At 35.2% G+C, this 144,179-nt stretch overlaps 2 protein-coding genes, 1 non-coding gene and 1 pseudogene across 3 annotated transcripts; 2 read left to right on the forward strand and 2 right to left on the reverse strand.

Annotated features, from left to right (window-relative positions):
* Positions 1–17,916: 17,916 nt before the first annotated feature.
* LOC113001736 (small nucleolar RNA R71) lies at positions 17,917–18,023 on the forward strand. Its single transcript, XR_003267224.1, has one exon. It is a non-coding gene; the product is annotated as a small nucleolar RNA R71 (small nucleolar RNA).
* A 7,492-nt stretch (positions 18,024–25,515) lies between these two features.
* LOC100797279 (PI-PLC X domain-containing protein At5g67130-like) lies at positions 25,516–54,242 on the reverse strand (annotated as a pseudogene).
* Positions 54,243–80,466: 26,224 nt separating this feature from the next.
* LOC100798888 (uncharacterized) lies at positions 80,467–82,465 on the forward strand. The gene is made up of 3 exons (XM_003525763.5): positions 80,467–81,256; positions 81,564–81,749; positions 81,862–82,465. The coding sequence occupies exons 1-3, from the start codon at positions 80,753–80,755 to the stop codon at positions 82,144–82,146; spliced, it is 975 nt and encodes a 324-aa protein (XP_003525811.2). The 5' UTR covers positions 80,467–80,752; the 3' UTR covers positions 82,147–82,465.
* Positions 82,466–102,872: 20,407 nt separating this feature from the next.
* On the reverse strand, positions 102,873–104,531 carry LOC100799752 (mitogen-activated protein kinase kinase kinase 20). Its single transcript, XM_003524601.5, has one exon. It carries the CDS (start codon positions 104,110–104,112, stop codon positions 103,087–103,089), a length of 1,026 nt encoding a protein of 341 aa, XP_003524649.1. The 5' UTR covers positions 104,113–104,531; the 3' UTR covers positions 102,873–103,086.
* Between the last annotated feature and the right edge of the window lie 39,648 nt (positions 104,532–144,179).

Genomic DNA, 144,179 nt, shown 5'->3' on the forward strand with positions numbered 1-144,179 from the left:
CCCAATGCTTCATTAATTCCTGAAATTAGATTAAAAACATCAAATTAGCTGAATGAGCCCAAATAATAAAACTGCCTAATTAATTTGATAATTAAGACTAATCAGTAATTAAAATGGTGCAAAAAGGGTTAAGAAATAGGAGAAAATAATGGCACATCAAAACCCCTCATACTTAGCCTTTTTCACTCCTGGGCAAAATGAAACAAAGAACAAAATCCAAGGATATCAAAGAGAGACAAACAAAAAAATTTACATATTTCTCAATGAACATCAAGGAATGAAAGGAATGGGTAACATCTAACATGAAGAGATCCAAAGAGTCAAGACATTCATGGAAATCATCCAAGCAACCCAATCATGGCAAAATAGTTAATCAGCTCAAGAATGAAAAGTGATAAAGCCTCACAAGATATACACTCTATCTCTCAAGTGTCTAGGCTACTATTTACCCTCAAAGCACCAATGAAAACCAACACCACATAAACTTGACAAGATTCTAAAATTGACAATCAACCCATAAACACAGGCACATGAGGATCAAAAGGTCTTTTAAGGTTGTAATGTGGCCAAGGACAAGGTAGGGAAAAATATGGAATAAATAGCTAAATCCCAAAGGAATAGAGGAGCAATGGGGAATAATTGCATATTAAGAAAAAATAAGAAGACCTAAAGATAAAATTTAAACATAAAGAGTAGAACCAAGAGTCTCATCATTCTTTTTCTATTTAAGATCCTATTCACTCAACTTTATTGCTTTTTTTTTTCGAATTGATTAAACTTGAATTTTTTTTTTGCAATTTTTTTTTCACTTTTTTTATGGACAGTAACATTTGAGAACTAGCATATCATTCAGCAACATGTCCAACATTTAACCCATATACAATGTACATTAGTATGGCCCAAAAATACATCATGAAGCATAGCCAACAAAACATGTTATCGAACAAACCCCCCCCCCCCCCCCCCCACAAACTTTTTCCCAAAAAAATTCCAAAGCTCCCAAATTCCTTAAGGGGAAGGGGATATCCTGGTTTTTCCCTTAAGGCTTGTAGGGAGCTTCAAAACAAGGAAAGGGAAACAAGGCTCAAAAGGGCTATCAAAGGAATTAATTCAAGGGAGGTCCCTTTGGCTAGAGGCTTATAAAAACAAAATTGCCTCAATCATTTCCAAATATGCATGTGAATTAGGAAGCATCAACAAGAATCAAGCCAATGCTATTGTGCAAGCAATCAATGGGGCAAAATACACCAAATGATTATGATGATGGATGGCTCAAATTCTCACAAAGGTAAACTTATCACTTCCAAATTGAGCTTTCAAAACTATCATGACATGTAGAGGAAAAACAAGGATTTCAAATCACAAAATGTCAAGAGACTTTTATTTTTAGAACAATTACCCATTACTTGAAAAACATGCAAATTTAACACAACAAAACTAACAGAATTAAACTAGAACCCAACAAAACTAGAAAGAATTGACCTAAAATATTAAACTAGAAACCCAACAAAACTAACAAAATTAACAAATTTAACACAACTAACAAAACCAAAACCAAAGAACACACTCCCCCCCCCCCCCCATACTTAAACAACACATTGTCCTCAATGTAGCACAATTAAAAGATTAAAGGCAAGTAAACCATCAAATAGAATCAGACAAATGTAATAAAAGTAAAGAAGGAGATAGGAAAAGAAAAAACTCCCTAAGTCATGGTGGAGGAAGAGTAGGGTGGAGTAAGGAAGTCTCTTCCACCACTACATCCATTAGAGAAGGGTTTGTGAGGAATGGCTTAAGTCGGTGTCCATTGACCTTGAAGCTCTTGTTTGTGGAGTCGCTTTTGATCTCAACTATACCATAAGGAAAAACATTAGTAACAACAAAAGGACCAATCCACTTAGACCTCAACTTACCACTCATGAGTCCAAGCTTAGAATTATACAATAACACTTTTTGCCCAACCATGAAGTCCTTCTTAATTATCATGCTATCATGGAACTTCTTGGTCTTTTCTTTGTAGAACTTGGCATTCTCATACGCTTCTAGGCGGATCTCATCTAACTCACTCAGTTGCAACTTTCTTTCTTCACCAGCTTGATCCATAGAGAAGTTGCAGGTCTTCACTGCCCAGTATGCTTTGTGCTCAATCTCCACTGGAAGATGACATGCCTTTCCAAAGACAACCCGATAAGGAGACATTCCTATGGGTGCTTTGTAGGCAGTCCGATGTGCCCAAAGAGCATCATCAAGCCTGGTACTCCAATCATTCCTGCTTGGCTGCACAATCTTCTCTAAAATTCTCTTGATCTCCCTGTTAGAAATTTATGCCTGTCCATTGGTTTGGGGGTGGTATGGTGTGGATACCCTGTGTACAACCCTGTACTTTTTAAGTAAGGCATGTATTGATTTGTTGCAAAAATGGGTTCCTTGATCACTAACGATTGCTTTAGGTACTCCAAACCTGCAAAACAGATTAGATCTGACAAAATCTACAACAACCTTAGCATAATTAGTTCTAGTGGGCTTGGCTTCCACCCATTTTGAAACATAATCAACTGCAAGGAGAATGTAAACATAACCAAAAGATATAGGAAAAGTGTGGCGTCCCTAAATAATGACTAGTTTAATAGTAACAAATTAAATAGCAGAAACCATGAATTTTTTTCTTTTTCTCTCTTTTTTTTCTGCACTGTTATTCAGTTCACGGTAATTAAATTAAGAAGGAAAATTATCACTATAGAGTCCTGAATGGCCAGTTCACAACTCTATTCGAATTCATTTCTTTCTGATCACTCATAACTTCCAAACTATTTTTCTCTTTTTAAAAAAAGTATACCAACCATCATTTCAGGTCGTCACGTGAAAGATAATAAAATGCGGTCGGTAAACTCTTTTCAAATAAAGTTTGTTAACATTTCCTTTTCAAATAACAAGATTAAACATAATTATATTTATCATCTAAAACTGTCCAAAATATGGGAGTTTGCAAAATAACATAGCGGCATCCAGAGCAAAGGTAACAACTGTGGTGGCTTCAGCCACATTATATACAATCATCAAAATTTCTATACAATAGGTCTACCCACCCAAAAATCAAAAGAGTAAACATAGCAGTCTGAACTAGATACACCCACCCACAAAAAGTATGTACTCCTAGTCTAAGGAGTCGTCTGCTATGATTAAGAGTTGTCACTATTCATTGTCCCTCCAGGGCCACTCTCCTCTGTAGAGTCTGCCTCAGATGCTGACATGATATCCTCTGGAGATTCAACATAAGGGAGTGGGTCTTCATCATCCTCAGGTAAGTCAAGGGCGTCCATAGTAGGTTCAGGAGGTAACTCCTCTGGGTCCTCTTCAAGATCCTCTTCAGAGGATGACACCTCTATCATTTGAACCGGCTCAACTAGTCGATATGGAGTAAGTGTAGGTAGTATCCACTCCACAGGCTGCTGAAGTGTGCGTGCGGGTTCCTCCGGATGTACTAATGAAGTAGCAGTGAGTCGAATTGTGCCACGGAATCGGCACCTCTCATTGCCTTCGAGGGTCTCCCAAACACCCTCTAGGCACTCCATTACAACGCGATCATGGATCAACTGTGCTGCCATCGCGATCTACAAGAGATAGAAGAAAGAGGGTAGACTCTTTCACAAGAAATCTAACTACACAGGTAATAATACAATGCGTCCCATAATGGCTATGCATAGTCAAAATGTCTTTCTCAAGGGATTTCCTCTCTGGTAATCGATTACCAAAGTATGTAATCGATTACCAGTGCCCAAAAACGAATTACACAGCCTTTGCACATTGGAAACTAAAAATTACACTGTGTAATCGATTACACATAAATGGTAACCGATTACCAGTAGCAGGTAACACTATGTAATCGATTACACCCAACTGGTAATCGATTACCAGTGCCCTATCACCCTGTGTAATCGATTACACACAATTGTTAATCGATTACCAGAAGCCATTTAGCATCCTGTCTCCATTTTTTAAGCCCTATAATCGATTACCCACGAATGGTAATCGATTACCAGAGGCTAAATTCCAGATACCACCCAAGATACATAGCTGGCTAGCCGCCACACAAGCCTCCTTGCTTCGTGGACTTTGTTCTTTTATTGGTTGACTGCTAGGAGCTTGCCTGCTTAGGTACGTCACAGGTTCTCATTGAATGACTATGCCTGGGTTGGGTCGGGATTAGTCAAGCTTGGTTTTGGGCAATAGCACCCCACCTGACGTCCCCAAGGCATCCTGACCCCCGCGACATATCTCCAGGTACCACTTTGTGGTCAACAACAAAAGTAGGAAGACTGACTCTTCCACGCTTTCTCGCATCAAGCTTATTGGATTATGGGGCACCCGTCATATGTGGTACTAGATGGAGATCGGGCGATGGCGCAAATCAACTCTCCCACTTCCCCAAGTCAAACATAAACACACCATCCCCGGTTGCCTACCTTTTAATTGAGCTCACGCACTCCTACGTAGCCCTTATCCTCGTTCCTCTCAGCACCGGGTCCCCATCAACCCCTCCAAGCTTCCATAATATTCAAACAATTCGATTTCATTTATCATGAAACTATCCTAAACCAAGAAAACAGAGTAGAGGCAGAAAACTCTGCCCAAAACTCATTCAAATTCCACAATTTTCCCTACTCAAATACCCCAGTAACATTCTCTTCGTTTCAATTTGTTAACCATTGGATCGCCTTAAAAATTTTACTGAAGGTTCCTAGTACAGAAATCTACATTTTGACCGTTGGGATCTTCTAGAAAATGCCTGGAACACGAGATGTACTACCCTTCCTGTGACTAGCAATGCACAACCATTTTTCTACACTATGGTAAAAATCTGCTGCACAATTTAACAACATTTTTCTGCATAATATGGTAGATTTCGAAATCCAACTTGCCCACATCCAATTTTACTCAAATTGGATCCTACAAGTCCTAAATCATGTATAAATCATATTTAAACCAAAAACAAACTTCAGACCAAGGCAAATCAAAATATAGGTATCCAAAACCCACCAATTTAGTGAATTCTCAAGGTTTGAAAGGTGAAAATGAGAATTGAGTAATTTTGGGGTAAAATCTCATCTCAATCAAGTCTATAACATTGATTTAGACTTGCTTAAACTGGTTTTAAGGTGAAAACTCCACCTATTCAAAATTTGACCTCTCAACACCCCATTTACCCTAGAAATGGCTCTTTTCTTTCACATTTGTCACTCATTTTTCTCATTTGCTCTGCCCAAGCTTTCCTACAAGTCTTAATTGAAATTCTAAACTAGAATCAACTCACTTTAGACTCCAATTTCCACTAACCCCAAATTTTGCTTTTCTAACCCTCAAAATCTCACACTTTTCCACCTACAACACTACCATTCTCACATTTAACCCTAAGTTAAATCTCCCCATCATCTCTACCAGTTTTCTACCAACATTTCAAGCATACATATATCACAAAGCATCATTGTAAAACCCTAAGTCAGCATGGGTAATTTTGCTCACATCAAACATGCCAAGTTTAGCATGATTTCAACAAATTCCTTCACAAATAACTACCCTAAGGCAATAACCTATTAGAACTACCCATTATAGCTCCCAAAAACCAAACACCCACGAATTTCAAGTGAGAAGAAGTCCACCCTTACCTGAAATTTGAAGCCCCACGAAGTAGAGGTGTGCTCCAAGACTTCGAAAATGGCTTCTCCTTGCAATTTGGGGTAGAAATGAAGAGGAATTTTGGAGCTTCAATGGAGGTGACAATGGTGGAGAAGAAGAAAGAAGAAAAGCAACGTGGAAGGGAGGAAAAACTTCTAAAATTTCTGAAGAAGGAGAGAGAAGGTTTGGCTTTTTGTACAAAAGGGGTTTTTTTTTTTAAAAGCAATGCCACATGTCTCATTTTAAGTGGAGCAAAAAGGGCCCACCTTTTTCCCTTGATTTGACTTCATACTCAGCCACAAAGGAGAAAAAATTGGACCTTTTTGGATGCTGAAATCCTGTCTCGGTTTGCGTGCCACCTCTCCGGTTCCAGTTTCTCGCGTTTCTCTGCACCTGTCGGGGCCCGTTTTCGAAAGTAGGCAATATATATATCAAAACGCTCAGAATGAGACCCTGAGCATGGTTCAGAGGTTGGTTTTGTTAAATTTTAAGTTACACGCAAAACGATAATTTTTAGACTAATTAATTGCGAATTACTCTGTAACCATTCGGTTATGAGTTACTCTTTGTTAATTAGTCTAACTCGCGTATCTTTCCCCTAATGTACATACTTCTACCAAGAATATATATATACACTGAATAATATATATATAATTATTTAGATGTAACACTTACAAAATTCCGGGTAGAAATTCTAGGATGTCACAAAAAGGGCCCATGAAATCTATACCCCAGACATCAAACACCTCACAAAATAGCATAGGTTGCTAAGACATTTGTTGTCGCCATGTAAGTGCACTTCCTGCTCTCAGACACTACTCACAAGTGCTACAAATCTTCCACGCATCTTTAAAGATGGTGGGCCAATAAAAGCCACAGTCAAGCACTTTACGAGCAGTCCTTTGAACACCCAGATGACCTCCCGGTGCGGAAGAATGACAGAACTGCAGGACTGAGTCAGTCTTATGATCTGGAATGCATCGTCTAATGATCTGATCACTGCACAATTTCCACAAGTAGGGGTCATCCCAAATAAAAGGCTTAGCATCACTTTTAATTTTATCTTTTTGAGCATTAGATGCTTAGGGAGGAAAAACAGAAGCAACTAAATAATTGACAATGTTAGCAAACCAGGGAGTAGAAAGAGAATCAGAAATACTATACAATATATATAAATAATCATCTGGGAAATCATCCCGAATGGGTGAGTCCTCATTAGACACATGTTCGATCCGACTCAAATGATTAGCAACTTAATTTTGTGCTCCGCTCATCACGGATCTCCAAGTCAAATTCTTGGAGCCAGAGCATCCATCGGATCAACCTAGGTTTTGAATCAACCTTCTTCAACAAGTACTTTAAAGCTGCATGGTCAGTATAAACAATAATGCGAGTACCAAGCAAATAAGAACGGAATTTTTTAAGAGCAAAAACTGTTAGACAAGTGGCCTCAAATATCTTAAGAAAGGGGGTTGAATTAAGATATTGCAAACTATTTCCCCAATTAAAATTCTATTTCAATTTCAATGCAAGTTACAAGTTCCCTTAAAAATGAACTCTTAAATAATGATTCAAATAGAACAATCTGAATATAAATGTAAAGCAATAATAAATAAAAGAGTTTAAGGGAAGAGAAAGTGCAAAATCAGATTTATACTGGTTCGGCCACACCCTTGTGCCTATGTCCAGTCCCCAAGCAACTTGCTTGAGAGTTCCACTATCTTGTAAAATCCTTTTACAAGTTCTGAACACACAAGGACGATCCTTCTTTTGTGTTCAGATTTCTTTACAACAAGAGACCCTCGGTCTCTCAATCCCCTTTGAGAATTTAGAAAGTAGAGAAGAATGAATCTCTCTTGAAAGAGATAGATTGTACAATCTGAGCACTCAATTAATTCCTTATTGAATTGCAAGTGTATTGGCCAAGGAATTCTTAAGAGGATAAAATGTTTTTGCTCTTTGAGAGAATAAGACTTTTTTGTTATGAAAAACTCTGAGCAAATTCGTGTTGCAAGTCACATATAAATAGACCTTTGGTGGCCATGTGAAAACCATTTGAAAAGATGTGACTCTTGGAAATAATTTTCTGAAAATCTCCTCTGGTATTCGATTACAGGTTTTAAAATTTGAATTAAAACATTTATTAACTGCTGGTAATCGATTACCAATATTGTGTAATCGATTACACAGTCTAAAATTTGAATTCAAATTTTAATAGCTGTTGTAAATCCTTTTTGGCCACTGGTAATCGATTACCAGAGGGTAAATCTCTTGAAAAAGACTTTTTAACTTAAATTTCTTGGCCAAACCTTTTGCTATTTCAATTAAGAATTCCCTTCCTAAAATACTAGTGATCATCTTGATGTTGTGTCTTGTATTCTTGAATCATTGTCTTGAATTAAACTTGAAAAGCGCATTTGCATCAAATCATCATGATCATCATCAAAACATCAAAGTCATTTGCTTCTACAATCTCCCTCTTTTTGATGAATGACAATTTAAGTCCTGAAATCAAGATACAAGCAAGCAATGTATATGAATAATATATTGCGTTCACTCCCCCTATGTTTTGGAATTGATGATCACTTGATTTCTAAGCTTTTTCTAAGCTTTTCTATACCACCCCATTTCTCTCTCCCTTTGGCAACATCAAAAAGCCAAAGTTCGTGGGAAGCAATTATAGATAATATAATGAAGTGGACAAAGATTAATCATAAGTCATAACCAACCATGAGAAAATCATAAAAAAGTCATAACCAAAATATAATCCAAACAGTCATAATTCAAAACCACATAGAATCCAATCATAAAAGACTAAAGTCCAAATACCAAAAGATAAATAAATAAAGTGCAGAAAATGAAAACTTAAATACCATAGCCAAAATACACGGCTTATTAGAAATATAAAATTATAAAGTAAACTCTAAGAAGGTGGAGGTGGTGGTGGAAGATCGAAGCTATGACGAATATAACCCACATCTTCTTCAAGCTGTGAGACGGATATTCATTCCTGCAAAGCGATTATCCAAAGTGTCAAAACGTTCACCAACATAAGTACGAAGACCCCGTAACTCGGAAAGAACTTCAGTCATAAGGGCTGAATCATCTCGCTGAGGAGGAGGAGAAGGAGTACGCTCATCTTGTGGAGGAAGTGCATCTTTCTTCAACCATTGACCATTCCGATCCTTGCGGTATCCAAAAGAAGTGACTACACCAGCACCAATAGCAAAGGAACGCTTGACTTGAACGAAAGGTTCATCATCAAGTGGAATTTGAAAATGACGGAGAAACAGAGTGACCAATTGAGGGTAAGGGAGAGGTGCATTGGCCCGTAATGCCTTATGCATTCGGTACCGAACCAAGTGAGCCTAGTCGATCTAACGACCGGTAAGGAAACCCACATCAAAATCAAGTCCTCCTTAGAGGCTTGAGCCAAATTTGAAGACCCAGGGAGCAAAATTCTAACAATAATGTAGTGCATGATGCCATTATCAAAGGTCAATGATCCGACCAGTAATCTATCGGTCATTTCAGCCTGGTCATTACAAACCATACGGTGAGCATCATGACTAGAATAATCAAATTTCCAGTCATCAACAATGGTGCCCTCAAAAGGTGCACCTTGACTGGGTAATTTAGTCAAAGAAAAAAACAAAGATTGATCAATGATCATGGAAATACCATGCACCTCAGAAGAAATAATGCCATCTTGAATTTTTAAATTGCAGTAAAAGACTTTGACAAGTTCAAGATAATAAGGCAATTTTAAAGACATGAAATCAACTAAGCCAGAATTTTGAAACACTTGATAACAATCAAATGTCTCATCATTGAAGAAATCTATGTCTAGGTACTTAGGGTCTAAAATGATCCTAGAAGAAAATTGAGAAAGGTACCGTAGACGTTGATCATCGGAAGAAAACAAAGTGGATGATCTTGGAGATGACAAGGAAGGATGGATAGGTGTTGTGGGTGCTTCAGATGGTCCGTGGCGGCGATGACCAGCAACAGTGGTGGTGGAGGATGATCCCTTTCTCTTCTTCAATGATTCTGCCATTTGAGGAAGTTTTAGTGAATTTCAATCGTTGGAATCGAAAGAGGAGTGAAAATGAGGAAGATTGGGCTTTACGGGACGTTTTTTGGTGAAGAATTGAGGAAGATATGAGAATTTGAAGATTAGGGATGAAGGAGGCACGAGAACGAGAGTGAGGCTGCGCAACGTGATTGGTTTCGAAGGTATTTATAGAGGAGGACAAGGTGTAATCGATTACAAGGTATGATAATCGATTACAGGAGTAGTAAGCCTTCTGGTAATCGATTACAGGATGCTGTAATCGATTACAGGCTGCCTGTTCTTGTGTAATCGATTACACTGAATGGTAATCGATTACCAGAGCATAAACTAGGCTAGTTCCTCTAAAAATTACCTATGTCTATGCTAAATACATCTAATACTATCAATCATCACTACTAATGTATTTAATTCAATCATTCAAACACACAATAATGCATCAAGCCATCATAATAACAAGAATTTAAACAAAATCAAGCATAGTAACATACTTAATCACAAATAATCAATCATAAAAGTAATTCAATCAATCAATCCTTATTTATCAAAATCACTAACATCTAAGAGGCCTAATTCCCTTCTAATAGAGAAGAATGTTTCTTTGGGGAGAGGTTTTGTGAAGATATCAGCAAGTTGATTCTTTGTATCAACAAACTCTAATACATGATCTCTTAGAAAATGGTGCCTAATTTCTATATGTTTAGTTCTAGAGTGTTGAACTGGATTTTTGGAAAGATTAATTGCACTTGTATTATCACATCTAATAGGTATATGGTCAAGAAGGATTCCATAGTCAGAAAGTTGTTGCTTCATCCATAAGATTTGTGCACAACAACTGCCAGCAGAAATATATTCCGCTTCTGCAGTGGATAAAGCAACATTATTTTGTTTCTTACTATGCCAAGAAACTAGAGCAGATCCAATGAACTGACAAGTTCCACTTGTGCTCTTTCTATCTGTTTTAGAACCGGCCAAGTCTAAATCAAAATATCCAATTAAGGTGCATGTGGAATTTCTAGGATACCATAAACCTATGTTCATAATGCCTACTAAATATCTTATGATTCTTTTAACAACACTAAGATGTGTTTGTTTAGGATTTGATTGAAATCTAGCACACATACACACACTAAACATTATATCAGGTTTGCTAGCAGATAAATAAAGAAGTGATTCGATCATACCTCGATATTGCTTAACATCTATTGACTGATCGGTTTCATCTTTATCTAGATAGCAAGCAGTGCTCATTGGTGTAGCCATGTGCTTAGCATTTTCCATGCCGAATTTGTGGATTAACTCTTTGCAATACTTGGATTGATTGACAAAGATACCATCCTTGGTTTGTTTAATTTGCAATCCAAGAAAGAAATTAAGTTCTCCCATCATTGACATTTCAAACTCACTTTGCATGTCATGAGAGAATTCCTTGCACAATAATTCATTAGTGGATCCAAAAATAATATCATCAACATAAATTTGAACTAATAAAATATCATGTGATTTTCTCTTTATGAAAAGAGTAGTATCCACTTTTCCTCTAGAGAAGTCCTTTTCTAAAAGGAACTTACTTAGACGCTCGTACCAAGCCCTAGGGGCTTGTTTCAAGCCATATAAAGCCTTTTTCAATTTATAGACATGATTTGGCTTATCCAACATTTCAAAACCTGGTGGTTGTTCAACATATACTTCTTCTTGAATTAACCCATTTAGAAAAGCACTTTTAACATCCATTTGATAAAGCTTAAAATTCATTATGGATGAATATGCTAAGAGCATTCTAATGGCTTCTAATCTAGCAACTGGAGCATATGCTTCTTCATAATCTATACCTTCTTCTTGATTATATCCTTTTGCAACTAATCTAGCCTTGTTTCTAATGATTATGCCATGTTCATCTAACTTATTCCTAAATACCCATTTTGTTCCTATGATGGGATAGTTTTTAGGTTTCTCAACAAGTTCCCACACATTGTTTCTCTCAAATTGATTTAGTTCTTCTTGCATAGCAATTATCCAATTATCATCTATTATGGCTTCTTTTATATTTTTAGGTTCAATCATAGATACAAAAGCCATATTATTGCATAATTCTTTAAGAGAATGTCTAGTTGTTACCCCTTTTGAGATATCACCAATAATGTTGTCGAGGGGATGATCTTTTGAGGCTTTCCATTCTTTTGGAAGTTCATCATTTGATTTGGCTTCTTCTGGAGGATCTTCATTGCATCCTTTCCCTTTTCCTTTAGAATCTTGTCCATGAATATGAATTTGTTTTAAAGATTCCGCAATATCATCTAGTATATTCTTTCTTGACAGAATAGCATTAGATTCATCAAAAGAAACATGAATGGATTCTTCAATACTCATAGTTCTTTTGTTATATATTCTATATGCTTTACTTTGCAATGAATATCCAAGAAAGATGCCTTCATCATATTTTGCATCAAATTTTCCTAGCTTATCTTTACCATTATTAAGCACAAAACATTTGCAACCAAAAACAAGAAGATGTGAAATGTTAGGTTTTCTACCATTATATAACTCATATGGGGTTTTCTTTAAAATAGGTCTTATTAAGGCCTTATTCATGATGTAACATGCAGTATTGACGGCTTCAACCCAAAAATATTTTGGAAGAAAGTATCATTTAATAAAGTTCTAGCAATTTCTTCCAATGACCTATTTTTCCTCTCAACAACTCCATTTTGTTGAGGGGTTCTAGGTGCAGAAAAATTATGCTCAATACCATGTTCATCACAAAATAATTCAAAATCTTTATTTTCAAATTCACCCCCATGATCACTTGTAATGGATGCAATCTTAAGATTTTTCTTGTTTTGTATAACTTTATCAAGTTTCCTAAATGCTTGGAATGCATCACTTCTATGAGTAATGAATAATGTCCATGAATATCTAGAGAAATCATCAACTATGACAAGAGCATAGTAATTTCCTCCAAAACTCATGGTTCTAGATGGACCAAATAAATCCATATGCAATAATTGTAAGGGTTGAGTAGTTGAAACAATATTTTTGGGTTTGAATGAGACACTAATTTGTTTTCCCTTTTGACATGCATCACATAGTCTATCTTTTTCAAATTTTAATTTAGGAAAACCAACTACTAAATCTTTTGAAATTAATTTGTTTAAGTGATCCATGTTTATGTGAGCAATTCTTTTATGCCATAACCATGGATCATCATCTTTGCTAAGAAAACAATGATTATTATCTAGTTTTAGGCTTAAGTCTATCATATATACATTGTTGGCTCTATATCCTACATGCTTTATATTAGTGTCATGCTTATGTTCTATAAGACATTTTTGAGAATCAAATGATACTTGATAGCCTTTGTCACATAATTGACTAACACTAAGTAGGCTGTGCTTAAGACCTTCAACAAGTAGAACATTTTCAATGGAGTTTGAAGAATTTGTACCTATTTTACCAACTCCAAGGATTCTACCTTTGTTGTTTTCACCATAAGTTACATGCCCGCTTTTCTTGGGAGAGATATGTGTAAACTTTGATGCATCTCCAGTCATATGTTTTGAACATCCGCTATCTATGTACCATTCCTTCCTCAAAGACACCTACATGATCAAGTTTTTGACTTAGGTACCCAAACTTTATTGGGTCCTTGTGTGTTAGTGTAGACTGAAGATCCTTTTGGGACCCATATCATTTTAATGTTGTTGTACTTTTTCTTAAAATAACAAGTAGATGTGCCATGTCCTTTTCTTCCACAATAAAAACAAGTGATAGAACTAGAATTATAATTTTGTGTGGAAGCAAAGAGGTTTTTATGAAATTTTTGTTGTTTTTCAGGTTTATATCCTATTCCAGCCTTATTAGAGACACATCTTTGTTTTCCTAATATGACATCTAAATTATTTTTACTAAAAGAAAATTTTTCAAGTGAGTTTTTCTGATCTTTAATTTCTTTTTCATATTTTCTACAACAACTACAAGAATCAGATGTTTTCTTGTCAGAAATAGTAGAGATATAAACTTTTTCATTTGATTTAGAAATTAAGACTTTAGTTCTAAGATGATCTAATTCTTTATTTAATTTTGAAATTTCATTTTCTAAATCTGAAATTGTTTTCTTAGGAGATGAAACTAACTTTGCAAGTTTGATTGACTCTTTATGCAAATCAGCAAATGCATCTTGTAATTCATCAAAAGAAATGGATAAGTTATTTGAAGATGTTACCTCTTCATCGCTTTCATAACTTTTAGCCATTAGACAGAGGTTTATCTCTTCATTTTCTGAATCTTCAGAAGATTCCATATCATTGTCATCCCATGTGATGTAAACTTTTTTCATTTTCTTTTCACTAAAATTTTTCTTTTCAGATTTCTCCATCTTTTTCTTGAAGATAGGACAATCAACCCTCAGATGTCCAGGTTGATTGCATTCAAAGAATTTGGGAGTTGAAGATGAAATTTATGTCCTTCTTTAAGATTTAAAATTTGGTCGCCTTTGACTTCCTCTGACTTTCAGAAACTTGTTGAACCTTTTTACAAAAAGGCTAAGATCATCATCTTCATCTAGATCAATTTCCTTATCACTTTCTTCTTGGATTGAAGATGAGGCTTTAAGAGCAATTCCCTTCTTTTTCTTGTCATTTTCTTCATGTTGATTTAATCTCAACAATTCCATTTCGTGTTCCTGTAACTTTCCAAATAGAGTATCAAGAGTCATGTTAGATAAATCTCTTGATTCAGTAATGGCTGTTACTATAGGTTGTCATTCTCTGCTTAAACATCTTAATACTTTGTTTATGAGATCTTCATTTTGAAAATCTTTCCCTAAGGCTACAAGATGATTTACTATATGTGTGAACCTCTTTTGCATGTCTTGAATGCTTTCATTTGCATTCATCCTAAATAGTTCATATTCATGAGTTAATGTGTTTATCCTAGATCTTTTAACATCTGTTGTGCCTTCATGTGTTACTTGTAGAGTGTCCCACATTTCCTTAGCACTCTTACAATCTGAAACCCTGAAATATTCATCCATTCCCAGGGCAGATGTAATTATGTTTTTGGCTTTTAAATTATATTGTACTCGTCTTCTATCCTCTTCAGACCATCTATCCCTAGGTCTTTCTATTGTTGTGCTTCCACTTGTTGTCCTTCCATCTATTGTAGTTCTTTCTACTGTGGTGGGTATATAAGGCCCTATTTCTATGGCTTCCCAAATGTTTAAGTCTATTGCCTCAATAAAAATTTGCATTCAGGTTTTCCAGTAGTGGTAACCCTCTCCATTAAAGATTGGAGGTCAATTGATTGAATTTCCTTCTGGAAATAAGAAGTTTGCTGAGGCCATTATTCTTGAAGCTTCTAAACTTTATACAAAAATGAAGCCCTGATACCACTTGTTAGACAAGTGGCCTCAGATATCTTAAGAAGGGGGGTTGAATTAAGATATTGCAAACTATTTCCCCAATTAAAATTCTATTTCAATTTCAATGCAAGTTATAAGTTCCCTTAAAAATGAACTCTTAAATAATGATTCAAATAGAACAATCTGAATATAAATGTAAAGCAATAATAAATAAAAGAGTTTAAGTGAAGAGAAAGTGCAAACTCAGATTTATACTGGTTCGGCCACACCCTTGTGCCTACGTCCAGTCCCCAAGCAACCCGCTTAAGAGTTCCACTATCTTGTAAAATCCTTTTACAAGTTCTGAACACACAAGGACAATCCTTCTTTTGTGTTCAGATTTCTTTACAACAAGAGACCCTCGGTCTCTCAATCCCCTTTGAGAATTTAGAAAGTAGAGAAGAATGAATCTCTCTTGAAAGAGATAGATTGTACAATTTGAGCACTCAATTAATTCCTTATTGAATTGCAAGTGTATTGGCCAAGGAATTCTTTAGAGGATAAAATGTTTTTGCTCTTTGAGAGAATAAGACTTTTTTGTTATGAAAAACTCTGAGCAAATTCGTGTTGCAAGTCACATATAAATAGACCTTTGGTGGCCATGTGAAAACCATTTGAAAAGATGTGACTCTTGGAAATAATTTTCTGAAAATCTCATCTGGTAATCGATTATTAACTACTGGTAATCGATTACCAATATTGTGTAATCGATTACACAGTCTAAAATTTGAATTCAAATTTTAATAGCTGTTGTAAATCATTTTTGGCCACTGGTAATCGATTACTAGGGAGTAAATCTCTTGAAAAAGACTTTTTAACTTAAATTTCTTGGCCAAACCTTTTGTTATTTCAATTAGGAATTCCCTTCCTAAAATACTAGTGATCATCTTGATGTTGTGTCTTGTATTCTTGAATCATTGTCTTGAATTAAACTTGAAAAGCGCATTTACATCAAATCATCATGATCATCATCAAAACATCAAAGTCATTTGCTTCTACAAAAACTATGGCTAGTAGCTCTTTCTCAATGCATAATTGGATGCATCACACATAAGCTCAAAAGGGACTGTCAAGTCGGGTGCCTGGATGATGAGGGTGGTAGTCAATGCTCTTTTGAGGCAATCAAAAGCCTCTTTGCATTTATCATTTAAATCAAACTCCACCTCCTTTTGCAACAAGTTGGGTAGTGGAAGGGCTACTTTGATAAAATATCTTATAAAGCGCTTGTAGAATCCTACATGACCAAGAAAAGATCGCACCTCTCGCACGCAAGAGGGGAAGACAATTGTGAAATAACAGAAATTTTTGCAGGATCTACTTCAATGCCCTTATTGGAAATAATGTGGCCTAAAACTATACCTTGCTCAACCATAAAATGACATTTTTCAAAATTTAGAACAAGGTTAGTTTCAGTGCATTTATTCAAAACCTTTTCCAGACTATCCAAACAAACATCAAAAGAGGATCCATATACAGTGAAATCATCCATAAACACCTCTATGCAATTTTCTAAAAAATCACTAAAAATACTAATCATGCACCGCTGGAAGGTACCAGGGGCATTGCACAGGCCGAAAGGCATCCTCCTATAGGCAAAAGTGCCAAAGGGGCAGGTGAATGTGGTCTTTTCTTGATCGTCAAGAGCAATAGTGATTTGCATATAATCAGAAAAACCATCAAGGAAGCAGTAGTGAGATTTACCTGCCAGGCGTTCAAGCATCTGGTCAATGAATGGCAGGGGAAAATGGTCCTTTTTGGTAACCTGGTTCAGCCTCCTATAGTCGATGCAAACTCTCCAACTGTTCTGCACCCGAGTAGGAATCAACTCCTCATTCTCATTTTTTATCACGGTGAGACCAATTTTCTTCGGGACTACCTGGACGGGACTCACCCATTGGCTGTCGAAGATAGGATAGATGATTCCAGCTTGCAAAAGCTTGGTTACCTCCTTCTTCACTACATCAAGAATCACCGGGTTGAGTCTTCTCTGTGGCTGTCTTACTTGTTTAGCCCCATCCTCTAAATTTATCCGATGCATACATGTGGATGGGCTAATACCAAGAATGTCCATCAGGGTACAGCCTAAATCCTTTTTATGCTTCTTAAGAACTGATAATAGCTTCTCCTCTTGCTCATCGGCAAGGGAGGCAGATATTAAACAAGTAGTATCAAAGATTTTTTTTAATTCATATACCTTTAAAGCAAAATATCGTAGCTTTTGGGTTGCTACTGTTGTGAAGGATTCGACCATCTAAGGATGGGATGATTCCTCCACCCGGGATTGTACCTGTTGCTAGAGAGGTCATAATTGTTTTGTTGTGGTTGATTTTGCTGCCGAGGTTGAGGAGGTTTATTGTAGATGTTTGCAGCATAAGCTTCAGGCTGTTCAATTACTTCAGATTGTTGCACAGAAGGGCAAAGGTCTGTGTGGTGGTCGGCAGAGGAGCATAAACCACAGAGTCTGGCGACAGGTGCAGATTTTTGATTCATGGCCAGTTGGGTTACCAGGTTAACCAAGGCATCTAGTTTACCTTCAAGCTTCTTAGTCTCGGCTGATGAAGATGAATTCGTGGCTACTTCATGCACGCCTCTAATGACAATAACATCACTTCTATCACTAAATTGCTGGGAGTTTGAAGCCATCTTCTCAATTAAATTTCTGGCTTCAGCAGGGGTCATGTCTCCAAGGGCTCCACCACTGGCAGCATCTATCATACTTCTCTCCATGTTACTGAGTCCTTCATAAAAATATTGGAGGAGAAACTGCTCAGAAATCTGGTGGTGAGGGCAACTGACACATAGTTTCTTAAATCTCTACCAGTATTCATATAAGCTCTCTCCACTGAGTTTTCTAATGCCTGAAATATCCTTTCTGATGGTCGTGGTCTTGGAAATAGGGAAAAGTTTTTCTAACAATACTCTCTTGAGGTCATCCCAGCTCGTGATGGACCTTGGAGCAAGGTAATATATCCAGTCCTTTGCCACTCCCTCTAAAGAATAAGGAAAGGCCTTCAGAAATATGTGATCCTCCTGGACATCTAGGGGTTTCATGGTGGAGCAGACAATATGGAATTCTTTCAGATGTTTGTGCGGGTCTTCACCTACAAGGCCATGAAACTTTGGAAGCAAATGGACCAGTCCAGTTTTAAGAACATTTGGGACATCCTCATCAGGGTATTGGATGCACAAGCTTTCGTAGGTGAAATCAGGTGCAGCCATTTCCCTTAGAGTCCTCTCATGGGGTGGAGGTTGTGCCATGTTCTCAGAATGTTCAAAATCAGAATGTTCAAAACTATAATGCTCAAAATCACCAATAATAGAATGCTCAGGATGCTCAAAAGGTACTAAATGATGTCTAACTAATCTATGAAATGTCCTATCTATCTCAGGATCAAAGGGTTGTAAGTTAGATGGATTGCCTCTAGTCATACACTCTATTCAGCATGCACAACTAGTTACCTTCTTATGCAAGTAATAGTGTAGGTTTGAACTACAACTACCATTAAATGATATCCAAATGACTTGAAATTTTGTGAGCAACCTTATAAAATGATGAGAAGATAGCACAAAAAATTTCAAACGAAAATTCAAATTCTAACTATAGAAGCTAAAAATGATAAGTTAAGAAAAATAAGAGAATAATACTTGGAAAATAAAAAACTTTTGGCAGAATCACAATTTTTGGAAGAAGCAGACCTCAGCCGACCTATGGTGGCTGCCACGGAATGGGAAATTTTTTTCTACCCCAAATACATATATAATAATAGCGATTCTGATAACCGGAGCAAAAGTTATGGCCGTTTGAAGTTTTGACAAAAATTAAATTTGCTATTTTTTTGGAACTTTCAAATCTGACTAAACTAAGGGCTCCAGCTATTTTTCTCAGAAAATATGGATCAAAATAAGTGACCACAAAAAAATTCAGCCAAAAATAAAAACTATAGCTACCAAAACAAAAAATCCCAATTAATTCAGCAAGTGTGGTCTCCAAAATCCGTCGCTAAGGGATTTCCACTACTACCTTGTTTTCCAGTTCAACAAAAGTGGTCGCTAAATCCTTCGCAAAACACTATTCACAGCAAAACACAAAAACTGAAACAGGGGAAGCGCTGAATAGAAAAACTAAAACAAAACACCACACTAAAAAAAATAGCAAGACACTAAACAACACTTAACGCAACACGAACACAACACTAACACAACACACGAAAGCATAAAACAACTAAACATAAAACACGAATTACTAGCTATTATGAACCTTTGGACACTGCTCCCTGGCAGCGGCGCCAAATTTGATCGAGGTCATGCCCGAATCAAATAAACATTAAAATGCAATAACTAGGAAGTGATCCTAGGTCATTTCCCAACGAGCAATGATAAACCAAATGTTCATAACAGATAGTAGGAAAATAGTAACGAATTAGGGGGGATTAGTCCTTTGAAATATTTTGTTCAAAGGGAAGAGGAAGAATCAAAAGAATTATCAGGTGGTTAGTCCTTTGAATCTTTTAGCAAGAGGGAAAAGGAAGAAAAGATAGCACACTTTTGTTTTCTGTAGAATTTCCACTTGCAGAAAAACAAAGTTTAGAAAGCTTTTTGGCAAAGAAAAAGCAATGGGCAATGGTTAGAGAAAGATTGTGAAAAAGGATTGTTTGGTAGAATATCATATATCTTGAAACGTGTGGCAAAGTCATGCTTTTATAGACTCTTCATGTTTGGTCAAAGAAATCATTGGAAGAGTTATGACTTTTGAGAAAACCATGTTAAGAGTTATAACTCTTAACTTTTTCTTCAAAACTATTCACTAGTAATCGATTACCACAATGGTGTAATCGATTACACAATGTATTTTATGAAAAGTTGTGACTCTTCACAATTGGATTTGAATTCCAACGTTCAGATTCACTTGTAATCGATTACTAATATAGTGTAACCGATTACACTATTTGAAAATCATTTTGGAACGTTACAAATCATTTGAAAACCAAATTGGTCACTGGTAATCAATTACTGCCAACTGTTAATCGATTACCAAGAGTAATCACTCTGGTAACTTAGAAAATTTGAGAAAATTCTTTTGTAAAACAAAACTGTGCTATTTGGTTTTTGAAAAAATATTTTAATACTTATCCTATATGAAGTCTTGACTTGTTGCTTCTTGATTTCTTCTCTTGAATCTTGAATCTTGGATTTGATTCTTGGTGCTTGATCTTGAAATCTTGAATCAATCATTTGGGCTTTTGGCATCATCAAAATTGTTGTTCATCATCATGAAGCTCGCTTCTACAATCTCCCCCTTTTTGATGATGACAAACCTGAAATCAAGAAACGCATACAAGCTCTATCTTCTAATTGATCACTCACTTAATTCTCCCCCTTTGCTTTTGAGTTTAAGATTCACTTGAAATTAAGTTATTTAATTATATGAGTTCTTGATTTAATCCCAACTTTCTCTCCCCATTTGTGGCATCAACAAAAAGTCAAAGTGCGTATATAAACATAAAATCATACACAAACTCATAATCATCCAAGAATTTTAATCCATACAACAAGCAAGAAGGACAATAATTCATACATAAACTAAGCAAGGAAGATAATAATTCATCCATTAATCATAATAAAATGTCAGATAATTAGAAAGTCATCCAAGATAACCAAATTAAAACAACTAATTTAGAAAGTAATATACTAATAAGTGTTTCAAAACATAGCCAAATACACGGCTAGAAATTAAAATACTAATAATAATAGTAATGCCTAAATTGATGGTGGTGGTGGTGGTAAGTCAAAGCAATCGCGAATAAAGGTGACATCTCCTTCAACCTTTGTAATCCTTGAGTCCATCTCCTCGAATCGTGTGTCCACTTGATGTTCCAAAGAGTCAAACCTCTCACCAACATAGGTTTGAAGTCCGTCAAACCTGTCCAAAATACTTTGAAGGAGAGAAGAATCCTCTCCAGCTGGTAAGTGTCCTTCTTCATCATTTGGTTGAGCATCCTTTTTTACCCAAGAGTCGTCACGCTCTTTGCGGTAACCAAAGGAGGCAAGCACAACAGCACTGATCAAGAAAGATCTCTTGATTGGAACATAAGGTTCAGAATCAAGAGGGATGTTAAAATGTTGAAGGAACAAAGTAACTAAGTAAGGATAGGGAAAAGGAGCATTTAATCGCAATGCCTTATGCATGTGATATGGGACTAGATGTGCCCAATCAATTTGTCGGCCGGTATGAAAGGCCCACATGACTATTAGTCTTCTTCAGAAACCTATGCAAGGTTTGAAGATGTAGGGAGTGGGATACGAAAAATTAGATAATGAAGGATGCGGCTTTCAAGAGCCAATGAAATGGCAAGCAGCCTTCTGATCATATCCACTTGGTTGGTGCAAATCAACTGGCGGACATCATGCACAGAAAAATCAAATTTCCAATCATCATCCAATGCACCTTCAATTGGTACACCTTCGCTAGACAATTGGGTCAAATCATAGAAGAGGGATTGATAAATGAACATCTTTATCCCAAAGACCTCAGAAATCAAGGTACTCTCTTGAATTTCAAGATTAGAATAAAAAGCTTTTACTAATTCAGAATACACAGGAAGTTTTAAAGACATAAAGGGAATGAGATTTGAGTTCTGAAATGCTTGAATGCACTCGAAACTCTCATCAGAAAAGAAATCCATATCTATGAACTTAGGGTCAATGATAGAACAAGAGGAGAAGAGGTTTATGTACTTTGTACGTTGTTCTTTCGATGAGAACAATGAGGAGGAGGAAATGGAGGAAGGAATTGGAGTATCCTGAGCCTCGGAGTGCCGTTGGCTTCTACTCAAAGAACCCTTGCGCTTCTTCGATGGTTTCACCATTTGAGAGACTTATTTGAAATTTCAATCAGTTGAAATGAAAGAGGATAAAAAAGATGAATTTTGGGCTTTGTAGGACGTGATTTGGATAAGAAATGAGTGAGTTGTGGCAGAAAGAAAAATTGGGAATGAGGGTTTCGCGAGAGAGACGAAGTTGGAGTTTTGTGAATTCTGAAATTTGAATTTATAAGCAGCAGAGACGCGTTGTAATCGATTACACATTGTGGTAATCGATTACAGAGAACATTTTAACAGAACTAAATGCTAAATGAACTTTTAGGATGAAAGGATTTGAAAGGGGGTCAAAATACTTTATATCTAATAACTCTTATATGAAAATAAATATATATAACATAATAGATTTTTGAAAAACTTTATGAATGACTTTTAAGCAAGTAATTCACATATCATACTAAAAATCATGCAAGAATCATAGGCATTATCAAGTATTTGTTTTAATAATAAACTTCATGCTTCGAGAAGGAAAATAACTAAATCAAACATATAAGCACATACTCATAATAGCAATCAATCAAGACAAAAAAATAAAATTTTGTTAGTCATCATATAACAAGTTAATTGAAAGGAAAGTTTCAACCAACTTAATTTAAAAGAGAATGGTTTTGATGTTACCTTTTTCATGATTTAAGTGCCTAGCTCTTCAAAGATGGAAGTCAGACTTTTGCTTTTTGCTTAATCTTCTTGAGAGATGTTCTCATCGCTCTCATAGTCCTTGGATAGAAGGTTGATCTCCTTCTTCGAACCATCAGATGAGTCATTATCATCCCATGCAATATATGCCTTCATGGATCTTCTTTCTTCATGACTTTTCTTCTCATTCTTCTCAGGCCATTGCTCGTCTGAGGGGCAATTTTCTTTGATGTGACCAAGTTGGTTGCACTTGTAGCATCTAAGAGTTGGAGAGTCTTCTTGGAATCCTTTTCCATGGTTGAAATTTTGACGCCTCTCGATTCTTCTCTTCTTGACAAATTTGTGAAACTTCTTCAAAAGATTGAGAAGTCTTCTTCATCTTTTGATTCTTCATCTTCATTTTCTTCTTGTATTGATGAGGAGGCTTTTAGTGCTATGCTTCGTTTCCTCTTGTCGATTTCTTCATTTTGATTTAGTTGTTGGAGTTCCATCTCATGTTCCTGTAATTTGCCAAAAAGAGTGGCAAGAGACATAGAAGAAAGATCTTTACTTTCAAAAATGGTAGTTACCTTGGGCTTCCATTCCCTACTTAAGCATCTCAAAACTTTATTAATTAAATCTTCATTAGGAAAGATTTTTCCTAAGGAGGCAAGGTGATTAACTATGTGTGTGAATCTTTTATGCATGCTTTGAATGTTCTCATTTGTGTTCATCCTAAAGAGTTCATATTCATGGGTCAATATATTAATCCTAGATCTCTTAACATCAGTGGTGCCTTCATGTGTGAGTTGTAGTGTATCCCATATCTCCTTTGCATTTGGACAGTTTGAAACTCTAAAATATTCATCTGCTCCTAGAGCAGAAGTAATAATGTTTTTGGCTTTAAGATTATGTTGGACTCTTCTTCTATCTTCTTCAGACCATTTATCTCTAGGTTTTTTTGTTGTTGTGCCTATGCTTGCATCTACTATGATGGGTACATAAGGTCCTATTTCTATTGCTTCCCAAATGTTTAAATCTATGGCTTCAATAAAGATTTGCATTCGGGTTTTCCAATAGTGGTGACCCTCACCATTAAAGATAGGTGGCATATGGATGGAGTTTCCTTCGGGAAACAGAGAATTTGAGGAGGCCATGAATCTTGAAGTTGTAAAACTTTTCTCAAGATACCTGCTCCGATACCACTTGTTGGATCAAGTGGCCTCGGAATAATTAAGAAGGGGGGGTTGAATTAATTATGAACGTGTCTTGACTAATTAAAAATTTATCCTTCTTAATATTACTAGATTCAATTAGGCTTTACTACTAAGTTATGGGAAAGTAAAGAACAGAAACAATAACTTAGACAAAAGTAAAGAAAAAATAAAAAGTGCACAGCGGAAAGATAAAAAGTGTAGGGAAGAAGAAGACAAACACAAGATTTATACTGGTTCGGCAACAACCCGTGCCTACATCCAGTCCCCAAGCAATCACCGGTTCTTGAGATTTCCAATAACCTTGTAAAATCCTTTACAAGCAAAGATCCACAAGGGATGTACCCTCCCTTGTTCTCTTTGAACAACCAAGTGGATGTATGCTCCACTTGAACTGATCCACAAGAGATGTACCCTCTCTTGTTCTCAGTATTACAATCCAATTAGATGTATGCCCTACTTGTACCACAAAGGATGTACCCTCCAATGTGTTAAGACAAAGAATTCTTAGGCGGTTAGTCCCTTGAATCTTTGTAAGGGGAAACAAAAGATATCTCAGGCGGTTAGTCCTTTGAAATCTTTTGTTTAAAGGGAAGAGGAAGAATCAAAAGAATTCTCAGGTGGTTAGTCCTTTGAATCTTTTGGCAAGAGGGAGAAGGAAGAAAAGATAGCGCACTTTTGTTTTCTATAGAATTTCCACTTGCAGAAAACAAAGTTTTGAAAACAAAGTTTAGAAAGCTTTTTGGCAAAGAAAAAGCAATGGGCAATGGCTAGAGAAAGATTGTGAAAAAAGATTGTTTGGAAGAATATCATATATCTTGAAATGTGTGCCAAAGTCATGCTTTTATAGACTCTTCATGTCTGGTCAAAGAAATCATTGGAAGAGTTATGACTTTTGAGAAAACCATGTTAAGAGTTATAACTCTTAACTTTTTCTTCAAAACTATTCACTGGTAATCGATTACCATAATGGTGTAATCGATTACACAATGGATTTTATGAAAAGTTGTGACTCTTCACAATTGGATTTGAATTCCAACGTTCAGATTCACTTGTAATCGATTACTAATATAGTGTAATTGATTACACTATTTGAAAATCATTTTGGAACGTTACAAATCATTTGAAAACATTTTGAAAACCAAACTGGTCACTGGTAATCGATTACCAGAGAGTAATCACTCTGGTAACTTAGAAAATTTGAGAAAATTCTTTTGTAAAACAAAACTGTGCTATTTGGTTTTTGAAAAAATCTTTTAATACTTATCCTATATGAAGTCTTGACTTGTTACTTCTTGATTTCTTCTCTTGAATCTTGAATCTTGGATTGGATTCTTGATGCTTGATCTTGAAATCTTGAATCAATCATTTGGGCTTTTGGCATCATCAAAATTGTTGTTCATCATCATGAAGCTTGCTTCTACATATTATTAGGGTACCCTCCCTACACTATGAAGCCCTGAATACAAGGCCCAAAAATAATGAAACCCTAATCTAATATGTACAAAGATAAGTGAGCTCATACTTAGCCCATGGGCTCAAAATCTACGCTAAGGCTCATGAGAACCCTAAGGCCTTCTCCTACATCTTTGGCCCAATCTTCTTGGAGTCTTTTATCCAATGCCCTTGGGGGGTAGGAAGGCATTAGAGAGGGAGAGGGAGAAGTTAGGTAACCTTGCAATAAGCAATGTTGTCACATTCGAAAGTTAAGTGACCATTTGCTTTGTCAACTGCTTCAGGGCTCCTCCACCATCACTCCTCTTTTAACAAAAAGCAAAATGGTTAGCAATTGTAAACTAATATGTTCTTTACCCAGGACATTTGTAAAAAAAAAAAAAAACCAATAAAAAAGAGCATTATGTTGTCATATTTTGAAATATATTTTTAATTTATATATTCCTTTCCCCTAAGATTACATATTTATGTTTTTAAATATGTGAATATTCAAATTCATATTTTGCTAGAAAATGAATGAAATCCATCCAAGTAATTAAGTACCTAGTAAAAATAAATAGTAATGAAATTTGGTCATTGATCATTGGCAGCATCATGACAAGTCTTCAACATGCTAACTAATGGAGTTGAATTGTTAGCACAAGCAAAACTTGCATTAGCACTAGTGAGAAAATGGTTCATCAAAACCAATGACCTTGATTTTGTGTTCATAATTGATGATTCACCATGATTTGGACAAGAACCACCTTTCATTCCATCGTGTCCATCTGAAATTTAATAAATTTCACACAAGATAATGTAATTGGAATTGACTCTCTATAATATGTTGATAATTATTATTAAGATAATAGATTCTTTAATAAGTCCTTCAAAAGTATAGTGCTAGCCATGAAACTAATGGCTGGTACAACCACTCTATTGTCCACTTCTAATAAACGTGATTGACCCAGTTCTAGATCATCTTTTGGAATTGTATAACTGTCTAAAACCTATCGATCAAATCAATCCTCCAATATCTTAACATAAGAACTAATTTGGAACAAAATATACGAATTATGATGAAATTTTCATTATTAAACTATCAATATGTTTAGGATTAAGTTCTTATTTAAAGTATATTAATCTTACATTGGCTTTCTACCACGTATTTCCATTTGTCAGCAATGCCCTCAGAATGTTCTTTAGATGATTTAGAGGTGAAAATGACCAAGTGTTGATTCCATTGAGCCATGTCATCCATGGATGGGCAATCATCACTACTTTTAGGCATTTTAGATACTGGGAACCAATACTTGCTTATCCTAGAAGCATTAAATACCTTGGTAAGCCCATGGGGAGATGTCACATAGTCATCAATGAAGATGGTCACAATTTCAAATGGATTTGCTTCCTTAAATGATTGGATGTCTTTAAGCACATTTATAGCAAGTTTCTGGCATGTTATACATGCAAGTGGAGAAGAAAATTAGAGCTTGCACCACTTCACTAAAAATTAATATCAATTGAAATTCTGATACCGATGACAGATGTCGTACCGGATGTCACGACATCACGCTTCAGAACATGCAGATTATATTTGACAGTATGAACAGATTAAACAAGTAAATAACACAAGAGAATTGTTAACCCAGTTCGGTGCAACGTCACCTACATCTGGGGGCTACCAAGCCAGGGAGGAAATCCACTAAAATAGTGTTAGTTCGAAGATCTAACAGCCACTGTTTACAACCTTCTCACCTAACCACTACCCGTGCAACCTCTACCTAAGAGTCACTCTTAGATATGAGAACCCCTCTCACTCCCTCTCAATCACTCTCCCGTGTTTACAAATAAATCAAAGACACACCAGAGATTGCTCTCTGAACAAAAGAGATCAACTCTACACACTCAGGTCCAACACTTGATGTTAGGGTAACATCAAGGTGGCTCACAAAACACTCAAGTCCCAAAACTCACAAAATAACTCTTCAATCCCAGACTTGGTACAGAAACTCGTGCAGCCTTCATGTTTATATAGCAGTGTGCGTATCTGGGCTGCAACAACTTGCGCTGGATAAGATCTATCATTCTCCTGAAAATCTGCACTTAAAGATCTAAAAGATAAAGTTTGATCTTTTAGTTTTTATCTTTAATCTTTAATCCCTGAACGAACTATTCAAGTTTGTAATTCGAACTTTAATTATCTTTTAATTCGTTCCTAAAGATAGATCGCCAAATCTGTTGCTAACTGCACATTAATCTGTTAAAGATATAACAGATTTATGTGTCCAGTATTTTCGGGCAGGATGTCCTGGACATTGTATCCGACATCGTGGATCCTGCAGCTTTAATTCTTCATTTGACATTTTATCTTGCCTTGTGCATTGTGGAGCCCAATCTGATTCCTTGACATAACGTTGGACATCATGTGCAGCAACTCCAGCTTTCCTTCATTGTCTAAGTGCTTATGTTTTAACAAAATTTTAGCCAATCTTTTAAAACTCAGTAGAGCTAAGCACTAACAATCTCCCCCTTTGGCAAATTTTGTCTAAAACATACTTAGACACTTCCTGAGCAGGTACGAGCAGTTATGCAAGTGGGATCAGCAACTTTCATTATCAGAGTAATCAAGCACAGCGGTATCTGTAGTGGCGACAGCAAAATTCTGCAAGTTGCAAGTCGTTTCCAGGATGTCAAGACATCTCACGTGACATCAGCTTTCTGCTCCCCCTGTCTCCATGCTTCTACTGCTGTGAAGCAGTTCACTGCGGCAGCTTCTATCAGCTACTAGTTTTAGTAGCTTACAACACTCATCATCAGCAGCAGTAGTATAAATACTACTCCATCATATAACTACTACTCCCCCTCAAAGTCATCAATCATGCATAATATAATATCCTACTACTCACTGCTGCTCAACATCATACATCATATATACTACTCCCCCTTTTTAGATAGAATTTGGCAAAAGTAGAATGCATGAAATTAATGTGCAAATATTACAGACCAATAACTAGTAAAAGTAAAAGCAAAAATAAAGTTCTGATGGTCATGGGGTGGCTTCAGAATCATCATCATCTGATTCTGTATCCTCTGCTGCATCTTCCTCTTCCTCAGCTGCTTCTTCTTCTTCCTCAGCTGCTTCACCATCATCAATGCCACTGTCTGAGAGTCTTTTGATCAGGCGTTCCAGCTCCATTTTCTTCTCTGTGGTGGCTTTGATGGTTGCTTCCAGCACCTTGCATGTGTCCTTGAGTTCAGCAATCAAAGCATCCTTGGACACAGCACCTGAAGCAGCAGCTTTCCCTGATGTCGAGACAATGTCTGGGACATGTGTCCCCTCAAACAGTTTGTAATGCAGGGATAGAGCAGATTCTCTCTTCTTCACAGAGTCAATGTTGTTTAAGATATTGGGATGTTGACTCAACATAATGCCACACAATACAGTTGGGAAGGCAATGGGTAATTTGACAGCAAAAGATTCTGAATGCTTAACAGTTTGATCAAAAATATAGTTTCCAAAATTAAATTTGGACTTGGTTCCAACAGCATACAGAAATTTACCCAAACCTGTGGCAACAGTGGAAGTATGATTGGTGGGTACCCAGTTTGCAGTGCCAATCCTATGCAGGATTGCATACTTCACACTTAGCTTCCCTGCAGAAAGCTTCCCTTTCTTTGGCCAATGCTGGACTTGTTTGGCAGTGATTTCCTTGGCAATTTGATGCTCAGAAACAGCAATATCCACCACTCCTTCAGTTGGTCTGCCCAGGTATTTGTTGATTACAGCAGGGGAGAATCTAACACATTTTCCTCTGACAAACACTTTCTGATACTCATCACTCTTTCTGTTTGTTATGTCAGAGGGAATGTTGACAATGAATTCCCTGACTAGACTTTCATAGCAATCTCCCAACTTGGTGACAGTTTTCAGCAGTCCAGCAGCCTTGATGAGGTCCATGATCTCCTTGCAATCCAAGGCATCTCTTCCCAGTTCTCTTTCTAAGGCAAGTCTGCGTTGATATACAAATTTCCACCTTTCAACATTGCCAATGGAGTGGAATGAGATGTTGTCCAATGGTGCATCAGGGACATTTCCAGGCACCTTTTTCCCTGATTTCTTGGCCCTCTTGATGTCGGGAACATCTAGTTCGACATCATCATCAGAGTCAGATGAGGAAATTTCTTTCCTCTTCTTGGAAGGGATTGCAACTTTGCTCCATCTGGATGTGGTAGGAGTGATTGGAGTGCTCTTCTTCTGTGCCATAGTTTTGATTCGTCCAGACCTAGTAATGGGGGTTTTTCCCTTTCTGCTTTGTAATCTTTCTGCAATGCCAGGTGCCAACTTGTTGGCAATGGGTTCCTCATCAGATTCTACTTCTTCTAGGTCAATGAGGTCACCTGGAGCAGGTTCTGGTGCCCTTGGTGCAGGGGTCTCCTCTGTGGCTTGATCCTCTTCCTCTGTTGATTCCTCTTTACTGGATGAAGAGAGGGCTTCAGCATTTGGGGTGGAAGATGTTGGAACATCTTTATCAGCATCAGGGACAGAAGCATTTTTCAGAATGCTACTCACAATACTGCGGATCTTCTTATCCATCTCCGTGTCTACTTCCCTAGGACTTGTTGCAAGGCTAGGGTTTTCAGAAATCTTCACTCCCTGTTGTCTTTTGGGGACCAGTTTCTCAGGAACAGGGGCTTGACCAGGAATCATTTGTATGGGTTGGATATTGAAATCAGGTTGTTCCTGGTTTGATGGTGCTTTGGTGGATGATGGAGATGATGGTACAGATGGTGAACCAGGAGATGAAGTTTCTTTTGGTGAGGTAGCCATGGAGAAGCAGAGCCTTTGGAGTGGTTTCGTGAATCTCTGAGAGGTGTTGGGGAATGCTGATGAAAACGAGATTACCACGAAATTATGAGTTTGAATGAGGAATGTAGAGGGACGTGTGAAGCAACGGTCGAATTTGTTTTGGCCCAGTAGTGAACGCGCTATTAACGTTTGAGCACGTTCAGATAAAAGTAATTGCTATAAATCCTCTAGCAGACAAATGCCCAGCTTGCCCCTCAGTTTTTCAAACTGATTTGCATCCAATGCCTTTGTGAAAATATCTGCTATTTGTTCCTCAGTGTCAACATGCTCCAGTGTGATAACTTTATCATCAACAAGATCTCTAATATAGTGATGTCTAATGTCAATGTGCTTGGTTCTGCTGTGTTGAACAGGATTTTTAGAAATATTAATAGCACTCAAGTTGTCACAGTACAATGTCATGACATCTTGTTCGACATTGTACTCCTTAAGCATCTGCTTCATCCAAACTAGTTGTGAACAGCTGCTTCCTGCTGCAATATACTCTGCTTCTGCAGTAGATAGGGACACACAGTTCTGCTTCTTGCTGAACCATGAAATAAGATTGTTGCCCAAATAGAAACATCCACCAGAAGTGCTTTTTCTGTCATCTGCACTTCCAGCCCAATCAGCATCACAATATCCGACCAGCATTGAATCTGAACAATGACAGTACATAATCCCATAGTCACTGGTGCCATTTACATATTTCAGAATTCTCTTTACTTGAGTCAAGTGACTTATCTTGGGATTGGCTTGATATCTTGCACAAACACCTACTGCAAAGGTGATGTCAGGTCTGCTTGCTGTTAAATATAGTAAGCTCCCAATCATGCTTCTGTACAGACTTTGATCAACACTGGTGCCAGCTTCATCTTTTGACAGCTTCAAGTGAGTAGGTGCAGGTGTTCTTTTATGGCTGGCATTTTCCATCCCGAACTTCTTGACAATGTTCTTTGCATACTTGCTTTGTGAGAGGAATATGGAGTCTTCCATCTGCTTCACTTGGAGTCCCAGAAAATAAGTCAGCTCTCCAACAAGACTCATCTCAAATTCAGATTGCATCTGTTGGACAAAATGTCGAAGCATCTCATTCGACATCCCTCCAAACACAATGTCATCAACATATATCTGTGCTATCATCAAGTTTTCAGCATCTTGTTTGACAAAGAGAGTCTTGTCAATTCCTCCCTTCCTATACCCTTGCTGAGTAAGGAACTCTGTTAGCCTTTCATACCAAGCTCTTGGAGCTTGCTTCAATCCATAGAGAGCCTTCTTGAGCCTGTATACGTGATCTGGATGAGTTGGATCTACAAATCCCTTTGGCTGCTCCACATAGGCTTCTTCATTCAGGTATCCATTCAGAAACGCGCTCTTCACATCCATCTGGTACAGCTTGAATTTGAGGATGCAAGCTACACCAAGTAACAATCTGATGGACTCAAGTCTAGCAACAGGGGCGAAAGTTTCATTAAAGTCTACACCTTCAATCTGAGTGTAGCCTTGAGCAACAAGTCTGGCCTTGTTTCTGGTTATAACACCTTCTTCATTGGTTTTGTTCTTGAAGATCCACTTGGTGCCAATCACATTAGTTCCCTCGGGTCTAGGAACTAGCTCCCAAACTTCATTCCTTTTGAATTGCTCCAATTCTTCTTGCATAGCATTGATCCAGAACTCATCAGTCAGTGCCTCTTTCACATTCTTGGGCTCAATTTTGGAGACAAAACATGAATTGGAGACAATCTCAATCTCCCTTGATCTTGTAGTGACTCCTCTGTTTGGATCTCCTATAATCAGCTCCTTGGGGTGCATCTTCTGGATTCTAATGGAGGGACTCTTGTCAGGTTGATTGATGTTTGGTTCATCTGTAGCAGAATCAGAGTTTTCTGCATTTTCTGCACTTTTAGCTGTATCTGCTACATTGTCTCCCGATGTTCTGACATCTTCTTCGACATCCTTCTTTCTTACTGGAGTTAGATCATCAACAACCACATTGATGGATTCCATCACAGTTCTGGTTCTGGAATTGAGTACTCTATATGCTCTGCTGTTTGTGGAGTATCCCAAGAATATTCCTGCATCACTCTTGGGATCCATCTTTCTCCTTTGCTCTCTATCTGCCAAAATGTAACATGGACATCCAAAGATGTGGAAGTGCTTGACAGTTGGCTTCCTCCCTTTCCAGATTTCATACAGTGTGGTCGGAGTCCCTCTTCTAAGTGTGACTCTGTTGTGGATATAGCATGCTGTGTTCATGGCTTCAGCCCAGAGATTATAGGGAAGTTCCTTGGCATGAAGCATGACCCTAGCAGCTTCCTGCAAAGTCCTGTTTTTCCTTTCAACTATGCCATTTTGTTGTGGTGTAATGGCTGCAGAGAACTCATGAGTGATGCCTTCAGATGTGCAGAATTCAGTAAACTTGCTGTTTTCAAACTCTCTGCCATGGTCACTCCTAATTCTCTTGATGACACAGTCTTTTTCTCTTTGAAGTCTTAGACTCAACTCTTTGAATACTTCAAAGGTGTCTGATTTCTCTCTGATAAAGTTGACCCAGGTAAATCTGGAGAAATCATCCACAACAACATAGGCATACCTCTTTCCTCCAAGGCTTTCAACTTGCATGGGCCCCATCAAGTCCATGTGAAGTAGTTCCAGCACCCTGGAAGTGGTCTGATGTTGAAGCTTCTGGTGGGACATCTTGACTTGCTTTCCAATCTGACATTCACCACAGATTCTGCCTTCTTCTATTTTCAGATTGGGAATGCCTCTAACAGCACCTTTGTCAATGATTTTCTTCATGCCTCTTAAGTGCAGATGTCCAAATCTTTGATGCCATATTTTGACTTCATCTTCTTTGGAGGATAGACATGTGGAGGAGTAACTGGTTTCTTGAGGTGTCCATAGGTAACAGTTGTCCTTTGATCTGCTGCCCTTCATTAGAACTTCACTCTTCTCATTTGTCACCAAGCATTCTGACTTTGTGAAGTTTACATTGAATCCTTCATCACACAACTGACTGATGCTGATCAAGTTTGCAGTCAGTCCCTTCACCAGCAGTACTTTGTTCAGACTAGGAAGTCCATCATGGACTAGCTTTCCCATTCCAGTGATCTTTCCTTTAGAGCCATCTCCAAATGTCACATAGCTAGTGGAGCAGGGCTCAATGTTCACCAGGAATTCTTTAACTCCTGTCATGTGTCTGGAACAGCCGCTATCTAGGTACCAATCTTCCTTAGCTGATGCTCTAAGTGAAGTATGAACAACAAGACTGACAATCTTGTGTTTTGGAACCCACATCATCTTCCTTCTGTTGCTGCTACTTTGAGTTCCATGATGTGGATGGCCATGTAGATGATAGCAAAAGGGCTTTATGTGACCATACTTGCCACAGTAGTGACACCTCCACTTCTTTCTTTTGCTCCTTTTCTGCTTCGTTCCATGATGTCGAGACCGATGTTGTGACATCGTGGCTCCAGTGCTGTTTTTGGCAGGCACAAATTCTGTCATGGTTATTCTGCCAGCAGATTTATGATTAAACCCAAGTCCTCTCTGGTTTCCAACATTCTTCCCAAGCTGTAGCACCTCATCAAGCATATCTGAGCCTTTATTCAGCATCTTTATTGATTTTGTCATGTTTTCCAGTTTAGAGTTCAGAAAACCAATTTCTCCTTTAAGCTCAGAGATTTCCTCTTCATGTGCCTCCTTCTCAGCCTCCAGATTTGCAATGACCTTCTTCAGTTGTGCTTCTTGCTGAAGAATCTTCTCACTTTTGATGCATAGTTTTCTATAGGATATAGCAAGCTCATCAAAAGTGATTTCAATATCACTTGAATCTTCATCAGATTCAAATCTCCCAGTGAGTGCATTCACATCTCTGTCAGAATCACTTTCTTGTTCACTCTCTGTATCATCAGACCGACATACAGAAAGTCCTTTCCTCTGCTTCTTGAGATGGGTGGGACATTCAGCTTTGATGTGCCCATAGCCTTCACACCCATGGCATTGAATTTCTTTGCTGTGACTGGGCTTTTCATCTGACTTTTTGTGGTGTTCACTACCTTTCCTGATGTCGAAAGGGATGTTCCGGACATGTGGTTTCTGCCTCCTGTCCATTCTGTTCAGCACTTTGTTGAACTGTTTTCCAAGAAGCACAACTGCGTTTGTCAGACCTTCATCAGTATCCAGGTCATACTCATCTTCTTCTCCTTCATCATTGGACACGAACGCCAGGTTCTTGCTCTTCTTTTCAGTCTTATCCGAGAGTCCTAGCTCAAAGGTTTGAAGGGAACCAATGAGTTCATCTACTCTCATGTTGCAAATGTCTTGGGCCTCCTCTATTGCAGTGACTTTCATGTCAAATCTCTTAGGCAAAGATCTGAGGATCTTTCTCACCAGCTTTTCATCTGTCATCCTTTCTCCCAAGGCAGTGCAAGCATTGGCAATTTCAAGAATGTTCATGTGGAAGTCATGAATACACTCTTCCTCCTTCATCTTCAGATTTTCGAATTTTGTAGCCAATAGTTGCAATCTGGACATCTTCACTTTGGAGGTTCCTTCATGAGTGGTTTTCAGGATCTCCCATGCATCCTTGGCCACTGTGCATATGTTGATCAGTCTGAAGATATTCTTGTCAACTCCATTGAATAGGGCATTCAAGGCTTTGGAGTTTCCAAGTGCCAATTCGTCTTCTTCTTTTGTCCAGTCTTCTTCTGGCTTCAATCCATCAGTGGGCTTTCCTTCTGTGTCCAGCATCTTGGGATGTTCCCAACCTTTGATGACAGCTTTCCAGGTTCTGCTATCCAGTGATTTGAGGAAGGCCACCATCCTTGCTTTCCAGTATTCATAGTTGGTTCCATCCAGAATTGGTGGTCTGTTCACTGGTCCTCCTTCTTTCTCCATGTTCATCAGAATTTATCTCCCTAGATCTCACTCAGTGATTTCGAGTGCCCGCTCTGATACCAATTGAAATTCTGATACCGATGACAGATGTCGTACCGGATGTCACGACATCACGCTTCAGAACATGCAGATTATATTTGACAGTATGAACAGATTAAACAAGTAAATAACACAAGAGAATTGTTAACCCAGTTCGGTGCAACGTCACCTACATCTGGGGGCTACCAAGCCAGGGAGGAAATCCACTAAAATAGTGTTAGTTCGAAGATCTAACAGCCACTGTTTACAACCTTCTCACCTAACCACTACCCGTGCAACCTCTACCTAAGAGCCACTCTTAGATATGAGAACCCCTCTCACTCCCTCTCAATCACTCTCCTGTGTTTACAAATAAATCAAAGACACACCAGAGATTGCTCTCTGAACAAAAGAGATCAACTCTACACACTCAGGTCCAACACTTGATGTTAGGGTAACATCAAGGTGGCTCACAAAACACTCAAGTCCCAAAACTCACAAAATAACTCTTCAATCCCGGACTTGGTACAGAGAAAACTCGTGCAGCCTTCATGTTTATATAGCAGTGTGCGTATCTGGGCTGCAACAACTTGCGCTGGATAAGATCTATCATTCTCCTGAAAATCTGCACTTAAAGATCTAAAAGATAAAGTTTGATCTTTTAGTTTTTATCTTTAATCTTTAATCCCTGAACGAACTATTCAAGTTTGTAATTCGAACTTTAATTATCTTTTAATTCGTTCCTAAAGATAGATCGCCAAATCTGTTGCTAACTGCACATTAATCTGTTAAAGATATAACAGATTTATGTGTCCAGTATTTTCGGGCAGGATGTCCTGGACATTGTATCCGACATCGTGGATCCTGCAGCTTTAATTCTTCATTTGACATTTTATCTTGCCTTGTGCATTGTGGAGCCCAATCTGATTCCTTGACATAACGTTGGACATCATGTGCAGCAACTCCAGCTTTCCTTCATTGTCTAAGTGCTTATGTTTTAACAAAATTTTAGCCAATCTTTTAAAACTCAGTAGAGCTAAGCACTAACATCAATTACAAATTTAGAATTAGAAGATGGGTAAGGCAAGACATGCACTTAGAAACGAAGTGACATCGTAACATTTGCCTCCAAAGGAATGACACAACCAAATATCATTTTTAAAGTCATACATATCTAACATAAGGCCTCGAACACCATTCTATACATAATGCAATGAAAATAAGGAGAAAATTAAAGAAAAGATGTTCCATATTCCTATAAACATTACATACATAATACAATGGACGTGTATATATATACCTAAAATTAAATCACATGTGCTTATAGATAGCACTGAAGATACTAGATGTTATTTTTTTAACTTGATTTATTAGTTAAAGTTTTCTTATTCAGTTAATATTACAAGTTTTTGGGTACATATATCTTTGGCATAGAACTAAAGTCTAATTTCTCAAGGTATAATAAATACATGTTTAAAGGGCATGATTATCATTTAACTTTATGCCACCATGTTGGAAGTTAATGCTTTAATTAGGGATAGTTCATTGAAGATTGTGATAATGTGGATAAAATACTACCAAAGTTAATGAACTATTTTATTTCAATCAGTTCAACTATTCTCTAGCTTCAATATGGTATTAGTGATTTATCTCATTCTTCATTACTTTTATACCATCAACCGCAAAATGTTCTAGGATTGTTCACATGGTTCTTCATTCCTTTCATCTGTTGAGTCAAAGAGATTGAAGCGATGAGTTCAACATTGTGTAATCGATTACCAAGTTTAGTAATCAATTAGAAAGTGTTAGAACAAACATCAAAACTCACTTCTCTTGAAATATTGGCAAGTTTTATCGAATTAACTGATTACCATGTTTTGTAATCGATTACCTAAGCCAATTTCAGCAGAAAGTTGTCTCTAAGGCTTTAGATAATTGATTAACAATTTAGTAATTGATTAGCTTACGTCTGGAAAGTTTAGGAGCTCTCTGTGTAATGGAATAATCAATTACCACATTTGATAATTGATTATTCTAGAACTGTAGAAGCTTGAGAAGCTCTTTATGAAATGATATAATCGATTACCCAAGTTTGTAATCGATTACCCTATTTTTGGAAATCCAAAACACAAAGGGATTTGAATGAGTTAACCGATTACCCATTTTGCTAATCGATTATATCTATTTTATGTGTTAAAACTATAAATACCCTCACTTGTTCTTTCTCATTAGTGACTCTTGTTGGTTCAATCTTATTTTTGAAAAACACTTTCTAAGAGTCATCTAAGGGAACCAACCTGCATTTCAACAAGAGTTTTATGATGATCAAGATTCATTCATTCTTTATCATTGTTTGAAGAAAAAAGGAAAAACTTGAAGATAATTGGATCCGCATATTCGGGTGTATTCAATCCTATTTCTCATTCTTTCTACCTTCTGACCTTGATTAGGGTTATCAAGGGTTTGTGTGAATTGATAGGGTTTCAACTCCTGATCCTTGTCTTGTATGGTTCAAGGGAAGAGTAGAATTTTAGACAATTGCATGTGCATAGTGGTTTTACTTGGTTTTCTATTAGTGGAAATTCTAAGTGGTCTTAGAACAACTGGATGTAAGTCCTCTTGAGGATTGAACTAGTATAAATTCTGAGTGTGATTCACTCTTTCTCTAAAGCTTTGTTTTGTTCATCAATCTTAGTAATGAAATTGATATGAAAGGGCCATAAAATTATGTTTTTCATAGATTTATGTATTCATTGTTTTCTTTGATTGAATATCTTTTATAACAATTTTTTGAGAAAACCTTGATTACCATGAAGGGTAAGATTTAATTTGATTTAAATAAGGATATGGTAAATATTTCAAAAATAATTTATTCAATCCCCCTTTCTAGATTCCCAGATATTCCAACAATTGGTATCTAGAGCTAGGGTCTTGAAAATTAATCAAGATTTTATGAAAACTCTTTGATATGGTTGAGAATTAAATACCATTTATGGAAGGTGTGTCCATTAACAAACCTCCACTCTTTTGTGGCATGAACTATCCCTTTTGGAAGTTTGAATGAAATTGTTTTGATGGAATATGTTAATAGAGGCATTTGGAATGCGGTGATAAATGGTTATACAATTCCAACCCAAGTTGTGGAAGGCAAAACTATAGAGAAACCCTATGAATCATGGTTTGTTGATGAAATTAGAAGAGCTGAATATGAATTTAAAGCCATGAATATCATTCACTTGTCCTTAAATTGTGATGAATTTTTCAGGGTGTTGGCATGTACTATGACGAAGGAGATGTGGGATCTAATACAAGTGACTCATGAAGGTACTTCAGAAGTTAGAAGAGCAAGGAAGAATTCTCTCATTCATGAGTATGGGACATTCCAAATGCAACAAGGAGAAACAATTGAAGATTCTCAAAAGAGGTTCACTCACATAGTAAATCATCTTAAGGGCCTTGGAAAAGTGTTTGAGAAAGAAGAGCTAGATGTAAAGATAATAAAGTCCTTCAATAGAACATGGAAACTAAAGGTCACGACAATCTCTGAGTCCAAAGATCTTACCTCCATCACACATGTAGAGCTATTTTGAAAATTAAAAGAGTATGCAATGGACATGACTAGGATGGATGAAGAGGAGGCTAAGGAGAAGAAAAGTAGAGGCTTAGTACTAAAATCCCCAATACCATCTACTGATAAGAGTGATGAAGAAAGTGTAGAAGGTTCTAAGAGTAAGAATCTAACATTGATTGTTAGAAAGTTCAAGAAGTTTTTGGAGAACAAGAATCCCAAAGGAAGATCCTTTCAGCACAATAAGAACTTTAAGAAGAATGACTTGACCTTCTCTAATTTTATTAGTTTCGAGTGTGGCAAATTGAGCCACATAAAATTTGAATGCTCCATCTTTCTAAATAAAAAAGGAGGAGAAAAAAAGACAAAAGGTCATAACAAGAAGAAAAAGGCTTACATAGCGTGGGAAGAGAATGCTTCTAGCACCTCAAGTGATTCAAGCAATGAAGAAGAGACAAATCTGTCTTATGGCGGATGATGAAGTTGAAAGCGCTATAAGTTCTTCTGATTTCAAAACTAAACTTGATGAAAACTATGATCAACTTTTAGATGCCTTGAATGAGATGCATGAAGAGGCTCAAAAGTTATCTCAAGCCAACAACTCTCTCAAGGGAAATTTGAGATGACATGTGGATAATATAGTAAGTTGTCAAAAAGAGTTATCTAGTTTGAAATTGAAAAATGAGGAACTTGAAAAGGTACTAGGAAACTCTTCTTGCAATGACAAAACTATCTCCACATCTTCTCACTCCTAATGTGAAATGTGAAAGGAACTTACATAGAAAAAATAAATATTTGTTAAAACCCTTGTCCAAATTCACAATGGGAAGATATAATCTAGATTCACTTCTTGCACAAAAAAATGCATGTTTAACAAAGTAGGAATTGACTATACAATTGACAAGAAACAAAAGTCTTTTAGAAATTTCTTCAACTTTGTCGAAGCGTCTAGCACCCATTTCACAACATATCACTATTGTATGCATAAGGGTCATTCATCTAAAAATTGTGTGATTAGGAGATATGGAGTTCCAAATGGGAGATATAGATAGAACCCTAAAGGAACTATAAAGGCTATTAACCAAAAAGGACCCATAATCTCCTAGGTACCTAAATCTACCCTCTAAATTGTTTTGAAGGTATTCCTTGAAGCCAATGAGCTTATGTGGTATTTGGATAATGGTTGTTCAAGGCATATGACGGTAGACAAGAGCAAAATTGTCTCTTTGAAAGCAAAGGAGGAAGGCTATGTAACCTATGGAGACAACAACAAAGGTATATAGAGTTTTCAATAAGAATTCATTAGAGATTGAAGTATATGTTTGTGTTGTATTTGATGAATCTATTCTCCAAAAGGAGGGAAAGGTGCATGTTTTTTATGATGATGTAAGGAGTCCAAGAAAAAAATTCTCCAAGGAGTGAAGAGGTGGTAAACAATCAACCTCAAAAAGGACCCTCATCATAACACAACTTTTTTCCCAAGGAATAGAGAACACCAAGGAATCTCTCTATTGACAACATCATCGGAGACATAGAAAAGGCAGCAACTACTAGGCACTCTTTAAATTTGTTTTGTGAGCATACTATATTTTTGTCTCAAGTAGAACCCTTGTCTGTAAAGAAGGCACTCAAAGATGAGTTTTGGATAATGTTCATGCATGAGGAGTTGAACCAATTTAAAAAGAATGATGTATGGGAATCAATACCTTATTCTAAAAATATGAACATCATTGGAACTAAATGGGTTTTCAAAAATAAATTGGATGAAAATGGTTTGATCACTAGGAATAAAGTAAGGCTACTAGCCAAGGGCTAGAACCAACAAGAGGGTATAGACTTTGGTGAAACCTATGCACTGGTAGCTAGACTAGAGGTTGTAAGATTGCTACTTTCTTATGCTTGTGTTATGCATTTCAAGTTATACCAAATGGATGTCAAAAGTGCTTGCTTATATAGATACACTGAAGAGGAAGTTTATGTTTCCCAACCTCTGGATTTTGAGGATCATAAAAATTCAAATCATGTATACAAGCTTAAGAAATCTATTTATGGACTTAAAACAAGCACCCAGGAAATGGTATGAGAGGCTTAGCAACTTCCTTCTTGAACAAAATTTTGAGAAAGAAAATTTTGATAAAAACTTCTCTCATTAACAAGTCCTCTTATAGCATTTTACTTGTGCAAGTTTATGTGGATGACATCATTTTTGGTTCCACTAACAAATCTCTTTGTGAAGATTTTGTGCACAAGATGTAGGGGGAGTTTGAAATGTCAATAATGAAGGAGTTAAATTACTTTCTTGGTCTCCAAGTGAAGCAAATGGACCATGGAACATTTCTCCAACAAAAAAATACTGCAAGGAACTTCTCAGGAAGTTTAAGATTGACAAAAGCAAGGATGCTACAACTCATATGGCTATTAATTTCAACCTTAGTGCAGATGAAAAAGGAAATTTTGTTGATCAAGAAAACTATATAGGTATCATTGGTTCCCTACTTTACTTGACTTCAAGTAGACTGAACATTATGTGTAGTGTTTGCGTGTGTGCATGCTATTAATCTAGTCCTAAGGAGTCTCACTTCTCTACTGTATAAAGGATCATGACTAGTGTTTAATGGAATGAAATTTTTTCTTCTTTGCCTTGTGTGCTATGCTTTCATTTATGGTTTTATTCTGATACACACTTTTTGGCTTTGTGATGCCAAAAGAGGGAGAAAGATATGACTAATTTGTGTATATACCTAGATGTTATGCTTTGAATAGATGCTACTAATAAGTTTGTCAAGCATGATGTAGAACAAGTACAAAGCAAAAGGAAAACATCAATACACATCATTTTGGTTTAGCATGACCAAAACCAAAAAGGGGAACATTGTTGAATCAAAGAGATTGAAGTCATGAAGACTAGTCGTAGGATCTTTTGGTTTTAATAATCTTACAATGCCAAACATGTTAGTTAAGATATGGCATTTGTATTGTATGTTTTTAGACTAGACATATTGAGTGTTTTAGACTTAGTTTTATTATCCATGATTAGTGGTAATCAAACATGAGAAGATAAATGTATTGATCTCAAAGTTTCTTAGAAGAAATGAGTATTGATCTCAAAGTTTCTTAGATAAATGTAATCAGTTACCAAATTTAGTAATTAATTACAAAGTGTTAGAAAAAGCATTAGAACTCCGTTCTCTTGAATTATTGGCAAGTTTTATTGAATTAATTGATTACCATGTTTTGTAATTGATTACCTAAGCTAGTTTCACCAAAAGGAAGTCTCAGAGGCTCGAGATAATCGATTACCACATTTAGCAATCAATTAGATTGCATATGGAAACTTTAGGAGCTCTTTGTGTAATGAAATAATCAATTAGCACACTTGATAATCGATTATTGCATAACCATAGAAGCTTGAAAAGCTCTTTGTCGAACGAGATAATCGATTACCCAAGTTCGTAACCAATTATCTATAACAGATTAATAAGCAGCGAAAAACCCCTCAATGCAAGGATAAAAACCATAGGTCATCCATACCAAAGAAATAACTCCACTATAATCAATGAAGATACAAGAGAACCTCCAACAAGTGCACTAAAACATACTACAAATAGTCAAATCAAAACAAACTCCTAATTTTTCCCCTCTCAAATAAGTCTCTCTCACTGTATCTCACCCTCTAATCTGACCCCTCTCCACTTAAATAAGTGAGACATACGAGCCTTCTCATTTGTGTCTTTACTCAACATAGGAAGGGAGTCCAACAAATCCAACATTTAGTCTAGGAAACTATTCAAATAAGTTACTCCCCTCCACCAAAGGATCCACCCAAAAATATCAAATATGTTTTCTTACCATTCTCCACCACCTTCTCAACTGCCTTTGTAAACCAAGCTAGTTTTGCCTCTTTATCCCTATCATTTTACTCTTCTAAAATTTTCTTCTATATCCTAAATTATTTTTAAGTTTGAGTCCAAATAAAAAATATATATTAAATTTCCTCAACTTTATTCAAGTTAATTACTTAAGTTTTTTTTATCACAATTTTAACTATGATTGTGCTATTTTTTTTAACTTCAAATTAAACTTTAATGAAACAAAAAAAAAAGTGAATAAATTAAGAAGATTTTAAATATCTTGGAAATATTTTTTTTTATAAACAAATGAAATTGTATTAGAAGACCCATGTATGCATAAGTGCAAATGATAGGAACAAAAACCTCTTGGAGGTAAAATGTAATTTAAAAATTTTTTATATAAAAATAATTTAAATAACGTTAAAGAATATAATTTCTCATTCTAGTCATGTCAAATCATGTGTTATGTAGGATTATTTTCTAATTAGAATTAGATTTTTACTTCAACAATTGCTTAATAAAAATTTGGCTAAATTATATTTTTGGTTTCCTAAGTATTATGACGGTTACATCTTGATTTTGTAGGTTCCAATTTTCTCAATTGTCTCATTTTTTCATTTATAATCAAGCATCTTGATCTAATATTCAACAAAGCTAACTTACATGTCAAATTGAGCTTAATATGGTAATTGTTGTGTTGATAACATTTAAGGCAAATTATTGTTTTAATGACAACAATGAAGAACAACAAAGATTTTTTTTTTCATTCTAAATGAATTAATGACTTAAATATTTGATGAGATCGTTATTGAAATACCTAATGATAAATGGAAGAAAACTTAAGAGTTGAAGAATCATATTTGCCCAATCATAACTAGGGATTAAAATTACAATGAAAAACTTAGAATTTTATATTAAAGGTCAAAATAAATTAACAAAATAAAGTTGCAATTTGATTGAAAAAATAATTCTTAATGAACATAAGTTTTGTTTAATTAGAAATTGGCACCTACCTTGGAAGTAGGACTTTAGGTTGATAACATGTGGCACAGTAAAGACTACCATCACATTTTGTTCTCAAACCCTCAAGTTTTTCCCAACTATTATTCACCTAAAAGCTAAATGAGAACCATTGTTAATTGTATTCAATATTGTGAATATATGCAACATTATGATTATAATTCATGTTTAGAACAAAAATTCGTGTCAAACCTTGATGCTGGACGAGTAATTAACGAGGCAAAGTGACACAAGAACTACCACCACCACTTGGCTCTAATTTTGAATAAAACTAAAATAGTAATGCATATATCATTTTCCATTCCATAAGAAACTAGCTAGAAGGATATCAAACGTATTTGTAAATAAGATTAAGATAAAAATGACTAGCTAAGGATCCTTCATTTTAATGCAGGCCTTCTAGTTTCACACTTTGAGGGTTGAGAAACAACAAACATGGAGGTTATTAAGTCCTTTGTCCCTTTGCCATTTCCTCTTTCAATTATATTTTTCAAATTTTGAGGGTTTTGATGGTTTGATTAATTTATACATTTGCTTGAGCGAAAAGAATAGGATTTGTTGAGTTAAGGAAAAGTAGGAAAGGATGAATATTGGATAGTGTGTCTTGTTCTTTATGTTCAAACTTTGGAATTATTCAGCTTATAGGTTATACCATTAAATTGGTTTCATCATTAAGCTTTCAAATAAAATATACATGTTTTATCCTTAAAACTAAACTTTCATCTAATTTTATTAAATATATAGATTGAAGTCATAGGTTGCCACAACCACATTGTTGCAAGCTCCATTGGAGCTTGTAGGCCTAGGATCTTCTTCATCAATGGATTCCTTTGCTTCTTGGAAGATAAATGGCAGCGGAATGGAGAAGGAAGAGAGAGAGGAGAAGCCACTTCAAGGAGAAGATGAGTCTAGAAGAAGCTCACCACCATAGGAGGCCATGGATAAGAGCTTGGAGGAAGAAGGAGATGAATGAAGGGAGAGGGAGAGAAGAGCACGAAATTTTGTGCTCAAAAAGAGCTCTGAAATCTGAAGTTAATATTCAAATGATCAAAGTTGAAAAAAATGCACACACATGACCTCTATTTATAGCCTAAGTGTCACACAAAATTGGAGGGAAATTCAAATTTCACTTGAATTTGAAATTGAATTTGTGAAGCCAAACTTTGGAGCCAAAATTTCACTAATTATGATTAGTGAATTTTAGTTATGGTTCAACCCACTAATCCAAGATCAATTCCAAGATTCTCCACTAAGTGTACTTAGGTGTCATGAGGCATGAAAAGCATGAAGGACATGCACAAAGTGTGACTATATGATGTGACAATGGGGTGTAGTAAGAAAATGCTCACCTCCCCCTCTAAAATTTAATTGGATTGGGCTTCTACCAATTCAATTAAATTTATTTCCAACCACACACATCAAATATCCACTTAGTGCGTGTGAAATTACAAAACTACCCCTAATACAAAAACTAGTCTAGGTGCCCAAAAATACAAGGGCTGAAAAATCCTATATTTCTAGGGTACCCTACCTACATTATGGAGCCCTAAATACAAGGCCCAAAATTAGTGAAACCTTAATCTAATATGTACCAAGATAAGTGGGCTCATACTTAGCCCATGGGTCCGAAATCTACCCTAAGGCTCATGAGAACTCTAGGGCCTTCTCTTGCATTTTTGGCCGAATCTTCTTGGAGTCTTCTATCCAATGCCCTTGGGGGGTAGGATTGCATCACACATGGTGACTTGACTTACGCACCGAATATAACAAATTAAATTAAAAATCAGATAGACCATCAAAAAAATATTTTTAAAAATATATTAAAAAGTATTTGAAGTTACACTTTTAAGATTGTAATCATTAGGTATGGGAAAGATATTAACAACCTTTATTTTTACTTGAATGTGTGTAAAATTATGTAACTTTATAAATGTATGTTTTATCCACTAAAATATAATTTTTATGACCTGTCCAACAATTAAATTGGAAGTTTTTAAAAAGTAGATTAAGTTTATAAAATATCATTTAGTAAAATACTATAATTAATACTTCATCGTATTATTTTATGTTAATAGTTAATATGTTATTTAAAATATAAGTAAATGCCCTTCATTGGGTAGTATAACAACAAATGTTCGATGTGAAGTTTGATATACATAATTATATAGATAATTTCAAATGATTTGAAAGTTAGATTGATTAATTTTTTGTGTTCTACAATAAGTTATTAAGAGATATAAGTGTGTATGTGTGTATATATTTATAGATAGATAGATATACATACATAGGTACATAGATACATAGCTAGATATATGAGAATGGATCAAATGACACTGATATAACAACTTTTATACCAGTTAATAACTTTATATAACATGTGAATTTGATCGATTAAAGTGTCGAATTATAATTATATATTACCATAATTATTTGTGTCAATTTTTATGAAAATTGAACATAAATAAGAAGGTGATCAAACGATTCATATTTTAGTGTATGTAGAGTATCATTCTTCTTAGAGAATGGTGCAAATAACTTCAGTTCACACACAATTGTTAGGAAGGTAAGCAAATATGATGCCACAATCATATATGCCAAGAAAATAAGTTTTTTAGAGAAAAAATTATTGTTATGTTTATGATTTTTCAAAAAGGCTTTTAACTAATGGTAGGCTGGTTTGGAATTAGAATCCCTTTTTGATCATCATATTTCACCATGGTTTAATGTAATCCAAACATGTATTGGAAGTTGAGATTTATATATTATATTCTTCACTCAAATACTTGACATAAAATCCCTTTGGTCTTATCATCATTTGCATAGTTTTGTAACTACATGAGATTTCATCAAACATATAGATTGAAATCTATGTGAATACATGTAAGTATCACTTCAGGTATCAACATAAGACACCGTAATTTTTAACTCAAGTTAGAGTATAAACATATGATTCCTTATTATGTTTATACTTGCATTGTTCTCGGCAAGTGTCAATAGAGACAAAACATTAAAAATAGAGCAAAAATTACTCAACAAAACAAGAAACTATATTAAACCAACAATTCCAAACAAAGAAATTATACAAAGTTTATCTAATCCTAACTACAATAAGTTTATCTAAACATTAAGAAATTACAATACATGTGTTTTGCTTTTTTTTTCGAAAACAATCCTAAAATAATATATATATATATATATATATATATATATATATATATATATATATATATATATATATATATATATGTATATATTCACACATTGAAATTAAAGTATTTTTATTTTTTACACATATTTAATTATTGTTACAAATAAAATCAGGCACATAAATTTATCAAATATGAATTTATCAATTAGTTTATCTTTACCACAATCGTATGGCTTTGGAAGTAACACCTAGGCATCTAGCAATTGTAATTAAGGAGAGAACCATTTTTTTCCATTTTCTAATATCTTATCTAAAGCCCTTGGAGAGTGAAACTAGTGAAGTAGACGGGCTATTCTTCTCCCTCCATTTTCTATATTAAGGCAAAATTGATTATAACTTTGTTGGAGGCCAAATATAAGATTAACTATTGGCATGAGATTGATTTTTCAGGATAGGCAATGATGATATATATATATATATATATATATATATATATATATATATATATATATATATATATATATATATATATATATCACTACTAAAAAAAAGGCTTTCTACATCGGTTCTGAAGGTCTTTCTACATCGGTTATGACCCGTGGTGATTAGTGGGTGTCGTTGAAAAGCCTAAGCCCTTTAACATCGATTGAATGACCGATGTAGAAGGGAAGTTTTTTACATCGGTTGTGAAGGGATGATCGATGTAAAAGGGGAGTGTTTCTACATCGGTTGTTAAGGCAGAACTGATGTAGAAGATGAGTTTTCTACATCGGTTGTGAAGGAAGGACCGATGTAGAAGGGGAGTGTTCCACACCGGTTGTGAAGGGCGGACCGATGTAGAAGGGGAGTGTTTCTACATCGGTTGTGATGTTAGAATCGATGTAGAATGGTGATTGTTTCTACATCGGTTATATTTGAATCGATGTGGAAGGGGACATTTTATTTTTTTGCTAAATTTATGAATGTACCTCCATTTAAGCATTTAAGCATTACTTCGTTCTGGTAATATAATCAATCTTGTTTTTGAATCATACACCATTTTTGTTTTAATTAGAACTACATGAAGGAGGGTAGTCATACTAATATGAATACATGAAAACAGTACAAATCATGCAAATGGAGTCATCCTAACAATAACATTTTCATTTTAATCAGAACTACAGCATTAAGAATTACCTTGCTGGCAATGTTGTTAGAAAGCTAGTCCAAACCCTTGTAAAGACCCTCTCCAGAAGTTGCACAGGTGCTTTGGATATACCTGAAATAAACGAATTCATTGAATGAAAAATAGTTTCTCATAAATGCAAGTCCCTAAACAAATATTTGATTGGTTAAAGGTCCTTAAAGTTTTATTCCATGAAGGTTTTAGTCCCTGCCGTTAGAGACTTGGAGTGTGCCATTAAGATGATGACTTATGCATATCTTCAATGAAGAAAGGAGATTGAAGACATCCTTGACAATCGAAACATTTGCCACAATTGTAACATTTGACAATGTATGAAGGTACTAAAATGTTTAATAGCAATTAGGCAGCATTCCAGTGAACCAAAAAATAACAATACTTTGACTTCAAATAATATAATGATTAATCAAAGTTATGGTAATAATATATAGGCTCTAGCAGGTAAGTTAAACTTAAACTTTCATAAATTAATAATTCCCTTAAAATATATATTTTTTGCCTTAACTGCGTTCAACTTAAAAAATTAATCATTTCAGTAAATTAAGAAAATAACATTTTTTTATGCACTTCAGTTTTTTTGAAAAAATTTAATGAAAGTTCACTCAGCACGCGTGGTGGTCGAAGAAAATCTAAATCCCTGCTTATGAAGATACAGAGATGTTCACATGCAAAACTTGAAAAGAACATTGAATTCAAACCATTTTTTTCTGTTATAGAACAAGAGTATTTTTGGCTGGAGACAACTTTATTTGATTATGATAGAAATATTGAGTAATAGAATTTTCCCAAAAATTAAAATGTAACTACATAATATAAACTAAATTTTCCATAAATTTATTTTAAAACATATAATAAAAACATCCTTTGTTAAAAACAAACAAGACATTTGAGTTAAACCATGTTTTCACTAGAAAAATAACTAATTTTCCTTTGAACAAACAAAACAGAACAAAATATAAAAACTGGTAACACTGTATATTAGAAAAATAAAATTTAAAGGTATATCATTGAGTGAGATTGCTGACAAGAAGGAAGTGGGTACTGGCCAGCATGACAGGAAAGTGATATAGTTCATCCATCTGCATACAAAAACTGATATTTAAAAAAAATAAAAAATAGTAATAATACTTGGAACTCATTAATACTTGGGAGCCAATGGCAAAACAATGTGTCTATCATACGAGGATTCTAATCATATGTTGCCAACTCAACAACTTTCTAAATCTCATTAGGCAAAGAGCATAGCGCAAAACTCGCTGTATCTACCGAGATCATAACAAATTAACTATAATGTATGAAGCTTAGGTTTGGTACTTGTCTAACATGCACATATAGAATTATAGAAAGGTTAGGAATTATAATCCATAGGCTTAAAAAAACCTTTTCTTAAAGTAAAATATATTTTTTTTTACGTGAAGTATTTAAAGTTTTTTATTTTAGTTCATACTTTTAAGTAACAATATTAATTAATGTAGTAATAATATTGATAATTTATTAACTTGTTATGTCATAAAAAATTTAACAAATAATCATGTATAATTTTTTAATAAATTATATTTTTAAATTTCTTGTCAAATAATTTAATGTTATCAATTCAATAGATGGCTGTCCAATCAAATTATATTTTTTTAAATATGGCTTATTAAAATAAATTACGGGTGATTTTTTTATTATTGTTTTATGACATGATAAGTTAATATGCTCCTAGCTCATCCTCATTGGTTTGATGTTTATTCTACTGACCTGTTTCAAATATTGTTTGCAAGTATCCTAAGTAAAATTGTTATCCCTAACCATTTTTTCATCTATCAATTCCACTAAAAACTTACGTGACATTGAAAAATCAATTTTTTTATAAAAAAATCTGACATAACACTAAAAAACTCTTGTCAAACTAGAGTTTTCCTACATAATTCTCAATATATTATAACATATCTAAAATAACAAGACCAGACAACACTGAAGCGTCAATATTCAAAATTTACAAATGCATCAATAGATTAAAACTATCAGGTAAGACTTAATACCTGAAGGAATAGAGTGGTCAATTTTAGACACTCAAACTTCAAAATTTCCAAAGAGGAACAATTGCTGAACAGAGAATTTAAGACATTATCATAACTGATATGAGATGGATAAAAACCAACAAACATTTATTGGAGAGTCAACCATACCTTAAATTAAGAAAGCATAGGTTGAGACAAGTAACATCAACCTCTTTCAAATTTGCCGAGAGCGAAAGGTTTAAAAATAACAAATGAAAACAATTTGCTAAGAGTGGACAATTAATGAATGCAGAAGACTTCATATACTCAGTCAGGAAAACCCACAACCAGAAAACCTCATATACTCAGTAGCCTTAATTATCAATTTACCAGAAAACTCCAATTTATAGTTTCTTACACAAATCATTGAAAACAGAAAACAAAGTGACATTTCTGTAATTATTTATGAGAATAGGAAATGAAGATAATAAAGGTTTTCTCAAACCATATAGGACTCAATATTTTAATTTCCAATATAGTCTATAATGAGCAAGAAAACATCCATATATCCCAACCAGCTAAGTCATTCACCACTCCCACTAGCCTATATTGAGCAAGAAAATTGAATTAAATAATATTATTTACTATGATTTTGCTTCCAGTACATTAAATATGGACTGAGAAATAAATATCGATAAGAATACTACTAAATAAAAATATTCAAAGGGCGTATATGAAATTTTTTGAACTTATAATCATTTTATACTTTAATTTCTTAGGAGTATATTCTCTCTTCAGATCCGTTAACTAAATTGATATTTTTTCTAGAAACACTTAGAAAAATTCCAGAAACACTTATATTTCATCAAAACAATTAAGAAAAATTCATAAACAATGCTATACTTTCTTTAATATTCGAAATTTTTTCTTCAAACTTGTTGATCAAAATTTTGTTTTAATTAAAAAATAGAGAATAGAAACAAGATAATCAAGATCTTTAAAAAAATGGGACAATAGACATACACAAAAAGGATTGAACAAGAATACCTCAAGAAGTCCTGTGATGTTATGATATCTCTCTTTATGATCTGTTACATGAAGGCAACTAGAGATTAATCCAAGAGAAACTGCAGCAGACCATTGGCGGTGTTCATGCTCATGTTGGAACAACCATTCCAAAAGGAACTTTGAAGCAGCAGACTTAACCATGTGAACAGATGGAGGCAAAACCTGAAAATAGTAAGGCCAGACAAGGTAACAATCAAATGTTATTATGCTAATTACACAAGATACATTACTAACCAAATTATTAGAGAATTGACTCACTAATTGGTTGATGTTTTAATTGAACATAGCCCAAAATGACAGTGTTTATCTTTCATTGTGAATCTTTATTAGTACTTCCTTCATGACCAAATGCCTAATATCGCCAAGTTCAATTTAACTAATACTAAATAAACCAGCCATTTATATACTTATAATTCCTTTAAATGATATAGTCCCCTAAATTTTGGAGGATATAAATTTGAAGTGACATAGAGCATGCATTTCTTATAATAACAATAGCAAAAATCAATTAAAAAGTATCTCATACCTCTGGCCTTGCAAACCTTCTCCAGAGTAAGCATCAATATATGAGGTGCACAAGAAGATATGTTGTTGTCCTCTGCAGGTGTGAAGGATCATCAAGATCGACATTATTCGTTGATGAATGCGGTAATTAAATATCAAATAATTTAACAACGAAAATAAATTTTATATGATTGGTAACTTATACAATATTTTTCTCTTGCTTCATATATATGGTCTAATAGAAATAAACAGTCATGAGACATATCTTGAGTCTTGATTCTAGTCCAGGTCAGGGGTGTGAGAATCAGGTTCAAGTTTTGTTGGCTGGATATCCATTACTATGGAGCTACTTCCAATAGAACCGGGTTTTTCTTTCCACACGCAAATTCCTTTATAAAGTAAAGGATTGTTAGCATTCCTAACTAATGTAAGAAGAATGTATAGTTTGGAAAATGTACAAAGGATAAAAAACTAGGAATGCATTGCAGTACTGAATTTGAAACAAGTAACATTTATTCAAGTTCATCCATAGTTGGTTTTCCCTTGGAATCACTAGACAAATCCTGCACAAAAAACCTACCAAGCAAAGAAATTTGCACAATAATGTAGCTAAAAAACCAATACCAAGTACTAACACATCTCACTTCTAATGCCTCAGCCCTCAAGTCAACTGTACCTCAAATTTAAAATCAGCGGTCAAGACTAGGTCCTGTAAGATTATGACACACATAACGTAGTGCAACAGATTGAACTAGCTACTGGTTGAAGTTCATCAAGCCGATGCCATACTATTTCCTACAGGTAACACAATTTCTCAGTATTAATGTTGAAAGTTCTCAGCCACAACACACTCAATTGGAGGTGCAAGGAACAAACAATAAAGACTAAATACATATCCAAAATTCAGAGTAATAAAGATTCAAATTATTGGCAACTTTTTTTCTTTTGGTTTCTCTGTTTTTGGAAATTGACTTATCATCCCAGGATTGTACTTTTACATTCTACTCTAAACAAATTTCTTATTTAATCCTATACTAAACTACTATATAAGAAATTATTAAAGATAAGTCTAAGTACATAGGATCATAAGAAACTTAATAAATTATAATAAAGAAATATAAAGAATCACATACACTAATCTCCTTTTTGGTAAGAGGAGCAAGTGTTGTATCATTTTTCACTCCAGTAATAAAAATAAAAGCATCTGTAGTACGTGCAACTGAATCACACAACACACATGTTTAGATGCATCCCCTGTCTAAATTGAACATTTAGATGCATATTCAAAATTCATGAGACACCACACATGTTTTGGCTTATTTGTACATTAAAGGGCAGTTATAAAGAATATAAAAACATTAAAGGGTGGGCAAACTCATTTGGAGAAAATAAACCTTAAACAGAGACAAAAAGAATTGTGCACTTGTACTTACATCAAAGAGTATTGCATGCTAGGAGGTATGTTGTCCAGCATTTTTTTGTTACTTAGAAGCTACTTTTACATCAGAACTCCTTTTATTTCCTTTTCCCAAACACATGTTGACATTGGGATAAATAAGCAAAACAGGCTGAAAGGCATCTGCGAGGCAAAGATTTAAAAAAAAAGAATTACCCGCTCAGAAGTTCAGCATAGAAATTAATAGATTATTAAATCTGCTATAAATAATTCAAATTGTACACATAAGTAGTATAACATTTTACAAATTTTAAAATTGATTTTTTTTAGTGTTGAACTTAAAAATAGAAAGAAAAAAAACTAATATCTAGTGGTAAACTCTCGAGCATTGCATAATAATTTCATTACAAAATCCTTAGAATAATCTGCTGAAGCAAACATTAAGAAGTGAAGCATGTGAATTATGAATAACATGGATTTTTATAAAGCTCCTTCAAATATTAAGCGTTAATTTTGTTGCAATATCACCTAGTACCGAATCAGCCAAATATTATCCTGTAGTACACACATAACAAATTCCAGGTTTGTTGGTTTACCTTAAAATACTTTTCATCTGTCAAAGGGGTAGAAAATTAATTCAAAGAAGCAAAATGCTTAAGATGCAAAGAAGAAATTGATATGCATCATAAATCAATTTAAGACATATCTCTGCAAACATGACTCAGATCAACCACTTATTCTATAACAAGAAGATTTAGGAAGCCAAATAAAATTGAATAGACTAATTTTAACCAACTAGATACAATAGGTTGTCAGTCAGGAAGCCAAATAAAATTGAAATTTTTTTATAAGCAAAGTAATTTATGGATATAAGAATGCTTGCAATGAGAACAAGAGATGCCCAAAACAATACTCAATACAAAAAATGATGCTGCATAATATAAAGCTCAACAACAAGCTAGCCTAAAACAGAACTTCAAGTATACGGAATACCTACATGTGGAAGTTCCCAATCATCAATATCATCATGAGCAGCATCCTTTTTCTTCTTTTCAGAATCATGTTTATTCTGTGCCCAAGCTCTTGATTGTGGCTTCCTGACATGACATCAATAAAAAAAATTAAATAAAATTAAATAAATATGGGAAATATAAACTTGGCTGCGTGATTGAAAAGGAAAGGAAGAAAAAAAGATCGTAGGTCCAAACCCTCTTCCCGCAGAAACAAAAATATCAAACTAATTTGTCAATAAAAAAAACTATAAATACGTTTTTTATTTTGATAGGGAAAGGAAAGTAAAACAACCTCTTTCGATTCCTTCTAGAAGCTTCGCAGGCCTTCCTCTTGATCTTGTCGTCTTTGTTCTCAGAGAACCTTCTACATTTGCACTCCTAAAGCACACCGGCTTTGAGGACCTCCTTCTTAAAGCGGTTGATGATTCTGTCCTCGGGCTCGTCCTCGCCCACCATGATCTGCACATTGAAGTGAAGAATGTTGGAAAGGGAGAGTGCAGGGTATAATATACTCTTAATTGAGGAATCATTATCGATTCCAATTGCACGCGCAGATGCAGATGTTGATGCTGATGTTGTCATGGCAATCGCTCAAGACCGCTACCTCCTTGTCTCCTTCAACCATGCCATCAGCGCAACGATGTCGTTCTTCACCGCGATTTTTGCGTTTTTGATCACATGCAAGAAGGAGACTGGGGTGGTGTTCGGTATCGTTGTGGCGAGCAACAGTGAAGCGGAGAAGACATCACCGCCTCTCTCTCTCTCTCTCTGGCGCGATGGAGACAGCGGAGGCCTTGGTAGGGACGTTAGGGTTGCTGCTGGCTGCATTTGCAAATAAATTAAACCAAAATAAATAAAATAATTAAAGATTCGATCAAAGGAAGTTTTTTTTAAACCGTAGTAGGTAAGTAGACTAACAAGGACGGTCTTTATAAAACCACCTTCGTAACATTAATATCGAAGGCGGTTTTACAAAACCGTCATAGCTGGGTTAAAAAAGTTTGATTTATTTTCAAAAATGCCATCGTATGATTTATTACATCGGTTTTTTATAACTGATGTAGATATGACGACGTGAAAAGATATTTTTCTAGTAGTGTATATATATATATATATATATATGTGTGTGTGTGTGTGTGTGTGTGTGTGTGTGTGTGCGTGTGTGTGTGTGTGTATATATATATATTGATAACATGGAGCACTTCCTTACAATTGGGCGTCCATTGGGATTTACCATGTTTTTTTAATGCACTAGAAGATAGGGCAAAGTTGATTTCTAACTTAGATAAGAATATGGATAGTGCGGCAATGCAGTTAGCCAACCTTTGGACTCACTTTTTTTTTTCCATGCTTTCAATTTTTAGGACGGCCTCACATTATTTGGGGTTGCCTCTATTCCTCAGTCAAATAAGATGAAGCAGAGGAATTTTCCTCTATCAACCATGAAGGTACATTTCTCTAAGTTAAGACACACGTTGAACTTTCTATCTCGATCAAAGATTTCTTGGAGGTATGTGACATGGTTTTTCAATTTTTTTTCTATTTTAGTGACAATGTTATCAATGTAAACCTTAGGGTTCTTACCGATCTTCTCCGTGAAGATTTTTTCCATCAATCATTGATGTGTTTGAAGGTCGAAGGGCAATTGTATTAGTAGTTAGCATTGTCTTCATAGGTCAGATTCAAACAAATCTAACTATACCTAAAGTAAGCGTTCATTATTTGATAGTCAAATACTTCATCGACAAGGTGGTCAATATAAATTTCATATATATATATATTATATGTAATATGATGAACATTATAATATAGAATAGGGATTCACTTAAGTGGAGTGGATCAATTGATCACTAGAAGGGGATTTGAATAGTGACCTTTTTACTGATCTAGCTCTTTTTGCACTAGCATACTAGTTTCTGAATTTCTCTTCAAGCTTCTCAGTTTTATGATTCATAAGACTAGTAGGAGTAACCTATAACAAATCACCAAGTAGACATGTTCATTACTACTTCAAAACCTACTCACACATGATATAGAATCTGTTAACAATAATTTCTAGTTCTCACTTGGTTGCATTAAGTAGGGTTTCTTCTTAGTAATAAACAATTTTGTAAAAAACCCTTGATCAAGGATCAAGTTTAAGTTCAAAGCAAGCTTTTGTAAAATTAGATTTAAGTTCACAACAATAGTAAATAATAAGCAGTAAAGAGAGACAACATTCCAAGGATTTATATTGGTTCACCAGGGATGACAAAATGGGTAAGCTGGCTTGGCCTGACCTAGTCCATCAGGCCAAGCAAGAAACATGGGTTGGGTCGAGTTAGCCCATATTTTATACGTGACTCATTTTTTGAAGTCCAGCCAGGCCCGGTAGACCATCAGGACAATCCATATTGGCCCTCTTTACTTTTTTGTCTTAATTTATTCAAATTGAAAAGAAAAAAATTAAAAAATATCGAGCCAAAATAGGCCTAGTTGAATTTGGGCGTATATTTCTTAAGTCAAGTTTGCCTGATGGGCTAGATCATATAGGCCCAGTTATATTTGCGCAACCATTTATCTTAGCAGGCCAACGGGCCGGCCCAGTCCAGTTTGCCAACTCTAGCCTACATCTAGACCCTACAACTATAGACTTTTCACCAAGACCAAGCACCCTGTGGTATACTTGTTAGAACTAGAGGCATTGGACAATGTCCAACCCCTCAAAATCAATATTTTTAATGATAACAATAATATTAAAAAAAATTGTGGACTGGTGAATTTATTTATGTGTTACAAGAATACATTGTCCAATCTTTGTAAGGTAACATCTTAAGCTTATATTCTGATTTTATCCAAGCATCCATATAACTGGAACTTGTTTTTTATTTAAGGCTGCATTTAGCATCCAATGTGCTAAAAGAAACACGCATCCAAAACATTTGTGAAAACCAGTACCAAAGTACTGAGGGTTTTACGTGTCCAAATAGGAGCTAACTAACTTACACAATTGTTTTATATTAGTTAGTTCACTTCCAAATATGAGCTACTACACTTGTCCTTTTATGAGGTTGATACATGTTCTAAAAACTCATATATTTTAGATAATTGCTTCTCACACCTTGTTGTTGTGAGCAATTATCCTAGTATTGTTTATAGAATTTTTGTTAATAATTATTTTTTGTAAATAAATTGTATAAAATCATTTCAGAAACTAAAAAGATAGTTTTTAATATTTTTGTGATAAATTTTGATGTTACAAGGGAAAAATTTAGGCTTAAAGGAATGATATGATGTAGACTTGATCTCAACACAATGAAATGAGTTTTTGCGACAACAAAAGAGGACCAATGATCAAGTGAAGATTGTGAAGATTTGCCACAGTGAAGCTACGCATCGCCACAACGAATATGAAAACTGAAGAACATGAGTTTAATAGAAACTCATCACAATGAATCATTATCTTGCCATAACAAGCATAGGTCAGAAGCATGAAGATTCAAGTGAAGAAGTCCTTTATAACTGTTGCAATTTCCTTGTACCGACATGTGCCCTCGCTATAGCAAAACTCCCACATGGAAAGAAAATAATGTAATTTCAGCTCTCTATATAAGAACTTGAAACATCTTAGTTTACAAACTTTGGTTCATTTTTCAGTTTCAAAAATAGAAACTCAAAATTACTCAAAATTCTTCTTCTCTCTCCCTCTCTCTTTTCTTCATTTGTGATTCATATTTTGAGGTTCTATTTGGATCAATCATGATCCAAATGAGCCAAATTTCTAGTTGTTGAGTGAAAGAAGTTGAATTGAAGTATGCAAATCTTTGTTTTCTGGTCAATTCTCTTAGTTATGTGATCCTATTTCAATTCTATGCTCAGGAGTGATCAACCTAGCTTTTAGGCATTTGGATTGTGTGGAAATAAGTTCATCTCCTAGATCTGAACTGAAATTGTAAAAGGATTTGGTTTTAGGGATGAAATAATGTATTTGCATTGTAGAGATTCATTGTTCATGTTTTGAGTTTTAGGTTAAATCACCTAAGGAATTAGGGATTTGATTTAGAACTAAAGGATTAATCATCTAAGGAATTAGGATTAATCATTTGAGTTGAATATTGGTTGCATTGAATTGAGAGATTGATTAGGATCGAATTACATATGTAGAATTCTATGAATTTCATCTCATCAATGTTTTTCTACTTTTGAATTTGTTTTTTCTCCAAAAATTCTTTCAAAAACCATAAACAATTTTGTTTTGCTACAACAAAATCCTTTCTTAAAAAAACAAAATGTTAAGACATTTGCCAAAACAAATTAACACAATGTCGCAACCTACCCTACGATGGGAGTGCGGGTGAGAAGCCAAAGGAGCGTCTTCCAAAAAGGAAAACATGCGGGAGTCACCACCAACGTTTATTCGAGGAAACGTCGAAAAAAACCAATAAGAGGTCTGTGAATTTTGAAAATAAGGGTTCTGGAGTTGTTTGCACGGGAAAGGTATTAGCATCCCACGTGCCCGTCACAAGGGACGACAACCATTGATCAAGTGTGCATAACGTGACTTCAAAATTATTTTCTTTTCCCTTTTTATATTTTTTTATTTTTTTGGGGTCAACAAGGGTGTTGCCCTTGCTCCTACGTATCCTCAAGTGCGATGAGGAATTCATACCTACGTAGTTCTTTAAGTCTGAATGTTTGTGTGTTAAATTGGTTGTTTTATGTTTTTGAAAGATTCATTTAAATTGGGAGCAAAAAGTCGTTTAAGGCATGGAACCTTGAAACGATCTTTTAAACTTGAAAAGTGGAGAGAATCGTTAAGGCGTTGAACCTTGAAACGATGTTTTAAACTTTGAAAAGTAAAGAGAAACATTAAGGCGTTGGACCTTGAAATGATCTTTCAAATTTGAAAAGCGGAGAGAGTCGTTAATGCGTTGGACCTTGAAACGATCTCAAGTGATATTTGATAAAAAGAAATTAGTTATGAGTTGGTTTTATCTTGGTTTTGTTTATTAATTTTCAATCTTTTTAAAGACAACTTTACAACACTAGTGATCGGTTAAGATTGAACTTTACAAAGAAAAATGAGATTAGTGATGATAGAAGAACGAGATGAAGATGCACAAAACAACAAAGAGGACCCCTAAGGGTGCATAGATCATATCCAAATCCTTAAAACAAGAACTAACCGGATGACGAATGAAGAACACTGAACGAAGAACGATGTAGAAGTCAATTATGGTCGCAATTCGGTAGCGCCTCGACCTCGTTTTTCTCTTCTTTCTTCTTTTTCTCTCTGATTTCTCTCCAAATTCTCTTAATACTGAATGTCCAACCTCTTCCTTAGCCTCCCTCACTCCTATTTATAGCCAAAAAGGGCACTTGGTGGACTTGCAGCTTGCCCAGGTGAGTTTTTGCTTCACTCTGAAGTAACTTGGCTCGCCCAGGTGAGCTGGTTACTTAAGCCCTAAGCCATTTGGAGGCCCAGGCGAGCCAGAGGCTAGCCTGGGCGAGCCAGGGTTCAGAAAATTTCCTGGAATGACCCTTTTGCCCCTCCCTTTTAGTATCTTTCGCACCCTTGACCAAAATATCGAATGCTATTTCGTCTTGCATGATAACAGGTGTCGAACAGCTCAATTCGGCTAGCGAGAATCAAAATATCCATGAATGATAGTCCCGAACGAAATTAGGGTATGACACACCGCATTGTCGCGAATGCTTCTAAAAACTTCTCATTTTTGATAACTTTACTTGTTGATTTCCCATATGTTACACTAAGTCTCTATTGATATGCTAACTCAATAATCATTATTTCTTACTACAACTAGACTAGGTTCACTTGTCTATCTCAAGAGTACAACAATGTCCCTTCCATGATTGAAATGCTAATCATTAGAATTTTGAGTTCATCAACAACTAAGCAGAAAGAATATTCTCTGTAAGACTATTATTGAACAAGAAGTGGAGCAAAAAACCACATCTTGATTGTACTATTGTCTCCATCCTTTCTCCTTTGCAAGTTGACATGTGGCATCTCCGAGAGTTATATGACAACAAATTTCTTCATTGAAGGCTCTGATCCCACATCGGATACATTAATTGTGAAGCCTATATAAATAAGATCAAAGCACTAAAATAAAAAACAAAGCTATCATTATTTACAAGTGTTGTTATTCTGTTGAAGTGATTGGACAATCTAAACACTGAGTGAAAAGAGCTAACCTTTACTTTGCAAAGTTATTCTGTGTATTCGTACTTATTGTACACTCTTGAGAGCTTTGAATATTGTTAATTTAAACTTTTACTTCGAAAATCATGAGTGGCTTAGTGACCAAAGAATACTTAGGTGTTCTTAATCTCAGGGGGAGATTAATGTGTGCCATAAGTGGCTTAGAGAATACTTGTTGTAGCTAGAAGTGGCAAGGTAAAAACTTATTTGTAATCTATGTGTGATTTTTTTTTTGTCTTAATCCTCTGGTTCATCAAGGGAAAGGGAACCTGACTAATTCAAAGTTCTGTTGGGAGGTAAGTAAAACCTGACCAAGAATTATTTCAGTCAAGAATCAAACTCTGATATTACCCAAATGATTCAACCTTGATTTCATCACATTAACCCATTTATGCCCAATCACTGGGTTAATTTGTGTGTGATTAGTGGAACCCTTCAAGGATTTGAAGGAAAACTGCACATAGCTCAAGAGTTAAGAGAACCAGTGTAAACCTTATGTTCTTACTCTAGCTTCTATTATAACTTATTTTATCTTAAGTTACTTCGTTCACACTAATGATTGCTTTTGATGGTAGAATCTATGTCATGGAAAAGCTTCCATTATAGGCTTATGCTTCACACATGTGTTATGCTTTTGAATATGCCTTGTCTTAATAAGAACACTTAAAGCAATCATTAGTATCTAAGTTCAGTAACTTTGGTTTTGCTTCATAGTGATTTGTCTTCATTAAAATGTATAGTTCTTGGAGGGACTTTATGTCTCAATATTAAGTGTGTTAATGCCTTGCTTTTCTTTCTCCCTTCAATTTTTATCTTCTGCATTGTTTTGTTTTTAATGTCATTTGAAAAAATAACAAAATAGGGTAGGGATGTTGTAACAACCCACCATCGTTACATGGAACTAGAAACTTTCTCAAGCGAAAGACTTTATTTTAATTCATTTAAAACTCTTCCATTAATTTAATTATGAAAATACTTGTAAACTTTTTTCGTTTCAAAGGCCAAAAGCTAAAATGCATGATAACAAGATAAAAACATCATGTGCTATATCTACATCACTGAAAATACCATGTGCCTTATGGCACTCCAACATAAACAAGATCTTATACAACATCAAAGAACCTCTATAAAGATAAGCCACATAGCCTCTGAGATGTCAACACTATAATGATGCTAAAAGAAAACAAAAGATATAACCATTTTGATTTTTGGTGATGCAATTCTACCCCCCCAAGGGCATTGGATAAAAGACTCCAAGAAGATTGGGCCAGAGATGTAAGAGAAGGCCTTAAGGTTCTCATGAGCCTTAGGGTAGATTTTGGACCCATGGGCTAAGTATGAGCTCACTTATCTTTGTACATATTAGATTAGGATTTCATTATTTTTGGGCCTTGTATTTAGGGCTCCATAATGTAGGTAGGGTACCCTAGAAATGTAGGATTTTTCAGCCCTTGTATTTTAGGGCACCTAGACTAGTTTTTGTATTAGGGGTAGTTTTGTAATTTCACATGCATTAAGTGAATATTTGATGTGTGTGTTGAGAAATAAATTTAATTGAATTGGGAGAAGCTCAATCCAATTAAATTTTAGAGGGGGAGGTGAGCATTTGCTTGCTATACCTCATTGTCACATCATATAGTCACATTTTGTGCATGTCCTTCATGTTTTACATGCCTCATGACACCTAAGCACACTTAGTGGAGAATCTTGGACTTGATCTTGGATTAGTGGGCTGAACCATAGCTAAAATTCACTAATCATAATTAGTGAAATTTTGGCTCCAAAAATTGGCTCCACAAATTCAATTTCAAATTCAAGTGAAATTTGAATAGAAATTCAAATTTCCCTCCAATTTTGTGTGACACTTAGGCTATAAATAGAGGTCATGTGTGTGCATTTTTTCAACTTTGATCATTTGAGAATTACACTTCAAAGTTTAGACCTCATTTGGGGCACAAAATTTCGTGCTCCTTCTCTTCCTATCCCTCCACTCATCTTCTCTTTCCTTCAAGCTCTTATCCATGGCTTCCTATGGTGGTGAGCTTCTTCTTGACTCATCTTCTCCTTGAAGTGGCATCTCCAATCATCTTTCTTCCTTCTCCATTCCACTGCCATTAAACTTCAAGAAGCAAAGAACTCCATTGATGAAGAAGATCCAAGGCCTACAAGCTCCAATGGAGCTACATCAGTTGGGGGCCTTCGTGAGTTCCATCCGTGGGAGCTACATTGTCTGGATCTACTCAGTGTAGATTATTGGAAATAACTTTGTAAATCAGACTCAGAATTGTTACCAAACCAAGGTGCAAATTATTGGAAGAAAGAGGTGCATGGATGACACTGTCTATATCTTCTAGTCTAGTCCTCTATGCTAATATATGTCTTCTATCCAATGAAGCGTCAAATTGTGTCTAGCAATGTATCATCCAGTTTGTTTAGTTAGTTGTTAGATGGTTCAGATAAAAAATTCTATTTGTAACCATTTTCTATTTCAGTTTGTTATACTCCTGTATAAAAGAGCTAATTAGAAAGACTTAAGTGCGACGAGAGTGTTAAACCCACACATTGTAATTTCATTGTTATGATCTTCAATAACATCAATACTCTTTCTCACATGTTACGATTATTTGTTTTCTTCTTCCCTAATCTGAATTCATCTTTATCAGTCTTAAACCCAACAAAATTCTTAAAAACTTCTAGTTTTTTCTCTAAACCATACCTAAGTGAAATTCTGATACCAGGGGACAGATGTCGTACCGGATGTCACGACATCACGCTTCAGAACATGCAGATTATATGTGTCCGTATGAACAGATTAAACAAGTAAATAACACAAGAGAATTGTTTACCCAGTTCGGTGCAACCTCACCTACATCTGGGGGCTACCAAGCCAGGGAGGAAATCCACTCTCAATAGTGTTAGTTCAAGGTCTAACAGCCCCTGTTTACAACCTTCTCACCTAACCACTACCCGTGCGATCTCTACCTAAGAGCCACTCTTAGATATGAGAACCTCCGCTCACTCCCTCTCACTCACACTCCCGTGTTTACAATTAAGTCAAAGACACACCAGAGATCAACTCTGAACAAAAGAGATCAACTCTACACACTAGAGATCAACTCTAGACACAAGAGATCAACTCTACACACATAGGTCCAACACTTGATGCTAGGGTACCATCAAGGTGGCTCACAAAAGACTCAAGTCCCAAAAACTCACAAACTAACTCTTCAATCCCGGACTTGGTACAGAACTCGTGCAGCCTCCATGATTATATAGCAATTTGCGTTTCTGGGCTGCAACGGCTTGATGCTGGAGGAGATCTATCTTCTTCTGGAAAATCTGCAGTTAAAGAACTAAAAGATAACTTTTGATCTTTTAGTTTGAATCTTTAATCTTTAATCTTTAATCCCTGAACGAACTCTTCTACTTTGAAATTCGAACTTTAATTATCTTTTAATTCGTTCCTAAAGATAGATCTTCTTATCTCTTGCTAACTGCACAATAATCTGTTAAAGATATAACAGAATTATATGTCCAGTATTATCGGGCCGGATGTCAGGACATCGTATCCGACATCGTGGATCCTGCAGCTTCACTTCTGCACTTGACTTTTATCTTGCATTGCACAGCAACTCCAGTATTCTCGAGCAGGATGTCAGGACATTGTATCCGACATCGTGGATCCTGCAACTTCAATCCTTCATTTGACATTTTATCTTGCCTTGTGCATTGTGCAGCCCGATCTTATTCCTTGACATAACGTTGGACATCATGTGCAGCAACTCCAGCTTTCCTTCATTGTCTAAGTGCTTATGTTTTAACAAAATCTTAGCCAATCTTTTAAAGCTCAGTAGAGCTAAGCACTAACACTAAGTCCACATTTCCCATGACACACTCTTGAGAACTCAATAAAGCATCTAATTAAGTTTGCTCTTCCACTTGTGTTTTGCAACTGTCTTCTCAAGATAATCAATTTTACATTGAAGATGCTTGCAATTTTCACAATTTGAACTAGAAGCAATATTCCTAGATTTACATTTACAAATGGAGTCCTAAATAGATTTTTCTAAATCCGCTTTCTCTTTTCTCAAATTATGGACTTCCTTTTGTAAATTAGTAAATTTCTCAATATGCCATCTAACTTGGCTTTTTAGAGTTTTGTTCACTTTGGTAAGTCTTTGTGCCTCTTGATGTAACTCTTTGAATGCATCAAGTAGATTGTCATAATTTTTGTTAGATTCAAAAGAAGAGCCATTTACATTGCCTTTAGTCGCATCCTCATCAATGTTGGCCATGAGATATAGATTTGCTTCTTCCTCCTCACTTGAGGAACTTGCATCGTTATAATCCTAAGTTGTGTGTGTTTTTCTCTTTTTAATTGGCTTCTTTGACTTTTTATAATCTCCTTGTTGTTTCTTAAGATAGATTGGACAATCCCCTTTTATGCGACCTTGCTTCCCACATTCAAAGCATGTGTAGGTTGTGGAAGTGAAGTCACTTTTCTTAATGTTCTTCTTTCGAAAGTTCCCTTTGTCTCTGTCATACCCTAATTTCGTCCGGGAACCTTCATTTGCTAACATTTGGATTCTTGTCAGCCAAATTGAGCTGCTTAACACCAATTGTCATGCAATCTGTAGGGTTTTGTGACGTTTCGGAATGAAATGTGCAAGATATTCAAAAGAAGGACAAAATGGTCACTTTTGGGACATTTTTCAGCCCCTGGGCCCACTAGAAGACTTAGGAGTGAAGAAACCAGCTCGCCTAGGCGAGCTCAACTCACCTGGGCGAGCAAGGTTTCTTCAGAATTAAGTCACAACTCGCCTGGGCGAGCTACCTTTAGCCCAAATGCTTTGTTTTTCTATAAATAGGCATGGGAAGGCTGAAGTAAAGGGTCCCTGAAGTCCAAAGGTCCAGAAAGAAGAGAAAAGAGGAAGAAAGAAGAGAAAACAAGGACGAAACGCTTCCGAATCGCATCCATGATCGATTCCTACACCGTTCATTGTTCGTTCTTCGGCCATTCTTCGTCGTTCTTCATCGTTCTTCCTTCTTCATCTGGTTAGTGTTTGATTTTAAGGATTTGAACTTGATTTATGAACCCTTAGGGGTTCCCCTTTATTATTTGTGCATCTTCATCTCCTTCTTCGATCATCGGTGATCTTTTTCTTTGTTCAAAGCAAGTTTCGAAAGACCATTCATATCGTAATCTCGTTTAATCACCATTAAAATTAGACCGAGTTTGTGTTGTAATCCCACTTAATCACTGTTTAAATAAGTTTCGACCGTCGTTTGTGTCGTAAACTCTTTTCATCAATGTAAAATAAGTTTTAACCTGTCATTAGCGTCGCAAGTTATCTCAAAAAAAGGATTGAAGATTAATGAGCCAAAACCAAATAAAACCAACTCATAAACTTCTTCATTTCATAAAAAAAATCAAGAGATCGTTCAAAGGTCCAACACCTTAACAATTCTCGCCTTTTAAACTTAAGAAGATCGTTTCAAGGTCCAACGTCTAAATGACTCTTTCTCCTCTTTTTAAAAATCAAGAGATCAATTCAAGGTCCAACGCCTTAATGATTCTCTCCTTTCAAAAATAAAAAGATCGTTTCTAGGTCCAACGCCTTAAACAACTTTTGCTCAGTTAAAATCAATCTTTCAAAAAAGATAAAAAAATAATTTAACCAACGTTCAATTCTTAAAGAACTACGTAGGTCTGATATCCTCATCGCACTCGAGGATACGTAGGAGCGAGGGAAACACCCTTGTCGACCCCAAAAAAAGTAAAAAATATAAAAAAGGGAAAAAGATAAAAAAAAAGGGAAAATAAAATAAATAGCGAAGTCATGATTTGCACACTTGATTAGAGATTGCCGTCCCTTGTGACGGGCACGTGGGATGCTAATACCTTCCCCGTGCATAAACAACTCCCGAACCTTCATTTTCAAAATATGCAAACCCTTGACCTTTTCCATTTTGATTTTTCCGACATTTTCCCCAAATAAACGTTGGTGGCGACTCCACACATTTTCCTTCAATGGAAGATGCACCCTTGGCCCATCATCGAGTCTCGCATCGCGCCCCCGCCGAAGGGCAGGTTCGACAATCTCTTTCTTTCTTCTTCATGAACTTGGAGAACTTCTTAACAACCAATTTTAGATTTTCATTTTCTGAGCTTTCGGAATGGTCTTCATCACTTACTTCACATTGTAAAGTGCTTGTTTTTAAGGCTAATCCCTTCTTCTTCTTGTCAACTTCTTCTTCATCTTTCAGTCTCCCAAGATCTAACTCATAGTCCCTTAGGTTGCCAAAAAGTGTAGTTACATTCATGGTTGTTAAATCCTTCAATTCTGATATAGTTTTACTTTTAGGTTGACAAGTCCCATTGAGACTTTTCAAAACTTTTACATTGAGCTCTTCTCTTTCAAAATGAAAAAAGATGATGGCCCTTAATAAAATTGGTTTTCAAAAACACGATGTACTTTTAAAAATAGAGTTGTGGCAAAAATCTTTTCTATGCGGATCGTAGCTCAAAACAAATATGAATCGAATGTAATCAATACTTAATCAATCCTTCCTTACACATGATCCTTCATTAAATTCCTTTCTTTCACAATCATAAAACTTGAATCTTTAAAACCATGATTTAAACTTGAATGAGTTGATTAAACCTTGAATGAGAGAAGATATGAACAAGAGAAAATGGCACAATCTTTTATCTTGGTTCACTCTCTATTTCTAGAAAAGCTAATCTAGTTATCTAATCCATAACCTAAATTAGATTTTCACTATGCATCAAGAATTCTTAGTAGCAATCATAATCAATCTACAATTCCCACCTCAGAAAAAGAGACTAAGGCATCCAATACTAGGACCCTCTGTGAATATAAGCCTAAGAGAACCCTACTCTTAGCCCAAACTAGAAATCCCTATTCTAGCATGTTTAAGCAATTCACGCATAAACACAAGACGGTGTAAAAATCATACACATGAAAAAACCAAATATGAGAGATACAACCTGACCAATCTTTCCACAAAAACCATGTTGGGTTGAGAAGCCGATCTTCTTCTACTCAAATGACACAACTCACTTTCAAGAAAAGATCTTCCAAATCAAAAGATTAAGAAGTTGTGAGTTACCATAAATCTTTTTTCTTCTCTTCTCTTATTCACCAATGACAACATGAAATCTTGCTCATTCTAAGGTAAGAGTAATTTTCAAGATGTATTGAGTATTCTCTCATGATCTCTTGATGTGTAGATGTGAACACAAGCTAGTTATTTATAGAGAAAATAGTTATAACTGCCTGTAATCGATTACATCTATAAGGTAATCAATTATTTCAATGAAGTAATTGATTAGATTATTCAAGTAATCGATTAAAGTGTTCATCCAACATTTGGAAAACAACTTAAGAACAATGTAATTGATTAGATGACCTAAGTAATCGATTAAAGTGTTCTTTGTTCACCTCTGAACAACTTGAACGAGAGAGAAGTAGTCGATTAATCCAGTTGGTAATCGATTAAAGCAGAGACTACTGAAAAATCAGTCATTGTCTCAAACAACAGTGTAATCGATTAAAATACTATCTTAATTGATTAAACCAATATGAGACTTAACTATTTAAGCTTCAGACAGCTTATTGTAATTGATTACGGCAACTCTATAATCGATTAAAACAGAGAGTTTTTGCCTCTGAAGAAATTTTTCTAACTTAGAAAATTTTCTTCACTCTCATTATGATGATGCATAATGCAACACAAATATCAAATGTACTAAGATGCAACAATAAAGCTAACAACCAATACAAATGTCACTCAAAGGAGTTGGTCATGTAAAAGCCAAAACATCTTCTAAAACTTCTTTAAACTTTTCTTTGAGCTTCAAGCTTTAGCCTTAGGTTGTTCCAAGTTGTTGATTCCCTTATCTCTAACACAAAATTCTTTCCAAGAGCCAACAAATGGCTCAGCACATGTGTAAAATGGTTTTGCACATCTGAAATGCTTTTTCTCGATAACATTCTAAACATTTCATATTCTTGAATGAGAGTTTTCTTTCTTGCCCTCTTTACTTTTGTAGTTCCTTCATGACTTACTTGGAGAAGCAAGATAAAACTCATCAAGGGTTAAAATGGAGGCAAGAATATCTTTAGCTCTAACATTATATTGAGCATGTCTACTTTCTTTCGGTGTACATGAATTAAAGTATTTTTCTACCTCTTTTCCATCAACAACAACCTTAGGAATATGAGGACCATTTACAACTACATCTCCTACTCCCCTATCAACGGAATCAAGAAAAACTCTCATGCGTACTTTCCCAAATGAATAGTTTTCTCTAGTAAAAAGTGGGGGATGGTTAATAGAAGCACCTTCACAAAGGTTTGATAACTTCCAATCATTATAAAGGATCCTTTTCAAAAATGGTTTGAAGGACTATCAAAACAAGTTCTATTCACCAATTGTTAGAAATAATGGCACATGGAAATACAAACCAAGAGGGGGTGAATTGGTTTCAAATCAATTTTTGACCCAATTGAATGTTTTTTCACAATTTGCTTCCTTTAATCCAGTTGAATCAAGAGACTAAGGTGCGTTGCAAATACCCTTTGACTTCTTAAACTCAATTAAAGGTTTACACAATGATACAAATCAAATATCAAAACCCAAATCTTAAGAAACTTAAGCAAGATGCAATATAAGAGATGAAAGGTTAGAGAAAAAATGTAGACACAATTATATTGGTTCAATTTCAAAGAAATCTACATCCAGTTGATCCATAGTAACCTTACAAGGATCTTTCCATTATAATATTTGAGTTACAACCAAACTCATATGCACATGCAACCACACATGCAACAACCCTTGAAAACCTATCGAGAAATACAAACCTACACGTAGAAACCTAGTACATGAACACAATTGAGTAACCCACTCAATGCAAACAAAAAATAGTCATAGACTAAGGAAAGATTTCACCTGATTAGTGAAAGATATGAAAGTTGAAAAAATCTTCTTATGCAATATCAACTTCTCTTCATGATCCCATGTAAAGATCCATTGATTCTCTATGTAGAAAGGAGTTTTCAATCAAAGGACCTCAATGAAAAACACAATGAAAATATGAGAGAATGAGTGTCATACATGAGCTCCTTCAAAAAACTTATTTTTATAGCCTCAAAACAAAAATAGTCGATTGTCCCCTAAAGATAGTAAACTAAATTGTTCTTTGCATCACCTGGTTTTCCTAAAGAACAAATACTCTTCATACCCAAATAGTGGATAAAACACTAAGGATAGACAACTGATGCAAAATTGAAACTTAGAGATTTTAAAAAGTAAGTTACAAAAGTTTGAATTCCTAAAGGCTAACAAACATGGATTAATGCCATGCCAATCAATTTAAGCATGTTGAATTACATATCCTAGTCTAGGATGCATGCATGCATGACTTCACACACAATCAAGCATTAAAAGCAATAACAATCATCCTAATCAAGACTAGTGTTTATCATTTACAACTCATCATCAACAATATTGTAGGGTCACATAACTTTTATGACATCTTCATGTTTACAAACTATGTTCTGCACTTTGAGGCTGAACCTCAAACATTTCACGCTAAGCCTTAAGCCCCTTGAAGCTAAAACTCTATTCAACATCGTTGATAATCCTAGGCTTTGTCCTCCCTACACACAACCTTTTTCATTGGCAAAACCGCAAGTCGCATCACTTGGCCCAACTCCTCCACTAGTAATGTTGAGTCATAAGACAAATCAAGCCCCTCAATTATTTTGATTTGATACAAATAAATACTAAGTTCCAAAAGTTATACCTGATATTAGCGATGGGCATGGGAGTAAATCTGCCCCTTCAAACCCGCACTCAAGAAACTCGTTACCCGCGAAGCCCACCTTGTGAAGCCCGCACTACCAGATATGCGGGTAGCCCGCATTCACAAAAAAAAAAGGAGTACGAGGGAGATTGTTGTTGTGCGAACCGTGTTGAGGAGCCAAGGTGGCACATGGTGCAACACAAGGAAAGGAGAAGAGGAGTGAGAGTGCAAAAGAGAGAAGTCAGTGTGACAGCATGTGCCAGTGAAGGAGTCATCGTTGCGCCGACATGGTGACTAGCTTTGGCTATTGGCTGCGCGAGGAAAGGTGAATGCATGGTGGAGGTGGTTGTCTGAGTGGTGAGTGAGTGCACCAAAGGGATTTAGGCTTAGTTTAGTGTTTGTGTGAATTAGAGTTGGGCCTTAGGTTAGGGGTTTTTGTTTTGCTAAAACACCCCCATTTTTTGCTAAACCAAACACCCTATTTTATTTTTTTAATAGGGATTAATTGTGGAGCCCGCCCTACAGGTTATGCGCGTAGCCCGCATTCACCAAAAAAAAGAGGAGTGCGAGGGAGATTGTTGTCATGCGAACCGTGTTGAGGAGCCATGGCGGCACATGGTGCAACACGAGGAAAGGAGAAGAGGAGTGAGAGTGCAAAAGAGAGAAGTCTGTGTGACAGCATGTGCCAGTGAAGGAGTCGTCGTTGCGCCGACATGGTGACTAGCTGTTGGCTGCTAGCTGCACGAGGAAAGGTGAATGCATGGTGGAGGTGGTTGTCTGAGTGGTGAGTGAGTGCACCAAAGGTATTTAGGCTTAGTTTAGCGTTTGTGTGAATTAGAGTTGGGCCTCAGGTTAGGGGTTTTTGTTTTCCTAAAACAACCCCATTTTTTGCTAAATCAAACACCCTATTTTATTTTTTTTAATAGAGAATAAAATACCCGCGGGACCCGTGGGTAAAACTCATTTAACCTGTAGGTTATATGGGGCGGGCTAAAAAGCCTACTTTTTAAACTGGCTCAAAAAATTGGGCTCGTATAGCATATGGGCTGTGGGTAGCCCACAAGCCTGAACCTTTTTGCCCAAGTCTACTTGATATGCTTATAGATGAAAACATTCTATCTGTATTTGATGGATCCAACAATAGCAGACAAACGTTAGTTCGTGAAGCATTAAAGACTAAGTTAATGTTATGATTTCTTGATCCTTTGTGCAAAGAATGTTTGAGCATCCTTCCTAGGATCTATCAAAGTTGCAAAAGTAAGAGAATAATTAATTTTAAACTCTCTCTGCCTAAAAGGCCATCTCACTACTGTGCATACCTGTTCTGATCAAAACTTGACAAGACTAGTAAAGATAATAGAAGAAATATTGCTTAAGAAAGATAAGCAAAGTGCTTTATCAGCTGGACATTGGACGTGCGTTTAATGCTCCCAACAGACATATTTCCTAGACACTACAACAGACACAAATGAAGATCATTTAGAGACAATGGTTACTTGTTAAAGAAGTCTATAAATACCAAAAGAGTTGAAGTTTTGAATACACATATTTTTTAATTGAATATTCCATTCTACCTTCAAGCTCTTTATTCTTGTATATTTCTTAAGTTCTGAAGATCTCCAAATAACTTATAAATCTTGAGAGAAAGAAATAGTGCACTTAACTTGTAATTCCATATATATGACGCTCGTGATTGTCTGTGTGCACCTTTCTTCAAAAAAAATTGTTGATTTGTTTTAGAGGAAAAACTCGCTTGGCAGAAAACAATACATGGGGTAGGAAAATCTTGGGTAACTTTGTGTAAGAGCTAGAAGTGACAGTAAAAAATACTTGTATCTTTGTTGAAAGATGGTGAAACTTGGTGGGTTGCCAAGAACTAGATGTAGTCTTAATGGTAGAAACAAACCAATATAAAACTCCTTATGATGAGAATCCCAAAGCACAGATGATGTGATCCTTATTAGGAGTGGATCGCTTGGTACAGGTCACAGAATTTGGATGATTTGATGCATAAGGCAGTACGGGATTAACAACAGCTTAAGAGAAAAAGTGCAGCCAGAAGGAACTCCTCCAACACTTTCAACCAAAACTGGATCAACAGATCCAAGAAGGAGGGAGGCAACTTGTCCAGAGCTGGAACCAAACATAATTCTGCCTCGTCCAGTGCTAGAACCAGAAACATAAAATGCTTCAAATGCTTGGGTAGAGGACATATTACTTCTGAATGTCCAACCAGGAGGACCATGATCATGAAGGCAGATGGAGAACTCACCAGTGAATATGAAATCAGTGAAGAAGAAGTGGAAAATGAGCTTAAGGAGGAAGCTATGCAGGGTGATATGCTAATGGTGAGAAGGCTATTGGGAAGTCAAATGTAGCCACTAAACAACACCCAAAGAGAAAATATTTTCCACACCAGGTGTACCATTAATAGTAAGCTTTGTTCTTTAATTGTTGATGGAGGAAGTTGTACTAATGTTGCAAGTTCCAGGTTAGTGTCCAAACTGAATTTGGAAACTAAGCCCCATCCTAGGCCATATAGACTTCAGTGGCTTAGTGAAGATGAAGAGGTAAAAGTGACTCAGTAGGTTCAGGAATGTCTCACCATTGAAAGATACAATGATAGGGTGCTATGTGATGTGGTTCCAATGAAGGCGACTTATATACTGTAAAGAAGACCATGACAGTATGACACTAAAGCAGTACATGATGGCTTCACCAACAAGATTTCTTTCTAGCACCATGACCAGAAAATTATTCTTAAACCTCTATCCCCTAGAGAAGTGTGTGATGACCAAATCAGAATGAGAGAAAAGAGAGAACAAGAGAAAGAGAAGAGTGAAGCACCAAAGAGGAATAAGAAAAATAAGAGTGATAAATATGAGAGAAAATTTAATTGTTTAGCAAAGGCGAGTGAAGTGAGGAAAGTACTACTTGCTCGTGATCCATTCTATCTATTGTACTGCAAAGACAATAAAATTTGTGCTGATAATTCTAATAAGTTAACTATTTTTGTTTCTCCTAGTGTTGAGCTTCTATTGCAGGAATTTAAAGATGTTTTTCCCAGAGAGATTCCTCATAGACTGCCACCTTCAAGAGGCATAGAACATCAAATTGACCTCCTTCCAGGAGCTTCACTGCCTAACAGGCCAGCTAGCTTATAGGAGCAATCCATAAGAGACTGAGGAGATTTAGAAGCAAGTGTAAGACCCCATGCAAAAAGGGTGGGTGCATGAAAGCTTGAGCCCGTGTGTTATTCCAGTTATTCTAGTGCCAAAGAAAGACGGAACTTGGAGGATGTGCACAGACTGCAAAGCCATCAACAACATTACGGTAAAGTATAGATATCCCATTCCTAGGTGTCGCAACCTACCCTTCGGTGGGAGGGCGACGCAAGGCTCACGGGTGCGTCTTCCAAGAAAGGAAAATGTGTGGAGTCGCCACCAACGTTTATTTGAGGAAAACGTCGGAAAAACCAGAAAAGTGTGGTCTACGAACTTTAATCGTGAAAGGTTCGGGAGTTGTTTTTACGCACGGGGAAGGTATTAGCACCCCACACGTCCATCATAAAGGACGGCAACCTTTAATCAAGTGTGCAAATATGACTTCAAAATGTTTTATTTTCCCTTTTTCATGTCTTTTTGTGTTTTTATGTTTATGTTTTTAATTTTGGTGTGGTCGACATGGGTGTTTCCCTCACTCCTACGTATCCTCAATTGCGATGAGGAAATCAGACCTACGTAGTTCTTTGAGAACTGAACATTGGTTAAGTTGTTTTTATCTTTTTTTGCAAGATATATTTTGACCGAACAAAAGTCGTTTTAAGGCATTGGACCATTTAAACAATCTTTTGATTTTTGGAAAGGAGAGAAACGTTAAGGCGTTGGATCATTAACGATCTCTTGGTTTTGAAAGGAGAGAAACGTTAAGGCATTGGACCATTAACGATCTCTTGGTTTTTGAAAGGAGAGAAACGTTAAGGCATTGGACCATTAACGATCTCTTGGTTTTTGAAAGGAGAGAAACGTTAAGGCGTTGGACCATTAACGATCTCTTGGGGTGGTCGACAAAAGCGGGGTTTTTGCTCCTACGTATCCTGAATTGCGACGAGGAAATCAGACCTACGTAGTTCTTACAAAAGCGATAAAGTTACGTGTTGATTTTATGCTTTTGAACGGTCCATGTTAACCGATAAAAGCAAAGAGGACCGTTTAAGGCGTTGGACCTTAAAACGGTTTCAAGTGATTTTTGCAAACAAAGCTTGATTTGTGAGTTGATTTTAGCCTTGGTTTCACTTTGGTTATTAGTCAATTAATTCAAGGAAACTTTCAAAGAAAAACGTCCAATTGATTTTTCTTGATTATTTTATTATTATTTTTTTTTCAAGATATTTTGATTATTTTATTTTTATTTTGCTTTTTTTGGTTTAACTGAGGTTATAGCGTGAACGATCGGTTAGATTTTGCTTTAACAGTAATTAAACGACATTACAACACAAATGATCGGTTGAAATTCATTTTATCATTTATTAGGCGAGATAACGGCTTAAATAAACGATTAAAAAGCTCGTTAAAGTGAAAGAAAAGAAAACTGAAAGTAAAAGAAATGAAGATGAAAGCAAACAAAACAAAAAATGAATTGAAAGTCTCGAATTTGAACACTTACTAGTTGAAGAACGAAGAACGAACGAAAAACGGACAAAGAATGGAGAAAAATCTTCACAGATTTGCTCACGGAAACGTCTCGGAAGTGTTACGGAAGCATTTCGACTCGATTTTTCTTCACGGAGACGTGTTTTTTTTACCCAAAATAGCTTAAATGCATAGCCTAGGGGTCATGAACATTTTGAAACAGCCCCCCCCCCCTCCCCTATTTATAGGGAAAAAGGGAGGTGCTTGCCGCCCAAAGACTTCTTAAGATTTCTAAGCGCACCCCAATTACTAAGTTCACCCCCATTTTCGTACTTTACGGAAAAGTTACGGAAGCCTTACGGAAGTGTTTCGGATTTGATTTTCATCTTTTTTTTTCTCTTTCCTTTCACCAATGTTAAGTGAAATATGCTTACCCAAGGTTTTTGGAAATTTTACGAAAGCCACGGAAACCATTTTTCAACAACATGGAGGAGCTTGCCGCCCAGTTGCTTCCTCCTTAAGCAACCCAACTTCCAAAATGTTCCGGGAGGGCCTAGATTTGAATTGCTATTTACACCCCTATCTTGATAAGTTCACCCCCTCCCCCGTTGTGTTTTTGGCTGTTTTCTTTCCGAAATCTCATGAAACTTTACAGATTCCACCGTGATGAGTGTTAAGCCTTCCAAAGCGATCAACAATGGTCCTCGGATGAAATTAAAGTGTAACAGTTTATTTACACACACCCCCCACTTTGTTAAATACACTTTCGTTTTCGTGTTTTTGACCGATTTCTTCCCGAAACATCTCAGAACTTTACGGATTCCACAACAATGGGTGTTAAACATTTTGAAGTGGTCAAACGAAGGTCGCATGCCGACAAACAATGGTCCCAGGACGAAATTAAGGTGTGACACTAGGTTAGACGATATGTTGGATGAATTGCACGGTGCTTGTGTTTTCTCTAAAATTGATTTGAAAAGTGGGTACCATCAAATTAGGACTAGAGAGGGGGATGAATGGAGAACAACTTTCAAAACTAAATATGTGTTGTATGAATGGTTGGTTAGGCCCTTTGGGTTGACCAATGCTCCTAGCACTTTCATGAGATTAATGAACCGTGTGTTAAGGGAATTTCTAGGAAAATTTGTTGTGGTTTATTTTGATGATATCTTGATTTATAGCAAATTCCATGATGAACATCTTGTGCATTTGAGAAGAGTTTTAGAGGCCCTTAGGTGTGAGAGCTTGTATGCTAACATGGATAAATATGTGTTCTATTTGGACCATGTAGTTTTCCTTGGTTTTGTTGTTAGCTCACAGGGAGTACAAGTTGTTCAAGAAAAGGTGAAAGCCATTCAAGAATGGCCAACCCGAAAACTATTGGTGAGGTAAGAAGCTTTCATGGTTTGGCAAGTTTCTACAGAAGATTTGTTAGGGATTTTAGTACTGTGGCAGCACCTCTTACTGAGATTTCCAAGAAAAATATAGGATTTAAATGGGGGGGAAAACAAGAACATGCATTCGCTGCACTCAAAGAAAAATTGATGCATGCACCAATTCTTGCATTAACTAATTTTGGAAAATCCTTTGAAATTGAGTGTGATGCGTCTGGGGTTGGGATAGGGGTTGTTTTAATGCAAGAGGGACATCCCATTGCCTACTTTAGTGAAAAACTAAATGAGGTTGTCCTTAATTATTCCACATATGACAAGGAGTTGTATGCATTGGTAAGGGCATTACAAACTTGGTAGCATTACCTTCTACCCAAACAATTTGGTGATCATGAATCCTTGAAGCATCTCAAGGTACAAAACAAACTGAGCAAGAGACATGCCAGGTGGGTGGAGTTTCTTGAACAATTCCAATATGTGATCAAGCACAAGAAAGGTAAGTCCAATGTAGTTGTTGATGCACTTTCAAGAAGGTATGATTTATTCTCTACTCTTGAAACTAAATTCATTGGGTTTGAGCACATTAAAGAATAGTATGAACATGATCCAGATTTTGCTTCTAAATATTCTTCATGTGTACATACTACTCAAAATGGTTTCTTTCAGCATAACGACTATTTGTTAAAAAAAAGATTATGTGTGCCTAAAGGATCCATAAGAAGATTGCTTGTAAAAGAAGCCCACGAGGGGGGATTAATGGGGCATTTTGGGGTTCAAAAGACTTTAGACATGTTACAGGAGCATTTCTATTGGCCACATATGAAACATGATGTGCATAAGTTTTGTGAACAATGCATTGTTTGTAAGCCGTCAAAGTCTAGAGTCATGTCTTATGGTCTTTATTCTCCTTTGCCTGTCCCTGAATATCCTTGGGCTGATTTATCCATGGATTTTGTTTTAGGTTTGCCACGGACAAGGAATGGAAAGGACTTTATTTTTGTTGTAGTTGGCAGGTTCTCAAAAATGGCGCATTTCACACCATGTAAGAAAAATGATGATGCGTGCCATGTTGCTGAATTATTTTTCAAAGAAGTTACCAAGATGCATCATTTTGGACCGAGACACCAAGTTCCTTAGTCACTTTTGGAGAACATTATGGGATAAGGTTGGAACAAAGCTTCTCTTTTCCACCACATGCCATCCTCAAACCGATGACCAAACCGAGGTAGTAAACACAACTTTGTCTTTTCTTCTTAGAGTTGTGATTAAAAAGAATATAAAGAGTTAGGAAGAATGTCTGTCTCATGTTGAGTTGGCATACAATAGGGTTGTACATAACACTACACAACACTATCCATTTGAAGTAGTGTATGGTTTTAATCCCTTGACTCCTCTTGATTTGTTACCATTTCCTAACATTTTTTATTTTAAGCATAAGGATGCAAGGCTAAAGTTGAATAAGTGAAAAGATTGCATGAGCAAGTGAAGGCTCAAATTGCAAAGAAGAATGAAAGTTATGCCAAGCAAGCCAACAAGAATAGGAAGAAAGTGGTACTTGAATCAGGTGATTGGGTTTGGGTACAAATGAGGAAGGAGAGGTTCCCTTAACAAAGGAAGTCCAAACTTCAACCTAGAGGAGACGGACCTTTCCAAGTACTAGAGAGGATCAATGACAATGCTTACAAGATAGATATTCCAGGTGAATATGGAGTACGTTCCTCTTTTAATGTTGTTGACTTGACTCCATTTGTTGCAGGTGGTGATTCTAAAGGTTTGAGGGAAAATGCTTTCCAAGAAAGAGGGAATGATGAGAATCCCAAAGCTGCCCAAATACAATGATCTATGACCAGGAGTAGGACCAAATAGTCAAAGGATACCCTCTAACAAATGGTATCAGTCATACTTTATAAGGCCCAAGTGGAGAAGGATGAAGGTCCAGAGGCACTACCAAGAATCTTGATTGTTGTTGAAAGCCCAAACTAATTTGAAGGTCCATGTCAAATATTTTTCTATTTTTTTTTTGTAATTTTAATTAAATAAAAAGTTGGTGCCTTTTCAGCTGCACCTCAACTACATTATATGTATTGAACTCATTTTCAAGAAAAGGGACTTTGGCATTTTTGAGAATATACGTGTGTATTTGATGAGAGCTTCTCTCTTGGTTCCTTACAAAACCAATCTCGGACTTATCAAGGTTGAACTCTTGTGGCATCTACCCTTGGCTTATCTTCCATCCCTGAAAGTGGCGTCATTCGTTTCCATGACCTATACCAAGTGATCCGCTCCTAATAAGGATCACATCATCGAGCTTCTCTTTGGGTTCCTTGTTAAACCAATCTCGGACTTATCAAGGTTGAACCCTTGTGGCGTCTACCCTTGGCTTATCTTCCATCTTTGGAAGTGACGTCATTCGTTTCCATGACCTGTACCAAGCGATCCGCTCCTAGAAAGGATCACATCACCTTATGTCTTTGTTTCTCTTTTATATTTGATTTTTTTATAGGCAAATATTAATTGTTAGTTTTTTGTTAGCAGGAGAGATTGAACTCGCAACCTTCCCTCCTTCCCTACTTTCTTAACCACCCAACAAACCTTGTATCTTCTTGTCTTCTATTTGATTTACTAATTCTAGGTTATGTTTTGATTTGTTGTGGAAACCTATTTTTAATTTTGCTCAAGGTTCTATTGATCTAAAAGGTTTTGTGAAGACTTTGTTTTCAATCTTTCAATCAACAAAGGATAACTTTGATCTTCGAAAAAGCTTACCAAAAATTTTATATCACAATTCAACCATCATTATTGTGATTCTTGCCTTTAGAAGTAATGTCTTCTTCATCCTTTGCTTGTATAGAGCAACCATGTAATCTAGGGAACATTGCTCTTGTTTCACGAGAAGAAAGAACAAGCATTTTAGAGTAAATGGGAAGAGGAAGAGTCAAAGGAACAAGCAATTGTATCATCCACAAACACGAGAAGAAGGAGAATTGTTACGTGATGTACTTTTAATGAATCAATATGAATCATTAGATTAAAAGAAATAAAGGATCGAGAGAGTTACTCCTAAAGTAAGGGACTATAATACCTCCTTTGTCCCAAAATAAGTATCGACGCACTTAATTTTTTAATGTAATATTAATTATTTTTTTTACTAATACACCCCTAATAAGTATCACTTTAAATTTTCAATGTATTGAATGTAATATTAATACTAAAGCTAATTTTATAAAATCATTATTCTCTTTCATTTGTTTATTAATTTTTCTTAATTTGTGTAAAATATCCTAAGACACTTAGAAGGAGTATATATTATTATATTATGTATATATGTATGTGGTATGTGTACCTCTGTGTACATAGTGGCGGAGATTCTTCAAAGCAAGGGGCAGCCATGGCCCCCTTAAAATAATTTTCTTATAAATAAAACATTAAATACATTTACATATATTTGAGCAAGATTCCCCAAATATTTCAGCAAGATTCGCCACCACGTATACACACATACAACTTATTACAACATGATTTATGATCGGCCTGCGTTAGTTAACTTTAGTGTCAAAGAATCTTTACAAGAAGCTTCATAAATCAAATCACAACCCTAACTATTGCTGCCATTTATGGGAGGAGATAAACACATCACTACTTCCATCATATTTTAAAACAGAGGGAACAAGTAGCAGTAAAGCAAGACAAGAGGGTGGATGAAAAGCTTCCTACTCTCCTAGCAATTATCCATCGCATCCATTAAGAATGAGTCTTGCTACCGACAGTCACTTTAGAAATCAACAAAATATATACTTGAAACTACAAACTACATTATAAGATTTTAACGAGCTTAATACTGCATTTTATATGGAACCAAATTGTAAGAAATTTTTGTATTATATAAGTATTTTAAATTTAAACAAAATTCTAATATAAATTAAAAGAAAATATTTAAAATAATAATTAAGAAATATATGCATAACTAATTTATGTAAAATTAAAAATATAGTAAAAGAGAAAAATTAAAATTTTAAAATTTAAAATTAATTTAGAAGAATGAAATTACTAAGATTTGGGTGATAAATTTAATTTATATAAAATAAATAAAATAATTTGAAAATAAAAATAGTTGAGATGTTAGGACTAAGGAAATAAATTTAAAAGTATTGCGGGAGATAAGCTTCTAAGATTAAAAATAATATATTCATTATTCAATATTTTCAAAAAATTATAAAAACAAAATTATTAATCTAAAAAAGAAAAATTAAAAAAATATTTTGAAAACAAAATAATTTAAAATTACTAAGAGAAAGAGCAACTAAGATTTTGACAGAAAAAATGAATGCAAAAATAACACAATTAAAATTAAAAAATAATAACCATTAATGTCTTACATTTTTATGCATAAACATATATATTACTTTTAATTTAAAAATAAAAATATTTTAGTCATTTGTGTGAAATTAAATTACTTACAACAAATAAATTTAATTCAATTTTTTAATAGTAAAACTCTTTATATATATATATATATATATATATATATATATATATATATATATATATATATATATATATACACACGTATCAGTGACATATGTAGGATAATTTGACTACATTAAATAAACAAGTGGAAATGCATGGCATCTGACAAAAGTCCAGCTTTCTCTGCTGTTAATTAGGTGCCACGAGGAAAAGCTTCGTAAAGAGTAAAGAAAGCGAGAAAAAAAAAAAGTCACCATTGGCCCTATCCGCCCCAACAAGTACGCTGTCAAGATTCTGCATACACCCTTCAGGGTAACATGACACGAACCACTCTTCATCCTCACTCTTCTTCACTACTACTCCATTATCTTCCTCTTTCTATTTCTCTCTTCTCACACTGAACCCAAACCCCAAACCCAAACCCACCAATTCAGATCACAATGAAGCCCAACGACAACATGACAATGCTGGCCAAAACCGACTCCGAGGTTAGCAGCCTCACGCAGTCTTCGCCGGCGCGGTCCCCGCGACGGGACGTGTACTACGTGCAAAGTCCGTCGCGGGACTCGTCCCACGACGGCGAGAAGACTACGAACTCGTTCCACTCGAGTCCGCTGCAGAGCCCCTTAGGCTCCCCGCCCCACTCCCACTCCAACTCCTCCCTGGGCCGCCACTCCCGCGAGTCCGCCTCCACGCGGTTCTCGGGCTCACGCAAGAGCAGCTCCTCCGGCAACAACCGCAAGGGTCCGTGGAGGCCCTGGAAGGACCAGTTCCACGCCATCGAGGAAGAGGGCCTCCTCGACCCCAACGACAATGCCCACCATGGCTTCCCTCGTCGCTGCTATTTCCCCGCGTTTGTCGTCGGCTTCGTCGTCCTCTTCTCCGCGTTCTCCCTCATTCTCTGGGGTGCTAGTCGCCCTCAAAAGCCCGCCATTTCTCTCAAGGTTCTTCTTCTTTTAACTCTCAATATTTTTTTTTATCTATGATAATCCAAATGTTTAAAAAGTTTATACCTCTTTACCCACATTATTCAACCCAATTTGAGTTAGACCCTCTTGGTCTATTAATTGTCAATATAACTTTTAATTTGGAAATGTCTGCACATTTTCTCTTATTATTAAATTTGGAATTCAAGTTCTTATTTAAAAATTTTAAGTATATACTTTCCGACAAATCATATGTTGGTTAACGTTTAAATTTCTTTAGTTATTATAATTCTTGTTAATTTACTGATTATGTGATCTTTGGCAGAGTATAACGTTTGACCAATTCGTGATACAAGCGGGAGCGGATATGTCAGGAGTTGCCACAAGTTTGGTGTCCATGAATTCATCTGTGAAAATGACGTTTCGTAACACCGCTACATTTTTCGGGGTCCATGTGACCTCAACTCCCGTGGATCTCAATTATTATCAACTTACTGTAGCCACTGGAACTGTAAGTTAATCATAAATATTCTCGCAATCAATCAATTAATCATAGACATTTTTCATTATATTATATGTTGTGTTATTATTATAATGTGGGATTTAATTTGATTAATTCGCAGATGCCAAAGTTTTATCAATCAAGGAAGAGCCAAAGATCTGTTCGGGTAATGGTAATTGGGAGTCATATTCCACTGTACGGAGGTGGAGCCAACCTGAACAGTGTGAACGGTAAACCGGTTGAACCGGTGCCGTTGACGTTGAGCGTGATGGTGCGGTCGAGGGCTTATGTTTTAGGCAAATTGGTGAAGCCAAAGTTCTACAAGAAAATAGAGTGTTCCATCGTTATGGATCCGAAGAAGATGGGCAAGGCAATTTCACTCGTCAAGAAATGCACTTACCAGTAAAATCAGCGGCATGATTAATAAGATCAAACAATAATTTAATTAAATTTAAGGGTATGGTTGGAAACAGCCGAAAGGGTAGTTTGGATCTAGTCGGTGGCTCAATTTCAACACCCCCCCCCCCCCCCCCCCTACCGTAGTTGGAACAAAAATATTGAATTCATGAATTGTATTGTATCCCCAACCCAGAGAGAGAGAGTAGATTGTTATCGGGTCAAATAATAGAATACAATACACATTGATATATAAAATTCATTTGATGTTATTCATGGTTTAAAGAATGCTGTATATATGTTTCACACGTTATTTGATTCACATGTAAACTTTATGTAAGCGGGAGAAAAAACATGTAAGTTGAAGATTCTTAGATTGTCTTTGATTTGTTTTAAAAGTAAAAGATAAAAGCTTAGATTGCATAAAAATTATTATATTATATTTTATTTTAAAAACAGTGTAAAAGGTGTCCAATGTAATCTACTTGTATAAAAATAATTCACTATTAGATTTGAATAGTCATTCATCTCATCTACCTTAAATTTTGATGTATAACAATAAATATAAATTATTAATATTCTAATGAGATTTTGACAAATAAACAAGATTAATATGTTAAAGGACTTAAGAGTATTCAGTATCATTACACATTACTTGGTTCACACGTAAACTTTATGTAAGCGGGAGAAAAAACATGTAATAGTTGAAGATTATTAGGTTGTCTTTGATTTGTTTTAAAAGTAAAAGGCAAAAGCTTAGATAGCATAAAAATTATTATATTTTATTTTATTTTAAAAGTAATTAAGGAACAGTGTAAAAGGCGTCCAATGTAATCTATACTTATATAAAAATCATTTACTATTAGGTTTGGATAGCCATTCATCTCATCCACCTTAAATTTTGATGTATAACAATAAATATAAATTATTGGTATCCTAATGAGTTTTTGACAAGTAGACAAGATTAATATGTTAAAGGACTTAACTGTACTCAATATCATCTACAACTCAAGAGACAATGCTTTGTTTTATCTAGCATCCAACATGCTAAAACCAAAGAGCATCCACCCTTATGGAAATCAGTATTATACATTGTCTTTTAGTTAACTTTTGTGTCCAATCTCAAAGAAACTCTAAAGATTGAGAATAACAAAAAAGGGAAGTGCATGTGTTCTATTTTATATGAATTCATTTTGTATCTCTTTATTTTGAATTTTTAATGTTTTAATTTACGAAAATGACAATATAGAAGAGTATAGAAGGTTTTCACAAAATATTCTCTTAAAGGTCGCTTTCGCTACTAACAAGAAGCACATTGCACTGTTTGTACTATGGTTCATTCCTCTCCAATCAAAGCATGACACGTCACCTTATCCTTCAATGTGAGAAAACGGTTTTTTAAGGAATCGACGTTGATCCCGTAACAGATCCTTCATTGAAGTCTATAAAAGGCCATCTCCATCTAGGAAGCTTTCAAGGTATCAAAAGTGGTATTAAAATTACTTGTAAAAGCTAGGAGTGGCAAGTTAGAATACTTGTTTTATAATCAAGTTTTGATTAGTGGAACCCTTTACTAGTGAGTGAAGGAGAACTGGACATAATAGTTTATTGAGCATTCTTATAACAATTTCTATCACCTTTTTAACATCAAATGTTTATTTGAAAATTTGTTTTAAGAACACTCTTTTATCTAGTCATTGGACAACTATATTGATCTTCATTAAATATCAATTTTATCTTCAGTGGACGACTCACCACAACACACACACATACACACAGATAATATCTCACTCCGCTGATACTAGAGATCAGCGAAGTGGGATCAGCGGACAAATGAGAAGTAAGAATGCAGTAAATGAGAATGAATTGTAACAGAAAGTATTAAAAACGAAAATAGAAAATTGTAAATGAAATTAAAATAAAATAAACATTAAAAGAAATCGAAACGACGACAGAGCCGAATAGAATTTGTGAGGAGGGAGAAGAGAAGAAACTGAAGCAACGGCAGAGCCACACAGGATCAGTCAAGAGGGAGGAGAAATATGGAAAGAAGAAAACTTGAGCTTTATTGAAATTGAAAGAAAAGCTTACAAAGATTGTTTCTTATGCAGAGTCTCTCTCTCTAAAACCTGAAAAATGACTATCTGAAGGGTGCCTCACAAATGAGTCGAGGACTCCTTATATAGCCAATAATTTTACTATTGCTACAGAACCAATTTTGTAATCGGAACTATTTATACAGTTCATGTTAATTACATTTAATCATCATTTAATGAAATACCAAAACAGTCATCCTTGTTTTGGTAGAAAGGATCATCTTCTTCTGAAGAATTAGTTTCTTCCTTCTTTGAGGAAGAGGCTTCATCTTTTTCTTGCTGCAAAAGTTGTAAGACTTCTTTCAGATTTTTGGCCAGACTTTCTTTTGATCTGGAGCTTGCTAGGAGCGCAGCTAGTTGAGACTTCTGATTAAGGAATAACGAAGTCTCAGGATCAGCTGCTTTCAACAGTCTGTTTTCTATAGGATCAAAGGGTACATAAAATTTTTTGGTTTGATTTAAATTGGATCCAAATTGTCTAGGTTGCGTGACCTTTAAAATTTGGATTGTTGAATGGGTGTTTAAAGATGGATCTTTAAAGTCTTTGAAATGCTTGATAGATACTGAGTTTGAGTCTTTGAACCAGAGTTTGACTTGTTCTGGTTCAGCTTTGGATGCATCAAATTGTGTCCACCACTTGGCAAAGGCATGTCGGTGAAGTGATGGGAAATTCTTGTTTCCTTTAGTTTTATTGTACAAGTATTGCTAGGAGAAAATCCAGGATAAAGCAAAACTAGAAAAAAAAATTTAAGTCCGCCGGAATTCATGATTCCTGGGAATTATACAACTTCTTGAATTAGGTATATCCTTGTTGGACTTGTTCTGGGAAAATTTCTGGAATTGGGCCAAAAAAGTCCCACCATTGAAGAAACCAATTAGGAAAATTATAGATTGTGTTAGTCTTAAAATAAATAAGCCATGAATGTTTAAGTTTGATGTTTTGATGCCAGAATACTTTGGTCTAGGCATCCATATAATCCTAATAGGTGTAACCTATAGGATCAAAGGGTACAAAATTTTTTTTGGTTTGATTTAAATTGGATCCAAATTGTCTAGGTTTCATGACCTTTAAAATTTGGATTGCCAAATGGGTGTTTAAAGATGGATTTTTTGGGTCTTTGAAATGCTTGATAGATACTGAGTTTGAGTCTATCAATATGAACTCATAGAAAGTTCTTGTTTTGTTTACAATCAACCCTTATTTAAAAAATTTGATTTAGTAAATCATATTGAAATTTGGATATGCACAAAACAATTGCTAAAACTTCTTTTTTAACAGTTGAATATTTTAATTGTGCATAATTCCAATGCTTTGATGTATATGCAATGACATTTTCTTGGGTATGGACTCTTTGTTTGAGGATACCACCGTAAAAAATGTCGGATGCATATGTTTCAATGATTTTGAATGCCTGTGGAATTGGGAGATACAAACATTTTATGGATTGGACTTTGAGTTTGATATCTTTGACAACTTGGGTATGAGTGTCAAACCAAGGAGGTGGATTTTTCTTCAACCTATCATGTAATGGTTTGACAATATTGTTTATGTATGGTACAAACTCTCCTACATAATTTAGACAACCAAGGAATCTTTGTAACTGGGTTTTGTCTAAAATTTGGTTGTGGAATTTGCTGGCAAATTCTATTGATATGTCTATTGGAATGATTGTACCCTGATGTATATTGTGACCAAGGAATCTAATTCGTGTTTGAAAAAGATTGATTTTTGATTTGGAGACTACCAGACCATTTTGTTTGATGATGTGGATAAAGGTCTGTAGATGCTTAAAATGTTGGTCAATGTTTTGGGAAAAAAATTAAAACATCATCTATGTAGACAATGACGAATTTTGAATAAGGATTAAAAATATCATTCATGATTTTTTGGAATTCTGAAAGGGCGTTCTTCAGACCGAATGACATAACATTCCATTCATATTACCCGAAAGGTACTGTGAAAGCAGTTTTATACCTATCAGATTCTTGTATCTGGATTTGCCAAAATCCAGATTTCATGTCAAACTTGGAAAATATTTTTGCAGAATTTAATCTATTGAGTAAATCTTTTTTGTTTGGAATAGGGTACCTAATCCATTTTAAGGCTTGATTTAGCGGTTTATAATTTATCACTAAACGAGGTGTACCTCGTTCAAGTCCCGCCTGTTTATTGACATAGAAAGCAGCGCAAGACCATGGGCTTTTGCTCTTTCTAATTAAACCTTTATCAAGTAAATCTTTTATTTCCTTTTGACAATATTGAAGAAGTTCTTCATTCATCTGAATTGGTCTAGCTTTTGTGGGAATTTGTTTTTCCCTAAAGTCTTTCTCATAAGGGAGATCGACGATATGTTTTTTCCTGTTCCAAAATGCATGCGTCAAGTCGGAACAAATGGTTGATTGAATATGTTGTAACAGAGATTGATTTTTTCTTTTAATTGGGGTTTTTCCAATTGTTTTTGAATATTATTAAAAGAGACTTCCTCTTTAAAGAAATTGATTTGGCTAATTTTCTTTTCTATGAAATTTATATTTCTTGAAATGGGTTTAGTAGAAAAATTGAATGTAATCTTTCTTCCTAGATGAATGGTAGTTATTCCTTCCTTAGATAGGTAAAAATTGAACGTAAAAATTGTAGGTACCGTAGGGAAACTTTGCTGCTGCTTTTATCAACAAATAGGACTCCTCCTATGAACCTAAGAATCCATGCACGAGTAAACCTTTGTAATTGTTCTACATTCCTGTCATGGTTATTGATGTGTGAAAAATGATGAGACAGCCAGCTTAATTTAACGACACTGCCTTGGAGTTCACCTTCTTGTGGTCTGACTCCCAATAATTCTTCACACAATTCAGCCCAATCCAGATTCGTTTGACCAATTAATGGTGCCCCATCAACACGCATACCTAATAATACTGAGACATTTTGAAGAGTAATCGTACACTCTCCACATCTCATGTGAAATGTATGTGTTTCGGGCCTCCATCTTTCAATCAAAGCAGTAATTAATGAAGCATTTATTTTTAAATAGCCCATCTTGATTATCCAATAAAAACCGCATTGCCGAAGAAGAGGAATAATTTCCTCTGGAATTTCTTCTTCCCCTTGATACGTGGGGACAGCTCGTCTTATGTGTAATTTGCGGTCTTCTTTTCCGTTCCAAACATGTTCTGAAACATGTTTAGCTTGCATCCATAGTACGTCTCCATCAATCGGACCAGACTTAATTTTAATATTTGATGAAGATGATGACGAAGATGCCATTGATACTGCAAAAAAAAAAATAATAATACAATAAATTCACATAATAATTTATACATTAGTTATAAAGAAATAAAACTAACTACATTTACAATAAAATAATTAATTATATATCCCACACAATTTAAATTTTAATAAATAACAAAATATATAAAGAATTTATTTAAATATATAACAAAATTTAAAAAATTTATTTAAATCTATTGCGTAAATAAAATAAATTACATGCAAATTTTTTTTAAAAAAATAACATCATATATATATATATATATAGCCATAAATTTATATAATATATATACAAAATTATATAACTAACCTAGCATAGCAAATTTAAATATATGTAATTAAAACTAAACCTAAACTAAATAATTTAAATTAACAAATTAAACCTAATTTAGCATTTCAAACTAAAACTAACTAACACAATTTTTTTTAAAATAACATCATTTATCATTTTTAATTAAAACTAAGTAAACATAAATTTAAATAAATAACATAGATTATCATTTAAAAATAAAACTAACTAAATATAAATATATAACGTAATATATATATATATATATATATATATATATATATATATATATATATATATATATATAAATATCATGTAATATATAACGTAACATATATATTTACCTACAAAAACTAACTAACTATAACTTCACATAATATATATATTTAATGTAATCTAATATATAACGTAATATATATATTTACCAAAAAAAATTAACATAATATATATACAAAATTAAAACTAAACCTAATATCATATAAATCTCATATAGAAAACTAATCTATCATACAAAACTAATCTAACATAATCTATCATCAAAAATTTATATAATGTATCGCTAAATTACCATACAAAATTTAAATATATTTCACTAAAACTAAACTAAACATGCGAGTAATGTAACGTAAGCTAACATAAAAAATTTATATCACACTAAACCTAAATTAGCATACAAAATTTAAATATATTTAACTAAACCTAAACGTAAACCTAATATTATTTAAAACTAAAAATAAATCTATTGTACAAAGCTATAATTATCAAACTAAACTTAATTATCATTTTCGAACTAAAACTAACTTAAAATAGGAAACTAATAACATACATTATTAATTGTAATCAAAATACAAATAAAATAAATATATTTAACTAAACCTAATATTATTTAAAACTAAAAATAAATTTATTGCACAAAACTATTTCTAACTAAAACTAACTTAAGATACAAAACTAATAACATACATTACTAATTATAATCAGAATATAAATAAAATAAAATTTTAATTAAACAAACTTACTATAACTGAATTTGTTTTGGGAGAAAGCTTTTGAAACTTAAGAACCAACAGCTTCCTCTAACTTCCTTTTTCTTTTTAGCTGAATGCTCTAAGACACACCAACAGCAACAAACACCCACGTTCTTCCTTTTTCTTTTCTGCTGGATCCTCTAACACACACGAATAACTCACGTTCTTCCTGCCTTTTTTTTTTCGCGTGATGGTCTACGGGGGAAAGGGGGGATTTAAGCAAAGCAAACCGCAGTTCCTGTTGGCGGTTTCGAGAACTCACCAAGTCGCAGGTCCTGTTGGCGACTCCCTGCAGCTGCAGCTCCGTTCAAAGCCTCGGAAATGGCTTCTGTGGCTTCTGTGCCTCTGCACCCTACAACTCGTAGCCTTGGAAATTGCCAGTCAAAGCTGCGATTTCAGCACAGGCTCGAAATCGCCAGCTTCACTGGCGGGACGCTCCTCAACCTGAAATCGCCAGCAGCAGCAGCGGGTTGCCATCCACGTGTCTGTTGCCCACGATGTCGCCAATGAAGGTTGCGTTTTGCATGCAAAATCCATGCAAACCACGTACAAAACAACACCATGCCAGAAATTCTTTCAAAACGGCCCCATTTGGGGAATAAGTTTGCAAAAGGAGACCAAATGGGGAAATTTGCCGAGGATGAGATGTTTATTTTTGCGTTCAGATTCTTAACTATGAAAGACAAGCAAGAAGGAAAGGAAAATTAGAAAATAATACTGCCAATGACTCATTTTTGCATTTATATTTTCATTTTCTTTTTGCAATTTGTGGGGATATAAATAGCACAAATTTCAAATCTAATAATCGTTGTTCGGTCCGCACTAATTGCTTATGTGAAGAAGGAATAAAAAAAATCAAAAAATTTGAGACTAAAGAAAGTAAATTTAAATTTGGAGGATAAAAGAATAGTGACCTAATTTGGTGGACTAAAAAATAATTAAGTCTATTAATTTTAATAGGCCGGTTATTGAATTCAGAAAAATCGTAGATCACACTATTGATTTGAAGTATATATTTTTAATATTATATAATATATACAGTAATGAATTAAAATAAAATGAAGTTTAAAATTATCATCAATATAAAAAAAAACAGGTTCAACTGTCTAAGAATAATATGTACTACGATGTCTCATAATTTATTTTTATTTTTTTCAGAATTTATTTTAAATGAACCGCAAGTGTCTTAAAATAATGTTATGAACGTTTTGCCTTGAAAGTTTAGGAATGAAGAAATTTTATGGAGGGGGAAGAAATAAATGAATGCATGTGTTATTATACAACAACTTAAAATGTAAAATCTAAAATAATTTTTAAGTTATAAAAAATTACAAATATATGTATTGTCAAAGGCTGGATATGATTAAAAGACCATGAAATGTTATATACCTGTACTGCCCTTGGTACAATGTTACATATTCACTAAGAACCGACTATATCGCACATAGATTTTTTGTGGGTCACATAGTTATGTGGCCCATCTTTCTCATGGACTGGTTCAACATTGCTCTGAATCGAATTAATTGGAACAATTTATGGATGTTGCTTGCGGCATCGAGCGTTTTTGCTGGGACACCCAGTAACCCGGGTGAAAGGGCGAAAATGCCCTTCACCCTTTCTTATAAAAGCCAAATAGTGACTCATCTGTACGAGTCACTATTCAACCTTTTTTTCTGTGCTCTTCCTCCTTTCTCTATTCTCCTTCCTCATTCCTTCGTTCCGTGCCTCCGTGACCGTGTTGTTCGTGGTTCCGTTGTTGTTGTTGTTCGTGTTGTTACTGTTGTCGTGATCGTGTTGTGTTGTTGCTGCTTCTTCCTTCTTCTTCTCCTTCGAGGTAATTTATCATTCTTCTTTTGTTGTTGTTGTTTGTTTGTGGTTGTTAGTGCTTGTTCTCCTTATTGATTGTGTTTTTCTTGGTGTTCACTGCGTTTGTCTTCTCCTTTATTGGCATTTTCTGCATGTGTTCACTGTGTTTTTCTCGGTGTTCTGCGAAAATGAGGCATACGGATTATCAATCCGTATGGTCTATACGGATTGTTAATTCGTATGGATCATACGGATTCGTAATTTGTATGATCCATACGGATCAACAATCCGTATAGACCATACGGATTGTCAATTCGTATATGATTTTTTAAAAAAATTGTGGTTTTTGTTAGTTAAAAGCCATAAGGATTGCCAATCCGAATGGCTTGTTTTAAAAAAAAATTGTCATACAGATTGGCAATCCATATGGTTTTTTTTAAAATAAAAAAAAATTGTCATACGGATTGCCAATCCGTATAGCTTTTGCCAATCCGTATGGCTTTTTTTAAAAAAAAAAATTCTTGTCTTATGGGTTAACAATTCGTATGGCTCATACAGATTGCTAATTTGTAAGAGTTTTTTTTTTTAAATCATTTTTTTAGAAAAAAAATAGGAATAATGAAAAATATTTATATTCATTTTAGTTTGTTTATTATTGATTTTAAGAATAATTTATTTATTTATTCAGTTCATCTAAGAAATGTTAGTAGGATTATATTACAATTTAGATTAGATTTTTAAAACAAACATTAGATTTCAGAAAAAAAAATAAGATTAGAAACAGGAAAATGTTAGTAGAACAAAAATACTAAAATATTATTTTGTCAAATATATTTCAGAATATCATGCTCTCGTACGTCGTCATCATGTTGGACCAGCCTCAATGAGAACAGCTTCTTGCGAATGTGTCTAGTAAGAATTAACATATAGTTACTTGAATGTTAATTCTGTTTTGTGCTTGAATACATGTTAATTGTTTGAATGTTAATCATGTTAGAATTAACAATTGAAGAGCACGGGGAATGGAGGGAATTGGCAAATATGATGCAGAATGTCGCGGCTCCACCATAGGCTTTTTTCTAGACCATTCATGCTAGGGACCAGGTCATGTTCATTTTGATTTAATTAACATTTGATTTTTCTGTTATTTCTTGAAACTAACCAACCTTATTTTGTGATATGACATGTAGATTTTCGATAAAGTTGGTAAGGTATATGTTGTCAAGTGGAATGACGTACTGGACGGTGTATGACATTTAGTTGACAAAGACGGAAATTATCATAATGTTGTGTACAACAAAGATTTGGACCAACCAGCCATTGTAGTAGGGTGGACAGCACTACGAGATTTTTACCAATTGACCGGAAATCATCTAGTATCCTTGCATCATTATGGTAGCAGTGCATTTTTTCTTACCATATTCAAGACCAGTTGCCTACCAAGATCATTCCCAAGATGACACTCTTTATACCATCAAGTGTCAGGTTCTGTCACCTTCAAAGTTTATCTCACTGACCAGAAAGTTACTTGTAGTAGTCTAGTAAGCAACTTCCTAATTTAGTTGTCAACATTTCTTTATTTTTCAAGTTTTAAATTTCATAACATAAATTGTTGACATAACATTTCTTTATTTGTCAGGACGTTCCAAGTAACATGTATTATTTTCTTAAAGACAAAGGTTGGACGCATTTGCACTTGGAGGACGTTGCAGAATGTCGGCTCGTGCGTGTTCAATCATTATAGGAAGACACTTAAAATTGGAGCCGGATGGAAACATTTCTACGAGACCTTGTCGTTGACCGCTGACATGGAAATAGTTTTTGAATTCATTGATCCCAATGTTAACCGTGTGCTCTATTGGTCGTGTTTATGAACAATTTAGGATTTTGAACATTTTAATTGTTATGAACATTTTAATTATATAATAATAATTATTTTATCATGTGTTGATTCTAAATTTGTTGCAACAATGTTCTTATATATAATAGTTATTTTATCATGTATAATATTATCCCATTGTTTTTGAAAAAATTTGGTCATGTTTTTGAAATAAATTATTTTTAATTAATGACCAAATGAAAATTTTTTATCATTGTTAAATTTAACCAATTACTAAATTAATCATTAAAATATTTTTTAAATTGTTTTCTTTTATCATTGCAAAATTTTGTAATCCTATGGCCATAACTGAATTAAATTTTTTTAATTGATTTGTTTTAAGCAATAAGTGAATTAAATTTTTCTAATAGATTTGCTTTAAGCAATAACTGAATTAAATTTTTTTAATTGATTTAATTTATCATTGTAAAATTTAAAAGAAAAAAATTAAAAATGATTTATACGGATTGACAATCCATATGAATCATACGGATTGACAATCTGTACGTACGTCATTCTTTTTTGCACTCCTCTATCCATACGTATGGCAAATTCTTTTTTGCACCCCTCTCCTTTTTCGACGATGGAAATTGACCAAAATTCATCGTATACTTCTCACAAACGCACATACACCACCGGAGACCAAATACGTTTTCAAATCGTCTTTAACAGAAGCAATTTACACTAAGTTACGAAAATTTTACGAAAAAAATGACACTACAGAAATGAAAAATTTAACCTACTATTTACAACCCAAAATATCATAAGGGTATTTTTAGCATTTTTCAAAAATTGCTGGGTGCCCCAAACAATTCCCACAATTTATTTGCCTGTTGCTTTATTATGGCTACCCATACCATGTTTCTTCAGGCTAAAAGCTGGATTTTTTTCTTACATATGTTTTTGCTTTTTGTAAATATGTATTTTTTTAATTTTGATCCCTCTAAAAAGTTTTATTTATTTATCGTCCATATAGGTTTGTACTTTTCCAATGTTGATTTAGGTAAATTATTTTGATCATTTTTAATTCTAGTATCATTTTTAATTCTTATTAGTGTGAATTATATGGACTTTAAATAAAAAATTGAAATCTTAAAGGGATTAAAATAAAAAAATACAAACTTACAAAGACTAAAAGTGAAATTTTTTTTTTACAAAAACAAAGTTGAAAAAGTGTCAATTTGTAAGAACAAAAATTAAAAAAAAAATTACACATATAAAAATAAAAAATTACTAATTTACATGAACAAAAACATATTCAAGCTACTTTTTTTCTATTAACTCTACCAAGGGTTGATTCATCTGCACAAGTACACATCATTGCTTTTAAGTTTTAACGCTTCTTGAATCTTGCATGTTTTTTTTCTTCTTTCGATTATGAATGTTAAGTTTCTTTGTACGTGATTGGATTGCAATTTAAAATTCAAATTATGGTTTGGAGAGTGTAATAAATAACATAAATAGCATTTAATTCCGCTTAGTTGCGAGAAATTTAAGTAATTTGGACAATATTTTAAGTTCAAAGTTTAGTGTATTTTTGTATAAAAAAATGAGTAAAATTATGATTAAATTATATATACAATTTTGGATCTTAGGTTATAATAATTTGTGTTGTCATGCTATAAGTATAAAGTATTTATCAAGTTATAAACCTATAATATATTAATATGAGTACAAGTAACTGAAAAAATTATAAATTATATATAAGTTTCTTTTTTCGTTGAGGCACCAGTGGACTTATTCTTCCTACACCTCATTAATCTCATCCTACACCTCTTATTAATTTTAAAACAAAGCTAAAGTCCAAAAATACCCTTACTTCCCCTATTCCTCTCTTCTTTTTTCTCCATGAACCCTAATCCTATATGTTGCCACAAAGCATTGCCACCGTAGACCACCACGACCATAGATCAATGCCACCATCAAGTTGCAATCAAGTTCCCATCCCTTCTTTCGAAAAGGTATTTTTTTTTCTGAGATTTGATATTTTCGAAATAGATTTTTTGTATTACGGATTGATTAATCCATACTAGTGCATCTTAATTTATTGGTTCTGGATTTTTCGATTAGTAAGTTTTTTTTTTAAATAGATATTATTGAGTCATAATACAATCAGGACCCTCAATAATTTTGTCTTGATGCAAATAAATTTCAAGTTTAAAAGTTGTGACCTACATACATACAAACGATAATATTGTATCTGTGTCTAATCGATAAGACGATAGTAGACAAACGCCAAGTTTTTAAAGCACTTAAGACTGAGTTAATGCTTTGTGTCTATGATTCTATTTGCAAAGAATGTTCCAACATCCCTTCTAGAATCGGTTGAGGTGAAGAAAGTGAGAGAACAATCAAGATCAACCTCTCTCTTCTCATTAAAAGACATGTCAACTGCTACACTTATTATTATCAGACCTACTATGCACTATGACTATTGAAGCCTATTGTAGAAGTGTGACTCAAGGAAGATAAGCAGAGTGGTGTATCAGCATTGAGTGCATGTGCATTTAATGCACCAACGAATACCTTCTTCATATGCAATATCAAACGCAAAATGAAGACTGTTTAAAGACGACTACTTGTTGAAGAAGTCTATAAATACCAGAAGCTTTGAAGAGTTAATGTTAGAAGAATGCATCAATGTGAAATTCTTATTCTCTCTTACCTTCAAATTCTCTTATGTAAACTTTTTTAAGTTGTAAAAAGCTCTCAAAACACCTTGTATCGTGAGAGAAAAATACATTATACTTAGGTTAGACATAAACCAATATAAATTTTTATGTTCATATGCTTGCTTTCTTTATCTATTTTATACTAATTCTTATTCTCTCTTACCTTCAAGCTCTCTTATGTAAACTTTTTTAAGTTGTAAAAAGCTCTCAAAACACCTTGTATCATGAGAGAAAAATACATTATGCTTAGGTTAGAGATAAACCAGTATAAATCTTTTATGTTCATATGCTTGCTTTCTTTATCTATTTTATACTAATTGTAGGTTATTTTTGTTCCTTGGAGAAAATGTTTTTTTTAAGTTTGTTAGCTTTTTTTTTGTGTTTTAATATATAGACAATAGTTTCATTTTAAAAAAAAAACTTGCAAAAATTTAATATTATAATTTGACTTTCCTTCTTGTGATTTTTACCTTTACAAATATTTTGACATTTCACACCTATTCCAAATTTGTCAATCCATAAGTATCATATAAAGGTGTGAGTTTACGGATTGACTAATCTAAAACTATAAATTGATTATTTTGGGTTAATTAATATGAAGTGATCTATTTTTAGTTTTGGATTAGTCATTTGATCTTGAAATGCCTTTCTTTTGGGATGACACTTCTAATGAATAATGTTGTTGATGGCACTTGGAAGGCTAATTTCCCACACTCAAATTACCACAATGTATTGAGGTTAAGGTTGAAAACTATCACCGTTGCTGCATAGTGTGAACCAAGATTTGTTGTTGATTTCTTCCTAACCTTGGTATCCACTGTCATGGTTGTTAAAATCACAATCCACCTCGTAAGATCGCACCAAGATCTCGATCTTCCACTCAAAGTCATGGGATCGGTGATCCCCTGCGAGGCAAAAAATTAAACAAAAAATGGACCAATTCTTTTATAACCCTGTTTAAATCAGTTTTTGAATTATGCATCCCCTTTCTTCTCTTCTACCCTCTTTGTGACTTGCGACTTCTGACCTCTAGACATCCATTGTGGACTAAATCAAGTTGTCGTGACACCATTGGGCTTCACCGGATTTTTGTTGTTAGCACATCACAACAACAACGCGTCAGCGAAAGCTAGCTAGCGTTTGGTAGAAGAAGCTAACAATTGATAGGATTTCACCGTTTTCAGAGAATTGGCCAATCATTTTTCTTTTTCTTTTATTTTTTGTTCTGATTTATTTCACCAGGCCTTATTTTCAAGCCAATTAAGTTTCTTTGTTTTTCATTGTTGTTTTTTTAATGTAAAAACACATCATATACAAAGTAATAAAATACAATAGTAATAAAAATATAATAAATTATTTAGATACAATATATAATATAATAAAATAAATAATAATAATAAATCCAAAAAGCATAAAATATGATATAATAAATTAAAGAATAATAGTATTATATATAATTATTCTAAGTTTGAGAAGGTAGGATCTTACAATCCGAGTTATGATCCTCGAGTTACAAGATTTCATATCTCTTCCAATTCTAAGAAGGATCTAAATTTTAATAAGGCTAAAATATATTATTCCTTCCTAAAAAATACCAAAAGTTTGGTTTTAGTCCCTGCAAAAAAAAAAAAAAAACTTGTTCATTTTTCATTTTTGCAAAATTAAAATGTAGGACTTTTAGGCCTATAACTAGATTTTTACGAATCTGAACCTACATGACATTTTTTTAATTTAAATTTTAAAATGAAATTTGTGGGGGTTAAAAACTATCACAAACTACAAGATTTTTTTTTTTAAAAAAAACAATGATTAAAAACTACCACAAATTGTAGGAATTTTTTTTTCTCTTTTCAAGAAATCCCTTTCTCCGAAACCGAGATCGGATTATGTGAATACCTCTCAAACCAAAACACATCATGCTGCAAGTATACAATATAAGAGTTAGGCTTTGATTATTTAAACTTGATAAATCCCCTAAATATTTTTGAACAAGCCATCCACCAATCACTTGATTCACACACCTTAGGATCACATGTTGAGAACCTCCTCTGTGCACCACCAAATAGCAAAAGTTGAAAGAGTGATATGCTTATTGGTCATGTTGATATGTAAAACACAACCTCGAAATAAGAACAAACTAGAATAACTAGCACTTTGATCTCGTCATTTAAAATCAATTTCCATCACCAAACACAACAATAGCCACCAATAAAATCACCAAACACCATCAAAACCACTAAACCACCTCCATCACCAAACACCACCATCAAACCAAACCCGTGTTTTGTCGTGCCCTTCGTCATGTTCACCATCGTCGTTGCCACTCGTTCGCCCTTGTCTTTTCCTTAACCGGGCAATTGGTGTCTACTAATATAGCAAGTGGTGCCCACGCTCTCACGGAAGAACGAGTAGTTGTCATAGCAAAGGAAGCAGTCATCAAGGTACCTTGGGCACCCAAATCGTTACACTTACCAGATCCATTGCATGCAGCACGCACCACCACCATCAACCTTTGTCGGCCGCAGCAAAACCAAACCTTCGCACTTACCAAATCCACCATAACAACACCCAAACCAACAAGGAAGAAGATGGTGGGAACAAAGGAGAAGGCCCGTGTTGGATGAGGCAGTGGAGGGAGTAGCCAATAAGGGAGTGACACGTGAAAAAAGCCTTGACATGTGTTGCACAACTGACCACCACATAGGTTCAATTCAAATTGAGCCTACTCCAGGTCAAAAAGTCAATTTAATTTTACGAGAACGAGAAATGAACAACAAATTTTATAGGAATTAAAACGAATTTTGGGTATTTTATAACAATGAAAAAAATTAGTCTTTTAACAACAATGTCCACCGCCTTTGTTCTTAACAAATCCTCCTAATCCCTAAGGTTGTCGTTGTGGTAAATACAAACAAATTATTGGCTTAAATCCTTCTTTTTCGTTTTGTGCATAGTAAAATACAATTTCTTTTTTATTACGGAGGTCCTAGAGTTGAAAATAGATACTAAGATTTTACGAGATCATATAAAGCATCTCCAATAGAAGATCAAACTTTATAATCTTAGCCAACTTGGAGATCTCTCTAACTTTTTGCTCCAATAAAAGATCAATCTTTGTAATCTTAAACCACTTTTTGTAGGTTCCGCAATGGACTCACCTTCTAATATTTATGTATAATTTATTTTAAAATAATTAAAACTAATTAATTATATATTTTATTACAAAAAAATTAACACAAAAAATAGGAAATATATGAATGACTAAAATATTTATCTATGAAGATAATTTAAACTTATGATGATACATAACATTGATAGAAAAAATACAAGCATCGACATTAAGCAAGAAAAATTATATTGCATCATTATTGCCATCGAAACGTTCCCAAATATGCTCCACCAAGTTTACTTGAAGTTGTTGATGAACTCCTCTTGTATGCATATAACGCCTTGCTTGCAGGTATGCAACAAAGTCGGGATGAGCACCATGAGATACGTCAATGTTTGAAATGTCTTTGTCAATATGATCATAATCAACATCAATGGTACCATTTTAAGTATGTCGTTCATCTTCAACAATCATATTATGCAATATAATGCATGACAATATTATGTTCTTCATGGTACCCATTTGCCAATTACGCGATGAACCACATATAATTGTGAAATGAGATTTAAGCACACCAAATGTTCTCTCCACATCCTTTCTTGCCATTTCTTGACATTTTGCAAATAACTTTTTTTTTCTCTCCCTATGGCATTGGGATGGTCTTAACTTACGTGTCCCAATTAGGATAAATGTCATCTGCAAGATATGGCTCTATTAATTGTAATGGTTCTATTAGTAGTAAATTTCACTGGAGGAATTCAACCTTATAAAATGTCATTAAACATAGGAGATTGATTTAACACATTAATGTCATTGTTTGAACATGCAACTTTGAAATATGCATGCGAAATCCATAAATCTTATGACGCGACAGCCTCAAGTATTATTGTGGGTTTTTTATGATCACCTCTACAATATTGGCCTTGCCAACTGGATAATATTTTCCATTTCCAATGTATGCAATCAAAAGAACCCAACATACCTGGAAACCCATGTGCCTCTCGAATTTATAGTAGGTGATTGATGTCATTGTTGTTAGGCCTTCTCAGATACTCGTCTCCAAATATATTGTTCACACCCTTTCGAAAGCTTCTAATCATTCAACTCTAGTGCTTTCGCCGATTCTAACATACTCATCCACACTATCGATAGGTGATCTGTATGTCAATATACAAATTACTGTAGTGCATTTCTGCAAAAGTGAAAGACCCCTTCTACCAGATGCATTAGATCTCATTTGGAAATATGAATAACAATTATTGCGAGCGTCTGCAATTTGAAGGAACAACTGCTTTTGCATTCGGAACCTCCATCGAAATTAACTCTCTGTGTATATGCAATTTTCATAGAAGTAGTCATTCTTCAAACGACTATGTCCGTCTTCACGATTGCAATTTATGTTTCTTCTTATTCGTCTGGGCCAGTTGATGCTCTCTACTTGTTGCAACTAGTGTAAGTATCTCATGATTTCTTCATTAGTATTATCTTCAAGTGCTTCATCAACAATTTTTTGTCAGACTCTATTGAAGTCAGAATTTCGAGCCATTTTAGAGTGAGTAAGGGTAGAAAAAAGACACAAGAAGTATGAAGAAGAAGGTCGGTGTGCATGAATAAAATGAAACTAAACAATTAAATAGTATCATCAATAACGACTAGTTTTTACGATTAGTTTTTAATGGATATTTTTTAATGGCTAGATTTTTAACAGTCTCTTAACAGTTATAGATTAACAAATAACTTTCATAATTAAAAATAAACTTCAGCATTCAACTAATTGAAAATGTGTTACAGCATACTGATATTAGTACATAAAAAATAAACTACTAAACTAATAAAAAAATTAATTAAAAAGAAACTTAAACATACAACTAATTAACGATAGCTTAAGACATAAAAACTAATAAACTTCTTTAAAGTATAATTACAAGTGATTTCGTATTTCCTATGTTGATTTTCAATCATGTTAATCGTGTACTTCATAAGAATATTGTACATCTTCTTTAAAGTTCATGCTGTCTATTTGTAAAAGAAGTAAAATTTAAAGATTAATTAAGAAAAATTAAAATTTATTATGTGTATTTGCAAAAGAAATAAAGTTTAAGGGGATTTAATGCTTTTTTTCCAATAATAATTATAAGTATATTTTTTTTAAAAGAGTGGTTAGATCAAAATTAGATGGAGAAACATACATGTGATACACTTAGTTCAGTGTTACAAATTGAGGAACACCAAAGAGTTATCGTACACAGACTTATGTGGCCCATCTTTCACATGGACTTGTTCAACAGTGCTTCGAATTGGATCAATCTTTACAGACTATTTGATTATTGCTTTGTGGGCTACCGTGTTTTTCCCGCTCAAAATTAGGTCTGTTGCCGCCAACTCAACCAAGGGCTTATTAGTTATTACTGCTTTTGGTGTATCAGATTATTTGTTGTATCTGATTACAAGTGCATGCTACTGCTTTTGGTGTTCCCTCTTGAATCTTGAGTTTCTTTGTGCATTAGTGAATTGTAATTTGTGGATTCTAAACTATAGTTTGGAGAATGTAAATAAAATGAATTTGATTTTTATACACTATCATTAAAAAAATATTATTAATCAATTAAATGTAATCCAAACACACCAGTGCTTCATAAAACAGGAGCGACAAGCCCAGCGCTTTCACTTCAATATTGACCCAATAAAATCTCAAAGACAAAAACGTGCAATGCATTTTAAATACCTTATAAATATATGCTATCCCTTCGGAGATTAGGTCCAAGTCTTAACTAACTCAAGTTGTGCTGGGCGAGACAAATTTAGACAATATAATATATCATTATAATACTGCTTAAGTATCTAATGCTGTGTAGAAAAAAACATATTTTAGTGCCCAGAAAAATCGTGGCCATTGTTTATGATCCTCGACTACTTTCCTAATTCCTATTGACCTAATATTTAATCAGACAGGGTTTTCCTTCTTGACTTTTACTTTTCTACTATTCTTGAAAGATTTTCTAAATGACCGAAAATAAACAATACTTCTAGTTAACTAGTATCTTAAAACACTAGTTAAAAAAATAAAAATAAAAGGTTTTAATTAAAAGTTATATAAGAACAAACATTTAAAATTTAAATTATAGGAGAGCATATTTTAATGCATCTCAATGAATTTTTTATTTTATTTTACTTCTTTAGTTGGTGCTATAAGGACACTTATTAAGATTGTCATAATTCATAAACAATTTATCAAACAAATATCTGACAATGCGCTGTGTTATAATTTTCCCCTTTTTCTTTTTTCTCGTTTTGTACAAAGTCACACATACGAATGTGGGAGTTTGTTATTTGACCTTTTACTTTTCGGCCTAGTTGTTACGATCTGATGCATCTTCCCTCTCCCATAAGAAGAAAATCTAGAATACTTTGATCTCACTCCTACGTTGCCAAAATTCTATAAAGTTTTGTGTCAATTTGGTAATGGTCGATTCCTTTCTTTCTATCTTACCTAATAATCCTATACGTGTGATTCTATTCACAAGATTTACAAGACATTAATTTAGATGGTACAATTCCACAACGGGTTGATCGGGTTTTTTTCCAACACAAATTAATTAAAATGATAAATTCTTAACTCCGTTTCCTTTTTTTTTTCTTCTTTAGCACTATAATTAATTAATTCCGTGCTGTTTCCATATGCTGTAAGAGCTGCCTTCATGCTGGCACGCGACACCGTGAAGGCCCAGGTTCTCCCATAAGACCATACTTCCTTTTTCATTTCACACTATAAACCCAACGAAGTCAAATAAAAACAATTTTTTTTAATAAAAAAAACAGCGTCCACCAACATCAAATCATTGAATTACTTTACCCATTTACATCGAATATATGTCAAAGAGTTAAGGCCAAAAATATGAACTTCGGGTGTTTGACGCCGACTAAACCGACACAAAAGTTTTAGACCTCATTTACCCCATAACATGTACGTAATCATGCCTTCAATAATCATGTCAACGCTTTTACAACCAAGAGCTTGCGCCTCACCCCAATTCATTCATCACGCTCGTAAAAGTAAATTTAAGTGTGTTTGAATTATAGTAGAGTTTTTTTACTCTCTTTTTATTATAGATCACAAATATTCTTCTAGGAAGCAATCTGTATAATTTTGTGAGATGATTATGAGACATAAATTCTCTTTAAATATTTTAACGCAATTATACATTTAAAATTTAAATTCGAGATTTCTAATTAAATTAGAATAATCACGAGTCAATTAATTCACGTTAGGTGATGAATTAGAGTAGAATTTGATTGAACTTAATTTTGTAAAATAAAATTTAGTTAAAATTAATTTTAATGTAATTTAATTTATATTTAAAGTTTTTTTAAAAAAAAACAAGAGAGATAACTTTATTGTAAACCTTAGTTTTAAGTATTGATTAAAAAAAAACTCACTTTAAGTGAAGTCAGGCTCAATTCAATGACAAAAGCAATTTACCATATTTCTATAATGGCTAAACCTCAGTTCAGTTTGGATTCTCGGAAGCCAAATGAAAAACCAACTCAAAGGCTCAAAACCAAGTTCCCCGAATAAACTAAAACAAGAGTAAAAGCAAAACCATGATATTTATACTATAGAATCAGCCTCTGTACAACGCGCCACAACCGGCGCAAGTTAAAACTCTTCCATCAAAGTCAGTTCACAAATCATGAATATGTATGTATGTATATCTACCCAATTTACAAAAATTAAAAATCAACGAATCTGAATATAATCAAAATTTTAACGATTGTGATGAACAATCTTGGAAACCCCCAATTTCACCTAACACTACTCCACCCATCCGATTCTGACCAACTCGCCGGCCGATTAACCGTCAAAAGCTGCCGGAGCCGGTCCTCCGGCGAACAGAACCCGTCATCAAAATCCCACTTGTCTTGAAATTCCGGCGAACTGGGAAGCGAATTCGTCACGCTAGAAACCCAATCGGGGAAATCAAAGTGGCTTCTCGGCGACTCATGAACGCGCTTAAATGGAACAGTGCCATCATTAATAAGAAAAGGGTGTTTCAATAGCATTTCTGCGCTCCACCTCTTCTTAGGATCCTTAATAAAACATTTTTCAATAAAATCTTTTCCATCTTCGGACAAATTATTAGGGATCTCGGGAACCTCTTCTCCCACCCCAATTCGAAGCAACAGCGACCACATGCTCGCCCCCTTCTCCACCTGCCACGCCGGTTTCCCGGTCACCATCTCCACAATTGTACATCCCAAAGCCCATATATCGGCCGGCGATTCGCACTCGCCGCCGGTCGCTTGCTCCGGCGACATAAACATCGGAGTCCCCCTGCATTCACTCTTCTCCTGTTTCTGCCCTGCCTCCCTCGCAAGCCCGAAATCCGCAATTTTGATACCTCCGTCCCCGAATACGAGGATGTTCTGCAGCTTTATGTCGCAGTGAACAAACCCGCTTTTGTGCACGTGGCTCAGACCCTCCACGATGGCCCTCGTGTATTCCCGAGCCTCATGCTCGGAAATCTGGCCATCGTGATTCTTCAATTCATCGGCAAGGCTCCCGCCGGCGGCGTATTCGAGGAACAGATTGTAGTACTCAACGCCGTTCTCGAAACTGCAGTCGTCTCCGAAGCAGCGAATTATCCTCGGAGACGACGAACCTAGGCGATCCAGCACGTGTTTCTCGTTTCTTAGCCAGCACGAGGTTTGAGCCTCCGCGGACTTAACGGCGGTTAGAGACGGAAACTGATTCGGATTTGTAGTCGGAATCGCTAAACTAACGGTAGCGAAGCTTCCTCGCCCGAGGGCGTCTCCTCGAACCCAATCCATGTTTCAAATTTCAATTGAACTCTGTTACCAAAAATCAATCACTGCGTTTGAGAGCGTGTTCCTATTTGGCTTTGTCTGAAAGAAAGATAGAAAGAGAGAAGTGAGAAGCCCAAAAACTCAATAAGAAAGAAAGAAAGTGTGAACTGTGGCCACTAAGAATGAGCAACGGTTCTTTATATACGGGAAATATGGTTGATATTCAATGACCTAAGCCTCAAGCTGTCTCGGCAAAATTATTATTAAAAGATATTTAAGAGAAAAAAAAAGGGGCAACGAAAATGCTAAATATTCGTGGGGGTGATTGAAGCATGTGATAGGCGAGGATATTTTTCTCACCAAGTAAGAAGAAGTGTTTTTGTTTTTCCTAATTTGGCTGAACTAGCGTACCACACTCCTGAACGTGGTTGATGAGATGAACGTTTTCGAAAGATCTTTTATGACAGATATCACGCTGCTTCGAAAGTGACGTGTAAATACGCCCGTGTAAAATTTGTAAAATTATGTGTACACTAAATTAACTATTTATGAGGGACTCGTTTGGTGTATGATACGTGTGATTTGAGTAATTATGTCGTTTTACGCATCATATCGGAGTATCTAAGCGTGTATAAGTAGTTTTTTTGGTCGTAGGAAAACTTTTACGCGATTATTAAGCCCTAAATAATACTCCTTCGATTTTTAAATAAGAGTCGTTTAAGGTAAAAAATTAAATAACCACGAAAGTTATAAGTATTTTTTATTTGAAGGGAATTTATAAATATATTTTCCATTTTATCTTTTTTAATTCTTTGTTTTCCACTAAATTCAAGGAATAACTGTCATCAATTCTCTATTTCTACATTTAACGTTTTCAAATTCTCTCTTGAGAAACTAAAATTTCGGGCTTACAGTACAACCTCTCGAATACTCCTTTTTATTGAATTTCCACTGCATCGTACTACTCTTTTTATTTAATACTCCATTATCTCAAATTTCCAGTATCTCTTTGGTTTACTTCTTAACCTCTCATTCTTTATAATTTCGTGAAATCCCTTTGCGTAAACGAACAACCATTCGATCTTTAGCTTGTGCCTTGAATAAAAATCCAGCTTCAGTATTTAACTTTGCCGAAAAAAAATTCACAAGTTGAAGACCATCCCACCCAGAATATATATATGCTGCCACTCAGAATGCTGTCAATAAAACTTAGGAAGAAAAAATTTCAACATCTTTCTAACCACGGTCCAAAATCATTTTTTGAAAATCTTCTTCTGGAAATTTGTTCAAATCAAATCCACAATCTGCCTTTTCATTTAAGTCAAAATCCCTTGTAACTTTCTCCTTTTTGATTTTGTCATCTTGCAAGTTTGATTCGGCATAATCTTCAATGTTATCAAATGAGTCTTCAATTCTTTTTTTGTATGCTATCAAATGAATCTTCAACTCCCTCTATACTTTCATTCTTTCAAAAGAGTCTTCAACTCTTTCTTTCAAGCAAATATCACCAGGAGTTTCTTCCATGATTTTGTCATCTTGCAAGCCTAATTCAGCATCATCATCAATGCTATCAAAGGAGTCTTCAATTCTTTTTTTCTTCTATGCTGTCAAATGAATCTTCAACTCTCTCTACTTCCATGCTTTCAAAGGAGTCTTCAACTCTTTCTTCCAAGCAAATATAACTAGGAGTATCTTTTTTCATTCTTATGTTATTTGTGGTTCAATTTCATGTTTTCCTTTTAAATAAAAATTGAGATTCATAAAAAAAACAATATTGAATTTTCTATTATTGAGAATTAAGTTTTTTGTATTGGGAGTAGATGCAAAATGTTGTTTAATAGAAGTACTTTAAATCTCAACGAGCTATTTTGAGAGTATCTAGACGTAACAATTCTCAACTTAAAAATATTTATCATCTAACTTGGGAGTATATAAAAATAATTTATGGAGAGAAGGGTATAATTGGGAGGAAAAAATTATATCACCTTAAAATCTGAAAATGACAAATAAATAGGAAAAAAATATTTAAAAAATCCGGGAGTTAAAAAAAACGGAGGAAGTAGTTATTATTTTATTTGAGGTGTGTTTTGCATTAATCATGAGTTTGTTTTGGGCAGAAAATTATGGGCACGATCTTCACAATACTCACTACTGCTTCCGGCTTCCGAATTGTCGTCACTCAATCTTATCCTTTTTATTACAAATTGCTAGGAAGTAGTTGCTCAAACTTAACAAATTGCTTTTTTTATTTAAATAATAAACACAACAAATTGCTATCTATTTAAATATTCGTAGATTTATTGGAATATGCTCGACTCAAAGGTTTTTCGTCGGCCTTTTTAATTTTCCTCGCTTTCGATGATGGGTTGGAAATTACATGCACTGAATTAATCCGGTAACAGGTGACATCAATCTGGCCTCTAAAATCATTTCTTTTTCAAGAAAAGTAATATTAAGAGCAAATTATTTATGGCCTTTGATATATGAGTAAATTATTTTATCTGTGTTGAACTTTGAGAAATTATAAAAATTTACAACTTTCTTAACGAATTTCTTAAGGTAAATATGCATTTTTTTTAATTTTCAAATACAAATACTTTTGCCATAAATTTCTGTGCAAATCCGCACATACACGCGAAATTAATTAAGAAAGCATCAGCAATGTTCAACATTAAATTCCGCTTTTCACTATGTTTTACAAATCTTACAACAAAATTAATATATTTAATTTTACACGTTAAAATATTTTACTCTGGATTTTTTTTCATTTAATTTTAAGCAAGATTCAATATATAAATAGGATATAAAAAAATCGAATAGTAAATGTTTCTAAGCCACAAATACATCCAAATAAATTAAAACACAATATGTGATTGTTCTGCTGTAAATTATTTAATTTAATCGGAAGATCGAAATGCGAATTAAAGATTTGATTTGTGCAACATCATCATAGGAAACTTTTTACGGCTGCAACTCATTCAGTCTATTTATTTGAAAATCTATCTAAACATACAAAGCATGGATTGAAAAGGTAAATGGTTTCCTGTCTGTATCCCATTTATTCGAAATCAAATCAAATAATAAATAATGATCCTTTATTGATAGCCAAATCAGCGAGGCGTATATACTTATTGGTGTTAAAATTAAATCAATCTAAATTAGGTTGCTCAATTGGAAAGGTGATAAAAATATGCTGAAAAATTATTAAAAAATAAAACACGTTTCCAATCTAAATAATAGGTTCACGTTTTGCATTAGAAAATAAAATATAGACTGGATTTGTTCAATTATCAGCCAACACTCGGAAAGCATGCATCTATATATTTCGCGGGGCTGGGCGTGCAGGTGATATATATTATTCAAACGTGTATTCAAGGTTTAAACAATTTAAATTACCAAAGTTAAATCTTGCATTAGGATTAAAAATAATTTTATATGTTACTTAGTAAACCTTTCAAAATTAGATGTGTGTTGGATTATAGTTCCATCTAACTAAACTCACGTTAAACTTAATTACTTTTCCATTTATGCATTGAAAAGTGTAAAATTTCCGTCCAACACCGTTCTAACTTAGTAAAAATGTGACAATTTTTTTTTTGAAAATGTTATTAACATGTTTTCACTATATTTTATCAAATGTTATATATAATTCATGTTGCTAAGAGTTTAAAATCTTTATATTATAATGACAGAGACAATCATGATGGTGATTGTAGTAATGTGTTAATTGAGATATTTTAAAAAGTGTTAATTGAGATATTTATATATTTATTTGTTATTTTGTTAATCTTTTAAAAATTTAATGATATATTAGATTTTAATTTAAAAATTTAAATATTTAAAAATAATATATAGTTGAGATTAAAATATTTAAAATTTAAAATTAAAATTTAATATATATCATCAAATTTCTAAAAGATTAACAAAATAACAAACAAATATATAAAAAACTCAATTATCACTTTCTAAAATATATCAATTAACTCATCACAATCATTATCATTATTGTCGTTGCCACCACAATAATTGTCGTCACCATCGTCACCATCAGCAATCACCACCACTGCTGTCAACTATCACCACCTTCGCCACCATGACCAATGTTTTAAAATCGAACCGCTCATTGACTCGATGATGCCACTAGGTTAATGGATCAATGGTTGGACCATTGGGTCATTGGTTGAACTACATAAAGTATATTAATATATTATTTTTATTATTTTACATCAAGTATGGTTTAAGGGCAATGCAAACAAATGGAAAGTGGAAGGTACTTGGTTCAAAACGGTAGACATAGAAAAGTTTAAAATTCAAACTTTAAAAATCAATTAACATGTAATCCGATCAGAATGATTTGATCGGGGTTTTCAGATGATTATTGGCTTAATGACGTAAGCACCGGGTGGTAGAGCCAGTAACACTGGCCATGACTTTTGTTGTCATTGTTGTCACCACTATGATTGTTACTGCCACCACCATCTTTATCAACTGCCTCCTCCTTTGCCACCATGATCGTCGTTGTTGCTATCGCCACCACCATCGTCGACGGTCATCTGATGTTGATGAGTTAACAGTAATTAAGATATTTTATGATGATATTTGTTTAATGAATATTTTAGAGATTTAATGATTATATTATTAGATTTAAATTTAAACTTTTAAATATTTTAATCTCAACCGTCTATTATTTTTAATCATGATTTAATTGTTCTCATGTAAAAAAAATATTCTCACAGGTTGTATTATATATATATATATATATATATATATATATATATATATCCATTTTGTCTATAATTTGATTTTCTAAATTGTGTTTTTATTTGTTTTTTATCGGTTATGAATTATAATTTGAACATTTTTTTATATCTTTTTTTTAATATATATTTTTTGTTATATTGGAAATAAGCTTTAATAAAGAATTGGTAGAAAGGATAAAATATAAGATATCCTTAACAAATGACTTTATCTTATATTTATTATGACTCTAAAAACCTATTTATTGCTTAAAAATAAAAGAAAAATAAAAGGACACATTTGTTTCATGGAACCTTATTGGATTCTCGGAAATATGGAGATAAGAATATACATTTCTATGTTTGTTAGAAGATAATAAAAAATATTCCTTGACATAATGAATTCACAGGAATCCATATCACCAAGGGCAGAGCCAGAAATTTGGTTCAAGGGGGACCAAAAAAAAATATTAAATTTTTACATTATAAAAAATATAAACAAAGTTTAATATATATATATATATATATATCTAATATTTTTATAAATAAAAAAGATATAACTATATTGAATAAAAAACATTTTTTTACCAAAGACTGAAAAAAACATTACTATCTTGCTAATTTGATCATCTATATAAATATAAGAAACAAATAGATACATTTTTTTCTTGTAATTATATGAAACATATACTCATTTTTTTTAAATATATTATACATTTATATAAAAAAATATAAATACATTTTTTTTATAATGTATTGCATGGGGTAAACATGTAACTTTGTTTCTCACTTATGTCTTTTTAGGGTCTCTTTCTTCAGCAATATAGCACTCGACAATCCAGAGGGTAAAGTACTTGCAAAAGGCACTCCAGTGCTCAAGTGAGATATCAGTCTAGAACAATAAATGAGAGTGTTAAATGAGAATCAACAATGTCCTTATCTTGATATTCACGTAGCTATTTGTACATACCTTAGTGGGCCTTTAAATCATGAGCCATTTCTCATGATTACCTTTTTAGGTAATATTTTTCTAATTATCATTAGGGAGTTGAATTATCCTATAATGGTTGTTATTAGGATAATCTAGATAGTTTTACCTTTATATGAGCAACAATGGTGAGGTGAAGGTATTTAGGTACTTGGCTTGGACAAGTACCCGAATACTTACCATTCTAGAGGTCACCTTAGTGGAGGAGACAATAAGTGTTCATATATTCGGCTTGGCTGAATAGTTGAGTCTTGATACAAAGAGGGTTGAAGGGCACCTTGGGTGATAGGGTTAGAAAAGTACTCGGGTATTCGATCGAGTTGAACACCTAAGTATTGATCTAGAGAGGACAGAAGGGCACCTTGGGTGATAGGGTGATAGGGTGATGAGAGTACTCGAGTATTAGACCAAGCTGAATACTAGAGTACTGTTCTGGAAAGGAAGGAAAGACACCTTGGGTCACAAAGTGAAGAGAGTATTTGGGTATTTGGCCAAGCTAAATACTCGAGTACTATTTTAGAAAGTGTCTTGGGAGTATCTAGGCATTTGACGAAGCCAAATTACCTGGGTACTAATTTAGAGAGAAGTTCACCTTGGATGATATGGTAACAATAGTACTCAAGTACTCAGCTTGGCTGAATATCTGAGTACTTTTGGAGGTTATGCTTCAATGTCCTAAAGGTTTTACTAGGGGTATCTTTGGGTATTCAACCTAGTCGAGTACCCATCTAGTATACAAGACCCCCAAGCCTCTTGGAATACAATGATTAGGATAGGCTTTAAGGGAGCTCAAAAATTCCTCTTTAGGATGTGTGTCTAAGAGTCGCATTGAATTCTAATTTTTAAAAAGTAAATGTTTTGTTGAGCAAAATGAGGTACTGCTTGGTATGGGTTAGATCTAAAGGTTGTAAGGGTTTTGTTGGGCATTACCAACCATAGCGGGCTTTCCTATAAAGTGAGGGTTCACCCATCCTGATTTCATGTTTATTTGATTGTCAAATTTGCTTTGCGCTGAGTACTCTCCTTTTTAAGGTACGCTTTTGTCTTGAGTTATGAGTTTGGTTTTTGAGGCCAGTAACTTCGGGGATTTCAAGGATAAGTGTTCGACTTCTACAACTAGGAGCGCATGGGTATGAATATGATCCGACGTCTTCTAACTCATGTTTGGGTTCAAGTAGTTGCTCTTGCGGGAGTTTGAATTCTTCATCCGACGAGGGTAGTTCTATGTGGTCGATCATCGATGAGATGCTTAGTGAGCCTATTGAGATTGAGTTTGACCAAAGGATGGATGCCCAAGCCTCATGTAGTGATAACATGGAGATTGTTAAGAAGCCAAACTATTGTTCCTTGACGAAAAAGAAAGAGTATCCACAAATTGCCCTACCTGATTATTCATGGGTGGATGACGGGGTAGGTACCTTTTATTTTGGTTATAGTGATAAATTGAGCATTATCTATTTTATCAACTGTGTGAATGTATGCACTTTCATGGATGAAGAGTTTATCATCATCCATCTCTGATGTTGTTGTAACAACGCTTATGAGAAGCCAAACTGAGTGTTTCTTGCGAAGGAAAAACCGAAACCGAACCTGATGGGGCTGAATGGGAGCCACCCACTTAGGTGGCACTGCTAAGGGATTTCGTCTAGGTGTATGATTGCATTTTTTCATAATTTTCATGTAGAAGTTCCCTTTGATGACTTTACCATGAGTGTACTCTGCATACTCAATGTAGCACCCTCTCAACTTCATCTAAATGGGTAGGTAGCAATCCAAGCACTTCATGTCTTGTGAAACTTTTTTCAGATGGAGCTAAGAGTTGGTTTGTTCCTTCACCATTTTCAAACTAGACCGACAGATAAGGCTAGGTGGTTGTCTTTAATTCGCCATCAAGAAAGGCCTTTGCTCAGGTTGTTTTCTACATCATATAAAAACTTTAAAGTTGGTTTTTTCAAAGTTGTTATCCTTCCTGGCTTGGGTGATAACCACTTTTATGATATTAACAATAAGCCCTTGTTTCCATTTTATTGTCAACAAGTGCCGAGGAGGTATGGTAATTTTCCTAAGAGTTATCTCACTGACGTGGAGAGTCGAAACCTTATCCTTCTTGATAAACTACCTTAGAGGTTGTTGGCTAAGGTTGCTGTGTCTTTGTTCAAGTCCTCATCCATTTTTGCAGATTTAAGGGGTACGTCTTCTTTCTTTTTGGCATTAAATGTTCTCTATTGTATTGTTTGTTATTGGGTTATTGTTTCAACTATACTCAAGTTTGTCGATATGGATGTCCTTGACTTTGCTAGCATTTGCTAAGAAGATGGTGTATTGTTGAGAATGTTTTTATTATCGTTCCTATCAATCAAAGTCCTACCCCTCTCTCTTTGTTGACTAACGTGGTACCCTTTGATGACAAGAATAAGAGGAAGAAGACTAGGGGAAAATATGAAGACAAGACTCATCCTCAGAAGAAGCTTCAACAACAAACTCTTCACCAGATCAACACTCATCCTCCCAGATCACTTGACGCTCTTCCTCTAGTGTTGGGGAAAGATTTTTTTAATGGTACTTACCACCTATAGAGTCTGATGCCGAGTAGCGCTATTTCGAACTTTGGCAAAGATATTTTTCAAAGTGTCGGTGTGGCTTCTAACTGGGCTATGTTTTGCGACCTTTAATCAAGGTTGTCTGCCATTGCTCAACACATGATTTTGAGGAACTCATCAGCTGACCAAGAAGTTTTTAAGTTAAAAAAGGCACTTGAAGGGATGAAAAAAAGAGGGATTAAGCCAAAAATGCCAACATTGAATTGGTTTCCAACTATTGAAATCTAAAATTTTATATTAGGAAGTTTGACGATAAGGAGGCTTCCTAGGGCTGAAAGCTGAAAAGAGAAAAGAGTTTGTTGCGGCCTTGAAGGATAAGGTTGACAAGTTGAAGGAATCTTTGATGAGGGCCGAGGTGGAGGTGGATAAGGGAAGAACTGAGTACCAAACCATGATGAGAGGTGCTCATGAAAGGTATATGAGGAACACAAAACTGATTTTGATAAGGCAATCCGGCAAGTGAGGCATAAGTTTGAAATTATGGGTAATGCTGAATTTAACATCCTCAAAGATGTAGATGAGGGTGTCATAATGTCTACTAATTATATCCCAAAAAAGACTCCTCATTCCAATCGCCCACCTACTCTGTCTATCGACACCATGATGATTAATGCAGCCTCTGAGAAACAAGAAGATAGGCAGCCTAATGATGATGAAGTGAATCACCAAGGGTTTGGGTAGTAATGACCGAATATGTAATAGTTGGCCAGTAGTGTCTTTTATTTTTATTTTTGATATTTTGCTTTGTAACTTTGTTTTTTTATTATCATTGAAATGTCTGGATTTTTTGTTATACCCGAATTGTGTTTAAGCTAGTTTATTTTTAGTTAATAGATTATTGGTCAAGCATCATCGTTCGAATAATGTGGTTAACTTGTGTAAGATTGTAAGCAACCGTGTTGTCTTAGCATGATATTAACATTTTGAAGTAGACGTTGTTTTTAATCAAATGAAGGTATTCGAGCGGATTAATCCTTGTAAATAAGTTATAGGTGCATCTTCAGTCGAGTAGGAAAACTAGGTAAAGAAATCTTTATAATTAAATTAAAGGCGTGTCCTTGGTTGAGTAGGAGTACTCGGTAAGGAACCCTTGTAAAGAAATTGAAGGTACATCATTGGTCGAATAAGACTACTCAAGAGGGAAACCTTGTAAAGAAATTGAAGGTGCATCCTTAGCCAAGTAGGAGTACTCAAGAGGAAAACCTTGTAAAGAAATTGATGGTGCATCCTTAAAATTTCTTAAAAGTAAATGTCCAACATATGATTTGAACTGCTCTTTGTATTCACTAACTTGAAAAGAGGTGTCTCTTAAAACCTTCTCGGCAAAAACCCTTACATGTTCTTATAGGGAAAGAAACTAAGTAAGAAAAAATAGTACACCATTGAGCACAAGATTTTAACTATAGTAAAACTTGAGATGTGTGGAGTTCAAGGTACACGGTATGAGCTTGCCGAAAAGTTCTTCTAACTTGTAGCTGTTGAAATAAAGGTCGAGTTTGGTCGTTAGGGTGTCAATGTTTCCGACTTCATCATATTGTAGCTGTTGAAATAAAGGTTCTCCTATTAGGATTAAGGCACTAGTTCCATAAGTTAACTGGAATGGTGTTTTCTTAGTGGTTGACTCTGGGGTGCATTAGATTCCCTATAAGACTTCTAATAACTCTTCGGCCCATTTTCCTTTAGCCAACCCAAGTTTGTTTTTCATTTAAGCTAGGATGACTTTGTTGGCTAACTTGACTTGTCCTTTGGTTTGGGGATGTTCAATTGATGATACCCAGTGTGTAATTACCAAACCCCTTCATAAACTCATTCAACCATTTGTCTATAAACTGCAATTCATTACCTATTATGATAGTGTGAGGAATGCTGAATCTGGTGACCATGTTCTTCCATTAAAAAAATTTCACATCGGGAGCCGAGATAATGGTTCAAGGTTTAGCTTCTACCCATTTCGTGAAGTAGTTGACTGCCACTAGCAAATACTTGCATAGCTTTTAACAGGTGGAAAAGGTCCAAGTAGATCCATGCCCCCACATGGCGAAGCGCCAAGGGAAAGCAAGAATGTGCAACTCATTGGCAGGTTGGTGAATGAGGTTACCGTGTTTCTGGCACTGAATGCGTCTTTTTTTCAAATTCAGCATAATTTGTCCTCAACGTTGGCCAGTAATATTCGGCCCTTAGCACCTGAGTTTCCATTGCTCGACTTCCTGAGTGCACTCCATAAATCCCTTCATGCAACTCCTTGATCACGTATTCATTTTGTCCACCACTGGTCTTCAAAGTGACTGATTGGGTGTAATTTGTTAATAAAATCCGCCAAATACTGAACTTTTGTTGGTCTCCTAGGCTCATATTGGATATTGAATTCCAGCAACTTAATTGACCATGCCATCATTATTCCAACCAACTTAGGCTTTCTCAACACTTTTGCTATTAGGAAATCCGTCCTAACTACCACTCGATGCCTTTGGAAGTACTACCGAAGAAGTCTTGTTGCATGGACTAGTGCTAAAGCTACCTTATCAATTAGTTGGTATCATGTTTCAGTGTCATGCAAGACTCTACTAACTAAGTAGATAAGATGTTGGCTTCCTTCATGTTTTGAATTGATGATGCACTTATGACTTTGCAAGAAACTGAAAGGTATATGATTAACTTCCTCTGTGTGTCAGGCTAGGCTAGCAGTGATGGTGTAGCTAGTGTTAGCTTCAAGTCTTGAAAGGTTTGTTCACTTTCTTGATCTTGTTGGAACCTTTTTTTCCCCTTTTTAAATAGGTTCATGATAGGTTTATGCTTTTTATTTGTTATGGGAAGGAATCTCGTCAAAGAGGTTATCTGACCAGTGAATCTTTGGATTTCTTTAGGTTTGTCAGACTTCTCATTTTAATGAAGACTTGTCACTTGTTCGTATTTTCTTGTATTCCTTTATGAGATAACATGAATCCTAAGAACTTTCCCCCTCCTACTCTAAACACACACTTCTCTGGATTGAGTCAGATGTGTGTTTTTGGATTTAGGCGAATATTTATTCTAGATCTTGAGCATGGAACTCAACTTCATTGGACTTGACCACCATATCAACAACATATAACTCCATGTTTCTTCCAATTGGATCTTTGAAAATCTTGTCCATTAAATGATGGTATCAATTTTCGTAAGAGCTCATTGTATGGTATAAACATTGACCCTTCTTTTCTGACAGTGGTGGGCACTTTTCTTCACTGCAAAGTAGGATCTCTGCTGCTCAACTTCTTGGGGCTGCTAGTGGGTGCTATCCCAAGATTTATCAAGACTTGGAATCCGGTGGTGGAAAAATTCAAGAAACGACTATCTATATGGAAAGGAAGGCACTTGTCGATTAGTGGTAGACTAGTCCTCATAAACTCTATTTTAAGTAGTTTACCATTGTTTTACTTCTCCATTTATAAAGCACCGAAAAAGGTCTTGGAGACTTTTTCTGGTACACAAAGGAGATTTCTATTGTAGGGAGAAACAAAAGGAAATAAAATCAATTGGGTAAGGTGGGATCGTGTTTGTCTACCTAGGAAAGATGAGGGACTTAGAAGCAGAAATTTGAATATGTTCAATGTTAGTCTTTTGTCAAAATGGAAATGGAGGATGCTCAATAATCAAGACTCTTTATGGTACCCCCTACTAATGCACAGGTATGGCCAACAAGATGAGTTCTCATCTATTCAAAGGAGTTGTCAGCAATCATCTTAATGATGGAAAGACATTCAACACATCTTAAATCAGTAAAATGCAACTTATGGGTGGTTTGAGGGTCAAGTTTATAAAAAGGTTGGTAGATCAAAAAACTCTTTTTTGATCTTACAAATGGAGTGGTGACTTAACCCTCAGAGTCATACTCATGATTATACCAAGTTCCAACAAACAAGAATGTGTTGTCAGTTGAGTTATTAAACCATCACGTTGATCCCTCAAACTGGTCTTAGTATTGGCGTAGAACCTTTTTCTCGTGGGAAGAAGAATAGTTGGCTGATTTGATAAGAAAAGTTGTTAGAACTAGGCTCATATCATAAAGTTCAGACTCCTGAAGGTGGAATCTGGATGATGTTGGACAAATGTGTCCTCAGTTATCTTAAGAAGGGGTGAATCAATTTCCCACTAACAAACTTTTAACCCCCTTCTAAATGAGATAGGCTCAGAATGCAGAAGAAGCAACAATCAATTTAATAATGTTTTTTAAACATGCAAGACAAAATTGATTGCAATAAAATAAATGAGATAAGGGAAGAGAGAATGCAAACTCAATTTTATACTGGTTCGACAAAGTCCGTTGCCTACGTCCAGTCCCTAAGAAACCCTCTTGGGAGTTCCACTATCTCTTTGTAAAATCCTTTTACAAAGTCTGAACCACACAGGGACAACCCATCCCTTGTGTTCAGGAATCCTTATAACTTAAGAGACCCTCGGTCCCTTAAACAATCTCTTTGTATAAGAAGAAAGAAGAGGAATTCTCTCTTGAAGAGAAGGATATTACAATTGAAGTCCATGGATGAACTCTTAATGGATTTGCAAGTGTTTGCCCAAGAGTTTCTTTTGAAAGAGCATTTGGCAATGAAGTTCTCTTAGAATATCTCTCTCATTGCTTTTTGAAGTCAGACACACACATATATATAGGCCCTTCGTGCCTTTTCAAAATGGTTTGAAGAAATGTATCTTTTTAAAAAGTTTTTTCTGAAATTCTTCACTGGTAATCGATTACAGGTTTTTGGTAATCGATTACACAGTTATATTTTGAAGGGTCATGACTTTTGAATTTGAATTTCAGGAATTTCGTTGCTGGTAATCGATTACAGACATATGGCAATCGATTACATGTTCAAAATTCAAATTCAAAACCCTTTTCAATAGCTATTTCTCAACCTTCCCTTCTGGTAATCGATTACACTTCTTGGTAATCGATTACCAGAGCCTTGCATGACTTTGAAACCCTTTGTTTTGAGGCAATGCTTGATCTTGAAGAAATCTTGAATCAAGGCTTTGTTTGTTGAAGCATTCTTGTATTAATCTTGAAGCAAATGTAGCAACCTTGTTTGATTTTTCTTTGGCATCATCAAAATCATGTATACATACATTCACAGATGAAGGAAATGGTTTTTTTTTGTAGCTTAAATACATAAAAATTTGCTGGAAAGGTATAAACTTGATCTTAATATGTAGAATCCACCTTTTTTGTCTTCAGAGTTCTAGGAGTGCAAAGCACTATCTAAGGTTCTAGTTTTTTCATGGTGAATACTACAAAGGAAACTGCCTACATGCTATCAATTATTTAAAAGAGGGATACAGATTCAAAGTGTGGAGACTTCATGCTACTTTTGCAATCAGTGTATGGAAGATACTAACCCTTTGTTCTTGCTATGCCCAAAAACATTGCAAATTTGGTATCATGTTTTCCGATGGATGGGGTCGATGTGGTCTTACCGCAAGATATATCACATTTATACAACCATTTTGGTCATTTTATCAAAGGAAGAAGGAACCGTTGGTAGAGATATATGTTGTGGCACAAAACATGTTGAAGTGTATGGTATTGGAGAAATAGTGTTGTATTTAGGAACTAACCTTTTGATATAGGTGGGATTCAGAATTTGATCAAATCTATATCCTGGTAGTGGTTCTAATACAAAAGGAAATCATGGTCCCCTACCTTCTTCTCTTCATGGAATAATAATCCTTTGCTATGTCTTATTTCATAGTTATAGTATTTTGCAACTTTTTTTTATGGTTATATGGCCTGAGGTCTTTTGTTTCCTGGCGCAAAATCACTTTTTGATGTAAACATTACTTGTAACGCTTGTACAATTATATATATATATATATATATATATATATATATATATATATATATATATATATATAACCTTTGCCTTAAAAAAAAATCTAGTATGTGCCTCCTACGTTTTTTAGGTCGAAAAGTATAACTTGGTACCAACAGTTGGCAAAGTCGGTTATGAAAGTTATTTTTTCTTCATCTCTGGGATATCTCTATGATGCATCCATATTTGATTGTATCCTGAGTATGCATCTAGAAAATTGAGTAAGCAATGTCCTGTTGTCTCGTCCACTGGTCAGTCAATAGTGGGTAAGAGATAAACATCTTTTGGGCATGCTTTGTTAAGGTCGGTGTAGCCGGTACACATTCTCCAGTTACCATTTAATTTATTAACCATCACAACATTGGATAACCAAGTTGTATACCCGACTTCCTGACCAAACTGGGTTGTAAGCAATTTTGTAACCTCTTCTTGAATGGCCTTCTGTCTCTCTTCTCCCAATTTTCTCTTCTTTTGTGCTATTGGTTTGGCGTCTTGGCATACTGACACCTGATGATAATGGTAATTGGGATCTATGTTAGGCATATCGATCATTGACCATGCAAATAGATTGGCATTTGCATCTAAAACTTGAATTATAAGCAGCTGCTCTTTTTCCTAAAAGTTGAGTTTCAAGATAAGTCACTTGTCCCTCTTTTCGTCCCAGATGGTGGGTTGGGTTTCCTCACGTGGCTTCACCCTCTCCTCTTTTTCATTTCTTGGATCAAGGTTCAAGGATTCTTCATCTTCCATGTACCAAATTTACCATATTAATTTCCTGAGATCCTAATATTTCCATGATAGGGGTGAGCTTTTAGGCTTGCCATGTAACATTCTTGAACGGCTTTTTGGTCCACACTTGTGGTTATAATGGACCTTGATCGGATGAAAACTTCATTGAAAGATGTGGAATGGATATTATAGCCCCAAGGGCATTAAGTAATGGTCGACAAAGTAATATATTGTATGAAGTACTTGCATGGACAACAACAAAGCAAATTTTGATGTCCTTGCATCTAATTTTTCTAGTTGCAAACCTTGTCTACAACTCTATGCATTCTTATTCCTACCCTTTCACCAGGGAACCCAAAAAGTGGGTCGTCATGGGGTTGTAGAGATGACTCAAGTATCTCCACCTGTTTAAAGGTGTTTCAAAACAAGATGTCTGCTATAGAGTCATGGAGATCTATTTCTTTATATTTATTATCTTATATTCTCTTCCAGTTGTAAGATTTCTAACTCGAACGAACACTTGTAGAGGAGCTTGTAACATGTTTATCTCCCGTATCTTGGGAAAAAGTAGATGTTAGCTATTGCAATAGCAAGCATAGATTTTCTTCTCATACTATCATTCAGGTGTACTTCTTGCACTACCCTTGTTATCACCATGTTTGTGTGCATGATGGAATCCCAGAGGGTCTTGTTCTAGGCAAAAACCCAACTGAAAAATTGAATCTAGCCTTTTCTCCTAACTTGTCTTGAGAACCTTCACAAAGGTATAGAATTAGTGGAAGCAAGGACAAAGAAGAGAGTCACATGCATCATTGCAGATGCTTTTGCAACCTTTTCTCTCCTTGTGGCTCAGACCCTCAATGTTCCTTGGATTGCACTTTGGCTTCCCAATTCATGCTCACTCTCTCTATTTCTACATTGGTGAATGGAATATAACAGCAACACTACTAACTTAATTAGTTTGTTTTTATCTCTGACTCAATATTATTAGCATACAATAATAGCATCGCTCTGCAAACAATTGGTCATCATAAACACCGAAAGTATGTTGATCTTAAAATCAAAATGATTGACTACAATATACTTTACACAGACATGGTTAAAACAAATTCTATGAACCACCAACACACATACATTATATATTTTTTAAGGCACATTTATGTCAACATAGATGATTCTTTTATTTTCAGACTCGAGAACTTCATGTTGTTTATATCAACCATGAAGGCCACTTAAGACCCACATCCACAAATCACTCGTAATGCATGAATTAATTCATAAAATAAGCCAACCTACAATTTGCTTTAATACATCCAACATTTAGGGGACATACCTAAATTGGGGCTAAGCTTCACAGGAACCATGCATATTCACAGCCAGGTAGGTCACCATGACAGTGGACCAAGCAGTAGTCAAAGCAAGATCCAGCGGACCGGCATGGGAAACGACGGAGCTGGCTGCGATGTCAACACGGAGGGCACGGGAGATGGTGGAGTGGGATACTAGGGCGTAGACAATGCATTGTCAGGGACTAGTGAACCACACATATTCACAGCTAGGTAGGTCACGAGTGAACGAAGGACAATGATCATCACATGCTCAAATCACTAATGAAACAAAGACGGTTTTTGGGATTAGACCATGTTTGTATGGTAAGCAAAAATTTACAAATTTGTCGTTGCCTACTGTTCAAATACAAGTATGCGGAAACGTCGTCATTGTCTTCCTGTTTATTACAAAAATGCCACCGCCGCACTTTCTAAGACGGTTCTAAAGAACCGTCTTAGAATCACCGACGTAAATAACACATTTTTTTAGTAGTGGGACAATGAATATCTGTATGATTTATGCACTTTTCATGTTGTGTGATGATTCCAAGAATGTCTTTGATGGATCTTTGTTCATACTACTTCATATTATTAATTAATTTGTTACATTTTTTTTATTTGTTTACCATCCACATAATAATTAAAGTAAAGTAGTGTTCTCCCTAGCTAGATTTAACTTTTATGCTATATCGTAGCTAGCAGTCACATGATTACATATGATAGTGTTTTTGGATCTTACAGAATATTGTGATTTCAATCCATCCTTTGAAACTTGTGTCCGACCATTATTTTGGAGATTTCAGATAAAGCCATTAAAGTTGGTGCAACACGTGCTTAGGAACATCAAAATTAATTAAACTAATTAGAGTTAATTAACATAGGTTGTGGTTTGGGTGCAAAATTGAGGTGAAAATGGAGGTATTATAACTTGTCCTTGTTAATTTCTAACAACTTTAATAAATTCCACTTATGAGTTTTTCCCTGATCGTGAATCACAAGTAGGACATTTTGTTTGTCCTCATTGTCAAAATTTGAAGGCAGGGTTCAGGACCACCAAATGCAGAGTCTTTAGTTTCACATATTTGGTGCCTGTTCCTTTATCACAGATTAGATCTGTACAAATATACAACTTTTTCCAAAGCGTCAATGTGTGAGGAACTATGTATAGTTACTACACTAAAAAAAACAACTTTCTTTTGGGTAACTAACTAAAAGAAACTTTATTCAAGTGAAATCACCCCTCGTATATATATGCTTAAAAACAAATTCCCAAGTGAAGTACTATACATTTATAGTGTGTAACATAACCTAGATAAATACTATATGAAGGAAGAGTTAGTTAAATCTTACCACAATTAGTTATACAGAAAATTATAGGTTGCTATATTGTAAGTGGCTTGTTTATAGCATATGTACCCAGAAACTCTATTTTTGTTATCTATCATTATTAGTCTTTAATCCCTTGGTTTGATCTAATGTATTTTTTACGAAAATTTCTTGTGTTAGGCTTTTGTAAATAAAAGATAACAGTATTTATCATGTTATTTCACTGTCATCTATGGGTTCTAGCAAGGATACAATGTTACTCGAGCTCATCCTCAAATGATTTGTATTAAACTCCCTATTTTTTAATTGCTTTGTTCTATTTGACTAGTAAAGCCTTATACATTCCTTTTACGTGTAAGTCTTTGGGGTAGTGCATAGTTTATCATTCATAATGTTTGACCAAATTAGTAGTTGATCTGAAATTCAGTAATTATGGATTTCTGGATGTTTCGGACGCATATGGCATGATCAGACATGATTTTCAAGATTTTGGATAAGTTATATTATTCTAAGACTTATTTATTGGTTTCATGTTGACTTTTAAATTGTATATTAATGGAAAAACAACTCATGCTTTATGCCTAATCCCTCGGTAAAGCGATTTTAATATTAAAAATGTTGATTAGCTACTACCAACGCCAAGCTCATAACCCTTAGATTTAAAAAGTCAAGTTATAAAATCCATATGGAGATATTTATAAGAGTGTTCGAGAATTACGACACAAAAGCTAGCTGTAGTTGGAGAAGAAGAGGCCTTTATAAACCACACACTAGAATCCTAAAGTTCCAATGTGGCACTTGGTAAAACCTGTTCGGCTTCCTAAGTCTCAGCATGACTAGAGAGTGAGAGGTAAGGGTTCACGAGGGTTGCATGTTACAACTCCAGGTCTAGAGGAATTGAAACATGCTCATTTGTATATATTGAATAACAATAATGAAGTTGTGCTATACATAGTTAACCATGAAGCCTTAGTCAAGGAAAGTAACCCAAAAATGACCTAGAATAAGGTGTTGAAAGAGCATAACAAGACTTTCCTAAATTTGTTTAAAGATACAATCTTTGTTGACAATAATTTGAAATGTTAAGGAAGTTAGTAGATGGGCCTAAAGGAAATGTTAGAACTTGACATCGATACGATATAAAAAAGTATTCATTCTACACCAAATCACAAGACGACAAGAGTACAGTGCAAAACAATGGGATTAGTCTTAAGACTGAATCCCAATACTTTGCTACTGTAAATGATGACAATCCTCATCTAGCGCCCATGCCCTACTTTGGAGTCATTGACGAAATCTGGGAGCTTAATTAATGTGTGTTTTTAAGTGTAAGTGGGTTGATAGCAATATCAGTGTGCGAACCGATGATTTTATCGTCTATGCTTTTATTTTGCATAGAATTTGTTTTAACCATGTCTGTGTAAAGTATATTGTAGTCAATCATTTTGATTTTAAGATCAACATACTTTCAGTGTTTATGATGACCAATTGTTTGCAGAGCAATGCTATTATTGTATGCTAATAATACTGAGTCAGAGATAAAAACAAACTAATTAAGTTAGTAGTGTTGCTGTTATATTCCATTCACCAATGTAGAAATAGAGAGAGTGAGCATGAATTGGGAAGCCAAAGTGCAATCCAAGGAACATTGCGGGTCTGAGCCACAAGGAGAGAAGAGGTTACGAAAGCATCTGCAATGATGCATGTGACTCTCTTCTTTGTCTCTGCTTCCACTAATTATATACCTTTGTGAAGGTTCTCAAGACCAGTTCGGAGAAAAGGCTAGATTCAATTTTTCAGTTGGGTTTTTGCCTAGAACAAGACCCTCTGGGATTCCATCATGCACACAAACATAGTGATAACAAGGGTTGTGCAAGAAGCAGACCTGAATGATAGTATGAGAAGAAAATCTATGCTTGATATTGCGATAGCTAACATCTACTTTTTCCCAAGATACGCGACATAAGCCTATTACAAGCTCCTCTACAGGTGTTCATTCGAGTTAGAAATATTACAGTTGGAAGAGAATATAACATAATAAATATAAAGAAATAGATCTCCATGACTCTATAGCCCAAATTCAAGCAATGTTAATTATAAGGGCAAGATCAATGGCGACAATCACAACCAAATCTTATCCTATTAGGTAGAGCTAGATATAAATGGAATAATGGATCAATAACAAATGTTTGGATCTACCAAATTTAGAACAAGTGGAGAACCATCTAGTGTGAGGATTTCTTTACTGTCTCTCCTAATGTAGCCGACCCCAACAAGTATTCAGGGGAATCATAGAAATAAATTTGTCATTACCATTATGGTTGTTTCCAGATTGTTTACCATTTCTCATGGTTTGGTTGCCCTCCATGAAATATGTTCACCTTTCTACTGGGATTATTTATCCCCACAAAATTTAAACTTTCTATTTAGAGACATTAATTATTTGATGCACAAGATCATGGATTTCTTTTAAAACAAACTATAGATATTTTTTTCTCTTCAGAATGGTTTCCATATTTCATTATATTTCCTGATTTAGTGATATTTGATTAGGATTAGAAGTCTATTACTACTATAAATAAAGGTTATTGCATTGTTTTTTTATTATTATTGTAACATATCATTACTCACCATATATCAATATTATATTCATTTTTTTTTCCTTTTTTCCCCTTCCATCATCCCTACCTAAACCACTATAATTTTAATAGATATAGATGTTTATCTGAAAATGGAGAAAGAAAATCCCAAAATTTAGACAATATTGCAACTGAAGGACAAAGAAAATAACTACATTTAGTGAACAACAACATTAGGTTATTAATATCAGCTGTATTCTAGACAGAACTGATTGGCCAAAGATTGTATAGAAGCAGAAAAGAAAGGGAAGGTCGACCATGTAAGAGCACAGGGTGTGGTGGAACACACAAAAACTACACGAAGTGAAATTCCAAAACCAAACCACAGATTTTTTAAAATGAACATGAAAACATCTGCAAATAAAATGAACATCACTTATATTAATTATAAGAAAAAAAAAAGAGAGGGAGAGTTGAAGATACAAACCTTCTATCTTGTCGTAGATGTTACCTTTTGTTGAGTCACACTGCTCAGCATCAGAACAAGCCTTGCAATGCTCTTCATATACAACATGTGGATATTTTTCATTGTTGGTATCTTTCCACTAACAAAAAAATATTTTTACATCATTATATGATAACAATGACCAATTAAATCAGGCAAACAAAAAGCAAAGTCAGAAAATAAACATACATTAGCAAATTCATGGAAAGTGGCAAATTCAAGCTACAAATTTATAAACTCATTCATCAATCTCGGCCAATGGTCCTTCCAAACTTTGACAACCTGATTCTCATCCCTCTTCACTTTTGCTTCAGTGTTCTCTTGGAAATCCCTCATGAAGCATCCAATTGATATAGACATTACATCCTTTTCAATTGTCAACTTCCATTCTTTATCTTTTGACCTCATCTCACACATGAAAAGGGCAGATTGCATCTTTCCAAAAGCAAGATCCATAGTCTGCTTTAGTGTGTGTATGTAAGAACCCATCTCTTCAACCTTTTTCCTGCCAACAATACCATTATTTGGTTCCTCACTTGACTTGTCATGTTGTGGCTCAAGCTTTTGCTAATTCTCACTAGTCCTCAACTCTCAGAAACCGCCCTCACCATTACCATCGCCAACACCATGCTCATTTCTTCTTCTTTCATCATTCTCAGCTTTGAGATTACTTATTTCAATCCCATGGCTAACACCCAAAGAAACCAATTGTCTTTGTTTTAGCTCTAAAGCATGCCTGAGTTGAAACTCATTTTCTAATCTTTGTGCCAACTCTTTGTCCTTCTCTACTATGGCTAATTCAGATTCCTTGAGATGCCATTGAAGGTGATCTTTTATGTTTCTCCTCTTCATGGTTGCTCTCAAGAAAGCTGCTTTCAGTCTCTACATGAACAATGCTTAGACAACCTTCAGGTTGCATCAGTGCTAGCTCATAGAACTTTGATATCTCATTCAATCGTTCAATGACTCATGTTTTCTCCTTCATCTTCTCTTGAGCTTTGTTCATCACATTTTTAAATAAAAATATAGCAATTGAAATTTTCATTAAACATGTAGGATTCACAAAAGCGTTTGCCAAAAAGGGTTACATCTGCTGGAATGGACAATGCAGTGGCTGCAGTTGGTCCATTGGGAGGATTGGTTAAGAACCTGTTTGATGTTTACCAAAAGCCAATTTAGTTGCAATGGGATGGGGTGAAATTTGGGATACCTAATGTCAAAGACAGTTTTTTCATCACACATGCAAATGTAACCGATATAATTTTAGGTGACAAATGTTTGAACATATCCATACAGCAGTTGTGGATGATGTAAGTTAATTTGGTTTAGTAGCTGTTTAAATTATATATTAACTGATAATTAATGTTGGTTACAATATACAATTAACAAAATTGCCCTCAAATGTTCGAAATAGGTTTATGAATGATTGGAGCACAAGCTTAGGTTATGGATCACTGCATGGTTTCCTTGAACCTTAGTCTATACACAACGCAAAGGACAAATGTCAAGAATGTCAAGAATACATGCAAACATGGGTCATGGAATCACAACGACAAGTGTACCTAGGAGCTTAACTAAATCAGTAAGTGAATTTGATGTTGAACAATGTTCAGAAAATACATTATAATTGCGCAACTAATGTTTTTCATCTTCAGGACACATTGGCAACTTATTGATCTGTGTCCATAGGACATTTTTGTTGTTTGGTTATGTTCCCTGCATAACAAGCCTGATGTTAACATCAAGGGTGCAGTTAACAGGTTACTTTCTCAATTTAAAGTCAAACAATGTATGCCAATTGTAGTGGTTAAACACAATGATTTTTATATTTTATATGTTACTAGTATTTTGAAACTAGTGCAATGAAGACATTAACCAATAGTTTGGAAGGAAAGGCAGATCAAGTTGTACCTCAGTGGATTGAACCAAAGGTATGTCATTATTTCTTCAAAAGTGCTCTCAAGTTAGTGCCATGTGTTACTTTCATAGTTGTAGCTTTAGCAAATATATTTCATATTGCAATTAGAGCCATGTTCAAACCGGAGGCTGTGAGGGTGGATATTATGTCATGCATTGGATGTGGTGCATAGTGAGTGGTGGTTTTAAGAATGAATGGAATAGGGTATGTTTACTATAACAAGTTTTAATTCTTAATTTTGTATGGAAGTATAATTCAATGTTTTATGTACGTCACTATTTTCATATTTTCAATTTTGCAGTGGTTTTGTGATGGAACACCGTTAGACAAAGAGGCCATGACAACACTTCGCAACAAATGGAAAACATATTTTCTTCAGATTAAAAACATGGAAATTAGAAAAATGTAGATGACATGGAATTTATGTTTGACACTACACATTTTCATTGTTTACATTATAAACAATTATGGTCAGTTGAGTTTTAATTCAATAGTGTGGATATATATTTTTTTTCAATACTTGGTTACCCTCCTTTTTGTCCGATGACCCAATAACCACATGTTGGATTTCATTGTACAAATTGGTTGTTGGTGTTGGACAAGTGGCCTCAATAACTTAAGAGGGGCGGGGGGTGAATTAAGTTTCAAAATTTCCCACTAACAAACTTTTAACCCCCTTCTAAATAATAAACTCAAAATGTAGAAGAAGAAGCAACAATCAATTTAATAATGTTCTTTAAACGTGTAGGACAAAATTGATTGCAATAAAATAAATAAGATAAGGGAAGAGAGAAATTCAAACTCGATTTATACTGGTTGGGTCACTTCTCATGCCTACATCCAGTCCTCAAGCAACCCACTTGAGATTTTCACTAACTTTGTAAAAATCCTTTTTACAACTTCTGAACACCCAAGGAATTCCTTTCCCTTGTGTTTAGGAAACTCACAATTCAAGAGACAACTTACTTTCTGAGATGAATAGAAAGATTTCTCTCCTTTAGAGTGGATAATACAATTTGATGTTCCTGGATGAACTCTCAATAGATTTGCAAGTGTTTGCCCAAGAGTTGTTGAGAGAGCATTTGAAAATGAAGTTCTCTTAGAATATCTCTCTCCTGTTTTTCAAAGTCAGACACACATATATATAGGCCCTTCGTGCCTTTTCAAAATGGTTTGAAGATATGTGTCTTTTCAAAAAGCTTTTTCTAAAATTCTTCACTGGTAATCGATTACAGATTTTTGGTAATCAATTACACAGTTATATTTTGAAGGGTCATGACTTTTCAAATTGAATTTCTAGAGTTTTGTTGCTGGTAATCGATTACACATCAATGGTAATCGATTAGAGCTTTCAAATTTCAAAACCCTTCTAAAAGCTGCTTTTTCAAAATTGTCTTTTGGTAATCGATTACCACAGCCTTGGATGTCTTGGAAACACTTTGTTTTGAGGCAAAACTTGATCTTGAATTAATCTTGAAGGAATGCTTGTTTGTTGAAGCAACCTTGTATTAATCTTGAAGCAATGCTTAACCTTTGAATGTTTGTTGAAATAATCTTGACCGCAACCTTGTTTGATTATTCTTTGGCATCATCAAAATCATGCATTCGTATATTCACATTCTCCCCCTTTTTAATGATGACAATCATTATCAAGTGAATTCTTTTCAGCATCATCAAAACCTGCATGATTCATATTCTCCCCCTTTTTGATGATGACGATCATTATCAAGTGATCAAGTAAATTCTTTTCAACATCATCAAAACCAGCATGATTCACAATTGAATGAAATGCTTTTGATAAAAATAATAGTAATTTGTTGGATTTCTTTGTACAAATCATTTAACAATGGTAGATGAGGTGAATGAAATAAAGGTAATGTGTTCATTTATTTAATTTAGAAGTTGTCAACATTGTTGTGCAGCGAAATCATCTTTGACAGCTGAACATGGAATTCTATATCCCCTTGACACATGCAAATCTCATTTCCATAATGAGACTACTATTGTGGTATGCAGATGTATGTGGATCCCAAGACGATGTTTTGTTGGCCTTCATTCTAATGTTTCATATCTATGGACTTGTGTTCTTTGGATTAGGGTTGTTGTGTGTTGGGGTTACAACAATTTCGATGCTGAAATATGACTTCGAAGCTAAGGTTGATGCCATCCAGAAGCACAAGGTGAATAACAATGGTTATCATCAAGTACTCAAAGTCATAACAGTTTAATTTTCAATTGGAAAATTAGTAAACTTCTCTAGTTATATATATCAAGGTATCAAATTACTTGTGTCAGGTGGGTCCTGCAGAACCGGAATATGTGGTGCTAAGTCACCCCCTTATAGTTGATGCAGCAGTTATACTGTTGGTTACCCTATCACATTTTCACTTTCATTTTTCATTATTTCTATGACTTAGAATGTCGTAACAAAGATATGTTTGCAGGGTTGAAGATGAAGAAACTGGACAGATACCAAGGGCATATGTGGTGAGAGTAGATGGTTTTAGGCTCTTAGAAAACCAAGTCATTGAATTTGTTGCAGGCTATGTAGCTCTCTTTCCTATGCTCATTTTAACTATTTTTATATTTTACTTAAAGTAAAATGGAGAATTTTCAGGTGGCTCCATATAAGAAAGTCAGAAAGGTTAGTTTCATTGACACTATTCTAAAGTCAACTGCTGGCAACATATTAAGGAATGATCTTGTTTTTCGAAGCAAATATCAACTTGTCTCCAAGTTATGACTAACATGTATAAATGGTGGTATTAGTATTCCATGTTATGACTCAATGTCCTCATTTATGGGTAGCAAGGTCGCAAGCCTAGTGCTCCAGGTTAATCATCACCTTCACCCACTTCACTCTTACAAGGAGGAACCCTTTCTCTCTCTGTGTGTGTTCTGAGTTGATTCTGTGCTTTTGCTTTCCACAAAGTAAAGGGGAAACATGGCAATGATTCTGTACCACCTTTGTCATTTACCTTACCAGGATTCCCTCAAAGCACTTGAGGTTGATATACAACATGCCAATGCTTTGTGAGTTTTCTTTTTTATTTTTTCCTCCCCCTTTATCAATGGATGCCACTACCGTAATTAACGCTTAGAAAGATGAAGGGAAAGAACAGACAGATAAAGGGAAATTATAAGTGTTGATAGAGTGTATGATATGTGAAGGTATGAACATATTATCATTATTTTCTAAAACCCCTGGGGAAACAGTGTGATCTTGAAAATAGGGACTTCGGATAAAAAAGGGAAATATTGTTGTGTTTAGTTGCATATTTAAAAATAATCAAGTTATTAATGACTGGACGAAACCAAGAAATAACTCCTCACGTGCGAAATTATCGAAGGCCCCCTTTAAGATCAAACAATTCCATTGAATTAAGTATGATTGTATGTGTGATAGCATCTACTATACCAGGAATATCAATGAACCCTATTATTGAAATTGCTCAGGATACCCTTTTTTAGCTTCTAGAATCTATTTCTTAGTTCAACTCTTACCTTACTAACTGGAATCAAAGAATTAGTAGATCTGCTCCGCCCAAAATGGGAATGGGCTAGGGTTATGAACTTATAATCGAAAATCTGATGATCGAGTCAATTCCATGATTATAAGTTTATTCCATACCGGACCCGACCAAAATGGGGTTAGTCTTTGAGATCCTAAAAATAGGGACTTGGGTAAAAAGGGGAAATATTGTTGTGTTTAGTGGTATATTTTTCACGTGAATTGCATAATTTGTGTGTGTATGTTTCTAATTTGTTGCAAGAAACTTGCTTTACATTAGGTACCTGTCCTCGTGGAGACCTATTTGGTTGCCGCCTCTGTCAGTGATATACTAAATATCCCGATTCAGGTCGTAGTTCTTAAGCTATTTCTTCATGATTCTTATGTCACTTAAGCTGGGCAAGCAAAAGGAAAGATTTATTTTCAACTTTGTCGTCTATGTAAATTTGTGGAGATATGTTTTCAGAGATAGCCTGACAACCTTTAGAGTTTAGACCATTCTTGAGGTTTTACTATTGGTTTCTGAAAAATCCTTCTAAAATCCTGTCTAGCAATAGCAAGTGCTGAGTTCTCACATATTCATAAGTAAATTAAAACTGAAATTCTGATACCGATGACAGATGTCGTACTGGATGTCACGACATCACGCTTCAGAACATGCAGATTATATTTGACAGTATGAACAGATTAAACAAGTAAATAACACAAGAGAATTGTTAACCCAGTTCGGTGCAACGTCACCTACATCTGGGGGCTACCAAGCCAGGGAGGAAATCCACTAAAATAGTGTTAGTTCGAAGATCTAACAGCCACTGTTTACAACCTTCTCACCTAACCACTACCCGTGCAACCTCTACCTAAGAGCCACTCTTAGATATGAGAACCCCTCTCACTCCCTCTCAATCACTCTCCCGTGTTTACAAATAAATCAAAGACACACCAGAGATTGCTCTCTGAACAAAAGAGATCAACTCTACACACTCAGGTCCAACACTTGATGTTAGGGTAACATCAAGGTGGCTCACAAAACACTCAAGTCCCAAAACTCACAAAATAACTCTTCAATCCCGGACTTGGTACAGAAACTCGTGCAGCCTTCATGTTTATATAGCAGTGTGCGTATCTGGGCTGCAACAACTTGCGCTGGATAAGATCTATCATTCTCCTGAAAATCTGCACTTAAAGATCTAAAAGATAAAGTTTGATCTTTTAGTTTTTATCTTTAATCTTTAATCCCTGAACGAACTATTCAAGTTTGTAATTCGAACTTTAATTATCTTTTAATTCGTTCCTAAAGATAGATCGCCAAATCTGTTGCTAACTGCACATTAATCTGTTAAAGATATAACAGATTTATGTGTCCAGTATTTTCGGGCAGGATGTCCTGGACATTGTATCCGACATCGTGGATCCTGCAGCTTCAATTCTTCATTTGACATTTTATCTTGCCTTGTGCATTGTGGAGCCCAATCTGATTCCTTGACATAACGTTGGACATCATGTGCAGCAACTCCAGCTTTCCTTCATTGTCTAAGTGCTTATGTTTTAACAAAATTTTAGCCAATCTTTTAAAACTCAGTAGAGCTAAGCACTAACAATCTCCCCCTTTGGCAAATTTTGTCTAAAACATACTTAGACACTTCCTGAGCAGGTACGAGCAGTTATGCAAGTGGGATCAGCAACTTTCATTATCAGAGTAATCAAGCACAGCGGTATCTGTAGTGGCGACAGCAAAATTCTGCAAGTTGCAAGTCGTTTCCAGGATGTCAAGACATCTCACGTGACATCAGCTTTCTACTCCCCCTGTCTCCATGCTTCTACTGCTGTGAAGCAGTTCACTGCGGCATTCTGCAAGTTGCAAGTCGTTTCCAGGATGTCACGACATCTCATCATCAGCAGCAGTAGTATAAATACTACTCCATCATATAACTACTACTCCCCCTCAAAGTCATAAATCATGCATAATATAATATCCTACTACTCACTGCTGCTCAACATCATACATCATATATACTACTCCCCCTTTTTAGACAGAATTTGGCAAAAGTAGAATGCATGAAATTAATGTGCAAATATTACAGACCAATAACTAGTAAAAGTAAAAGCAAAAATAAAGTTCTGATGGTCATGGGGTGGCTTCAGAATCATCATCATCTGATTCTGTATCCTCTGCTGCATCTTCCTCTTCCTCAGCTGCTTCTTCTTCTTCCTCAGCTGCTTCTTCTTCTTCCTCAGCTGCTTCACCATCATCAATGCCACTGTCTGAGAGTCTTTTGATCAGGCGTTCCAGCTCCATTTTCTTCTCTGTGGTGGCTTTGATGGTTGCTTCCAGCACCTTGCATGTGTCCTTGAGTTCAGCAATCAAAGCATCCTTGGACACAGCGCCTGAAGCAGCAGCTTTCCCTGATGTCGAGACAATGTCTGGGACATGTGTCCCCTCAAACAGTTTGTAATGCAGGGACAGAGCAGATTCTCTCTTCTTCACAGAGTCAATGTTGTTTAAAATATTGGGATGTTGACTCAACATAATGCCACACAATACAGTTGGGAAGGCAATGGGTAATTTGACAGCAAAAGATTCTGAATGCTTAACAGTTTGATCAAAAATATAGTTTCCAAAATTAAATTTGGACTTGGTTCCAACAGCATACAGAAATTTACCCAAACCTGTGGCAACAGTGGAAGTATGATTGATGGGTACCCAGTTTGCAGTGCCAATCCTATGCAGGATTGCATACTTCACACTTAGCTTCCCTGCAGAAAGCTTCCCTTTCTTTGGCCAATGCTGGACTTGTTTGGCAGTGATTTCCTTGGCAATTTGATGCTCAGAAACAGCAATATCCACCACTCCTTCAGTTGGTCTGCCCAGGTATTTGTTGATTATAGCAGGGGAGAATCTAACACATTTTCCTCTGACAAACACTTTCTGATACTCATCACTCTTTCTGTTTGTTATGTCAGAGGGAATGTTGACAATGAATTCCCTGACTAGACTTTCATAGCAATCTCCCAACTTGGTGACAGTTTTCAGCAGTCCAGCAGCCTTGATGAGGTCCATGATCTCCTTGCAATCCAAGGCATCTCTTCCCAGTTCTCTTTCTAAGGCAAGTCTGCGTTGATATACAAATTTCCACCTTTCAACATTGCCAATGGAGTGGAATGAAATGTTGTCCAATGGTGCATCAGGGACATTTCCAGGCACCTTTTTCCCTGATTTCTTGGCCCTCTTGATGTCGGGAACATCTAGTTCGACATCATCATCAGAATCAGATGAGGAAATTTCTTTCCTCTTCTTGGAAGGGATTGCAACTTTGCTCCATCTGGATGTGGTAGGAGTGATTGGAGTGCTCTTCTTCTGTGCCATAGTTTTGATTCGTCCAGACCTAGTAATGGGGGTTTTTCCCTTTCTGCTTTGTAATCTTTCTGCAATGCCAGGTGCCAACTTGTTGGCAATGGGTTCCTCATCAGATTCTACTTCTTCTAGGTCAATGAGGTCACCTGGAGCAGGTTCTGGTGCCCTTGGTGCAGGGGTCTCCTCTGTGGCTTGATCCTCTTCCTCTGTTGATTCCTCTTTACTGGATGAAGAGAGGACTTCAGCATTTGGGGTGGAAGATGTTGGAACATCTTTATCAGCATCAGGGACAGAAGCATTTTTCAGAATGCTACTCACAATACTGCGGATCTTCTTATCCATCTCCGTGTCTACTTCCCTAGGACTTGTTGCAAGGCTAGGGTTTTCAGAAATCTTCACTCCCTGTTGTCTTTTGGGGACCAGTTTCTCAGGAATAGGGGCTTGACCAGGAATCATTTGTATGGGTTGGATATTGAATTCAGGTTGTTCCTGGTTTGATGGTGCTTTGGTGGATGATGGAGATGATGGTACAGAGGGTGAACCAGGAGATGAAGTTTCTTTTGGTGAGGTAGCCATGGAGAAGCAGAGCCTTTGGAGTGGTTTCGTGAATCTCTGAGAGGTGTTGGGGAATGCTGATGAAAACGAGATTACCACGAAAATATGAGTTTGAATGAGGAATGTAGAGGGTCGTGTGAAGCAACGGTCGAATTTGTTTTGGCCCAGTAGTGAACGCGCTATTAACGTTTGAGCACGTTCAGATAAAAGTAATTGCTATAAATCCTCTAGCAGACAAATGCCCAGCTTGCCCCTCAGTTTTTCAAACTGATTTGCATCCAATGCCTTTGTGAAAATATCTGCTATTTGTTCCTCAGTGTCAACATGCTTCAGTGTGATAACTTTATCATCAACAAGATCTCTAATATAGTGATGTCTAATGTCAATGTGCTTGGTTCTGCTGTGTTGAACAGGATTTTTAGAAATATTAATAGCACTCAAGTTGTCACAGTACAATGTCATGACATCTTGTTCGACATTGTACTCCTTAAGCATCTGCTTCATCCAAACTAGTTGTGAACAGCTGCTTCCTGCTGCAATATACTCTGCTTCTGCAGTAGATAGGGACACACAGTTCTGCTTCTTGCTGAACCATGAAATAAGATTGTTGCCCAAATAGAAACATCCACCAGAAGTGCTTTTTCTGTCATCTGCACTTCCAGCCCAATCAGCATCACAATACCCAACCAGCATTGAATCTGAACAATGACAGTACATAATCCCATAGTCACTGGTGCCATTTACATATTTCAGAATTCTCTTTACTTGATTCAAGTGACTTATCTTAGGGTTGGCTTGATATCTTGCACAAACACCTACTGCAAAGGTGATGTCAGGTCTGCTTGCTGTTAAATATAGTAAGCTCCCAATCATGCTTCTGTACAGACTTTGATCAACACTGGTGCCAGCTTCATCTTTTGACAGCTTCAAGTGAGTAGGTGCAGGTGTTCTTTTATGGCTGGCATTTTCCATCCCAAACTTCTTGACAATGTTCTTTGCATACTTGCTTTGTGAGAGGAATATGGAGTCTTCCATCTGCTTCACTTGGAGTCCCAGAAAATAAGTCAGCTCTCCAACAAGACTCATCTCAAATTCAGATTGCATCTGTTGGACAAAATGTCGAAGCATCTCATTCGACATCCCTCCAAACACAATGTCATCAACATATATCTGTGCTATCATCAAGTTTTCAGCATCTTGTTTGACAAAGAGAGTCTTGTCAATTCCTCCCTTCCTATACCCTTGCTGAGTAAGGAACTCTGTTAGCCTTTCATACCAAGCTCTTGGAGCTTGCTTCAATCCATAGAGAGCCTTCTTGAGCCTGTATACATGATCTGGATGAGTTGGATCTACAAATCCCTTTGGCTGCTCCACATAGGCTTCTTCATTCAGGTATCCATTCAGAAACGCGCTCTTCACATCCATCTGGTACAGCTTGAATTTGAGGATGCAAGCTACACCAAGTAACAATCTGATGGACTCAAGTCTAGCAACAGGGGCGAAAGTTTCATCAAAGTCTACACCTTCAATCTGAGTGTAGCCTTGAGCAACAAGTCTGGCCTTGTTTCTGGTTATAACACCTTCTTCATTGGTTTTGTTCTTGAAGATCCACTTGGTGCCAATCACATTAGTTCCCTCGGGTCTAGGAACTAGCTCCCAAACTTCATTCCTTTTGAATTGCTCCAATTCTTCTTGCATAGCATTGATCCAGAACTCATCAGTCAGTGCCTCTTTCACATTCTTGGGCTCAATTTTGGAGACAAAACATGAATTGGAGACAATCTCAATCTCCCTTGATCTTGTAGTGACTCCTCTGTTTGGATCTCCTATAATCAGCTCCTTGGGGTGCATCTTCTGGATTCTAATGGAGGGACTCTTGTCAGGTTGATTGATGTTTGGTTCATCTGTAGCAGAATCAGAGTTTTCTGCATTTTCTGCACTTTTAGCTGTATCTGCTACATTGTCTCCCGATGTTCTGACATCTTCTTCGACATCCTTCTTTCTTACTGGAGTTAGATCATCAACAACCACATTGATGGATTCCATCACAGTTCTGGTTCTGGAATTGAGTACTCTATATGCTCTGCTGTTTGTGGAGTATCCCAAGAATATTCCTGCATCACTCTTGGGATCCATCTTTCTCCTTTGCTCTCTATCTGCCAAAATGTAACATGGACTTCCAAAGATGTGGAAGTGCTTGACAGTTGGCTTCCTCCCTTTCCAGATTTCATACAGTGTGGTCGGAGTCCCTCTTCTAAGTGTGACTCTGTTGTGGATATAGCATGCTGTGTTCATGGCTTCAGCCCAGAGATTATAGGGAAGTTCTTTGGCATGAAGCATGACCCTAGCAGCTTCTTGCAAAGTCCTGTTTTTCCTTTCAACTATGCCATTTTGTTGTGGTGTAATGGCTGCAGAGAACTCATGAGTGATGCCTTCAGATGTGCAGAATTCAGTAAACTTGCTGTTTTCAAACTCTCTGCCATGGTCACTCCTAATTCTCTTGATGACACAGTCTTTTTCTCTTTGAAGTCTTAGACTCAACTCTTTGAATACTTCAAAGGTGTCTGATTTCTCTCTGATAAAGTTGACCCAGGTAAATCTGGAGAAATCATCCACAACAACATAGGCATACCTCTTTCCTCCAAGGCTTTCAACTTGCATGGGCCCCATCAAGTCCATGTGAAGTAGTTCCAGCACCCTGGAAGTGGTCTGATGTTGAAGCTTCTGGTGGGACATCTTGACTTGCTTTCCAATCTGACATTCACCACAGATTCTGCCTTCTTCTATTTTCAGATTGGGAATGCCTCTAACAGCACCTTTGTCAATGATTTTCTTCATGCCTCTTAAGTGCAGATGTCCAAATCTTTGATGCCATATTTTGACTTCATCTTCTTTGGAGGATAGACATGTGGAGGAGTAACTGGTTTCTTGAGGTGTCCATAGGTAACAGTTGTCCTTTGATCTGCTGCCCTTCATTAGAACTTCACTCTTCTCATTTGTCACCAAGCATTCTGACTTTGTGAAGTTTACATTGAATCCTTCATCACACAACTGACTGATGCTGATCAAGTTTGCAGTCAGTCCCTTCACCAGCAGTACTTTGTTCAGACTAGGAAGTCCATCATGGACTAGCTTTCCCATTCCAGTGATCTTTCCTTTAGAGCCATCTCCAAATGTCACATAGCTAGTGGAGCAGGGTTCAATGTTCACCAGGAATTCTTTAACTCCTGTCATGTGTCTGGAACAGCCGCTATCTAGGTACCAATCTTCCTTAGCTGATGCTCTAAGTGAAGTATGAACAACAAGACTGACAATCTTGTGTTTTGGAACCCACATCATCTTCCTTCTGCTGCTGCTACTTTGAGTTCCATGATGTGGATGGCCATGTAGATGATAGCAAAAGGGCTTTATGTGACCATACTTGCCACAGTAGTGACACCTCCACTTCTTTCTTTTACTCTTTTTCTGCTGCGTTCCATGATGTCGAGACCGATGTTGTGACATCGTGGCTCCAGTGCTGTTTTTGGCAGGAACAAATTCTGTCATGGTTATTCTGCCAGCAGATTTATGATTAAACCCAAGTCCTCTCTGGTTTCCAACATTCTTCCCAAGCTGTAGCACCTCATCAAGCATATCTGAGCCTTTATTCAGCATCTTTATTGATTTTGTCATGTTTTCCAGTTTAGAGTTCAGAAAACCAACTTCTCCTTTAAGCTCAGAGATCTCCTCTTCATGTGCCTCCTTCTCAGCCTCCAGATTTGCAATGACCTTCTTCAGTTGTGCTTCTTGCTGAAGAATCTTCTCACTTTTGATGCATAGTTTTCTATAGGATATAGCAAGCTCATCAAAAGTGATTTCAATATCACTTGAATCTTCATCAGATTCAAATCTCCCAGTGAGTGCATTCACATCTCTGTCAGAATCACTTTCTTGTTCACTCTCTGTATCATCAGACCGACATACAGAAAGTCCTTTCCTCTGCTTCTTGAGATGGGTGGGACATTCAGCTTTGATGTGCCCATAGCCTTCACACCCATGGCATTGAACTCCTTTGCTGTGACTGGGCTTTTCATCTGACTTTTTGTGGTATTCACTACCTTTCCTGATGTCGAAAGGGATGTTCCGGACATGTGGTTTCTGCCTCCTGTCCATTCTGTTCAGCACTTTGTTGAACTGTTTTCCAAGGAGCACAACTGCGTTAGTCAGACCTTCATCAGTATCCAGGTCATACTCATCTTCTTCTCCTTCATCATTGGACACGAACGCCAGGTTCTTGCTCTTCTTTTCAGTCCTCTCCGAGAGTCCTAGCTCAAAGGTTTGAAGGGAACCAATGAGTTCATCTACTCTCATGTTGCAAATGTCTTGGGCCTCCTCTATTGCAGTGACTTTCATGTCAAATCTCTTAGGCAAAGATCTGAGGATCTTTCTCACCAGCTTTTCATCTGTCATCCTTTCTCCCAAGGCAGTGCAAGCATTGGCAATCTCAAGAATGTTCATGTGGAAGTCATGAATACACTCTTCCTCCTTCATCTTCAGATTTTCGAATTTTGTAGCCAATAGTTGCAATCTGGACATCTTCACTTTGGAGGTTCCTTCATGAGTGGTTTTCAGGATCTCCCATGCATCCTTGGCCACTGTGCATGTGTTGATCAGTCTGAAGATATTCTTGTCAACTCCATTGAATAGGGCATTCAAGGCTTTGGAGTTTCCAAGTGCCAATTCGTCTTCTTCTTTTGTCCAGTCTTCTTCTGGCTTCAATTCATTAGTGGGCTTTCCTTCTGTGTCCAACATCTTGGGATGTTCCCAGCCTTTGATGACAGCTTTCCAGGTTCTGCTATCCAGTGATTTGAGGAAGGCCACCATCCTTGCTTTCCAGTATTCATAGTTGGTTCCATCCAGAATTGGTGGTCTGTTCACTGGTCCTCCTTCTTTCTCCATGTTCATCAGAATATATCTCCCTAGATCTCACTCAGTGATTTAGAGTGCCCGCTCTGATACCAATTGAAATTCTGATACCAATGACAGATGTCGTACCGGATGTCACGACATCACGCTTCAGAACATGCAGATTATATTTGACAGTATGAACAGATTAAACAAGTAAATAACACCAGAGAATTGTTAACCCAGTTCGGTGCAACGTCACCTACATCTGGGGGCTACCAAGCCAGGGAGGAAATCCACTAAAATAGTGTTAGTTCGAAGATCTAACAGCCACTGTTTACAACCTTCTCACCTAACCACTACCCATGCAACCTCTACCTAAGAGCCACTCTTAGATATGAGAATCCCTCTCACTCCCTCTCAATCACTCTCCCGTGTTTACAAATAAATCAAAGACACACCAGAGATTGCTCTCTGAACAATAGAGATCAACTCTACACACTCAGGTCCAACACTTGATGTTAGGGTAACATCAAGGTGGCTCACAAAACACTCAAGTCCCAAAACTCACAAAATAACTCTTCAATCTCGGACTTGGTAGAAAACTCGTGCAGCCTTCATGTTTATATAGCAGTGTGCGTATCTGGGCTGCAACAACTTGAGCTGGATAAGATCTATCATTCTCCTGAAAATCTGCACTTAAAGATCTAAAAGATAAAGTTTGATCTTTTAGTTTTTATCTTTAATCTTTAATCCCTGAACGAACTATTCAAGTTTGTAATTCGAACTTTAATTATCTTTTAATTCGTTCCTAAAGATAGATCGCCAAATTTGTTGCCAACTGCACATTAATCTGTTAAAGATATAACAGATTTATGTGTCCAGTATTTTCGGGCAGGATGTCCTGGACATCGTATCCGACATCGTGGATCCTGCAGCTTCAATTCTTCATTTGACATTTTATCTTGCCTTGTGCATTGTGCAGCCCAATCTGATTCCTTGACATAACGTTGGACATCATGTGCAGCAACTCCAGCTTTCCTTCATTGTCTAAGTGCTTATGTTTTAACAAAATTTTAGCCAATCTTTTAAAACTCAGTAAAGCTAAGCACTAACACTTTCATGTTTGGTGAGCGGTTACATTTATATATTTATGTATACCTCATCTCATTTTTTTACCAATTGATTGCTTGCAATTAAATTGATGGTGCTTGCATAGGACAAAAATAGGGAAAGCATTATTGCTATCAGACACTCGTTGTCAACATGTGTTCACAAGCATTCATTCTCATATCATTTTTCCCTTTGGTACCTTAAGTCCTCATGTTATTGTTCATTAAGATTAACTAATGCCTTTACAATTACAGGAAACTTTGATAGCAATTCTAGAAAGAAACTTGCCTGTTAAAAAGGAAAATATTAAAATTGATGAGCAATTGAGTTGTTGTAAGAACACTTGCCCAAAAACAGACAAAAGAAATTTTTGATTTTGAAATATTAGATAGTTACAACTGGGCTTGACATTCTTATATGTAGTGTGTGAAACTTCAATAACTCAAAGTATTATAAAACATAATTGGCATAGTTGATATAGTTGTCTTTTATTTTTGAGATTGACAGATTAATCTCACTGCTATGAACATGAAGGATTGTATCATGTAGAGTTGCAAAGAATCATGGCATAATCAAGTCTAGTTTATTTATAAAGCAAAATCTTGCTTAACACTTATGATTTAACCATTGGATTTATAGTTGATGGTTGGTTATTAGCCAATGATCTGGAACATTTGATTTAGCATGTGTCTTTGTACATGTGGTTTTTCCTTAATAATTAATAATGTTAGCGTGAAAGAGTGAGGAATACAAACATTAGAATAGAGACAAAGATAAATAAAGGCACTGTCTAGCATAATTATAACCATAATTTTTCTTTTTTTAGTATAGTAAATTTTGCACTATGCTATGTTCTATGAGGTTGTGTCTATTGATACAAGGAGAATAAGCGAGTGTTGTGTGTGAATTGCTTTGTGTAGTGTATGTTTTGGTTGTCATTGAGGACTAAGTGGATTCGACCAGAAAAGAGTGATTATTGTATTTTTTTGTCAACCAAGAGTGATTATTGTATACACTTTATGTTTTTGTCATTTTTAAATTGATTTATGACCCGCACAATTATCGGAGATGCCATGATTTCTATTGACACTGAATTGGTTGGCCTTGAAATTACAGCTTGTTCTCAAGCACCTTTATTCTTTTGGAATTGCCTGATTTGGCTCGAGGTGGAAGTCTGAGATCAAATTATGTTTCTATCACAATAGAAAACTTACTTAATCCTGCAGGACCACAAAGGTCTTCTTTATAACTTTCAGGTATTGAAATTTGAAATCTAGATGATACTATATTTGTTAAACTTGAATTTATGGTGCTATAAATTGGAGTGTCATCATAAAAGAAAAACACAGAAGCTAGCTAAAACTGATAAGCCTATATACACTTCATTTCATCTCAAATTTGCAGTTTTCATATGAATACCTCATAAATTTGAAGAATATCATTTTGTGAACGAAATTTGGATCTGCACAAGAGGGGAATAAAGCTGATCTAGGTGGGAGTAGGAACGACAAAGTTACAACATAGAAAATCCCTTCCTTCAAAGGTGATGTAATTCATTTTTCCATCGTAGAGTAAAAAGACCCACTTTCTATTAAAAATGTTGTTTATTTTTTGTTTCAAAATAAAAATGTGTTATCTAATATATATACCTTGTACACTTTGCAGATGGATGGAAGGATGCGATGACATTCTGGGTACAAGTGGAAGGATGGCATGCACATTGCTAGCTTGTTCACATTGTGTTAATTGAAAGCCATATATATATATATATATATATATATATATATATATATATATATATATATATGTGTGGCTTTCTTTTGTTACCGAACAGACTAAAATGATTGACCTTTATAGGTGCAAATTTAATTAAAATGTATTGGCATGAATTATTATATTGTATAGGTGGCAATCAAAACAAATGGTATTATAAAAAAAACTACACTTTCTAAGACGGTTTTGCCGAAAATTGTTTTAGAATGTACTATATTCTAAGACGGTCCTGGCGCCAAGACCGTCTTAGAATATAGTACATTCTAAGATGGTCCTATGGAACCGTCGTCATAGACCCCCATTGTTTTTAAGACGTCCACTACAATGACGTCTCGTAACCGACGTTGTATGTTAAAAATAACAGACATAAAAGGCATGTTTTATATACACTTCCCATTCTCACATCCCATTCCACCCTCTCTCTCTCTCTCTAATGCATGTCATCTCTTAAAAACACACTCTTCACAAAAACATATATAGTACACAGTATTCACATGATGGATAATTGTTACTTTACTCCTCCTTCTTCAAGTTCCACATAAGCTCGTCACAACTCTGAGGATGATGAGGCTTCAATCTTGAAGAAGAGATTCCTGAAAAGAGCCAAGGAACACAGGTCCAGGCTCTATATCCTACAGAGGTGCACTAGTATGTTATTATGTTCACAGAAGTACAAGCAATATTGACTCTCACACCACATCCTCTCTTTAGCAAGTGGATACCATTAACTACTCCAACCCCACTTTTTATTTTTTAAGGTAAACTTTCATCTTTGTATATAAATCACTATATAATGGATTTATACTTACTCAGAGGATTTCAATGACCATGTTGATGAACACTTTATTGCATCTGTGATCTCTATCTGAAGATTATTCATTTTAACCTTAAAGAAGATACTAGCTAATTCAAATTAATACTCAAGTTTTATTAGATGAATAGTTCAGATTAATACTCAAGTTTTATTAGATGAATAGTGTGACAAATTTACTCAACTATATGTTTTTGTAATGTGAATTTCAACTATATGTACATATTTACTGTATCTAATTTGCATACAAATTTACTCACCATTTGCATTGCTAATTAAGTCTCAACTCTCAACACTTAAACTCTTAATTTCTCTTTGCTAGTACCTAGTAAGCAACTTGTCCAGGTCAACAAATTTTCCTCGAACCTTTTCTACTTTAGCATCCAACACATTATTACCAAGAATCAACAGCTTTTTTTCTCAATACAATAGGCAAACACAGTACCCGTGTTGTTAAGACTTTTGGCAAGCATACTAATTATCGTTGTAGGTTTCACATTTATAAAAGAGTTTGTCTCCACAGGGACTTGAATTTACTTAATTCATTTGGATAAAGATTATTAGTTTAATAGTTATGTACAAATTTAATCGAATGTCATTGGTTTTGGTTTGATCAACTTAAGACAACTTTAAAGTAAAAGAAAAGTAAAAATAATGGATTTACGGAAATAACGACAACTTGAATTAATTTAAGAAAGCATAGGATTGGATTTCATCATTTATACCCTTAGTATCTTAATAAGATTAACATATATAAATCATTGTCTAACATTACTGATGCACACATAGTTATCCCAAGTCGATTCCTCGCACTTGGAACCTAAGAATATTTACTAAATATCGATCCCTTGCATATGTAGTAAATATTCCAGCATTACAATTATATTCTCGTATTTTTTGCAATCAAAATGTTATGTTATATTCCTAGCAATGTAACATAAAGAGTAAAATCATTCGGTTCAAATTCTAAGATTACTTTCCAGTCTCACTTAAAATCCAATTTCATGACACTAGTGATCAAATAGAATCAAGCATTATGAGTGGAATGAAATTACCAATAATGAGTAGAAAAGATTAATACATATATAATATCAAAAGGGATACATAAGGATACAAAGATTACATCCAATCCTTAAGAAAAACTAACCGATCATTGCACAGAGCACAAGACTAACAAGAGAAATGATGAAGAAAGTGATCCATGGCCACAACTCTACAGCGCCTCAGCTCCACTTTTCCTCTTCTCCTACTTCTTCTGCATTTCTCTCTGGTTTATAAGTTGTTGGATTCTTTCTTCTCTTCAACCATGCATGGCTATTTATAGAAAACAACCAAGGAGTGCAAGGAAATTCTCCTAGGTGAGCTGGAGCTCGCCCAGACATGTTGCTTACTTAGGGCTGAAGTTACATCTTAGCCCAGGCGAGCTAGATGTTAGCCTGGGCGAATTTAGGGTCAGAAACCTTCATGAAAAGACCATGTTGCCCTTCCTTTTGGCTTTATTTATGGATTTACAAACAACCATCAAAACCTACAGAATCAT

This window comes from Glycine max, chromosome 5, assembly GCF_000004515.6.
Source record: "Glycine max cultivar Williams 82 chromosome 5, Glycine_max_v4.0, whole genome shotgun sequence".
Classification (NCBI taxonomy): Eukaryota; Viridiplantae; Streptophyta; class Magnoliopsida; order Fabales; family Fabaceae; genus Glycine; species Glycine max.

What these genes read in the sequence shown, in the direction of transcription:
- LOC100798888 (XM_003525763.5), top strand. Translation starts at nt 80,753, where the DNA reads ATGAAGCCCAACGACAACATGACAATGCTGGCCAAAACCGACTCCGAG. An exon ending in AGCCCGCCATTTCTCTCAAG is followed by an intron (nt 81,257 to 81,563) that starts GTTCTTCTTCTT and finishes GATCTTTGGCAG; the next exon opens with AGTATAACGTTTGACCAATT. An exon ending in TTACTGTAGCCACTGGAACT is followed by an intron (nt 81,750 to 81,861) that starts GTAAGTTAATCA and finishes ATTAATTCGCAG; the next exon opens with ATGCCAAAGTTTTATCAATC.
- LOC100799752 (XM_003524601.5), bottom strand. Translation starts at nt 104,112, where the DNA reads ATGGATTGGGTTCGAGGAGACGCCCTCGGGCGAGGAAGCTTCGCTACC.